Below are 144,179 nucleotides of genomic sequence, written 5' to 3'. Positions count from 1 at the left end.
GACAAGGTAAAAAAGTTGATGTGAAAAGACTATTTTCAAATTATAAATTAACTGCAAAAAATAAAAAAGGGGGTCTCCCAACAATCTCTTTTGCATGGACTACTATATTTTCAATATAATACTTCAATGATAAGATAGAATAGTAACATATGGTATTGAATAGTGATACCTCACCGGAAAGGATTTACCGTGGCACCATGGGACGCTTAAACAATATACTATGTAAATATTGACACATTCGTGTTTATATGTTAGCTGAGATCGATAATTATGGAGCTTTTCTTAAAAAGGACCTCGATGTTTTTCGTCATTTGTATTATCAAACGACATTTTATGAATATACTAAACAAGGATTTGTATAGTACTATACAAATCCTTGTACTAAACAATAAGATTAATGTATGAAGCATATCCTAACAATGATTTTGATGCTATGATATCTTACTGTATACATTCAAAATACTTGCATTTACTTCTCTGATCATTTCTTATAATGATAAGAATAATATTTCCTATACCTTTTCATTATACAAAACTTGTATAAAATTTTGTATGTTTTGAATAACATTAAAAATTGCACGTTGTCATCTTTTCTATTTCAATTTAGTTTTTCAGATTTCGTAGACATTTTTTTCAATAATACAATCATGCAATTGTGTATTCAAATATTTGATAATAATAATATAATTACTCAAATCAAAATAAGATTAATTAGACAGAGCCTTTAAAAAAAAAACGGAAAAAAAAAAACAACACTTTTTGCATATTTTTCTTCAAGATGTCAACAAAACCACACTACTTTTAAAATTTTGATGTTTAAAGAACTCTTTGGTATAATAGAAATTAATATATTGTTTAAAACCTAACTAGATATTTAAAATGATGGATGTAATTAGAAAAGAAGTTCACATCATAAAAATGAGAATTCAACTAAATAACAAGACCAATTTGTCTTTGAATACGGTCAATCTAAGTTGAATGAATATACATCGTATTCATAAATAATGAAGTTTCACTTTCAAATGCTTAGGGACAACAGTAAACATTATTTTAAAATGACGATTCTTATACCATTTGATAGGAAAATTATTTGCCAATACTGTATAATTTGTTAATTTGATTTACAATAAAAAATGAATTTAATATGAATTTTTATAAAATATGTATACCTCGTAATTTAACATATCTCAACCAAAAGAGAACCCGACGTTCAACATGATAGGGACACCAGTAAATATCAAGATAAAGTGGATTTTATTACACCATTTCAAAGCTAAAAAATTGGTGAGATCTCTATAATTTATATATTTTATATGAGATTTATAAAATAGACATAGTATTCGTTTATTTAGCTAGTGGTCATAATTCCCCATAGACAATAACGTTAAAAAAAGTTCAATGATTACGGTTCTCTGTGTGGTGGCTGATAAAGCCATCCAGCTGAGCTGTCCGCAATTCTTGTGTATGAAAAGAATTCCTGCCTGTATACAAACAGTCATTGAAAGAATTCTTGCAAACTTTAAGATTTAAGGAAATACATACATGCATTTGAGTTTTGAAAAAGAGGGCAGGGGTCATTCTCAAATGACATTGTATACCTGTATTAAGAAATGAAAAAGGACAAATCTCAAATGTGTATTGGGTATAAAGCTAGGTAATAATTGCATAACAGAATTGAACTTAATTTTAATAAGCATGGTACAGTACATCATGCAGTTACAAAATTCAAACTTATAATAGCTAATGTTTTTTCAAACACACATATATATTATATATATAGTATCTTACTTAATTATGTATGATGGTGACATTAATTATTTTATTAAACATGCAGTTCTATGAATTATTTGTACTTACAAAATTACATATTAAATATCCTAAATTATTGAACCAAAATGCCTCTTTGATCTCTTATATTTGAAATGCATTTTCCAAACACAATCAACATGACCTAGCCACAATTTCAAATTGTTAGCTTCCAGGAAGTGCCAACTAGGCATGCCCAGTCAATATTGTGTAATTCTTGCAATGTTCTGGCAAACATATAGAATGGTCAAAGTTTTCTGCAATCTTGCGGCAAACATTCTTTATTATCTTAACTTTCTGGCAATCTTACGGCAAACATTGATGTTTCTGCAAATTTGCCGCAAGCTTGCAGCAAAAAGCTGCAATGTTTGCCGGAAGTTTGCAGCTAGCGGCCAACATCTGCAAACACTATTTTCTGTGTTCCTGCAAACTTTTTGTTTGCCGCAAGCTTGCAGCAAGTCTGCTGCAAGTTTGCGGCAAACAATTCAGTTCCATAAGGGCCAGGAAATCAAAAAACTTATGAGACGAAGAGACCGAGCCTATAAAAAGAAAAAGAAATCAAACCATGCTACTGATGTTAAAAGATTTAAACAACTGAAACAAACCATCCAAAGAAAATCAAGACAAGCCTATTGGAAGTATATAGAAGACATAATAACTCCAGAAGATAACGAGGACATCCGTTCACCAACAAAAAGATTCTGGACCTATATCAAACACAAGAAAAGTGATAAAAATGGAGTAGCACCACTTAGAAGAAATGGGAAATTAGAAACTGACCCAATAAATAAAGCAATTATTCTAAATGATCAATTTCAATCAGCCTCTTCTCTGGTGCATGTCCAATCAGTAAAGTTTAACGAGATTTTGAAAAGAAAAAACTCATGTCAGATCTACCAGAAAATTATCCAGACAGCGAACAAATAATCATCACAATTAATGGAGTGGAAAAACAGCTGAAAAATCTAAAAACCACACAAGGCTGCTGGACCAGACAACATCAAGCCAATGATTCTGAAAGAACTAGCCAGTGAAATTGCTCCAATCTTAACCATCATATACAATTTTTCAATGGAGAAAGGAAAGATACCCGATGACTGGCGAACTGCAAATGTCACTCCGGCATATAAGAAAGGCCAGAAATACATAGCAGCTAACTATAGGCCAATATCCCTAAGGGGACGACCATTTGATATTCGGGGGGGGGGGGGGGGGGCAGGAGGATTTTGAAAATAAATAACTCAGCCTTGATAATCACAAAAATAAATGGTTTGTTCTGTGGTAGTTTGAAAATAAATTACCTGACTTGCAATGTATTGAAAATAAATAACTCAGCAGGTCTAATCGAAAGTATGAGATGGCACCAGATTCTTCATATTAAATTCATCTTTTTTCCAAAAAAAAATCGGGAAACACTTCCCATATCTTTTAACAATAAAAGTATACATATTATTTAAATATACTTGAAATGTCAGAAAATTGATTTCATTTAACTTGAGTTTAATTGTCTCAGGAACACTTACCTCACTTTTATTAAATCAGGGCCGTATAACTACATTGAGACAAATGCCTCATGTAGGAAATTTCAAAACCAAACGCTTGTCTCCATATCAAATTGTGTTCACCGTGAGTGCCTTGCAAGAAGCAAGTTCTGTTCTCCCTCAGACGTAGCCCCTGATTTTACGAGTTCAATGTTTCTTATTTATTTGTCTTTTGTTCATTGATTGCCCTTCTGTATTCTGTGAGTGTTGCATTCATTTTGTAATTTAGTAATTTTATTATCAACTTGATCATGAGTTTAAAAAAACACAGCAGCCACAGACTTAACTATGTGAATTACATTTTTGCTTTATCATGCATATTTGTCTTTTGATGTTGTCCCTAGAAACTTAAGTCTTACACTGAATCTATAACGTGATTTTGCTTTGAGACCAAAATATTGCCATAAAATTATTAAAACAAAACTTGCATTTTCAGTTTAAGAAAGGGTCTGGGGAACACCCAGAAGGCATGATTTTGCATCATTTGTTCTATAGCTTCTTGGGCCTTCAGCGGTTCAAAAACCCTTCAAAAAATTTTTTGACTCGCTCCGCTCGGCGAAACATGTTTGCCAATACTTTTAAAAGAGCCTTATTACAACCAAACTTTTATACTGTGTATGTATGCAATACATGTATATGCATTGGGGGATATAGGAGATTCATTTCTGCAGAGGATAATAATTAATTCTGATTAAATGGTACATAATGACTTGACTATACATCAATTATTTATAATAAACAAATAATTTAAAAATTGTATGTTTTCGAATATTATAAATAATCAGTCCCTTGCTTTAATGAAAATGAAAAATCTTGCTTCCCCCCCAGTAGAACCCAGGTAGTAGTTGTTGAAGGCGAAACATCTGACAAAGTAAAAGTAGAATCCTGAGTACCGCAAGGATCAGTATTAGGTCCCAGTCTTTTTCTGTTTTACATCAACGACCTACCAGAAGGCTTACACTCCACAGTGAGACTGTTTGCGGACGATACTGTGGTCTATTTGACAATTTCATCAGACAGCGACTGCCATAAACTCCAAGAAGACCTGGACAAACTGGCAAAATGGGAAGAACTCTGGAAAATGGAGTTCCATCCTGAAAACTGTAGTGTCCTCACAGTTTCAAAAAAGAAAAAGCCAACCGAGTGGGACTATAAACTCCACGGCCATACTCTGGTGCATGAAATATCAACTAAATACCTAGGCTGCACCATCGCAAATGATCTAGATTGGGGAGAACATATAAACAACATCACAGGAAAAGCCAGCCGAAGCCTTGGTTTCCTACATCGAAACCTCCACATTAGCTCAAAATCCATCAAAGAGCATGCCTATGAAATATTAGTAAGACCGCAAATGGAATACGCCACGACAGTATGGGACCCGTACCAGCAAAACCACATAGATAAAATTGAAAAGGTACAAAGAAAGCTGCACGATATGTAACCAGCAGACATAGAAATAGATCAAGTGTCAGCAACAAGATAAATGAATTAGGATGGAAAAGCTTACAAACAAGACGAAAAGAAGCACGACTCATCATGTGTTACAAAATAACAAACGACCTTGTAGCCATAGACAAGAATAAATATCTACAAAAACCAACAAGAAGCTCAAACCGGACAGGACAACATACTTACCTATTACAGCCAGCCACCAAAGACTGTAGGAAATGGTCCTTCTTCATAAACACCGTCAAGGATTGGAACAAACTGCCACCAGATACCACCACAGCAAAGTCTCTTGAGATATTCAAGTCTCAAGTCACCAAAACCACAAACTAAATCAACAGACCAATTTGTTTTTATCCTGTTTTTAACCTGTTTTTAATCATGCGCAACTTGCCAGAATATATTCATCATGTTGAATGTGGGCAGTATTTGGAAGAAGAAGAAGAAGATTTTTATTTGGTGGGGGGGGGCTAGGATGAAATTTGAAAAAAAGTATCCTTTTGAGGCGCTTCAAAAATTGGTGTATGAAAAAAGCTTTGGATTTAGTAGCTCCGTATTTTTCAATGTGCAATCAAGATTGATGTCTTTAAAATATCTATTATATATAAGTAACCCTAATAATCCAGTCGTTATAAACCACTGATCTACCATGGCTGCATCGCATGGGAGATTCTCAGAAAATCGGACACGAAGAGAGATGGAATTATTCGAATTAATTATATGGCAGTGGCTATTTTGCCGCCGGGCAAATTGAAAATATGCTATTTTTCCGGTTCCGATTAAAGCCGGCAAAAACTATATTTCTATAGCCATAGATATTTCGCCGGCGCCGGCAATATAGTGAATTTGTTATTTATCCGGTTCTTCGTAAACATGGTAAAGAGTGAATTTTAACATTTACTTCCGAAAAGTACTACGAAAATGTGCATTGTCAACATAAAAGACCATGATCAAATTATTACTAATATAGTTAAATAAGATAACGGTTACAGCATTTGAGATACATATAATCTGGGACTATTACAACTTGAGATGGTCCAGCGCAGAGCAGCGAGGTACACATGCAACAGATACCATAACACCAGCTCAGTCACTGAAATGCTGCAAACACTAAATTGGGCAACTCTTGAGAAAAGGCGAATAAGAACACGCATCATCTTCTTCTACAAAATCATACATCATCTTGTAGCCATATACCCGACAGATCTACTCACACAATCCGATACAAGAACACGACAACCTTACAATGGATCCTTCTCCCAGTAACTGCAGTTCAATGTACTACTCTTGAAAGTTTCCGAGAACAGATTCCAATATCTGTTCTCAATAAACATCTAAACATTTAAATAAATTCTACAATGTATATAGTTTTAACCAAAATGTATAGTACAAAAACAGAAGAAAAAGAAATTAAATTTTTATTTTTGTATATTATTCACTGTAAATAAAAATTAGATCCCACGCACGCGCGGCATAGTAAAATCAGTGCCCGGCACGTTATCATCAGTATGTTGATGGAGTGCTGAATTATAAAGAAGAACAAAAAAAGAAGAAGAAGAGAAATGCATATATGTAAACAAAAAAACAAAAATTCTGCCAAAATTGGCTTCCTCTCACCTAGAGCCGATTGAATAGCATATTTTCTATTTTGCCGGCGGCGGCATAATAGCCACTGCCTAATTATATAGCTTATAATGAAGTTTTCTTGATAAATCATGATAAAGAGTCGTTGTGCATTTCAAATAAAACATAATGAAATAGTTTTTTTCTTCTGTCTATCTATTCTCATTTGATTTTAAGGTAAACTATCAACAGGTTGTAGCTAATGATTATTTACAGTTGCATTATCAGTTACATGATCTTTTTAAAGACATTTATCAACAAACGAGATTGCTCCGATGAGTACCTCGTACCAAAATGTCCCCTAAAAACTGTGAAAACGAGGAATAAAATTCCGAGTACAATAAAGAATTGTTAAACAGGAACATACTTTATTGTATAAAGTGTATTTTGAGCTCTTGTCTTTGTTGCTGTACTTAAATAGGCCAAACATGGTGTCGTTATGGTAAATAAGTCACAAATAAGGTCAAAGTCTAATAACTCCTTTGAAAAAAGTCGAATCAATCTGATTGAATAATATAGTCAACTATACGGGTGCCTTTTTTTAAGTACGAAGCAAAATAGAAACGAAACAAATCGAAACGAACAGAAACGAAATCAAAGGGAAAAAAAACAAACGAAACGAAATGAAACAGAACCAGTTTGATTCACATTTCATTCATAAGGTTTTAATGACGACCTTCCGACTTTAATAAGCACATCTGGCAAACAAGGCATTCTGAGCTATAACCATCAATTTCCGTCCGTCCGTCCGTTAAGGAAAATTTTACACATTTTTATCTCTGGAAACTTGGACCAAAATACAGCTGAACTCACAAGAATTCCTGATCATTCATGAAAGGCCTTTGGCAAGCAATTTTCATTTATATATAAGATCGACTTAAAACATGTCCTGGTAGACAGATGTACATGTATTCTCTGATTCTAATTGACAAGCCCCTCTAAAACTACACAGAGGATGTGAACCGAATTTTATAGAAATTAAAAAAACACTTTTATTACACAGCATACTTCTTTATCTTAATAAGAGAGCAAAAAGGAAATACATCTAATTAAGGTTGATCGTTATGAATTACCGTATCTGTTTTACAGATGACGAAGGATTTGTTTTAATTGTCATAACCACAATTCCGTCCTCTTTCCCTTGAATGTGACACCACCGAATGAGACTTATCACCAAATTTGTACTTGCATGAGCAACACGAAGGGTGCCACAGGTGAAACAAGATTTGCTTACCCTTCTTGAATCCTTGAGATTATCCCTGTTTTTGGTGCATTGCATTGGTTCTCATCATGTTCGTGTTACCCAGACTTGAGTTATTCATTTTGTGTTTTGTAATCTGTTGGGTTTTTTTTTCGTTGTCTTTCATATTTTGCCATAGCATTGTCAGTTTGTTATCCGTGACTTGTGAGTTTTGATTTCCCTTTGCTGTCTTTCGCCTCTTTTAAAAGAAGATAATAAGGTGTTATCAAACAGAATGGTTTTAACCGCTTGAGTAGCCTCGTAGTGGTGTGCTCGCCTCAATTGCAGGTTGTCATTTCTATACCCGGCGTGAGTTCGAACCCTGCAGATGGCAGGTGTGCTCGACTCCAATCTTAATTGACTAGGATTGTTACTTTCCTACCGAAGGTCGGTGGTTCTCTCCAGGCACTCCGGCTTCCTCCACCAGTAAAAACTGACCGCCACGAAATAGCCAATAGCACTGAAAGTGGTGCTAAACATCAATCAATCAAACGATCGATCGATAACCGGCAATTTTGTTATTTTCTGCTTCCCAACTATTCTGTGGTATTAAGGAGGAAGAGCAATAACTTGTCTGCTCAGAGTAGGACAAATGTGTCCAGGAAGGGTGAAATATCGTCTTGCGGACTGTTTCCTTGTGCAGTAACACGTATAAAATCTAACTCAGCGTGTCTGTCTTGTACAAAACAGGTTCACATTCAAAACACCATAACCTGCACCCGTTCCGTTATGCATGTAATATTTGTCACTGGACGTTAAACACTGATTCATCACAATCATCCAAATGCTTCTTATTAACAATTCAGTCTAAGACTTTAAATGCAACGGGAGATGATATATGCATTTCGTTTCGTTATTATAATATAATCCATTTTATTAATTTTCATTTCGTTTCGCACTTTATAGGCACCCAAACTACCATTCTACAAAGTAAAAATGTAATTTAACAGTAGCAGGGGCAGATAATAACGTTTTCAAAACTTTTCGTGTTGTTTTCGCGACGTTGTTAATCAGAACGTTGTAATTTCGCGATGTTTCTAATAAGAACGATTACATTTCGCGACGTCGCTTTAGATGTAGTCACATTTGCGGAAATCCACTGACGTCATAATCCCGATTGCGCGAATTTGAAAAAAGTACCTGCAATGGAAATCGGCCAAATCACGAGAATTGTTATATTTATTCATTGATAAGGAAGTCAACTATATTAACTTCGAATGGGAAAAAAATCAAATCCACATTCTTAATTTTGTATGTCTGTTATTTCATATTGGAAATGAATAAGAGATATGAAAAACATAAGACGTCGATGAGAGAGAAACCCAACAACACAAAAAAAAACATAAGTAATTTATATAGTAACTTCACCATTTGGCTAACTCTAAATCGTAATGAGAATTGTACGGATAAATTTAACAGAGACTATCAACAAAATGACAAAAAAAAACGTAATAAATAATGACAGCGCATCTTACTGTTCCTGACTTTGAAACGGTACATTAAAGGGTTTAACGGCATTTTTAGAATTTAACCCGTGGAATATATAAGTGTATGAAGAAGAATTGTCAGTTAAAATGACTCAGTTATAAGCCCCGTATTATAGACCAAAAACAAAAATGCACCCGTTGATGTGCTAAGCATATCCTCTTTGTACATATTGAGAGAGAAAAATCGGCACACATGAATTAGGTATTTGACAGACCAGAGTTGCAACTCATTGGTGTTAAGTTACTGACCAAATACGAAGTCTTTTTGTAAAGTAGTTTCTCAGATGAGAAACGAAATATTTGTTGGACCGGACAAACAATGTGGTTGCACTCACTCCTAGATTGAAGGTATAATACAGACAAGTAATTCAATGATTATATGTACCGTAATAAAAAAAAAACCCTGAAGACAAGCTTAGGTAACTTATCTGTTGATGCAGAATCATTAAATTTCATGCTCTAATATCGACTGCTGTATGAAATGTTATACTACACTGTAATTGACTAAGCTGACCCGATTTAATGTGGGTATGTTTTTGTGTTCATGTAATGCCTATAGAGTAGGTCGTTAGTTTTCTTGTTTGAATTATTTCACATTTTCATGTCGGGGCTTTTTCTTTTTCTTTTTTTTTTGTGTTTGTGGCCGTAGGGTGACCTTTAATAGCGTTTATCTTCGTCATTTGAACTATGGTTGTTAGTTGTCTCTTTTGCAACCATACCAAATGTCTCCTTATTTTTATATCATCTCCCTTACTTTATAATTGTTGCACATTTTGTCATGTCGAGGCCTTTTGAATAATTAAAACTATGTTCAAGCTGTGTTGTCTACATGAATTGTATGACTAATGTCGGACAGAGATGCAAATTATTTTTTTTATTATATATATCTGTTTTGTTTCCGAACATTTCTTTTCTAAAAGTAATTTACTAGAAAACGTTTTCTATCCAAGTTTCGTATCAATTCATTAAGGTTTGGCAAATATGATGCTATTTTACGAGGAGCCAGCTTTATTAATATTTCCCGCCGTTCACTATACTACGTTGTAAATTTCAGTGGTAGAGCCAATGTTTTTTTTTTTTAAACCAATGATTAATATCATTGGTTTAAAAAAAAACACCTTGGCTCTACCACTGAAATTGATATCATTGGTTTAAAAAAAAACCACCTTGGCTCTACCACTGAAATTTACAACGAAGTATAGTGAACGGCGGGAAAGATTTCACGACGTTGTTGCGAATAAAACTTATTCCAACGTAGTTTGGCGCCTTATTGGCAAACGTCCCGTTTGCCAATAAAAATTAAGGTTTATTGCTTTTATTGAATAAACAAGCACATGGACCCCCAGTTTTTTCTTTTGCAATCGATCAAGTTCTGTTTCAAGAACGCTCCGCCAAAATTTTAAGAAAAAATCAACGATAGAATTTTTTCTGCACTTCTGTGTAGACGCAAAAATATTTTCAACTTCTTTATTTCACTTGTATTAAAAGAATTTAGGATATACTTATTTATTTCAACCGTTAAATTGTTACAACATGCTGATGCCATGGATCAAGGGAACATTTTACAAAAACCCGGTTAAATTATGACTGTTGGTTCAAAAGTATTGGTACTTTCCTTAAAAGTCATTATTTATGAAATTTCAGGGTTTTTCCTTCAAATATGCAAATTTTGAACCAAATTATCTCAAAAAGTAAGTCTTGAAGGTATATTTTTCTTTGCATATTTCAAAAGTACACATCGGAATTGACCTTCTGCCAAAATTTAAAGAAAAAATCAACGAGGGATCTCTACTGTATCGTATTCCCTTAAGAGTTTTATTTCAAACAGTCATAGAGGAGTTGCGTATACAAGGTGTCATTGTGGTAGGATAGTACTCACAAAACTCCAGAAAAAAGTAGTGGATGATTAAAATGATGCTATAATATACTCAACTAAATATGATGGCAAACAATCCTATCAAGTAAGAGCTTTCTGTCAAACAGTCTAAGAGGGGTTGCATTCACAAGCTATGCGTCATTGTGGTAGGATAGGAAAACAATCTAAGTCCCATAAGACCTGTAAAAATGATCGAATCCAAATGATTGTACAATATGGTCATTGGTCAACTACATATATGTGTATATGTGTCATTATACTTTTATACGAAAACATCCAAAAGTGCTGACAACCAGATAAAATAAAACCAGTAATCAGAAATCGTTCATATAACGGAAAATAACCTTCCCATCTGCTATTCAATACAAGATCTGCATCTTTGATTACTATTTAATTCTATGAGTATTCTCTACTTCCTTCTTTACGAGCCTTAAATGACATCAACTTTTACATTATGATACTTATAGGCAGATGTACTCCTTTAAGTGTATTCAGATCTGCTCATAAACCATAAAACTATATTATAACGTAATTGTATGTGTCCGATCGAAGCACTTTTCTGGACTTTCTTCATCGGGAACGCTAAAAGCTAAATATTTGAAAGGCAATGGTGTATTAATACCAAAACATATGAGGAGCTATATATATATATATGTATGACCAAAAGAATACTTATAATGATATAGCCGGTCAACTTTGCCTGAGGGAGTTGGAATCTTTTTTTCTTAATGCTTTTTTTTTTAATTTATAAACAGACAATTCAAAGAGGATATGCTTTAAATCTTGCCAGTACCGATGAACAGACTATTGCGCTGACGACACCCTCGGGGACTACTAGTCCATCAGCAGCGGCATCTACACAGTGCTATAAAAAAAAATATCACTTAATTTATAAACAAGAATATCATTTAAGAATACCTAATAGACAGAGGCAAAATACTATGAAATACTAAGATATAAATAAACAGTTCTAGTTACTTAGATCTGTTTACCTACTACATGTGTACTACCAATAGCTGGTTATAGGATGTGATTTACTGAACACTGTTAACTAAACACGTGTTACACACGTTTAGTCAATACAGTACATATTATTTTGTTATTTATGCATTTTATTTTAAGAATTTAATTAAATTAAATTTTTGCTTTTATGTTTAGTTTGGCAACAAATGATACGAAACATAGTTGAAATATTACAACATCAAAACAACACAATCATGCAGACTCGTAAATGCACGTCTTAGGTGGATACTTGTCTCGTTCAATGATAAATTAACTTTTGACAAAACTTTGAATTTTTCGAAAAACTAAGGATTTTCCCCCAGAAATAGATTATTAAAGCTGTGTTTGACAAAACCTTTCCGAATATTTGGTCCTCAATGCTCTTTAAATTCTTACTTTGCATGACCTTTTTATTTATTTTCTATTCGAATGTCACTGATGAGTCTTTTGTAGACGAAATGTGCGTCTGGTGTACACAATTTTAATCCTGGTATCTATGATTAGTTTATTAGCAATCCTACCACATCTTATTAATTTTTATTTTTAATAAGGATCCAGTGGCCACAATACTGCGTGTTTACGGAAAAAAATATTCAAAGTTTAGTTATAAATTCTGTAGTCCCTTTTAAGATACGCGTTATTTTCCTAACTTAATTATAATTGAAAAAATAAATAGTCAGTATTAAGGCTCCGGTCGACTGTCTATTCTTTCTTGTTCATATTTACTTTGCGAAACCTGAGTTTTTGTTCTGATTTCATCATTGAATTATTTGAAGCTTTAGACGCACTTAAATGTATGACTCAATGACACGCAGCAGAGTAATGAAAATAATACAACGTAGTTGAAAAACTGTGTGTAAATTTTGACCTATGTTCGTATTCAGAGACAAGCAAGTTGTAAAATGTCTGAAGTTTCTTTGCGATAAATATGTTGCTGTTTCTGTTGACAAAGCATGAAACAATGTTGTTTGTGTCTGTAAATCCTATTGCTATGAGTGTCTTATCAAATAATTGGGAATAAATGAACATTTCTGTAATCCAACGTACAAACACGTAACTTTTGATAAGGATCAGATCTTATATAAATACTTGAGGGCCTCATTAAATATTCTAAAGAGCAGCAAATATGAGTACTTACCTTGCTGGTATTGAATACCTAAACTTTACAAAACTCCGTACAAACAATGGTATATTGCGGGGTCATCTGCATGCTCTACCAAGGAAGTGTCCGTCAGATTAATCAAAATTGTGTCCGCAGTGAAAGAGGGATTACAAAAATACTGTGATACGGTTTACTCGTGTAGTGTCATCAACCATATGGGGATTCTTAACAATTCAAAATAACTTATGGAAAAAATTTAAGTATCGGTCGTTCTCTAAAATCAACCGTATCAAAACCGTCAATCTTTCCACCCTTTACACCACCATACACACGAAAAATTAAAAACTCGTCTTAAAGAAATAATCCATAATACTTTTCTCCATAAAAAGGGTACCATACGCAACAGGCGCACTGTTTTGTGATATTATTCGGCATATTTTGTTAATAATGAGCCCAAAAAAAACATGTTACACCGAAGACCAAGTGATCAGTATGCTAGAGTTTCTTATTGACAACATATTTGTTGAATTTGTTTAGAATTTTTCGGAAGGTTGTCCACATTCATATGGGAACCAACTATGTACCTTTCCTGGTCGACCTTTTCTTATTTTGATATGAGTCGGATTTCCTTCAGGCACTTGTAAAATCCAAGAAAATCATTGAAGCTAGATCTTTTAATTTCACATGCATATAAATTTATGGTGTTCTTTCCATTTACAATCCAAAGTTTACTGATTGGGTCCCATTAATTTATATATAACCAATTTTGTCAATAAAAAGGAACTATTAACAATGTTCATATAAGTGGGACATTTAACTAGCCATAGAATCACGTATAACCCACCATTTTCTAAGAGAAATGCATGTACAAGGTCAGGAATAATATAGTTGTTTTCCATTCGTTCCGTTGGTTGATTAAGTCTAACGATTAATTTTGTCAGTTTTTATGGACTACCCCTTTTTGAATTTACCTTTAATTCGGTATTTGTTTTAATATTTTTTTGATCTTGCACTATGTGAAAAGTCGGAAAAATCAATTTTCAAGCCGTACTCAGTCTGTCAGTTATTATCGGATTTATCTACTGCGGTAAATTCAGTTTTGCGTGATTTGGTTGCTAATATTTGTAAACACGAAAAAAAAGTTGAGAAATTGCCTTCCTAAGAAGTTTATGCAAAGAAACATATTTTGAGTTTTCACTGTATACTAAACAGGTTACAACCTCATTTATGCCAAGTAGTTGTTCATTTGAAACAAAGTAAATTCGGCACAACGTTTTGAAAATGCCAACTTATATTAACAAGGACTTATTTGGGAAATCGATGGCAGTATTACACCTACATGTAAAATCAAACCAAATCTTTTAATGCATGAATCAAATACATTTTTTATGAAGCATGTGGTAACGAAATCCCTGTCTTTTTTCAAGTATACACAGGAGACGCTCATTGAAATCTAAAACATTACTTCACACACGGGTATAGCAAACGAGTTGGTAATTATTTATACTGTAAGAAGGGATCAAAGGAATTTTACGGTCCAAAACCGAACAAAAAGTAACATTTTTATCATAAATTTTAACATAGATTTTCCCATGTTCAACTTAAATATTCAAATCAAGAAAATAGGCAATTATTGCTATGACTTTTAGATGTATTAAAAACGTCCGCAGTATAATTATAATGTTGGTTTTCTATATTTAATGCAAACATATCAAATTTGACCAGGAGGTTCAAAAACAAAATTAACATCAACGTCCTTCATTTTTTGTCTGTATATTGCATCAAACATCAAACTGTTCATTTTGAGAAACAGTAAACCAGTTTTTCCAGTCACCGAATTCTCCTGAAAAATGGATGAAATAGCATGAAATATGCATGGTAAGAATGATAGTTCTGGAGTTACTAGATAAAATATGTTTGCATTATGTAAATTCTACTGGTTTTTTTGTTGGGTGCATGCATTGCTTATTGTTTTGTAAAGGCAGTGAATCAGTATTCATGTTATTCAAAATGGTTAAATTCAATTTAAATTAGCTATGTTTTATATACTAAAAGAATGAGATAAAGGAACTTTAAAATACACCTGTGACGTAAATCTTTTGTTCAAACTCTCTATAATTTTTCAGGAATGGAGAGTTATTTTTGTTTGTTCATCTTCATTCATCCGGACGTTTTGCCCTTTGGATATTTCCATGGGCACTTTCTTAAAAATGTTCACCCGTGGAAATAACCCTAAAGGACGAAACGCGATATTGAATGAAGATGTAAACTTACTAAAACGACTGATACTGGATTTTTTTTTCTAAATAGCGATCGTAGTAATACAATGAACACCAAATATCTGATTATCAATAAACAGATTCTATTTGCGAGCGTAATTCCATTGTATAACATATAATATCGTTTTCACTAAAATTCCACAACATTATCCATATTTTGTTTTCGATGCACATCGTGGCTGAATTTTTGTCACGGATAGTATCCCAGCGAGTAAAAACGAATATTTTCCATTGAGTGCCATTCCTCTTCTGTGCATCTACAAAATATCCAATGTGTTTTCTCAGTTGAATTCTTTTGTGATATTGAACACATAAACATTATTTAATAAGGAAAATTAGTCTTAGATGCATGATTGTTTTATTACTAGTAGTTGTTATTGGCTTTCAACTAGCTGTCAGTAACTGCGAGTACTCTCAGATCTGTACTTAGTGTCTTTTTGTTGTGGGGATGTATAAGTACCCTGCCACGTCCACTCTGTGTTTTGCTACTCGTGTTTGTGCTGTTACACCATTGTCCAAAGTAGGGGAAGGGTTGGGCGCCCGTTGATATGTTTTACCCCGCAACATTCTGTATGTGCCTGCCCCAAGTCAGAAGCCTGTAATTCAGTGGTTGTCGTTTGTTACCGCATTTCATATTTGTTTTTCGTTCATTATTTTGTACATAAATCAAGCCGTTAGTTTTCTCGTTTGAATTATTTTACATCTGTTATTTCGGGGGCCTTTTATAGCTGAATATGCGGTATGGGCTTTGATCAGTTTTGAAGGCCGTACGGTGACCTATAGTTGTTAATTTCTGTTTCATTTGGTCCTTTGTGGTGAGTTGTCTCATTGACAATTATACCACATTTTCTTATTTTTATATTCACTTACAGATTTGATTTTAATTTAATTACCGTTTAAGATAATTTAAAGCGTTGTATTTTGATTTTGTACAGCAAAAATCGTTTGTTCCATTTTATAATAAATATTACTCGGATAGTTTCTACAATAATATTGTGGTTAAATAAATAGAATAAATGTTATAATTTGAATATAGTATTAATGGATAGAATTTGAAGGGGTATAGATAACATTTAAATAAGGCTTGAGTTAAATATTGGGTGGGATTTTTTTATTCAATTTTCAACAGAAACGCGTAACATAATCGAATTCCTTTACTGTTGTTATATGTCCAGTGGCAAATATAACAGTTATATCGGCAGTGCAGATGACGGCGTTAATCTTGAAATGTTTTAATGAAATCAAAAAGTAGTTTTCCACTAAAAGTTTAAGACTTACAAAACGCAATCTAGAAATGTTTTTAATCACGCGGGTTTTTTTTTTCTAAAACTTTTTGCTTCCTTTCTGATCATAGGGAAGAATGAAAAATATTTTCAGTTTGCTTGTATTGTATTGCTATTTAAGACTTAGCATAACATTTTTGTCGTTGTTATGAGCAAAGAGAAAGAAAAAAATATTTGGTTATGCATGAAACATGAAACATTGCTATCTAATAGAATGGTTTGAAATATCGAATCATATTTTGTTTCAAATATGACTTATAATCGAGCACACCCTCGTTAGTTAAATAATCTATACTAGAGTGTTACATACCTGGAAATTTATTCTAGTTGTACCAAGTCATTTATATCAGACGATTCTACATCCATGATTTATGAAATGAAAAACACACATAATCCATTAGAAATATATGCTTAAATACTAGGTTTTTTTTTCTCTCTATCGAAATACAACTTAAAGACACACGTAAATAATTTTGGCGCCTTTTCAATGTGTGATGTTGGCATACATTTAAATGGCAGATGTGACTGTAACAGTCTTTGTTCCGTAATAGCTTCGGCGAATTCATAATCTTCTCGCCATTCTAACTGTTGATGTAGGGATGTCAAGTGTTTCGTATTGTACTCTGTTGTCTGATTTTACAGCATAGAAGCTGTTTCATGTATCCAATCCACGAAATCGTCCAATTTATAGCATATCTGTCATACAAAGGTTTGTTCGCATCTACGGTTTCACTTACATTTCAGGGCTGGCCGATCCACATAAGATTCATACTATGACAGACAACACAAAATCTATCATTATATACAGAATGGTAAGGAAAATTCCTCAAAAATTAGATGTTTGAACGCCTATATCGTTTAACATGGTAAAACGTTTAATTTACAGTTTACGCACGGTATGCAATTCTCATTATGAAACTGTCTCGTTTTTTTGTCCTGCTTCTTCTCCTCCGATTTTCGCGATATAGCTATAAACAGTCGTAATGATGAATGCGGACATGCTTTGATCAATGAAGATGTGACTTTTTCTGAGAAAAATAGCCAAACCGAATTGCATGTTAAAATATGCACTTCTAAATCGACCAAAAGCATAATTCTGTTACCCTGATCATTCAGAGGCAATCTGACACGGACATTTGTCCTATTTATCTAATACAATCTTACTTACATGTTCGCCTCCCAGGCGTGAATGGGTCAAATAAATTATTTACACATTTTTATGACTTGGCCTTAAAACATCAATTTTGTTCCCTCCTTCAAAATTGTTTGGGCTTTTGTGATATTCTGTTTCACATTCGTTCTTACTTTTAGAATATGAAGAGCTACGGATATGACAAAAAGCGGAGTTTAAGACGATTGTCCTCCGTTTCGTATTTACGCTATATTCGTATTTAAATCCCTTTTCTTTGAAATACGAATACACTTCTTTTGTTTTATATTGTAATCTATACACATGGAAAAAAGTATTGCAACACCGAACTGAAATGCAAATTAAAAAAAAAACACTCTATATTGTTTTGTTATATAATTTATTGAATATTATTTGAATCTCACCTGAGATTAATCAATAAATGTCGACTCGATAAGTTTGAATCTGCACGTGCAGCTACTGTACCCGTAAACAATAAACAGGTTATTTATCCTCATTGTTTTCAACACTTTAAATAACCAAGTTTGTAAAGTTATGTGATTGACACAATGTAATGGGTCCTCAACAACTCTCAACTTCTACAAGATGGCAGATTATTGGCATGAGAGAAGCAGGTATGTCGCTGCGACAAATTGCAAGTATTGTTGGTCATCACCATTCAACTATAAGTCTTGTGTATTGTGAATAAAAATCAAGCAACAAATGATGTTAAAGATCTACCAAGATCAGGAAGACCGCATATAACATCACTTAGGGAAAACCAAGCCTCAGGAAGGTTGGTCAGAAGAACACCTTTTGCAAACAGTACAGTCCTTTAAAGAGAGTGGTTGCCATACAGGAGACTTTCAAAAAGAAATCGACTCAAAGGTACTGGTTATCGTGCTAGAAGATCAGTTAGGAGACTTTTGCTTACGAACAGACATCGAGTGGCCCGTATGCAATGCTGCAGAGCTTGCCGATGTAGGAATTTAGCGTCTTGGAGGAAGATCTATTGGTCCGATAAAAGTCGGTTTATGTTGCACGTAGTTGACGGCCGAGAACGTGTATGGCGTCAACCAAATACTGCATATGCCGAAAGGAACAGCGCATTTGGAGGTGGATCGATTATGGTATGGCAATGTGTTTCACATGACTGTAAGTTAGACCTTAAGACAGTTAGAGGAAATCTGAATGGCCAAAGATATCAAAGAGACATTCTTGAGGCAAGTGTAGTGCCTCATTTTGATAACCATTCCCTGGGTACATGGCCAGTTTTAATGTATGATAATGCTAGGCCACATCGTTCCCGTGCTGTTATCGATGATCTGCGTGGAGAAGCAATAACAACTCTTCCTTGGCCGGCTTGTTATGTATCCGTTTTTATTTTCTAGTTAGTCCCCACTTCGGTTTTATCATGTATATCTATTATATAGTCATTTTATAAAATTTACTGTTTGCAAAATTATAAATTATTCTAAATAATAAGGATGTTCTTGTCCCAGGCAGAAAACCCTGGCAGTGTTAGGCGCAACTTTTTGGAAGTTTTGGTCCTCGGTGCTCTTCGGCTTTGTACTTGTTTTGGCTTTCAAGCTTTTTTCATCAGAGCGTCACTGGTTGGTCTTGTGTGGACTAGACGCACGTCTGGCGTATTGAATTTTAAGCCTAGTACCTTTTGTTAGCTATTATTCGTGTGTTTCTTTGTCCTATATGTTCTCCCATTTTATTTGTATTGTGGTCCTGTCATGTGATGTTGTCGTTTTGGTGTTGTGTTTGACGTTGCCATTAAAGCGGGAGGTTTGGCATGCCACAAAACCAGGTTCAACCCACCATTTTTTTCTTAAAATGTCCTGTACCAAGTCAGGAAAATGGCCATTGTTATATTATAGTTCGTTTCTGTGTGTGTTACATTTTAATGTTGTGTTTTTGTTGTGTCGTTGTTCTCCTCTTATATTTGATGCGTTTCCCTCAGTTTTAGTTTTTAACCCGGATTTGTTTTTATCTCTATCGATTTATGAGTTTCGAACAGCGGTATACTACTGTTGCCTTTATTTGTAACCCGGATTTGAACCCTATCGAGCATATACAATGTATGTGACATTATTGGACGTAAATTGGGCGAAAGGACACCCCAATTCAGACACTTGATGAATTAAACATTGCCTTTCATCAGAAATTTTTGCGGTTACCGCAAGAAATTCGTCGATTGGTGGCAGGCATGAGAAGACGTTTAGAGGCAGTTATCCGTGTGAATGGAAGTATTGATTCTTTGGCCTATAATGATCAACCATGATTTGAACAATCATCTTAAGATTTATTTTTAAATGTCTGACATTCTAATATTCGATTACAGTAAAAGTTGTAAAATGCATTTTTTTGTACAAAAATGACTTCATTTTGGTATCAAAATTGTGGTTAATTAGAACACGTTTGTTCATGCATTTTTTTATTTGTTTTAATGCCAATGTTATCATTAACAATGTATCAATGTTATTATACAAATATTTTATCATATTCTATCAAAAAAGAAGGCTTATTTTCCAAGGTTTAAAAAATCAAGGTGCTGCAATACTTTTTATCATGTGTATATATTACCTAATTTATGGTTAAAAGGCCATTTGGTTCTTCGGATCATCAATTGTTTACTGGGCACAGAAAAACGCAAAATCAAGATATAGGGCCCAAACCTTGGTCTTCAAAGCAGAGGGCCCTACATATTCTGATTTGGAAAAAGGGTTATGTTGTGGAACGAACTGAATGGCACAGTCTCACATTAAATTGATTGTTTTTTCTCTCCCAGTCATGATAATCATTCAACTGGGTTCCAACGATTAGGGTAAAGTAAAAGCTATTTATTTAATTCGAAAACATTGAAATATATCTTCTGCATCTGCAGTTATTATTACCTAACACTCCCATCGTGTGGAGTGAAATTTGAAAGAGTAGATATTGGCAAGCTGCAAAACATTGAAAAGCTGTTGATCGAGCTCGAAAACGCATTAACTGTGCTATAAACAATAAGTTAATGAAGGATGACACTGTTTTGTTCATCACCCAAATACAAGAGCTCGAGAGATAAACGTGTATAGATTTGATGGAACCCGCTTATCTGATACGGGATACGCTATACATTTAAACAACCTTCAAGGAGGAAAATGTTCATTCCTATCATCTAACAAAATTTGCTCTTTCCCCGAAGTGTAAGTAATTGGTATTGACTTCCAAAAGGTGGGTGGTGTTCTCATGAGTGTGTATATACTCAATCACATGGCGGGATGTGGCAAGATTAAGGGGTTACGCTCCTATCCTGTATTCTACGTCAGGTCATATTAGGTTTTTACTTTCGTGCGTTACCGCAGGAGGTTCTGTTGAGACCATCTCACGTCTACCATAAGTGGCCGGTTCTAAATTGGTACCAATTCGAGCTTAACTGCTTTATGATCTAGAAATTGTTAATCTGAGTCGACGTATTTTGAGATCGTAGCCCTCGTTCTCCCTAAGATTAACTTTGAGGAACTTGAGCATCCATTGTTACCAATGATACACAGACTTGTCAATTAAATCAATTACGGCAATCTGCTATACTCATGTCAGATCACGTCATTCCTTGTAAACTGTGGCCGCTATTTCCCATGTAACGCTTTTGTTTTTAATGTTTTGCCTTCAACTGCATGGATTCTTTAATCAAAACAACATCAGGTTAAACCACTATTTATATTCTTAAAATTGTAAGTCGTGTTCAATTTGTTCATCCAACATGAAATCAGTATATTGGATTTCTCACCTGAATTATAGCAGGAAGCAAGGATGACGTCATCGTCTCTTGAAACGAAGTCTTTCGTCTTATGTAACCTTTTCCCGACGTCTCCAACTATACTGGGTAGAGGAAAATATCTCCATCCAGTGTATATGAATAGCCATATACCCAACTTATCATCCAAATTGGAGGCAAAAGCTGTAACATAAATCATGTCTATCTGTACTAAATAACAGTTATACAATCTAACGTGTTTATCAGAAAAATAAATTTTAGTTGCTTCTTTAATGTTTGTTTCTTTTTGGAAGGTTATCATTGCTAACATGAAACAATGACTGCTATCAACTTTGCATACCTTGTTTTTTTTATCAGGGGATACATCTATCTTTTTAGATGTTGATGGTGGATGCTTGTGTAACATCCAGTGAAAATCAAACCGAAAACATTTTACATATGTTTTGTACTAGGACGACACGATTATCCATACTTTTAAAGTGACTAGTTCAAAGTCCTAGGCAAGACATGTCACCTTAAACGGACATATTGTTTTAACTCCGAGCCAACACTTTACTTTTATTCTCTTATCCCGCGTGCTTAGCAGATTAGCAGCAAATACCAATGTTATGGTCTTTGATTTGACAAGGTCGGGGATTGGACCCTGCATGATAAACAGAGAAGAAAGGCTGAATCTATTATGAATACGATCGACCGTAGACTTTTTATGACTTTGGAGTTCACAGCGGTCTTTAACTACTAGCTAGCGTAGCGTTCTTGAAAGGACTCATGTAATAGCAGTTTATTTATCATTAGCCAACTGAAGGTATTATTAGACAGAATGTTGAGTAAAACCTAGTAAATGGTGCGAATCAGGTAAATAAGTTTGAATTAGAAGACTTACTTCACACAGAAAATTTTGTGTAGAAAGAAAACGGGATTGCTTATACCAGGGTATTGTTCTAAATTGGAATGAGACTGAATTTAGCTTGCTGCCACTTGATGTATGCAAAATATCTTTGTTTTACAAAACTAGATATTACTCGCTTTACAATTTTAGCCTGTTTGACGAAAGTGACTTTTTTACTACGTTCGGAGCCTTGCCTCCTTATCCTGTTTTTTTTCAAAATAAACAACTTAACTTGTATTTCTGATAATAATCAGAGATTATTGCAAGTCAATGCACATGATAGAAAACTAATATAAAAGTTCACTCAATCTACATGATATTATAAAGATCGTTATGATTTCATGGATGAGTAAGGATTGTGTGCTTTCCCCATCACAGTAGTATTATGGTCAACTTATTTTATTTTAACGTATACTGTATAATTTGTTAAACGTAAAAATAAGTTTAGATATGGATTATTAAGATAAGTTCAAGGCTGGGTCATTACTAGACACCGGTGAAACAAATGTGTGTCATTCTTTCTAGCAGAAGCAAGTTTATTTAAAGTGTTTTGCCGTCATACTATGAACATTTTAGTAACTGCATTAAAACATTCAAAAGAAATTTACGTCTCTGATTATTTTGAAATTAAGCCTCGCTGGATATTGCGCAAAATACAAATCGTATTGAACAATGTTGTACAGGTCATAAATCTCTTTCGGTGTATAAGTTTCAACATATTTGTTTGCTTGCTACACGTTAATTAGAACATGAACACAATAATATATGTTAACAAAATATTAATATGGAATGTTGTGCTATTTATTAGTATATGGATAACCTAAAGTATCAAGCGTTGACGGGTTCCTACAAAAAGGAGATCTTTTAAACAGTCGCACCCAAATTACATTCAGATATTATAGCGTGGTCGTTCAGATCATTGTCGAGAGAACCGTGAATCAGAAAGTGTTATCTAATGTCTTATAACTGCAGATGACTAATGCTAGATACACTGCTTGTAGTTCATGAACTATGGGAACTCCAAACTCATTAACAGTCTACGGTTGACCATACTTGAAATCGTTTTCAATAGTTTTAGCCTTCCTTCTCTTGTAATTTTGACACTTAGATAGGTTTTTCACTCACCGCATAGTGTATCATCCAAAAAAACATTAAACCTTTTCTGCTCTGAATGTTCTTATTACTAGTTGGTTGTCCTTCTCAACTGTAAATTTGTGCTACTTTTTGTCATCTTCATTACGGGCTTTCCAATAATTTCATTGTTAAACAAATATTCTTCATCCATTATATATTTATCTTATTCACATTTCTGTGTATGAGGAAAATCACAATATAATACTGTGCATTCATTATTATTCGTTGAGTAAAAATTTTCTTGGATTTCACGGGGATACGTGAACCACGACTTTATTTGTTCAACGAGGTAACCATGCTATGTTGGGCTTGTGTGCGAACTTCCGCAAAACCTCTAAATCAAGATTCCACGAAAATTCAATATTTCCTTAATCCATGAAAATTGGTACCAACGGATGTAAATGAATCCACAGTATTATGGTCATTTCAAAATTCATTTGATCAATAATGTACCAGTTATCAATGTAAATGTTCTTAATGTACTATGTAAACTACTCAAAGGGATAGTTTGAAATGCATATGTTTCTCGACAACGCATAGACTACAACAATGACCGATAAAAACATACAGAGAAAAAGGGAAAAAAACAGAATAAAAGCAAAAAGAACTAGAGATCATTTTGTTAATATTACAGCAGAGTGAGCAGCCTATGTTCCACTATTGGGGGATGACGATTGTTTGCTACTTCAGTTTAAGCAAAATTCAATGCCACGCGGTCTGCTAATGCAAACCTATATACCTGATTTAGATCGCGGACAAATTTGCCTTAACATGCTGTTTAATAGTTTCAGCTGACAAATGTTAATATACTGCTTGTACAAACGCTCGGGTCAAAACGCTTTGGTAGCTAGTAATTAAAAAATTCGGGAAAAATTAGGATAATAAGTGTACGGTTGACCGTACTCGTTATAGTTTTAATAAATTTAGCCTGCCTACTCATTTTATCATGCCACTTATATAGCTTGTTCACTCAACGTTTTGTTTTGCATTCGAAAGATAAATCTTTCTTGTCTGCTTCTTATGTCTCTTATCACTAATTGATAGTCTCTTTCAATTATATTTTTTGGCACTATTAACGTCATCGGTATTATACTTTTCAATAATTTCAGTGTTGACCAAATATTCTTGAGACGCATTCTATTCGTTCCGTTGGTTGGTAAAGTCTCATGTTTAATTTTGTCAGTTTTTATGGACTTCACTCTTCATGCTTTTTTTGAATTTACATTTGAGTTGTTATTTTTTGTGATACGTTTTTATTCTTCAATTCACCATTTCAATAAGTTATTTTCTATACATATTTATATGTTAATCTGATTCATTTATCTGTGAATAAATATAAACGCCATTACGCTTAATTAACAGTGTGTTCAAATTTTGTAAATGATATAATTCACATTTAATTCTAAAAAAAAACATTTTTTATGACTTCAATTACGAAGGACTTCAATTACAGAGAACTATTAAGGATGTAGTCAGCTGGTGTTTTAAGATATGGTTTTATAAAGTTTTATTTTCAGGGCTAATTTAGGGACCTCGTGTCAATACTCGTTAAACATGCTCATGGACTCTTTCAGAAAATGATTGTACACAAGGGGTATAATTCTGTAAAACAATGACATTACATGACATCAAACTGCAAAAGCATGATCAATGCTTGTATTAAATGAATACTAGCTACTTTCTGTTCATTTCATGGTTCCATATTGGAAGAGTTTTATTTGTCAATGCAGATACATCTTTTTATAAATGTACATGCACAAATTAAAAGGACAAAGGTTATAAACTTTTGGAAACAAAAATGTCCTTTTATAACAAACATTTATATACAGTTTAGGAAAATGTTCATTATCATTTTCAAACTAAGATTGATATGACACAACAAGGGCAATCAATTGACAAGTTACGTTGACACCTTTTTATCATAACAATAAGTTGATCATTATTGCATTTTTGCAGAATAACAAATTGTTAAATAAAAAATCGAAAAGTCTTCTAAATTTAAAGAAAAATGCAAAAATGGTGTTAACTAATAAGTTTTGTGAATCAATGCAAACATTATCCCAATACTTAATGTGAATTTGTGTCCTACATTTTTTGTTGATGCTTAACAGATGTACATTAATCTTTAGATAGCATGACCTAATAAAATGTATAAATAAGATTACACGTCAACATGGTCAAATGTTGTTTAAAGCCGTAATATCACTTATTTGACATCGCGTCTCTTACTGAAATGTGTATAAGAGTGAGATACACAATGTAAGTTTGTTTAATGTTATACGCTACTTTGTGTTTTATACATGTTATAATAATGGGGAAACGTAAGCCAGTTGCTATGGTGCGCTCTTCACGCAGTCACTTCAATCATTCCGGGTCAATATTATCGTTCCCGTTTCGTTACGAAGATTGATATATGGGACTGGGTATAATCGAAACTAAGATAAACAAACGTAAACGAACTTTTTAAGCCTACATTTCTACCTGCATTGACTGGTCGACATGTTGTGTATTTTTGATTAACTCGTGTGAATTTAAAGGTATGTTTCATTTCTATCATTTTTCACATTAAAAGAAGCTGGTTCGAATACAATAACTTTTCATTATTATGAGCATTGGTCCTTATATTGATGATTAGGCTATAAGGTCATGATCGAGGCTAAAACGGGAATATTTGTCATCTAAAGAAATGTATAAAAGTTTAATCTATATATTCATTAAGGAATTAATCAGATAGTTTTACATGAATAATTTTATATGACAAAGTGTCTGTTTTGACACTGACACAGACAGGAAGTATATCCATGTCCGAGCATGTACAACACCTCCATATTGTTGTCGATTATAACATGTTTTGAATTGCATTTCTATTGATTTTTACTCTTAGGCTGATATTGTGGTGTAAGACTGTTGTAAATAGTTGTGATAAGTTACATGTAACATTAATTGTGTCGGATCCTTGTTTTATACAGTCACACAATATGTTATATCTTAATATATATATATTCATAACACTCAGAAACGTGTCCTTCCCCCCAAACGTTTCCTATTCCCCCAAACGTGTCCACATGACGTCACTGAACTGCAAAACAAGTCAATGTAAAAGGGCGCCAAAGCGTGTCATTTGTATAAACGCCCAAACGTGTCCATTTTTTAATAAACAACCAAACGTGCCCAATCCCCCAAACATGTCCGTATCAATCTCCTTTTTTTTTCTTCTTTTACTGGAACTATCATTCGTGTCCATATTATAAATACGCATTTGGTTATTGCTTTTTCATTAACGTATACTAATCTGACTATTTCATTAAAAAATAGAAATACATTTTTAGAAAAAATTCCAACTAGTGTTAATCCCGAATAACCGTAAAAATTTAGGCCTAATCCTAAATTCCCGGTATGATAATAAAACCTATGTACAGTATGTATTGTTAACATGATGTCGTTCAAATAATGCATGAAATATTTGGCACTGGACGTTATGTCTCTTGTTCGTGTGTCTTTAGTAATGCTCGAAACCTAAAATTTATTAAAAAATCTGATGACCAGTTTATAATCTATGAAGAGCTTTTAGAATACAAGAACTGTTGAAAAAAGGAAAGTCAATTCTGCTGAAAGCCCACCGTGCAATATTCGGATTAATATAAAAGGCATCATCGGAGTTTATGAGTACAAAATAATTCACTTAGTAAACGATTTGAACTGTACTAAAATTATGTGTATGTTTGCTCTAAATGAACATGAAATACTTGTAACTGAACAATAAACAATTTCAGTCAAAAGTAAATTCATATGTTACAGATTAAATTTGAGATTATGATCATCATTAACAACCGGCATTTAACAATCTAATGATAATAAATGACCACTTCATCAACTGTGTCCCCCATCATAGAATTGCCGTAAACGTTATTGATGTCATTTAGCAATCTCCCATACAGACAGAGTTGTCGGTCATTTAGGACATACATTTATTAGCGCTAAAAGACGTGAGACGTTCTGGCGTTTAACAATAGACATGTTTTGCCGAATAACAATTATCGGACACGTTTGGGGAACATTGAATATTACGGACACGTTTGGGGGGAATAGACACGTTTGGGGGAATCGGACACGTTTGGGGGGAAGGACACGCTTGGGAGTGTTACATATATGTTTATAACAATTCATTTAACGTGCCAATGGTGAAGATCTTAATTAAACTTATGTATTCCATGAGTTTATTAATGAATTGATCAAGGTTCTCTAAACCAGAAACGAAACACTTACTACCCCTCACCTCTACGACAATTATTAATTAACCATAATTATATAAACCAAACATTGGTGCCAGAAGAATACATCCATAACATATGTTAAAAGAATACTGAAATTTGATAGCTAAAATAGGTCAGGTTGTCGAGGTTAGAAATATATAAACAAGCTTTCAATACGTAAGTAAGTTGTTGTTAACTTTAAAATTGGGCGACGATTCAGGATTTTTGTTCATTGAATATGACAAACAAAATAGACGAAATCACACAGTGAAGCCTTTGCAGGTTTTTGTTAAATTAGAAATCGTTTATGTCGGCGATGAAAGGCAAATATCACGCTATAACGAATCCCCATAAGCAAAACTGTTACAACTATCTCCACATTACTACCCCCCCCCCCCCCCCCCCAGGTTCAAAAACCAGGTTCAACCCACCATTTTTTTTCTTAAAATGTCCTGTAACAAGTCAGGAAAATGGCCATTGTTATATTATAGTTCGTTTCTGTGTGTGTTACATTTTAATGTTGTGTTATTGTTGTGTCGTTGTTCTCCTCTTATATTTGACGCGTTTCCCTCAGTTTTAGTTTGTAACCCGGATTTGTTTTTATCTCTATCGATTTATGAGTTTTGAACAGCGGTATACTACTTTTGTCTTTATTTAAAAGAAAAACATTGATAAAATGACAAAACTTCTCACATGTATATAAAAAAAAATCATAATCATAAATTTATTTAGTAGTAAATAATTTAAAGTAGGGATTTTATTGTCATTCAAAAATGTTAAGGCAAATAAAAAAATGCTCTCATAGTGTAATAAATCTGTATCCCCATTATTGAATTTTTCAATAAGACAACAATCCAATGACGCAGTGAACAATTCTTGTTATTCAATAATGTTATTTGAAGCCACGGTAATGTTCAGAACATCGAAGTCGATAAAATCTTTGAAAATTAATTTCGAATAGTTGGATGTGTCACAAACAAGTGAGACCACAAAGTGACGCAGATTTAGCTAAATTAAACAATTCATAACAATGATATAAAAAGTATTAATGGAAAGTTTTCTCATTGACAATCCTACCATACATTGTAAGACCTTATTTATAAAATCCATATACATTTATAAGGTACTTAATAAATCAATGAGACTGACGCAGAAAATGTAGGTAAAAAAAAATATACTTTTGTTTGATCCTGCATCATAATTATTACAAGTTAAATGAAGGCAAGTCATAATCACAAAAATACTGAACTCCGAGAAAATTTCAAAAATAAATGTTCCTTATAAACGGTACCAATTTTACTGCACCAGATGTGCATTTCGACAATTAGTGTCTCTTTAGTGATTCTAGAGGCCAACATATTTGTAAATGAAAATTATCCTACAGTTTATTGTTATTGTTGATGACTTAATTTGCTTCTAATTTACCGGCCAATAAGTTTCGAGGCTTTTGGAGGTGTAATGTCATTGCTCAAAAGAGGAAGTTCTTAGATAAAACTACGTCACATTTTGAATGAGGTCTCTCTGGTAGATTTAACAGATTATAAATGTTAAGTCAAGGTGATGTTCAACTTCTTTTGAAATATAAGGCCCGAGAACACAGTTATTTTGTAGTGCATTTCTTTTAGACAATAAATTCAAATTAAAAAAATCGCACCTGCTCTATCTCAAAAAGATTTTTACAGTGTAGTGTACTACTATTGGGACAAATAATATCAAAATTATAGAAACTTCTACCAGCTCTAACTCAAAATATTGACAATTCTGTGTTAAGGGGGTCTAAAATTCAGTTTGACAGCTTCAGACGTACTAATTTTTTACCCTTTTTAACTGGACCAAATCACCACTTAACATAAAGATTCAGCACCCAAATTTTTTTAACATGTAATTTCATCCCCTTACTTAATATTTCATGCATTAAATATCTAGAAATACATTGGGAAAGTGTATCCAAAAAAAATGCAAGGTATACACTGTTCACACTAGGGACTATATTCGTAGACAACGAAAACCAAAGGAGGATAACTGTGTCCTTGGACCATAATGTAAAGTGTCAGTTTAAGAAAAGAGGATTTAAAATTAAGTCAATACGGTGACACTAAGTTGTGACGTTTTGAACAGAAAATGTTTAGCAACGAAATTTGTCAAAAACCTTCATAAGTACATCACGTACTCTGAACAATATTGCTAAAATTACCGTATTCACAGCTATACTACTGAAATGTTCGGTGCTGAAATGTCGTGATAAGGGCTATTATTTGACCGTTAAGATTTAAAAAGAGTTACATTCTCAAAGCTACGATTTTGACAAACAATTAAAATAAACTCATCATAGATGCAATGATTGAAATTTTGTTTTTGAGCCAGACGCTCAAAAAAAAGTTAAAAAGGCCAAATAAGATACGAAGTTTTAGTAATGAGTATGTTATCAATTAAATATGACAATTTGAATTTTACAGGTCATGCCCGTTTACATCATTACACATTATGTTTGCTCTATTTAATAATGAACGGATGATATGATATAAAAATTCTACATGTCTACTGATATCACTAAGACAATATAATATTATGTGGCCCCAAACATTTAAAAAGAAGTTAAATTCTTAAATCATTTCACATTATGTTTGCTCTATTGAATAATAAATGGATGATATGATATTAATATTCTAGATGTCTACAGATATCGCTACGACAATATTATATTATGTGGCCCTTAACATTTAAAATGAAGTTAAATTCTTAAATCATTTTAAATTTTGTTTGCTCTATTGAATAATGAATGGATGATATGATATCAATAACCATGTCTACAGAGTCACTACGACAATATAATACTAGTAATATGTGGCCCCTAACATTTAAAAAGAAGTAAAATTCTTAAATCATTTTAATTTGTGTTTGCTCTATTGGATAATGAATGGATGATATGATATAAATATTCTACAAGTCTACTGATATCACTACGACAATATAATATTATGTGGCCCCTAACATTTAAAAAGAATTTAAATTCTTCAATCATTTCACATTATGTTTGCTATATGGAATAATGAATGGATGATATGATATTATTATTCTACATATCTACATATATCACTACGACAACATAATATTATGTGGCCCCTAACATTGAAAATGAATTTAATTTTTTAAATCATTTAAATTTTGTTTGCTCTATTTAATAATGAATGGATGATATGATATCAATATTCAACATGTCTACAGATATAACTACGACAATATTATATTATGCTGCCCCTAACATTTAAAAAGAAGTTAAATTCGTAAATAATTTCACATTATGTTTGCTCTACTGAGAAAGGAATTGATGATATAATATTAATGTTCTACATATCTACAGATATCACTACGACAATATAATATTATGTGGCCCCTAATTTTTAAAAAGAAGTTACATTCTTAAATCATTTCACATTATGTTTGCTCTATTGAATAATGAATGGATGATATGATAATAATATTTTACATGTCCAAAGATATCACAACGACAATATAATACTATGTGGCCCCTAAAATTTAAAACGAAGTTAAATTCTTAAAACATTTCGAATTTGGTTTGCTCTATTGAATAATGAATGGATGATATGATATTAATATTCTAGATGCTTACAGATATTACTACGACAATATAACATGTATAATATTATGTGGCCCCAAACATTTAAAACGAAGTTAAATTCTTAAATCATTTCAAATTTGGTTTGCTCTATTGAATAATGAATGGATGATTTGATATTAATATTCTACATGTCTACAGATATCACTACGACAATATAATATTATGTAGCCCCTTACACTTAAAAAGACGTTAAATTCTTAAATCAGTTCATATTATGTTTGCTCTTTTGAATAATGAATGGATGATATGATATTAATATTCTAGATGCTTACAGATATTACTACGACAATATAACATGTATAATATTATGTGGCCCCAAACATTTAAAAAGAAGTTAAATTCTTAAATCATTTCACATTATGTTTGCTCTATTGAATAATGAATGGATGATATGATATTAATATTCTACATGTTTACTGATATCACTACGACAATATAATAGTATGTGGCCCCTTACATTTAGAAAGAAGTTAAATTCTTAAATCATTTCACATTATGTTTTCTCTATTGAATAATAAATGGATGATATGATATTAATATTCTAGATGTCTACTCATATCACTACGACAATTTAATATTTAGACAGGAAGTATAATAAATGATATTAATATTCTACATGTCTACAGATATCACTACGACATTATAATATTAAGTGGCCCCTAACAATAAAATGAGATTAAATTCTTAAATCATTTTAAATTTTGTTTGCTCTATTGCATAATGAATAGATGCTTTGCTATCAATATTATACATGACTACATATATCACTACGACAATATAATATTATGTGGCCCCTAACATATAAAAAGAAGTTAAATTCTTAAATCATTTTAAATTTTGTTTACTCTATTCAATAATCAATGGATGATATGATATTAATATTCCACATGTCTAGAGATATCACTACGACAATATAATATTATGTGGCCCCTAACAATAAAATGAGATTAAATTCTTAAATCATTTTAAATTTTGTTTGCTCTATTGCATAATGAATAGATGCTTTGCTATCAATATTATACATGACTACATATATCACTACGACAATATAATATTATGTGGCCCCTAACATATAAAAAGAAGTTAAATTCTTAAATCATTTTAAATTTGGTTTGCTCTATTGAATAATGAATGGATGATATGATATTAATATGTACTTTAAATCTATCCGACGGAGTCAAGAGTATGTGCTAATTTTTAAAACTATAACAAAATGAAACTTCAAATTGTGTTTTTGTTTTTAATTTTAGTTAAGTTTGAGAAAATGTCTGACAAAAATAGAGGTGAACTAATCATTGAATTGCAACAAAGATACCTGGAATGTGGGATATGCACAGAGATGTACGACGAAGATAATCATATTCCTAAACTTTTACCTTGTCAACACACATTTTGCTTAGAGTGCATTTCAACACTTCACAACAAAAAGACTCTCACTTTTCCGTTATGCAATCAGACATATGCCATTAAAACGAATGATTTCTCCTGCTTACCAAAAGATAATACCAGAAGAGATTTAACTTGTTTTCTTAAAAAATACGTTAAACATTCATCAAAAAAGTGTGACATCTGTATGAAAAGTAGACCGTTGGCGTGTAAATGTGAAAATTGCAGTGTAAATTTGTGTTCACAATGCCAAGCCAGACACCAACGTAAGAAGCCAATGCATACCTTGACAATGTGTCCACATAATCCTGGAACGGTTAAAGATGACGAAACTTGCAAAAAGGAGGGACATGAAAATGGACGCTTCAAATTTTTTTGTAGAGGTTCAAAATGCCAGAAAATCTTATGTGCAATATGTGCAATCACAGAGCACTGGTCCCACGAGGTAGAAGATATTAATTTGACGTTTCACAACCGTAGAGAGTCAGTCCAGCAGTTACTCGATCATTTAAAAAAAAAGATTCTTTCTGTTAAAGAACTTGAACACAGATCGAAAATGAAAGTTGACCACCTCTTGAATCGGTCTCACACATACAACAAAAAGGTTCACCTTGCATCCTCAAAGGGTATTCAGAGTATATATGATAAAGCCCAGAGTATTATTGAACGTGTGAAAACATCAGAGAAAGAAAATATGATGCATCTGCATAAGGCCAAGGAAACATATTCTGTATATTTAGCAAATGCAACAGAATGTTGTAATACTATTGAACAATTGCTGCAGACTGCAAGTACAATTTCCTTTTTTACGCTTGAACAGTTTGTTTTTGAATATTTGCAACATTTTCTAAACATCGAGTTAGAAAAAATAGAAATCCAAGGAGCTAATCGCACAAGGGAGCTGGACGCACTTGTAAGTGCCTACGAAGATATAATAGAAAGATTGCGAGAAACTACTTTAGACCCAGGTATGAACCGTATTAATGTGAGGTATGCATATATTGAAGAACACATATCATTTATTTTCTCAACAAGGTGTAATAACTCATGTAACTGCAGAGTCTTTTTTTATATTTTGATTTGATTGAAGATAGATTGTTTCCATGCCTGGCCTAATACATTTTCTTTACGTTGGTTAGGCAGCGTTATAAGGTCTAGAAATTTTTTGTTAAGTACAATTAAAATCCAAAACGTTTTCTTGTGTAATCAATGTAAACTAATTAAATCTTCCTATCTGATAATTGTCTCGTGGTAGCCTCCTTGCATTGAATGTCCAAGATCTTGGGTTCGATCCTAGACCGAGTCAAGATAAAACCCTGAACATTGCATTGGTATTTGCTACTCATTGTTTAGCACGCAACATCAACTAAATTAAGAGCAAATATTGGTCAGATGGTAGTCAGAATAATGTGATCGGATGAAATGATATGTCTTCCTACGGACTATTATATATATGCCTGGTGAACTAACATGTTAAAATACGGCTCAAAAGTGTGGGTCTAGTACAAATCTAAGTTCATATTCATATCACCTCAACGTCAATGATGTTTCTTTTGTAGACGAAACGCTCGTCTGGCGTAGAACATATTCAGCCAGGTATCTATTATCTATTATGAGTTTATTTACAACCACTGGGTCGATACCAATGTTGATGGAGGTTTCCTCTCCGAGTGTATCAACAGCGCAGTAGTCAGCACTTTTGTGTTGACATGAATTATAATTGATATGGTCATAGATATATATAAACTGTTATAAACTTTGCATTTTTCATGTTTTTCGAGATACTAAGGATTTGCAACCCCAGAATAGATTACTTTATCTGTATTTTGCAAAACATTTTGGGTATTTTGGGTCCTCAATGCTCTTCAACTTCTTACTTTATTTGGCCTTTTTAACTTGATTTATTCGAGCGTCACTAATGAGTCTTATGTAGACGAAACGCACGTCTGGCGTAGAACACTTTAAGCCTGGTATCTATAACAATGTATGTTAGTTTGTTTTTACTTCCCGTCATTTTGAATCTTTTGATATGTTTTACTCCAAATGAAATTCTTGTTGCAATAAAAAGTCAGCATAAGGTTTGAAGGTATCTGCAAAATTTAGTCTCTAGTGTAAGGGGAGTTAGGGATACAAAATAAAGTGCGGACAAAAGGACAAACGAACGGACTTAATAACCAGTGCATAACATCACGTCAAAAAGCAGAGAATATAATTAAGTGAAGCTAGTATTCAATTGAAAAATTTACACGGCCTCTCTTATCTTATATTATATTACATGTCTGTTTTAGGCCAAGCTGATGATGTAAACTGCGTTAATACCCCAGTTCCACAATACACGCAATCACGTGTATCAAAAGTTATTAAAAATATTTGCACATTCGCTGACTATTGTTGTCATGGAGCATGTGGATTGTTTATACTGATAATGATACTTTTGTTTGTGCTTTATCATTTTTATGAGGAACACATACCGATTTGGTATTCAGATGAATGTAAGTTATCTTTTAAGAAAAATGTATGTTTATGACGTCTTTACACTAAATCAGTTGGATGAATACTAATTGATATTTTGTATTTGGTACATAATTTTGTATTTGTTGTTATTGGCTTGTACTAGCTTGTAGTGGTTACTATTACTATCAGATCGGTAGTGTCTTTAGTGTTTTGTTAGTTGTTTTTGCGCTTTGAATCAAACTAATGAGTGAAGATCTTTTCAACTGATGTGAGTTCTAATGTTGTGCTGTTACACAAATATCGAAGGTAAGGGAGGTGGTGAATGCCAGTAAACATATGTAACCCCTCCAAGTAATGATCCTGTAAATCATTTGTAAACCGTTGTTTTGTGTTGCTGTTTTTTATCAAATTTGAATTTTTGTTTGTTTGTTTTTTCTAGTTTGTTACTTGTTACTCATAACTACGTCATATGGTCTCTGGTGGATAGGTGTTTAATTGGCAATAATGCCAAACCTTCTTATTTTATAGTTTAGAGTTTATCCAATCTCGTTGATAAACAACGGATTTAAATAAAACAGATTGATCTTTACAGTTAAAAATGTGTCAATGGATGGACATAAAAGACACCAATATTAAAATATATGTACACTTAAAAACAAAAATATCTGTTATGGATCTATGTACATTCTGAACGATGGGGTTGTCTATCATACTATATGTATCTGAAGTATATTTGACACGTGTAGACATGCTTTGACCACGTTGGAAATTAATTTTTATAAAAATTGTTCAGTGCATGGATTGATAATTTTTATATGGGAGGAACATTACTATGTGTACACATACATACATATACTTTAAAATCATAATTGAAATAGCTTGTTGTTTGGTTTTATATCCTAAAATTTTGTTTGACCCTTTTTAAAGACATTCTCTTTTTTAAATTCAATTTTATGAAACAATATATTGAAGTCCTTCATTGTGTCACATTTCCTTTACAGACTCATGCAATTGATGTCGAAACAACCGCAGATACTTGCAAGAAATACTGCATAATCAGACTTGCACCATACCACTCATGTAGATCTATTTCTATGATCATATTCTTCAATTTAATTTGCAAGTTTACGAATAATGTGTATATTCAAAAATTGAAAAGGTATAAACATATGTTTTCAAGTCAGAGCAATCCTTCCCAAAACGCCTGAATGATCATGACCATCGTCATCGAAATAGTCATCAAAAGATTCCAGGCTTATCTTTGCCGATTTTTTGGTGTTTTGATATAACCCCACAGATGTCTTCCTCAATGTACAGATGTATAGCGTGCTTTACATATACCAAATAATTCCTCTAAAATCGACCCTTGTGGCCGTCATGAACTGGCGAGGAGTAGAAAAGCACCATTACTTTTGCTTTTGGTTTTCCATGTACAAGATGTAAAAATGATAATGTTGTGTCATAAATTTATACATGTACACTATATCCTTTCCTCTGCATTATAATTTGGCTGTACTTAGTAATTCTTGACACTTAATCTTGACTAAGATCGAAAGATAAACTAGGCCAAAAAAAAATATTTCAAACAAAGAATTTTTAAAGGTGGCCTTATCAAGAGCACCGGGACCTTTTCATCTTGGTTATTTGTATGCATGTTATTAAACTAATTCGGACATTTTAACAGTAAAAGAAAAAGTAAAGGGCGGAAAGTGTTTTGGACACCAAGCAACAACTTCGACATATTATAACCATACAGCCACGATCCTTTCCCAATCAGGGAGGCAATACATTGATATCTGTAAGATGTTGGGACCCAAAGTATTTTCGATTGCACTCCGTAAAGAATAACCCTGATGATGCCAAGAGATCCCAGAAGATGAATGTTGAAAAATGTTTGGAACATAAATCTACATCTTCACTATGTATTAATAGTCAACGCCCGCGATAATCTTAATAGAAAGTTCCAGAAATTTCAGGAGTATCAATTCCTCTTAAAGTAAATTGGACATAGGGTCTTCATCTTGACATGTGACCTAAATAAAAGTGAAAATGTCATTGGTCAATGTCACCACTTTCAGACCGGAAGTACACTTTGTTCGTAAGATATGTGCATAGCAACCATATACTTTGAAACTGACATCATTGTATGCTCTTGTTGGTAGCATTTTCAACTAAAAGGGAATTTATATATTTAAAAATTCAGTGCAGCGTGAACTTTGGCATGACACAATTGTTCAACAAAATGGGCACTAGTTTTGAAATTTGTTTTCGGTTTATAAATTGTCAGACAATTTGTATGGTTAATTTTCATTGAGATGAATCTTCACTTTGCAATACGTACACTCAATTTCGTGACGAAAATACCCAGATTAAAAGATTATTACTTATTATTTAATATTTCAGTTCCGGAGATGCATTTTGTTTTTGGTACCAGTGGTAATGTGTTTCCATGCAGATCTTATGACAGTAGAACAGTTTCTACTCGACCTTTTAGTGGGTTTATATGCAAGGAAAGACGTTTTAAAAATCAGGGAATTTATGGAAACATTCCTTTCAAAAATGATCAGGAGTACAAAATAGTTCTTGCAGTCCGAATAGAAGATTTGCAACTTGGAAAGGATGAACACAATGGAGATGACGAAGCAATGGTTTTTGAAATAGGATTATTTGACCAGAAAATTCATATGTCCTATTTGTACGAAAATAAGGAACATACATGGGTTGTGTATGGTACACAATGGAGCGATGGGATGTGTGTAAGATATAACGACCGAATTGCGCCTTGTGATTTTTTCCTGAAAGGGGACAATATCAGTGGTTTATTGGAAGTTCATTTTAGTTTATGGTTCCAACCGGAAAAGGAACAATTGCAAATAATTTCAAATTTCTCTACATACACGTTTACAAACATATCAGGCAATACCCCCTTATGGCCAGTTTATGCAATATATTATAACAACAGTTTAACTTCGATATCCATAGTTTCATCATCACCTTGTTGTCAGACATTCGAGCAATCTACGTTATCTGCAGGTTTATATATTTCACTTGACAGCAAAACACTGGCTAACAGAAATAAATTAAATTCACAAAATATATCATTACTAAATGCGAAATTTCCATATATATTTACAAAAAGTGTGAATATTAACCGTAAGAACCATACTGTGTATGCTCTTGAAATAAGTTTTGATGAAAACAGATATCTACCAAATAACACAATTCTCTTTGAAATGGGATTTTTGTACAATAGTTTAATTGTCAATGAAGGTGGAAACACTATTTTCGTTTATAATGATTATAAACAAAATACATCAACATACAATATTGGTTTTAGAAATGGATCACGTGTCATATTCGAAAACGCTGAAGGTGTATCTTCGATAAGGATAAGAGTAATTTTGCAATTCAATATAACTGAGAGTGAATGTTATATGGTACTCGTCGGTGGCAGTGTATTAACCAGAATGTATATGTCTTTCAAACATGACGTTTTGAGCACATTACCACAATTTTTCATTCGGAAACGGTGCACATTTTGCACGCCTGATGTACGTGCAGATTTGAAACGATTGACCTTGTTTGATTTGAAGGTTCTTAACAACTTATTATAATAAAATGTTCCACATTACATGTTTTTTTTTTGGTTTTGTAATCGATACATTTTTTTCACTTAGTTATTTGATCGAAGGGAAATACATTAATCACCAGATAATAGACAGGAATAAATATTTACAATGTTCATGCCTTGACACTGTTTCAAGGTGAATATGAATAAAAGGAGATGTGGGTTTTTCCTAAATGATTGAGAAACCAACCGAAACAAAACAGATAGATGTCTCAACTTGTTTGTAAAAAATCGAACCGAAGTTTTCAAAGGTACTTACAAAAATGTAAAATTACGTACAGAAACAGAATATAACAAATACAAATATACAACTAAAATAATAATTAAAGTATCGTATCAAAGTAGTCATGATAGGTCCTTATAGAAAACTAGTACATAACTTAATTATTTTAATTATGTCGTATCACACTCAAATATCAGTGAATGTACTTCAGACTCGATAAATCTTAGGGGAAAGCGGGATCCTGTTGAATGTCAAGAAGAAATATCTAGAAAATTGCACAGAAAATACACAGGGAGCATGCTAGTTACAGCTGCAAACTACAAATTAGCAACTAGATTAGCCTCCCCAGAAATACAAGACGCAGTGAGTGAAAAACAACAGTGTAGTTTAAACTTTTACAAATGTCTTGTATGCTAAAAAGAAATAGCTAAAGGACATTTCCTAATTTTTTGGAGATTAATGAATGATATGAATATCGGAAGAAAGATGGATGGTTTTAAAATTCAGCATGGAAAATTTCTGATCTTTCTGTCGGACTGTCAGAATAATCTGTAAAATTGGACTGTTCTTTTAAACATGTCTGCCCTATCATTAATAGCAAAAGAGAGGCGTAAGATACCACAGCGATATTCAAAGTCATAATTCGATGACAAACTGACGACGACATGGCAAAAAAAAAACAAACGAAAAACGACCAAAATACAAACAACAGTTCTCAGAACACAACATAGAAAACGAAATACTGAGCAACGTTACACGAACCCAGTCAAAAAATCGCTGGTGCTCCGGAAGGGTTATCAGACCAGATCCTGCTCATATGCAACAACCGTCATGTCATGTATACAAAATACGTTGATAAGTTATATCAAGTAATTAACCATCACATAATAGCGAACTGGTAATTGACTCTTATCCAACCCTAAGACATCATAAACCATATCCATCGGTCATATACACCAGAACTGTCAACAGCTGCTCTAATGTAAAACAGTTTTAAAGGGATAATTTCTAGGAAAAAGTAAAATAAAAAAAAAATACCGAACTCCAAGGAAAAATAAAAACGGAAAGAACTGTTTCAATCATTTTTAAGGCTAAAACAGTTCTAAATGTTCGTGATAAAGAACATATTGACTGTCCCTGTAAGCTAAATGTTGAATAAAAAGGATTACATTGAGATAATAAGTAAATCTCAGATGTATGTTTTACTTCTGTACCATGTACATAAATGTATTTCACCATGCTTATAATTAAGGTGGTACCTAACACTACAGGGAGATAACTCTGTAAAAATCAGCTAAACGTTTTAATAACGTTGTATGGTAAAGGAAATATTAAGCTTCTCAATGATCAAAATTAGTGTTTGTCAAACTGCTATATAACCAATGAAATTTTTCTGATAAAGTGGTTGGTTCAAATTTTTTGAAATTTTTATATTTTTGTCAAAGGGTCAAAGTAAACATTTTGTCAAAATTTTATGAAAATTAAACGAGCCAAATTAATATTAGTCAAGGTGTTGGGTACCACCTTAAGTTTTAGTAAAAAAAAAATATTTTGTATATAATGCTTAAATAGTGAGGGAATATATTTCTAATATTTCCGTAATTATTTTCCAAAATACTAGTAATATGTTTTCTTTAGAAAGACAATAATCTAAGTGGGATGTTTATCACTGGTAAAATATATGGATTTCACAGTAACAACATCGTTTTCACTTGGAGTGTTTTGATATCCGAGTTTACCTGACAACCATGCATATGTGGTTTAGTATCATAACAATTTGTCAATGGAATGTCAAGTTAACTTATTTGATAAAATTATTTTGCCAATACCACGGTTGTCGTTCAGTTTATCGAGGAAACTTATAGTGAAAGAATAAGTAACGATGTTATAAAATTTTGTGAAATGAAACAGTTTAAATCTGAACAGCTCTTATCCCAGGTAGCACAAAAACATTTTATTGATATTTTTAAAATATATTGCAAAATGTCACAAAAATATCATTCAAAAATATTTTTTTGACGTGAAATGTATGGCTGTACTCATGTGAATGGCATATTTTCTGGAAATATTTGTTCTGAATGTTTAAAGAACATTATCTTTAAATATTTTGATTTTATATTTAAATAACATAATTTTGATATCATTCAGTGTCAATTGAAAATATCCAGACAACATATATCAAACGTTTTCCAAAAATATCCTTTTCATGTCGATAATATGTTTTATGGATGTCTATCAAATGTTTTTAAAATATCAGAGGCAAGTTTAGGTAGAAATATTTCTTGAAAATGTAAATTAAATATTTCAACAATGTTTTATGGATGTCTTCCCAATATTCTTAAAATATCTTGGTGATATATTTGTTAAAAACATTATATAAATATTCAAAAAATGTTTTATGTTCAGGCCAACTCTCAGCTTGCAAATAAATCATGCATATTTAGACTAACATTTATCAGCTCTCCTCCAGGGCACCTGCTTCTTGTTCTATCATTATATGTAGTGTAATGTAGACTGTTTATTTTTTTATTTTGTTTTGCAATGCGATTGTTTTTCTCCGACTTGTGGATATTTGAATTTTCGTTTGATATTTTTCAACAGACTGAATAATAAACTTTTTAGTCTCTTTTAGTCTGTCAGTCAGTTCTGAGACTTATCAAAAGAGAGACGGAATATACTAAAGGAATGTTTATATTCATAAGTCGAACACGAACTGACAACGTCTTGACAAACAGGCCTCACTATAGTTGTGTAAGCTTGGCTCTTAACATCCCGAGGGCAATTCCTGAGATTCCTGCGCAGGAATTCAACTGATTTTGCAGTTTTTGCTGTCGTCTGTGTTTGGTGTACTCTCTGAAACAACTGTCAACTGTACTAATTATGTTTGGTGTGAGACACGTAAAACTATTAATCATAATATCTCCAATTGTTCACCAATTAAGTACTCTTAACTGGTGACTGTGGCAAAGGTGCGTTAAATCTTTGACTCTATATATAGTGGTGATGTTTCATGTTTATTATGACAACGTTATAAACGAGTACCAATAGACAAGAATACAACTATATCATCATTTAATAAGAATATAATCTGGATTGGAAGATAAACAAACTAATATAGACACCTAAAAATCTCCAATCCGGTTGTAAAACCCAAACCAGAGAGGTGTCCATCTGGTTGTGTAGAATGTATAAATATTCAGTCATGTACCATTAGAACGGATAAGTTAAACCCAATGCCTCGTATTGGGATATTGTCGCGCGCATTGCACGTCTACGAACCAGTACAACAACACTTTGAGGCGTCTGTAGGTGAACAGCCTGTTGCCAGACAGCTTTTTGTCACTTACCGTGATACATATTTCCAATAGCAGAATAAATTTCACGCCCTTCCTTCCGATCGAACCACTTTGCAGAACATAACTATTGAATGTATTTTTAATGTGTTTTCATCCAGAACTTGCAACTGGATGTTAAGTATAAAGTAATCAATCAATCAATCACTGTGCTTTCAACGATTAATTAGATCTTTTCAAACACATTCCATATTACATTGATAAAATTTCTCAAATAATACGACACATCTAGTGGGTTATAAAAAACACAAACAAAAGCTATCCCATTGCATGATTGAGTAAAAAAAGATTTCATTGTTTTGATTAATTGTTAATCAGCTAATACATTTTTCATAAGATTAAATGCTCTGTTTATAGAGCACTGCTGTACCTCAAACTGATCGTATTCGACCGTGAAAGCTCAAGTGACTGTAAGAAATAGATAATGAGAGGGTGTCTTCTTGGAATGCCTACATTTTATACAATATCTATTCCTCGAATGCCTTCAAAAAAAATGAATAGATGTTGTTTTAATAAATTGGTGTTGTTTTAGAACAAAAATAGTTTAGGTGAAAATTATTTTTCACCTTAAAAATATCTTTTCTTTTAAATAAAAATTTAACTTAAATGAAATGGAATATTAAGTTTTTAAGTTAATGATTAATAATAAGAAAAATAATATTAAAATTCAAAGTAAGAAATTAAAATTGAAACATATAAATGAAAGAACGACTGTTTAAATATAAAAATAAGAAGATGTGGTATGATTGCCAGTGAAACAACTCTCCACAAGAGACCAAATGACACAGAAATTAACAACTATAGGTCATCGTACGGCCTTTAACAATGAATAAAACCCATACCACATATAACAGGCCCCGAAATGACAAATGTAAAACAATTCAAACGAGAAAACTTACGGCCTGATTTATGTGTATACACAATAATGAACGAAAAACAAATATGATATACAGCAACAAACGACAACTGAAATACAGGCTCCTGACTTGGGACAGGTATATGCAGAATGTGGCGGGGTTAGACTAGTTTGAAGGCGCCAACCCTCCCCTAACCTGGGACTTTGGTGTAACAGGACAACATAAGAACAAACTATAAATATCAGTTGAAAAGTACTTCACTCATCAGATGGATACAAAGCAGAAATACATCTAACAAAAACACAGAGTTGACGTGGCAGGGTACTTATATATCCCCACAAAAAAAGACACTAAGTACAGATCTGAGAGTACTCGCAGTTATGGACAGCAAGTTCAAAGCCAATAACAACTAATAAAAAAATCATGCATCCAAGACTAAAATTGTACATTTATAAACAAAAATCATTCAAATTTCAAAGTATTATTCATAGAAATATTTAATGTATGAGCAAACCAATAAGCGAAAATACAGGAAAATTAAAGATAGACTCTTCAACCTAAAGATCCGACACCAGAACGTAGAGATTTCGACAGTTCAGTTTGTAAATGCTGTTACATACCTCCTTCATTTGGACTTAATTGACAATATACTAGTGTATACTTGTGATGGCACTATGTGACTATTCATGTTGTAAATTTCAAAGACATGTATGCTTTATTTATTTGTGATAGTGACAAGTGCTTTGATATTTTTATGCTGTTTTTCTTATCATGAATATATATATTATCTATATTCTTGATCAATTGAACACGAATAAATATATATTCCTTATTTTAGTTATCTTTCGTTAATATTTGCTGAGCTGTCAAAGAAGAGTGTTTTTTATAATTCCTTAAAAAAATCATTGCAAACATACAGAAAAAATACAAAATATTAATTTATTGCAAACAAACGGGAAAATAAAAATATTACCTGAAATTTTAATTTGGAAACTCAGATTACCTGCACAGATTATAATTACTGTTTGTTTTGACTACACTTAATTTTAATAAGATACTATTCCTTGAATGTCTACATTTTTTTTCGGCGCGGGACGTGTGCGCTTTTTCATAGGATATTTGCGCTTTTTTTAAAGGGCATTTGCGCTTTTTAAAAATAGATATTTGCGCTTTTTATATAGGACATTTGCGTTTTTACAGTATTTGCTTCTTATGACTTTCCTCCTATTTTATCCGGTCTTAGGACCGGTAGGTTTGACCTGGCAGAGTTAAAGTCATAATTTTAATATTGGTTAAAAGTTTAATAGTCATTTCATAGCACATTCGTGTTTAAAAGTCATTTCATGGCACATTGATATAGTTATATATAGCTAAAAGTAAACATTCTAAAGACATAAAGACGCGTAAAGTCACCACAGGTCAGTTTTCGCTTGATATCTGAAGCTCAGGGAATGAACAAATTTAGATCTTGTAATCTGTCCTGACTGGTATTTCGCCCACATTTCAAATGAATATTCTAGCTCTTTTTCTCAACTCTTGACTGAGGGCCCTGTTTATCAATATGACGAATTTTGATGTAACTAACCGACGGTTGTTCAATGAAAACACTCCATCATGACATATACATTTTTTTTTTCTTTACTAATCTTTAACTTTAAACTCTGTGTTTAAGACTGTGTCAATGTGAACTAACCAACGACAAATATAAGTTGAATTTATTTACGTAATGATTACAATTCATTACAATTACAAGTAGACGACAACAGGTAAAAAGCGCAAATGTCCGGTCAATTTAGTACAGGTGTATCAAAATTTAAAGCGCAAATGTCCATAGTGTTTGGAGCGCAAATGTCCTACCGTGTTACTGGTAAAAAAGCGCAAACGTCCTGTGCCCTTTTTTTTACCTGTATTTCGTCGGAAGATCAAAAGGTGTAGGCATTCAAATAATAAACCAAAGAGAGTTGTGTAGGGTCAGACAATTTAGCGCCTGCAATAACCGTAAATGCACCTAATCACGAATGATGCTTTAGTGGTCATTTCAGTGGAAGGAGCGTGGCATTCGCATTTGACTGGTCCACTACTTACGTTCGATCCAAAGAAATGGTTACGTATTTGATACATGAGCATACCGCATAACCACAAAAAACATGTGTGCAATTGTCGTTTCTCTTAGTTGAGAAGAAAGTTCTAATTTCTATACCTCGTGGTTCACTCGGAGTCAAAATGCTTTCGATATCTCTTATACATTAATGGTTATCAGCCCGAACTTCCATAAAAAAGTTATAAATAATAGACATTTTAATAAATATCAGGTAAATATTCTGGAAAGTAATGAAAAGGTAATTTAACCAAAAAGTACTATATGAATAAGAATTAACTAAAAAGGTAAATTCAAGTTATATGTGCTGTTAAAATTGACAAAGAAGTCTCTAAACAAAGGGGCATTCGAAATCTAATTTTATCTAAAACATCATTCTTTTCCTTGACTGTGAGATCACTATACATAAATTATCATCGACTTTTTAAATTGCAATGACCAACACGATGCATTTGAAAAAGGAACGGTTTTGCCTTCCAGAGCGCATACGTTCATCACCTCACGCATTTCAGCAAACAATATGCGACTGACTGTATAACAATAAATGACTGCATGTATCATAAAGATTTACCGTTTGAACTGTCGATTCAGCTTTTGAATAGAATGGTCGAACAAAGTCCTCTCTGACGTATCTGCGTCGAAAACGGATTGGTAGTTTACCACAATAAGTTTTTTGATACAATTATATGCATAACATGTATTAGTAATTATTTCTCTAAATGTCGTAATATAGAAAACACAAAAATTTTAAAAAAGGTAAATACGTGAAAACATGCAATATATACAGAAGCGGATTTAGGGAGGGACCAGCCCCCCCCACTATATATATGATAATTGCATTTACTTTTTACAAGCATCAGTCAACACGTTGGTTAACTAGAGCCCCCCCCCCCCTTTTTTCAAAATTCTGGATCCGCACCTGATTTATATAGAAAGGATATAGCTTTTCTAGTCATGACACAACATTAATACATGCACAAAAAAAGGTAAATACATACAGCGCCTGTATTGCTGTTCTTCTACTTAAAGCCACCATGAGCTCTTCAAAATAGAGCAAATACTCGCCGGTTCTAAACTTAGGACCGATTAAATTTAATTTAGGGGAGTTCTTTGCTTTCTTGTCGATCACAATACAACAGTTACTGTGCATTGTGTAAAAAAAACATTTGCGGGGTATTATCATCATTTATAAACTATATTACCTATTCCTTGAGGGCCACTACAATATTTTTTGGTAGGACTGAGCAGCCGAAACATCCAGTACCCCAACCTTTTCATATATTTCGAATTATAGTAAAACATACCCTATCATATATATTTTACACAACATACATCTGAAATTATCATGTTTATGCTATTTCATGGAGAGAAAAGTATATTTGACAAAGTATTTCCGACTGTTATGTGTATTTAATTGCATCTGTGAAAAATATCGAAATCTGATAAGTTTCAGAACCTTTTGATTTTATCAGCAACCTAATGATATATTTTATCTTTTTATCTCGACCTTTCCATACATTTTTAAGCTCGAAAAAGTGAGCTATTCCAGCGGCTCATCTCTACTGCTACTACAAATTACATTACAAGTTCCCCAATACCCCCTTCCCCCTTTTGGTATATATTGTAACACATAACCTCAGTTTGACTGTATATTCTAGTAATCAACTATACATGTAGTTTTGAAAAGTTTGAATTTTTGCCGTCAAGTCCCATAATTGAACATAACTGAAGTATTTAAGTCAGTAAATGAAAAGCAGCCGTCGACCAAATTTTGTTTGACTGTCTCGATTCTATTTTAACAATCTAAGGGAAACAACCTTTATTGGGTTATAGATAAGTTATACATAAACATGATAAACAAAGTCACCATTTCTACCTGCTGTCCTGCATTGACGTGTCGACATGTTGTGTGATCAATATGTGTATTTCAAATTTCAATAAATTCCTAAGTGCATTAAAAGGTATGTATCATTGCTATTAAATTGTATTTACACTTATAACATATATATAAAAGTTGGTGTGAGCACCACAACTTTACATATGACTTGGTCGAAACTTACATGTAGGTAAACTCAAACTACGAAAATAAAACTATCGAGGCTCAAATGGGGTATTTTTTTATACTTAGAAATGAAAACAAATAAAATTGATATGTCCATGAATGAATTATTCAGATACATGATAACTTTATTTGCCAGTGTGTTTGTTTCGACTCTTAATTAAACGAGACAGGACGCATTTGTAAGTACGTTGTTGATTATACAATCATGTAAGATATATCGATTAATGGGACATACATGTAAATAACATTTCCTTTACATGTGAAAAGTGATAATGTGCTACGAAATCATAGTGTAAGGTTTGTGTATGTGAATGGCGTGCTGTCCATCAAGGACCCTAATTTGAACAATAAATATTCTTATTCATATAGTTATTACGCTCTCAGGGTGGGATGGCACTTCGGTCATTTTTGAGCAGCTGAGAAATCTGGGTATCCACATTTTTCATATATATTGAATATATCAAAAAAATACATAGGCCCTCAAATATACAAGTATTTAATTTTTTTTAGACAAAAATTTATCTGTTGTTATCATGATCGCTCTATTTCTTGTAGAGATAATGTATATAATGCATTTACGACACTGAGTCGGACAGCGGTTTAACTTTTAATCACTTCAGATACTAATGAAATAATCAGCAACTTTGTCATATATTTTACCTTAATTTTGCGACCAATTCATAGCTCGTAATAGTGACCTATTCTAGCGGTACATCCCTACCACTCATTACATAGTGAGCCTCCCCCCCCCCCCCCCGGGGGGTGGGGGGTTACACTATACATTGATATAGTATTTATAATGTTGAAAAGATCTTTGTAAGTTTGTGATGATTTACATGTTACATAGCCAATGTCTGGTCCATTTTTTTAGTTAGTTACAACATGTGTTATATATAATCTATATGTTTACAACATAACGTAGAAGAAATACAAATTTTATACTGATATAAAAATAAGGAGATGCGATATGATTGCCAATGAGACAACTATCAATCCATAGATCAAATGAAGTGGATGTTTTTCAACTATTGTCTATTGATGATGTGCGGTTTTATTAACTTTTGAAAAACTGATATTTACTGAGGCCGACGGCCGAAGTGAATATCAGTGTTTAACAAGTCAATTAAACCACATATTTACCGAAACAAAAGACAGTATTGTTTTATTCCATATTCCGAGAGAAAACAATGTATTTAATGACAAATATTTACCAAAACCAATTGTACATCAAACATTTTACCATAACGTTACATGTAAAAGCGAGTGACGTTTAGCGCGGTGAATATAACTTTTCTCTAGGTGAATATTTTATATAGAATAACTAATCGAAGAATTCAAATAGAGAAAATTATTCCATATTGATAGAACTTTAGTAGGTTTTTCTATATGAATGGGATTTTGAATAAAAAGCATATTCACCTGCGGAAAAAGTATATTCACCGCGCAAAACGTCGCGTGCTTTTACGTGTATAATAACGATACAATGTTTGACGTTTAGTTGTTTTTGGTAAATAACTGTTATTTTACTCATATTTTCTGTCTCGGAACATGGAATAAAACAATTACTGTCTTTTGTTTCGGTAAATATGTGGTTTAATTGACTTTTGAAAAACCTAGTGACATTCACTTCGGCCGTTGGCCTCAGTGAATATCAGTTTTTCAAAAGTCAATAAAACCACACATTTACCTCATCAAAAGACAGTAATTGTAAAATATTCAACGAGTGACCGAACAACACATTAATTCACGAATGCGCGTAGCGCATGAGTTAATTATCAGTGTTGTTCGGTCACGAGTTGAAGATTTTTCGATATTTGAATTCTTTGATTAGTTATTCTTTTTATTACATTGGCAAATGGCTTTTTTTAATGAAATTAATGTAGAAAATGTAAGGAACTATATCTTTTTTCTACGTATTCACAATTTGTTTTGATCCGACGTTATCGACGTCTTGACAACGCCTATTGTTGTATGACGTCACGTCAGAGAGTGAAATAACCACGTTTATTTCACATGTGAAATTATCGGTTTTTATTTGACTGGGAAATCAATGTAATTCAATGCTACCAATGTAATAAGCTGTTTTATTCAAAATCCAATTCATAAAGAGAAACCTACTAAAATAATACCAATATGGAATAAAAGCGATTATAAGTAACCGTACGGCTGTCAACATTGAGAAAAAAAAACATATCGTATAATCGGCTATGAAAGGCCCCAACATGAAAAATATGAAACAATGCAATTGAGAAACTACCGGCCTAATAGCAAAACAATTTACGAAAAAACAAATTTAACAGACATGAACCAACGACAACCACTGAGCTACATGCTCCTGACTTGGGACAGGCACATAGAAAACCTGTTCACGTGATTTGTAAAAAAAAAAATACTCAAGTTTGACTGTGATCCGTTCCATCTATTTTTTCTGACATCCTAACCCAGGTTTTAATTTTGTATAATTAATTCTATATATAAACCGCACATTGGTTTATATATATATGAGGATCATGCATATAAAAAAAAATAGAATTGTGCAGCTAACATTAGTCAAGTTGTCCAGGTCATAAATATATGAACAATCCTTCTATATACACGCATGAAAGGTGCCATTTATTTTTTAAATCTCGAGACGAACAGGACTTGAAATAGAGGAAAACAAAGTTTAGCATTTTCCGGGGTTTTTTTTCATGTGTCCTTATTTCTGTAAATTTTAGTGATTGGTAACGTTTCTATGAATCTCCCATAAACAAACCAACAGTCCATATCTACCTCTCCCCTTTTTCAACCTTCATAGCCCGAATGTAGGTCAATGGAAAGTATAAGCAACAATTAAATATATATTGGTTGTTATATTATGAAGCGAAGGGGAAGTTTGCCGATATTAAAGAATACCACTTTATTCCAAATTAATGATATTTACAATGTCCAATATACATTCATATAGTATGTATCATTGCGATAGAATGACAAGAATACTCATATTTATATCAATAATAATCAATATTTATAAACTTGCATAGTTTTATAGTCAGAACATAACGATATACATGTAGTCCTGCGAATCTTTGATAATGATTTTATAGTCCTACTCAATTCATGCTCAAGTAAAGAAAAACGTCATGTAAGGGCACTAAATACTATAACGAATCGTCTGACGATCTCGTTCGTGTTGATATTTAGGTCAAATTTGTCCTGCTGATTTTTTTCGCTTCAAATGAATTCTCCATATATATCTGGATAAAAATCATAATTCAAGGGCAATAACTACTCCTAAAATGATAATATTTACCATTTTTTTACGTTTTGCAAAAATGGCAAGTGAGAAATGTATGATCATGTGAGCCATTAGTTTCCCTATTTCTTCGACTTGATCATGTTTATACAAGTTACATTCTTTCTCATCTTTATACTATGTATCCCGAATGCCTTCGTCATTTAGCATTAATTTTTGATTTGTTGTTTAGAATAATTACATTACATAGAAATGTCATAAGACTCCGTAATGTTGATTGCCCGATGCATTCAAAAAGTTATAATCACATTACATGTATGTTTCACGAGAATTCGTTAGTTTGATTGGCTAACAACAATCGCGCGTCATTCAAAAATTAACCTTCATATCAAAAATAAATGTTATATTCGTGATGACACGTGCTTCCACAAAAAAAGGTGCACAGGTGAATAAAAGAAAAACTTGATAACCCTTTTTTCATGGTCTTATTAGCATTAAAATGTAATTATAAGAAATGAATGATACTTTTTGTAATTTTATTGGGGTGTAAAAGTGTTGATCGTGCTTCCGCGCTTCATACAAAATGTGCTTCGGTCAACACTTTTACACCCCGATAAAATTACAAAAAGAGGCATTCATTTCTTAAATATTTCATTTCCGTATAAAATGCAATATCTATGCTTGCACTTGCTCTCCGTCACAGTGTTAAAACAATAAATAGAAAGACAAACGGAAAACTTGACTGAACTCGTAATTTCTTGGTTGTAGCATAGTTATTTAACAATTGAATGATTCTTTAATTTTATAATTTTATATGATTGTAAAAGCGTTGAACGTCCGCACTTTTTAAGTTAGCGCGTCATATAAAAATGTGTTCAGTCAAACGTTAAATCACAGTAAAAATTCAGAAAAAAAAATAAATTCAATTCTTCAATAATATATGTACACCACTGCCTTAACTAGTACTGCCATTCATTCGTTGAAAGTACGACGCTTAAAGTAGTAAAAAGCAGTTTTATATTTATTTCGAAAAGAACTCGAACTTAAAGCAGGCTACAAAAGAGAGACGAAAAATACATGTATCAAAGGGATATTCAAACTCATAAATCGAAAACAAACTGACAATATCATGGCAAAATACGAAAAACAACAAAAAGACAAACAACAGCAACCAACGACAACCAATGAATTTCAAACTCCATACATGCACATTCAGGATGTGACGGTGTTTAACATATATTCGGACCAGTGGTGAAACAGTTCGACATAAGAACAGATTTTAAAAAAGGTTGGCAAGAACCGCCCCCCCTTTTTTCACCTCCAGAAAAATAAACAAAAACAAACAAAACAAAACAGAAAATAGGATAACAAAAAATTCAAAAGGGCACATGGCACCAATCATTTATAAGGCTTAACTGTTTATCTAACCTATAGTTCCTTTGGCCCAATTATGCTAAAGTAAACAAGACATCGGCATGTTTAATAGTTTATTATTGATTTTGAATGTATAGGAAATGTGACCATATTTACATGTATGCCATGAGAATGAAGAGGACCATTAACTGGACCAGTATGGGTTTTCTCCGAAAGGTGATGATTTCTATACCTCTGTTAGTAGTGTGTATACTAATCATCAGGACGCAGTATTTTAATATCAGAAGGTAAAGTTTTGTTCTGTTTTTGTTAATCTAGTTGCTGCGTTGATATATTGAAATGGACAACAAACAGCTGTGATCACCCTAACTCTTGTCTGTTGATGTTAACTTGCACACGCACGTGTACTAGCATACACATGGAGAGATGTGGTATGATTGCCAATGAGGCAACCACATATACTAGTATAAACATGGGGAGATGTGGTATGATTGCCAATGAGACAACCACACGTACAAGCATAAACATGGGGAGATGTGGTATGATTGCCAATGAGGCAACCACACGTACAAGCATAAACATGGGGAGATGTGGTATGATTGCCAATGAGACAACCACACGTACTAGCATAAACATGGGGAGATGTGGTATGATTGCCATGAGGCAACCACACGTACAAGCATACACATGGGGAGATGTGGTATGATTGCCATGAGGCAACCACATATACTAGTATAAACATGGGGAGATGTGGTATGATTGCCAATGAGACAACCACACGTACTAGCATAAACATGGGGAGATGTGGTATGATTGCCATGAGGCAACCACACGTACAAGCATAAACATGGGGAGATGTGGTATGATTGCCATGAGGCAACCACATATACTAGTATAAACATGGGGAGATGTGGTATGATTGCCAATGAGACAACCACACGTACTAGCATACACATGGGGAGATGTAGTATGATTGCCAATGAGTCAACCACAGGTAATAGCATACACATGGGGAGATGTGGTATGATTGCCAATGAGACAACCACACGTACAAGCATAAACACGGGGAGATGTGATATGATTGCCAATGAGGCAACCACACGTACAAGCATAAACATGGGGAGATGTGGTATGATTGCCAATGAGACAACCACATGTACTAGCATAAACATGGGGAGATGTGGTATGATTGCCAATGAGACAACCACACGTACAAGCATAAACATGGGGAGATGTGGTATGATTGCCAATAAGAAAACCACACGTACTAGCATAAAAATGGTGGGATGTGGTATGATTGCCAATGAGACAACCACACGTACTGGCATAAACATGGGGAGATGTGGTATGATTGCCAATGAGACAACCACACGTACTAGCATAAACATGGGGATATGTGGTATGATTGCCAATGAGACAACCACACGTACAAGCATAAACACGGGGAGATGTGATATGATTGCCAATGAGGCAACCACACGTACGAGCATAAACATGGGGAGATGTGGTATGATTGCCAATGAGACAACCACACGTACAAGCATACACATATGGAGATGTGGTATGATTGCCATGAGGCAACCACACGTACTAGCATACACATGGGGAGATGTGGTATGATTGCCAATGAGACAACCACACGTACTGGCATAAACATGGGGAGATATGGTATGATTGCCAATGAGTCAACCACACGCACTAGCATACACATGGTGAGATGTGGTATGATTGCCAATGAGACAACCACACGTACTAGCATAAACATGAGGAGATGTGGTATGATTGCCAATGAGACAACCACATATACTAGTATAAACATGGGGAGATGTGGTATGATTGCCAATGAGACAACCACACGTACAAGCATAAACATGGGGAGATGTGGTATGATTGCCAATGAGACAACCACACATACTAGCATGCACAAGGGGAGATGTGGTATGATTGCCAATGAGACAACCACACGTACTAGCATACACATGGGGAGATGTGGTATGATTGCCATGAGGCAACCACACGTACGAGCATAAACATGAGGAGATGTGGTATGATTGCCAATGAGACAACCACACGTACAAGCATAAACATGGGGAGATGTGGTATGATTACCAATAAGACAACCACACGTACTAGCATACAAATTGTGGGATGTGGTATGATTGCCAATGAGACAACCACACGCACTAGCATACACATTGGGAGATGTGGTATGATTGCCAATGAGTCAACCACACGTAATAGCATACACATGGGGAGATGTGGTATGATTGCCAATGAGTCAACCACACGTCATAGCAAAAATATTTGGAGATGTGGTATGATTGCCAATGAGACAACCACACTTACTAGCATACACATGGGGAGATGTGGTATGATTGCCAATGAGTCAACCACACGTTATAGCAAAAACATTGGGAGATGTGTTATGATTGCCAATGAGACAATCACACGTACTAGCATACACATGGGGAGATGTGGTATGATTGCCATGAGGCAACCACACGTACGAGCATAAACATGGGGAGATGTGGTATGATTGCCAATGAGACAACCACACGTACAAGCATAAACATGGGGAGATGTGGAATGATTGCCAATGAGACAACCACACGTACTAGCATAAACATGGGGAGATGTGGTATGATTGCCATGAGGCAACCACACGTACAAGCATAAACATGGGGAGATGTGGTATGATTGCCATGAGGCAACCACATATACTAGTATAAACATGGGGAGATGTGGTATGATTGCCAATGAGACAACCACACGTACTAGCATACACATGGGGAGATGTAGTATGATTGCCAATGAGTCAACCACAGGTAATAGCATACACATGGGGAGATGTGGTATGATTGCCAATGAGACAACCACACGTACAAGCATAAACACGGGGAGATGTGATATGATTGCCAATGAGGCAACCACACGTACAAGCATAAACATGGGGAGATGTGGTATGATTGCCAATGAGACAACCACATGTACTAGCATAAACATGGGGAGATGTGGTATGATTGCCAATGAGACAACCACACGTACAAGCATAAACATGGGGAGATGTGGTATGATTGCCAATAAGAAAACCACACGTACTAGCATAAAAATGGTGGGATGTGGTATGATTGCCAATGAGACAACCACACGTACTGGCATAAACATGGGGAGATGTGGTATGATTGCCAATGAGACAACCACACGTACTAGCATAAACATGGGGATATGTGGTATGATTGCCAATGAGACAACCACACGTACAAGCATAAACACGGGGAGATGTGATATGATTGCCAATGAGGCAACCACACGTACGAGCATAAACATGGGGAGATGTGGTATGATTGCCAATGAGACAACCACACGTACAAGCATACACATATGGAGATGTGGTATGATTGCCATGAGGCAACCACACGTACTAGCATACACATGGGGAGATGTGGTATGATTGCCAATGAGACAACCACACGTACTGGCATAAACATGGGGAGATATGGTATGATTGCCAATGAGTCAACCACACGCACTAGCATACACATGGTGAGATGTGGTATGATTGCCAATGAGACAACCACACGTACTAGCATAAACATGAGGAGATGTGGTATGATTGCCAATGAGACAACCACATATACTAGTATAAACATGGGGAGATGTGGTATGATTGCCAATGAGACAACCACACGTACAAGCATAAACATGGGGAGATGTGGTATGATTGCCAATGAGACAACCACACATACTAGCATGCACAAGGGGAGATGTGGTATGATTGCCAATGAGACAACCACACGTACTAGCATACACATGGGGAGATGTGGTATGATTGCCATGAGGCAACCACACGTACGAGCATAAACATGAGGAGATGTGGTATGATTGCCAATGAGACAACCACACGTACAAGCATAAACATGGGGAGATGTGGTATGATTACCAATAAGACAACCACACGTACTAGCATACAAATTGTGGGATGTGGTATGATTGCCAATGAGACAACCACACGCACTAGCATACACATTGGGAGATGTGGTATGATTGCCAATGAGTCAACCACACGTAATAGCATACACATGGGGAGATGTGGTATGATTGCCAATGAGTCAACCACACGTCATAGCAAAAATATTTGGAGATGTGGTATGATTGCCAATGAGACAACCACACTTACTAGCATACACATGGGGAGATGTGGTATGATTGCCAATGAGTCAACCACACGTTATAGCAAAAACATTGGGAGATGTGTTATGATTGCCAATGAGACAACCACACGTACTAGCATACACATGGGGAGATGTGGTATGATTGCCATGAGGCAACCACACGTACGAGCATAAACATGGGGAGATGTGGTATGATTGCCAATGAGACAACCACACGTACAAGCATAAACATGGGGAGATGTGGAATGATTGCCAATAAGACAACCACACGTACTAGCATACAAATTGTGGGATGTGGTATGATTGCCAATGTGACAACCACACGTACTAGCATAAACATGGGGGAATGTGGTATGATTGCCAATGAGACAACCACACGTACTGGCATAAACATTGGGAGATATGGTATGATAACCAATGAGACAACCACTAGCATACACATGGGGAGATGTGGTATGATTGCCAATGAGACAACCACACGCACTAGCATACACATTGGGAGATGTGGTATGATTGCCAATGAGTCAACCACACGTAATAGCATACACATGGGGAGATGTGGTATGATTGCCAATGAGTTAGCCACACGTAATAGCAAAAACATATGGAGATGTGGTATGATTGCCAATGAGACAACCACACGTACTAGCATACACAATGGGAGTTGTGGTATGATTGCCAATGAGTCAACCACACGTAATAGCAAAAACATTGGGAGATGTGGTATGATTGCCAATGAGACAACCACACGTACTAGCATACACATGGGGAGATGTGGTATGATTGCCAATGAGTCAACCACATGTAATAGCAAAAACATTGGGAGATGTGGTATGATTGCCAATGAGACAACCATACGTACTAGCATACACATGGGGAGATGTGGTATGATTGCCAATGAGTCAACCACACGTAATAGCAAAAACATTGGGAGATGTGGTATGATTGCCAATGAGACAACCACACGTACTAGCATACACATTGGGAGATGTGGTATGATTGCCAATGAGACAACCACACGTACTAGCATAAACATGGGGAGATGTGGTATGATTGCCAATGAGACAACCACACGTACTAGCATACACATGGGGAGATGTAGTATGATTGCCAATGAGTCAACCACAGGTAATAGCAAAAACATTGGGGCGTGGTATGATTGCCAATGAGACAACCACACGTAATAGCAAAAACATTGGGAGATGTGGTATGATTGCCAATGAGACAACCACACGTACTAGCATACACATAGGGAGCTGTTGTATGATTGCCACTGAGACAACCACACGTACTAGCATAAACATGGGGAGATGTGGTATGATTGCCAATGAGACAACCACACGTACTAGCATAAACATTGGGAGATGTGGTATGATTGCCAATGAGACAACCACACATACTAGCATACACAGGGGGAGATGTGGTATGATTGCGAATGAGACAACCACACATACTAGCATAAACATGGGGATATGTGGTATGATTGCCAATGAGACAACCATATCGCATCCACCAGAGTTCAGACGACGTGAATTGAAGCATACATGCAATGCCATACGGCCTTTGTCAATGAGCAAAGCCAATACCGTACATTGTACAGTATAATCAGCTATTCAAGGCCCAACATGGCAAAATGTGAAACAATTCAAACGAAAAAGACAACCGGCCGAATTTATGACTTTACAATAAACGACAAACAATTTTGACAGACAAAAACCAACGACAAACACTGAGTTACAGGCTCCTGACTTGCATAGAAAGCGGCAAGTTAAACATTTTTGTAAGCGCTCATCCATCATTTTGACCTCAGAGAGTGATGTTACAGTACAACATAAAAACAAACTCTAAAAATTAGTTGGAAATGAAGTTCTTTTTTTATTTTTTGTCTTCAATTGTTAAAGATAGCCATAATATTGCGTTATATATGTATTGTTATATTGAGGCACTGGTATTTGGACGTTCGCTTTATGTAAAAAATAAACTCATCGTAAGACGGAGACCAGCAATAAAGTATCTTTCAAATTGCATTTAATTTTGACAGGTTCTTGTTGTGATATAGCACCATAAACACACACACACCATTTCCTTTACTTCTAATTATGCAAAACCGTTAGAATCTATTTAAAAAAATATTGGACTTTCAATTCGATTTCTTCTATGTACCCGTTTGCTGTTTCTTCTTAAGATTGAAAAAGGTTAACTAAGAGGTTGATTGGTCAAAAACTAGTTTTGCCTCTTCTCATATATTTATTTGCTACTTCTAATCAGGAATCTCGTCATATGTTTCGTATAGTAATAGCTAAATGTTTTGTCCTTTGTGGATTTTGTTTTAATGCCTAATGGACGATTTACAATAAGGCCAAATAAATATATCTGTATTTCCTGCTTCCCTACCTACCCTAAATGTTCATGCCTACCCTAACATAATGTATGCAAACTGTTTTATGCATTGATAAATTATTGACACTTTCAATAAGCATTATTTAAGTCCAGAAAGGTTCCATGTATAGTCCCAAGTCAGGAACTTCTAGCCTTTGTTAGTCTTGTGTTTTCTAAATTTTGGTTCATTTGTATGTTTTGGAGTTTGCTGTGGCGTCTATTTCGCTGATCTAGTATACATTATTGTTATGGGCCAGCTGCAGCCCGCCTCTGGGTGCGGGATTTTCTTGCTGCATAGGTGGTCTTAAGTTGTTTTCTGCTCTTTGGTCGGGTTGTTGTCTCGTTTACACATGCCCCCGTTCCATTCTCTATTCTCTATACTATGTAAAATATCTTAAAATATAAAAAATCGTTTTACGTACCTATCTAATACTGTTTTTTTTCTGACAGTAGGCAGGAAACTAAAATATACATTTTTGGTCTAAACTATAATTTAAATTATATGATTTAAGTCTTGACATATTGCAGGGACACATGCCTTTTGTTGAAGTCTCTGATTACCGCACTGTTTTGTTGAAGTCTCTGATTACCGCACTGTTTTGTTGAAGTCTCTGATTACCGCACTGTTTTGTTGAAGTCTCTGATTACCGCACTGTTTTGTTGAAGTCTCTGATTACCGCACTGTTTTGTTGAAGTCTCTGATTACCGCACTGTTTTGTTGAAGTCTCTGATAACCACACTGTTTTGTTGAAGTCTCTGATTACCGCACTGTTTTGTTGAAGTCTCTGATTACCGCACTGTTTTGTTGAAGTCTCTGATTACCACTCTGTTTTGTTGACTTCTCAATGACCTGTGTCCCTGGAAATATCTCTTTGTATTTGCAAAAGTATATGCTATATATTATATACATCATAATATAAATTCATTTTATATATTTTATTATTTTAGCAATGTAATCGATGGTGAGTATAAATAAAAAATTAATAGAAAAATCTTCGACATAGCATTGACTATACATTGTCAAAATATGATTAAAGTTATAGTAATATATTAGTAGCCATGCATCCGGTGTATAATATTAGTAAAGGCCTGTATCAAGCTAAATACATTATCTCCTAAACACAAAAAGAGTTGTCAGTTTTAAAAGTTAGCGTAATTGTACAATATTTTTGAATTAATATTTGAACTCTCTTGTCCGAGATCATTCGGCAGTCTTAGTTGCTTGGAGTCTATAGCTCTTTAAATCAGTAAGAAGTTTGTAGTAGAAAATATTATTAATGATTTATTAAAGTTAGTGTGAGAACAAATTTTTTTTTTTCTTTTTTTATCAAAACATATATATGAAAATAATTGACACAAACGTACATGTACCAGTATTTTTTTTTACGTTGTGTCATTTAGTTTTGGTCGTCTCTTTATAATTCTGTGGCTTCCGAAAGTCGTCTGTATTCTAGGGCTTCTCAAAGTCTAGAATTGGATTTTAAGGCTTATTCTAGAAAACAAACGCATCGTGCCCACTGAAACCTGTCAATACATTTATATGCTATCTACTTGAGTTGCAGAGTTCAGAAATATATGCAGCGACCAAGCATAAACAAAATGAGCGAGTGCGGAGATTTAATTTTAATGAAATTGAGAAATTATGATCTATACGCCAATGAGAAGACATTTACCCCTGCCTCGAGTGATATCCGTCCTCACTTTTACAATGTATTTCAACGGTAATATATACCATTAGTGTTGAAAATGCAAGAATTATATTTATCATATGAAAACATGCGTTCAAAAACGTAATCTGAACATGGACATATGCGTGCATTTTAATTGAATATGTCAGTATATCAACTTTTATTAATATCCACATATTTAAAAGAAAAATTGCATAATCACTACTCTATAGACTTTCTCTCCAAACATTAGTTTTAATGATTCGAGACTTGCGGAACAGTGTAAAATTGGAATATTTAACTGTATAGAGTGGAAGAGTATTTTAAACGATTAATCAAAGGGGATAAGGAAAATATCGAGTGCAATGTTCTGAAGGGATACATGGTGGTACATTATACAAAGTTAAACCAAAGTGTGGTGAATAAAAAATTGTTCAAACTAAGTCAGTTCAGGATTGAAAACATACGGAGTTACAGATATAAAAATATTTGCTTACGTCAATATTAACACAATTTTCTGAGCTATAGTATTTTTTCAGCAGATAACCAAACACCGCAAGAGAAAATAGACTATATTGCTCAATACCTAGATGTCCGATGGACTGTGAAAGAAAATCTACATACGCATGCCAAACATATGTTAGTTTTTAAAAATACTGGTACACATACTATAAAAGATAAATCGTGGAAAATTTACTTTCATCACATTCGGATAGTAGAACCATTACTAGAAATGGTTGACGACAGATATCAACACAATGTTCTTCTGGGACAATCAGGCCTGAGAATTTCGCATGTTTCCGGTCTGTCGTATTACATATTTCCAGATAGTGTATTATTTAAACCATTAAAACCTTCCGAAGAGTTATCGATTCCGATAATGTCATCACATTTCCAACTGTCTAAAACTGACGCATTTCCAAACTGGTATGTAACTGGTCCTAATTCATCCCCACAGATTATCAAAAGTACCGAGGGAGAAGATTTGAAATTTGTTTCCTCTTTTAATCACCCCCATCAGTGGAAGAGAAGTAAAGAAGATAGACATAATCCGTATACTGCGAAGGATCGATACAATATGAGCAAACACAGTTTTGAGGATCTAGGTAAAACAGGGAAAATTATCATACCAACGCCGGAGGAAGTCCATGTGTCGAAAAAGTCGGTTGTATTTGATACTTCCAAATGGATTATATTGAGTTCTGTTGATTTTCCATCCGAAGTCCAGTTTCTAGCTGGTAAGTAAATTATTTTAAACATGTTAAAAAAGACTTCGTTATCATCATGTTGCATTTCATATTGAAGTTCGAAGCAATGGATTTATAGGATTTTTTTGTCTTCATATTAACCTCGGCCGTTGGTCTCTGTAAACATGTTGCATTATTATGTTTATCAATTTTTACAAACCGTATTTTAAGATTTAAATAGAATACAATGTCGTACCTGCCAACGCACCAGCTCTAGGAGAAACTGTTTTGAAATAATATGTTTATAGTATTTCTTTAGATAAACTTGGGATGAAGATAGCACAGAAAACAGATAATGACAAATTCATTCAGTTTACTAAAGGATCGCCAACATTCCATAAAAATATCCGAGAAGATAATGATGAAGCTTACGAATTGCGAGTCGATGCCGAAGCACGGAAAATATCCATCACAGCACCTACAAATCATGGTGCCTTTAATGGTTTGCAATCATTACTTAGCTTGGTTGACGAATCAGTCCATTCCAATGCGAGGTCTTTACAAGATGTACATATAAAGGACAGACCAAGGTTTACATATCGAGGATATATGGTTGACTTGTCTAGAAATTTTCATGGGAAAGAAACAATAAAGGAGTTACTGGATATAATGGCTATATACAAACTAAATAAATTACATCTCCATTTGTCAGACGACGATGGGTGGAGAATACAAATTCCTGAGATACCAGAACTTACAAAAGTGAGTACAATCTTTGTCTTTTTACTTCTATTCTTATTTTATTAGTCTCGATCTGATGAGTTTATCCTTCTCAATCTGATTGTTATGGTTTGTTCTGAAGTTGTGTTATTACACCGTTGTCCTGATTAATTGAAGAGTTGAATCCTCACAAACATGCTTTATTTGTATGCCTATACCAAGGCAGAAGGTTGTAGATCAGTGGTTGTAGTCGATGGCCGTCTGTCATGATTGTGTATCGTTTAGTGTTATAAGTATTTTTATTATTGAACACCGAACAGACAAATATCGCAAACGACCGTGAATGAAGAACCAAGTTATTTTCCTGAATTCCCGTGGCGAAAAAGGATGTGCGGATTGAATATAAATGCGGATTATATTCGACTTTTATGGTTCTCATATACACATGAAGTGACAACACAGTCTTAATAATAACATAATATCGTCTGTGAAAATACTATATCAAATAATAAATAGTAAAAGGAGACTTGCCATGATTATCGATGAGAAAACATCCCACTATTGCTATAGATTTGCAAAAGAAACCCACTATAGCTATAGATTTGTAAAGGAAACCCACTATAGCTATAGATTTGTAAAGGAAACCCACTATAGCTATAGATTTGCAAAAAAAAACCACTATAGCTATAGATTTGCAAAAAAAAACCACTATAGCTATATATTTGTAAAGGAAACCCACCATAGCTATAGATTTGTAAAGGAAACCCGCTATAGCTATAGATTTGTAAAAGAAACCCACTATAGCTATAGATTTGCAAAAGAAACCCACTATAGCTATAGATTTGTAAAGGAAACCCACTATAGCTATAGATTTGCAAAAGAAAAGATGAAAACATCTACAGGTCATCTCATGGCCTACTACGATTAGCAAATAGATATAAGAAGATGTGGTATGAGTGCCAATGAGACAACTCTCCATCTAAGTCGAAATTTATAAAAGTAAACCATTATAGGTCTTCAACACGTTTCCCATTTCATATATGGTAAACTGCAATGCATAAAAGTACAAAGAAAAGGGGAAAATGTGATGCATGAATTCCTAAATATAAGATTATAAGGTACAAATAAACCATGCCTTAAATCTAAATCATTTGAACTCTGGTGGATAGTTTGTCTCATTGACAACCATACCACATCTCATTCGTTTTGCACGTACTTATAATTTTTTTATCAAACATTTTTTTTGATTTTATTTATTTCTATGTTATAGCTTGGTTCAAACAGATGTCACGACGAGAATGAAACTATATGTCTGATGCCTTCACTGGGTTCTGGACCTCACAAAACCAGTCTTGGTTCTGGCTATTATACTGTCAAAGATTATCAAGAAATCCTAGAATATGCCAATCGACGCCATATTCAAATTATACCGGAAATTGATATGCCGAGTCACATGCGCGCAGCACTAAAATCGATTACACTGCGTCAACAAAATCACAAAGAAGAAGGAGACTTGTATAAAATGACAGACAAAGAAGATGGCAATAATTATCGCACTGCTCAGGGATTCAACGACAACTCTGCTAACCCATGTCGTCAAGGTCTGTATAACTTCATTGATGTAGTGCTGAGAACACTCGTATCCATACACAAGGATATACAACCTTTGACCTTGTTTCACTTTGGAGGAGACGAGGTACCAGCACGTGCCATGCATGACATGAAATGTTCTGTAAATCGAAATGATATAAAGCAATACTTCATCGAGCGAATTGTTGGTAATACCAAATTTAAAGAGTTGTCGTATGCTGCTTGGGAGGACGGACTTTTGAATAAAGATAAATCACCACATTCTTTGGAAAGTTTGGGTGTGAAAGCAAGGTATATATATGTACATAAATTACAGTGAGTCTTACTTTTATAATCATGTTATAAAGTCTCAGTTCTAAATTTTTTATCTAGTTTTTTGTGTACATCTTGAAAATTAGCTGCTGTCAAGACAACATTATTACCATTTGAATTATTTCGGCAATACTCACCTGGTGTTAAAAACATGACAATTAGTATGTCTGTGTTATATCCTGTTTTATTTAATTGTCAGCGCTTTTGCATTCATAGTATTATACATACAGATTATACAGACGCTCACAGCTTATCTTTTCTTTCAGAGACTTGTATGCCTTTGTATGGACAGAAACGAATAAAGCCTTGTTTAAAGTAGCAAATGCAGGATACAAGGTGAGCAGTCGTCATTTACATTTTTGTCGAGCCTTCGACTTTTGTCGAAAAAGCGAGACGTAGCGATCCTACATTCCGTCGTCGTCGGCGTCGTCGTCGTCGTCGTTGGCGGCGGCGTCCACAAATATTCACTCTATGGTTAAAGTTTTTGAAATATTAATAACTTTCTTAAACTATCCTGGATTTCTACCAAACTTGGAAAGAAGCTTGTTTATGATCATAAGATAGTATCCAGAAGTAAATTTTGTAAAAAAAAAAAATCCATTTTTTTCCGTAATTTACCTCTAAATGGACTTAGTTTTTCTGCCAGGAAACATTACATTCACTCTGTGGTTAAAGTTTTTTAAATTTTGATAACTTTTTTAAACTATCCTGGATTTCTACCAAACTAGGACAGAAGCTTGTTTATGATCATAAGATAGTATCCAGAAGTAAATTTTGTAAAAAAAAAATTCCATTTTTTCCGTATTTTACTTATAAATGGATTTAGTTTTTCTGCCAGGAAACATTACATTCACTCTGTGGTTAAAGTTTTTAAAATTTTAATAACTTTCAGAAACTATCCTGGATTTCTACCAAACTAGGACATAAGCTTGTTTATGATCATAAGATAGTATCCAGAAGTAAATTTTGTAAAAAAAAAATTCCATTTTTTCCGTATTTTACTTATAAATGGATTTAGTTTTTCTGCCAGGAAACATTACATTCACTCTGTGGTTAAAGTTTTTAAAATTTTAATAAATTTCAGAAACTATCCTGGATTTCTACCAAACTAGGACATAAGCTTGTTTATGATCATAAGATAGTATCCAGAAGTAAATTTTGTATTAAAAAAAATCCATTTTTTCCGTATTTTACTTATAAATGGACTTAGTTTTTCTGCCACATGTGCCAGGACAAATTACATTCACTCTGTGGTTAAAGTTTTTAAAATTTCAATAACTTACTTAAACTATCCTGGATTTGTACCAAACTTGGACAGAAGCTTGTTTATGATCAAAAGCTAGTATCTAGAAGGAAATTTTGTTCCTGTTTTTCTGTATTTTACTTATAAATGGACTTAATTTTTCTTCCAGTTAACATTACATACAGTCTGCAGTTAAAGTTTTTAAAACATTTATTAGATTCATAAACTATCCTGGATTTTTACTAAACTTGGACAGAAGCTTCTTACAATCAAAAGATAGTATCGAGAGGAATATTTTTTATTTTTTTTTTCCTCGTTTTTGTTGAGCCTGCGATTAACAGCAAAAATAGGCGAGACACTGGGTTCTGCGGAACCCTTACGAATATTTTCTTAAGCTTACTACATGTCAAATTATCTAATAAGTGATTTCAACGGAAGGTTGACCTTCAAATGTTGACCTAAGGAAAAGAACACAACTCTTAAAAATCACTGGTACGTTTTTGTTAACCATATTCATTATTTTGAAAGCTTTTTATTAACACCGAATATTTCAAATCTGTTTCTATGAGCGCATAAACGAGAATTAATGAAACTGACTATTACAAACGCATTACTGAATTAAAGAGTTGTCTCCCTTTATCATACCTACAGACTGAAGTATGCAAAAACATTTTCTATTTAAAGTTGCATACATATAGAGAATAAAAAAGACTTATAATAAAAAAATCTACAAAGTTTGTACTGACGTCATCTTTGGCTGCAGAAACAAAGAAAGTTCCGCATCCGAGTGCGGAATTTTCTCGCTGAGTTAAAGACCCATTAGTGGCCTTGGGCTGTTTGCTGCTCTTTGGTCGGGTTGTTGTCTCTTTGACACATTCCCCATTTCTATTCTCAATTTTATCAAATGGTGAAAACTTGTTTGACAATTATAGGAATAATGGTTTCCAGACGTGTAAGGAATAACCCAAGATTCTACTTGTTCTTAGTAGTTAGTACGGATAGTTTTATATTTTAAAGTTTTTTCTTAAAAGATTACAATTAAGAGATGGTTATAAATATGGACGAATTGTTTTATTTCAGGTGGTGAATTGCCGAGGAGCCTTTCTATATTTTGATCATCCTTATGAACCAGATCCAGAGGAAAGGGGTTTATACTGGGCTACTAGATATATCAATACTAAAATGGTATTTGGGTTTGATCCATTTAAAGGCAAAAAAGGTTATGGTTCCCTGGACAAACCAGAAAATATTGTAGGTAAGTGGTTGGTATTCATTGAATTGAAGTATTTATAAGAATAAAATCATATGTAATTTATTTTGGCACTCATACCACATCTTCTTATATCTATATAAAGCATATAGATTGGAAAACGCTGAAGGGGCTATTTCTTTCACAGAACAAGTAGCATATTTAAATGTATTTTGATGGTCCCATAAAGAGTTTGAACAGCTCAGTGTTTGCTCCACTGGTCAAAGAAATGGTCAGAGATGCAATTGCAAGTTTTATTTTTCCACAAACAACGGTCTTATACTTGCATGTGAGTTTGTTATTGTTTGCATTACCTTTTGGTGTGTATCAGTCACGTTACTATTAGATATCTCTCAAAAAAGGATATGAATACTTTAGATGAATAATGCATGTTCAGCTATCTCTATTTTTGTTCATATCAGGCATGCAAGCTCAGCTGTGGACTGAATTAATCAGAACAAAAGAACAATTTGACTACATGACATACCCACGTCTACAAGCAATGGCTGAGCGGGCATGGCATAGGGAAGAATGGGAAACAACAGGGGATAAGACAGAGTTTGAACGTGATTGGATAAAGTTTGCCAACAGTCTTTCCTATAGGGAACTCCCCAAATTGGACAGAATGCACGTGAAGTATCGTGTACCCCCTCCAGGTGCAATGTAAGTGTGATGAAAAGAAGAAAACAGGTTAACTTGAATGAGCAGCAACCAAAACATACAAAAAAGAAGGATAAACTGAAAACGCTTGTTATTTTAATTTTCCTTAGCAGTGACACACTGAACACACGTGTTGTTTCGTTTGACCTTTCTCTAACAGTAAAACACTGAACACTCGTATTGTTTTGTTTAAGATTTATTCACATCCGATAAGGAATGATTGGAGACTAATTGCCGGAATGCAGGGTTGGGTAAGGAACCGATTAGTTACGAAAGTAACAATAATATTTGGGTCTACGGTTACATTGCGTTATTGTTACATTAACGCACTGCAATGTAAAATAGGAATAGTAATAAATATGTATTAAAATAAAAGTTGAAAACTTTTATTTGATATTTACAATATTGCATACAATATTTTGATTTTTTATTTACAATGACAGTTTCTACAAATCCAGTATGTTGTTTTTGGAGCATGTTTTAGTCCGACGCATTTTCGGTGAAACCACTCTAAGCAGCTATCACAAACCAGTGAAACGGCAATGTGCACGCTCTATATTGCATACCGTACAATTCCATTCTGCATTTTCCCTTCATGAAGTTTAAGAAACTTTCAATGTCTGAATGCCATATATGCTTCAGGTGAAAAATATTTTGTTACTCTTGCGATGTTTACATTTTCGTCCAATATTTTTTTTGGAAGCATGTTAGGTTGTTTAAATACAAGTCAATTGTGAAAGCAATTAATGTTGACATTTGCCGACAGATTGAAATTGGTGGAAACAGTGTTTTCATTTTCAGAGTCCAGATATTTTGTGATCTTATCAGTCGTGACAGTACATGCTCTATTGAATAGTTCATTAAGTATTCATCAATAGTGATATTGAACTAAACTGTAGTAGTCATGATTTTTAACAACACCAAAACAATCAATACTTATTCGCTGAATAATATTATTATTATTAATATTATCTAGTACATATCGAAGAATTAAGCAACATAACTATAGATTGTTTAAGTTTAATAAATCTATCATACATTGCAGTCTTTAATGTAACAATAACGCAATGTAACCGTAGACCCAAATATTATTGTTACATTCGTAATTAATCGGTTCTTTACCCAACCCTGCATTCCGACAATTAGTCTCCAATGTAACAGTAATTTTTATTTTATTGTTACATTTCCATGTAACCGTAGCCAGTGCCTAACAATATTGATAATTGGTTTGTGATCTGTAAAGTGTAAATCAATTATTTCATTTAAAGCTTATTTATGCTGTGATACATGTACTTTAGAATCAAAGACGGAATCTTGCATGTTGCATCTGTGTTCCCAGGACTTCCAATAGAATATAGTGTGAATACAGGTAGTCAGCCTCTAGTCTGGTCCAGGGTAAAAGGAGGAGAACGAATAACAGAAACAATTATTTTACGAACGTTGTAAGTATCTTCAGTTTGAAAATCTTCGTAAGCGATACATTGTACCTTAATTCGAAGACCGACAGACAGCAGGTGACCACAATAATTTAACAAAAAGATACATAACAGTTAAGAAAGCGTACGATCTAATCAAGGTGAAATGAAAGAAAAATAAACCATATGGGGTATCCCTCCACAATATCTGTACGTGCACAGCAAAAGACACAAAGAGTTAAGGAACCGCCTTTTTATTGCTGTTTTTCATCCCACAGTAAGGTCTTCAACACGGAGCCAAACAAATCTCACCTCACTGCAAGTTAAAGACGGTCCCTAGTACCGGTTTGAGCATGTATTCTTTAATTTCTTGTAGGACTGCTGTTTAGAATTCCTTTTTGTAGGAAAATGAAATTTTTGTTCCTTAAAAACGGACATTTTTTCTAGTGCGTCAAATAAAAAAGCAGACATTTTTAGATTACACGGTCTTTCTAGGCTGCTGAAATTTGCAGGGTGTCCACCTACATATTTAATTATTATTATATCCTAGCCTTTGACATAAAATTCATTTAAAACCCTTATTGGTTTATGACACCTTCTTTAGGCCTGTGTATTGTCAAATTTTCAAAGTGTAGTACTATCAAACCAGCAAAGATACTACATAAAGGAGATTTTATACATATACCAAAGGGAAGCGTTGTTCACAGCTATGTTCAATGCGTTTTCAGAAAAACTGTTTAATGTCAGTCATTTTACTTTACTTAGATCAGCAGATGGAAAACGTCACAGCAGAGAGGTCTACGTTCATCCATAAGTTCTGGAGAATCATAGAAGCGTACGTAACACTCATATAAGAAGGACCAGAAAAATATAGATTCTGGACATAGAAAGATGGGTATACAGAGAGCATTTTCAAGGAAAATGCTACTCAGATTAATTATGTCTTAAATGCAAAATGCTTTCAGGTGCTAACAAACTTTAAATATTGCCTTATGTACATTATCATCATCATCATCATCATCATCATCATCATCATCATCATCTATCTGAATATGAAATATTATAATGGTGCTTTTACATTCCTACAAATAATAGCAAGGGTAATTTCCTTCTTTCTAGTACACATTGCTTTAATGGAGACTCGTATCTAGATTTGACTAGTATGTTATGCATATTATGGACAAGTTACTGTTCTGTCTGATTGTTATGGTCATGTGCAAATGTATGTTATATATTTATGTGATGTCTTCAAAATATAATGTGATATAATTTTAAGGATCCTTTAGCTACTTTCTTTTTTTTTTGACATGAAGCAATACAGTTCTTCCGTAAGTTGGCATTTTCTAGTCATTTATAACCGATATTTAAAATAACTCCATTGTATGTTGCATGTCTTAGCCTTATGTACCATTCGGGATGAAGAGGATAAGTAAGTAAATAATGTTGCATGTCTAAATTTTCATTTTACTGTTGTTTATATGTGTACAATGTATGAGGGTATGCCAGGGTGATTGTTGATTAAGCCAATTTTGCACAATGTTTATGTATGTGCACATTGAAGAATAAACAAAGTTGATTAATTGAAACGGTATCTGTGAAAATATAATTGAACGATTTTAGCTGTTTTGATTGAGAAACTATTGTTTTGAACTATTCTTCCTTATTTTACTGTCTTCCATAAAAATGTATTGTAAGATGAACAATTTGTGGCTTTAGATTGTTGCTAAAATTTTTAATTGAATTGTTAAATTAAATGTACTTATATGCATTCCAATATATTGTGCTATAAACAAAATAAACAAAATGTGTATGTGGAAAACATATAAAGCTTAGTTTTTTTGTTTACTTTACCGTCAATTTTCCTTTCTTTTGACCATGTTGTTTGTCTGGCATTGTTTACTTTGCCGTCAATTTTCCTTTCTTTTGACCATGTGGTTTGTCTGACATTGTTTACTCTGTCGTCATTTTTCCTTTCTTTTGATCATGTTGTTTATCTGACATTGTTTACTTTGTCGTCATTTTTCCTTTCTTTTGACAATGTTGTTTGTCTGGCATTGTTTACTCTGTCGTCATTTTTCCTTTCTTTTGACCATGTGGTTTGTCTGACATTGTTTACTCTGTCGTCATTTTTCCTTTCTTTTGATCATGTTGTTTATCTGACATTGTTTACTTTGTCGTCATTTTTCCTTTCTTTTGACCATGTGGTTTATCTGACATTGTTTACTTTGCCGTCAATTTTCCTTTCTTTTGATCATGTTGTTTATCTGACATTGTTTACTTTGCCGTCAATTTTCCTTTCTTTTGACCATGTGGTTTGTCTGACATTGTTTACTCTGTCGTCATTTTTCCTTTCTTTTGACCATGTTGTTTGTCTAACATTGTTTACTCATGGTAACCACAATGTTTGACTTCGGTGTAGAAATATGTTCATCAGTGGACTTTCCTATATATATTCAAGTAGTAAAACCCATGGCGTCAACTAGACGTTAAATCGATTACGTCTAGGTTAGTCTATGAAAAGGTATATACTATGAAATTTAGAGCGAGGGGCTTGCCCCGAGCTCTTAATTTCATAGTATATATATCTTTTCATAGACTATCCAATTTAGCACATATTTACAACTCGAGTAATCTTTAAATTGGTCTATTGATAGTTTATTTTGGCTGACTACTTGTATCACAGGTGTTTGTAAAACGGAGCTTATTAACGAAGTTTTGTAAAACTACTCACTAGTATCATTGTAAAATATGTGATTTCAAAAGGCCCTTGACTCCAGAATGAAAAGATGGTAGCTGCTGGTGTAAGTATGTATATTGATATACAGCGGTGTTTTACTTAATATAAAAAAGATGTGGTATGATTGCCAATGAGACAACTCTCCACAAGAGACCAAATGACACAGAAATTAACAACTATAGGTCACCGTACGGCCTTCAACAATGAGCAAAGCCCATACCGCACAGCCAACGTCAGCTATAAAAGGCCCTGAAATGACAATATAAAACAATTCAAACGAGAAAACTAACGGCCTAATTTATGTACAAACTAGATGTGTCGAAACGACACGAATGGCCCCGTCTCAGTTTTAAAATCTGCAATTTCAACAACACATGTGGACACAAACATGCATGGATAGTATCCAGCTCTCAAGACCAATACTAGTTTGATGAAAAATTTCCTTGATCAATTAGTTATTAAATTTCAAACGAAATGAAACTTAAACTTGATCTGTAACTCATCATGGTTACCTTACATACCAAAAATTAGCCCAATAAAAAAAGTCCGTATAACTGTGATTTTCAACAATTAATCAAAGTCCAAAGCCCGTAATTTCGGCAAAAGTTAGCAGAGCGGAACGAAACTTAAACTTGATCTGTAACTCATCATGGTTACCTCACATACCAAAAATCAGCGCAAAATCTGAAGGCGTGTAGAAAAAAGTCTGTATAACTGTGATTTTCAACAATTTTCAAAGTCCAAAACCCGTAATTTCGGCCAAAAATTAGCAGAGCAGAACGAAACTTAAACTTGATCTGTAACTCATCGTGTTAACCTCACATACCAAAAATCAGCGCAAAATCTGAAGGCGTTTAGAATGAAAGTCCGTATAACTGTGATTTTCAACAATCTATCAAAGTCCAAAGCCCGTAATTTCGGCAAAAATTAGCAGAGCGGAACGAAACTTGAACTTGATCTGTAATTCATCATGGTTAACTCACATACCAAAAATCAGCCCAATATCTGAAGGCGTTTAGAAAAAAAGTCCGTATAATGGTTTGTTGCGGAATGACGGAATGACAGAATGACGAAAAGACGGAAAGACAGAATGACGGAATGACGGACAAGGGTAAGACTATATGGCCCCGACAACTTTTGTTGTCGGGGCCATAAAAATGAACGAAAACAAATATGTAACACATAAACATACGACAACCACTGAATTACAAGCTCCTGACTTGGGACAGGCACATACATACAGAATGTGGCGGGGTTAAACATGTTAGCGGGATCCCAACCCTCCCCCTAACCTGGGACAGTGGTGTTACAGTACAACATAAGAACGAACTATAAATATCAGTTGAAAGAGGCTTAACTCATCAGATGGATAAAAATACAAATACTACAAATACAAGTGGACGTGGCCGGGTACTTGTACATCCAAACAACAAAAAGACACTAAGTACAGATCTGAGAGTACTCGCAGTTACTGACAGCTAGTTCAAAGCCACTAACAACTAATAAAAAAAATCATGTTCTTTTTACATGGTAAGATGAACAAATAAATTGACCAAAAGCAGGCAATAATTAAATTGCAGCGGAAGCTTTACATGTTTTGAAAATATTTTTTAATTTCACAGTAAAACTAAAGCTATAATAAATTTGAAACATATAGATAGATTGTCCCCATAGATATAGTTTAGCAGATAGGCATTAAAAAGCAAATACCAATAGATCAGAGATTATAGGTTTTGTGTTTTTTTTTTATTATCATTTCAAAGTAAAAACTAAAAGATTTATCAGAATATGTTTTTATATATATATAGGTGGCACAATATCTTCAGACATAATTTTTCAATTCATGACATCGTCCTGAACATGCATGAAATATTTGCTCCAGGACATTAAGCAACCAATAATCAATAAATCAATCAATTCATGACGAAATAGATCAGCTTCCTTAAGAAAGTTTAAAAAATTATCACCAAGTTGCTTTAATTTCCCTTCACAAGGTTTCATAGTACACACTTTTTGTGTACAAAGTAATTGCATGGATGAGGTCCGTGTAACACTTATCAATTCAAAGTTTTAAAAAGTTTTCAAATTTAAGATTTTTAGAATTTTTATCAAAGTTTTAAAATATCAAAATTCCAAATTTTTACAAAGTTTTGAAATTTTCACCAAATGATTAAAATTTTAAAATTCTAAATATCGTTTTTAAATTTGATAGTTTAGATTTTTGATCAAACTTTAAAAGTACTAAACTTAACGTGCAGTTTTGATTATTTCACTTTTTGAAATTTGGATTTTTAAAAATTTTTGATTAAGATATCAAAAATAAAAAAGGTGCGAAAAGAGGGGTACCTGTAAACACGGCTCTGATAATGATCATTCTTAGTTAGGAATAAAAAGCACAAAATATATCAAATAATTTTAATTACAAAATAAATAATTGAAAGAAGAAGTCGTTTTTTTTATAAAACATATTAGACATCACATGAGATAACAGTATCCTGATTTTTTTTAAGTTTGTGCATCTATTAAAAAAATGTAAAAACCTATTTAAACCAGCATCAAACAAGTTGATTTATTTAAAAAAAAAATCTCTAATATAAGCTTAGCGTTTGAGATAAATTATTCAGAGCTATTTGGTTTCCCCAGCGCCCAACAGTTAGGAGTAAAAGTGAAAACTGACTAACTCTCAGTAGGCAAACTAGTATTATTCGACTTTTGAGCGTTCCTGATGAAGGTAGATCAAGAAAAAACGCGTCGGTCGAATGCAATTTTTAACGTTTTGTTTTTATTTTTTATCGATTGCATGACGATAATATATTGCCTTTTATTATTGATTTCAGTTCCAAGTATCGATACGGAAGGAATACTGATTTTTTTGTGTAGCAATGAACTTTGTGCTAGGCGTGCTCCAGCTTGCCCCTAGACAAAAAAGTGTACTAGTTCAGTGATAATGGACGTCATACTAAACTCCGAAATATAACAATGAACTAAAATTAAAATCATACAAGACTAAAAAGGCCAGAGGCTCCTGACGTTGGACAGGCGCACAAATGCAGCTGGGTTAAACATGTTTTGTGAGATCTCAACCCTCATCCTATGCCTCTAGCCAATGTAGAAAAACAAACACACAGCAATACGCACAGTGAAACGCACTTTAAAAGAAGTCTGAGTCCTATGTCAGAATAGGAAACAAACGAAACTAATCAAAATGACAATGATACATAAATTAACAAAGGACTACTAGCAGTTACTGACATGCCAGCTCCAGACCTCAATTAAACTAATTGAAAGTTTATGTATTCATCATATGAATATCAAACACAATCCCTCCCTGTTGTATTTATTGCTAATTTGTTATCGTCCTGAACATGCATGAAATATTTGCCACTGGCAACCAACAATCGGTCATTTAAAATAGGTCGTTTACATACAAATTACAAAGAAACTTAGGTTTCAACTCCCTCGGGCAAAGCAGCCCTTAGATAGATTTTGATATGTTTTAATTCACTTTGGCCTCTTCAATTGTTTCGGTTCTTATATTTACTTGACTTTCAAATATTAAGTTTTCAGCGTTCCGTAGGTGAATGCTTTACTTAAAATTCAGCATTTTACATTGTCCTGGTTTTTCGAGAGCAACATTGGTATATGGCCAAAAATGGAAAAATCCATCATGCAGACAGCGTGGCACTCTCTTTACCAGCCCCATTCTGACGTACCTGTGTTCTTTTACTTTGCTCAGTTGATTGTTGTACGATAACTTAAAAATGCACAAATAACAAATACGGACAATCCCTTAATACAAAAAAATCCCGTGTCCTTTTATTTGCTATTTAAAAACAGTGACAGATTTAGGACCCCTAATGCAGCTACGTATATGATAAATGCATATACTTTTTACAAGCATCAGTCCAAACGTTCAAAAGTGGAGGTATGGTTGTTTTGTCGATGTGAGATTTTTTTTCGCGCTCAGCGCGATCAATTTTATTAAGCTTTTACAGAATACTTTTTTTCATCAAATTGGGGATCAGAATTTTTTTTAGGAAAAAAACATACCCCCCTTTGAAGTAAAATGGTCGTTCCCTGACTAGGCCCCCACCTTTTCAAATTCATTGATCCGCACCTGGAAACATGTACCATTATTGAAGCCCCTCGGGAAGTATCCAAGTCAAATATAGTGTCACCTTAGTGACAATATTTATATTTCGAATTCCCAAATAGATTACCTTTTATCGCTGATATAAACTTTTAAAAATTAATTTCAATTTTCAAAATGCCGACACCTACAAATGGATAGATGGACGCTTAATGTACAGCGGCAACTATTACATAAATATGCAGGCTGAAAAAAATGTTAATGGTATACGTTTATATGATATGAATGTGTTCAGCTTTTACAAAACCAGAACGATGAGTTTGATGTTAACGTTTACTTTATTTGGCCTTTTTAATTTTATTTGACTTTGTTGGCCTTTTTTACTTAAATTGATTCGAGCGTCACTGATGAGTCTTTTGTAGACGAAACGCGCGTCTGGCGCAGTTACAAAATTTACATCCTGGTATCTATCTATGATGAGTTTATGTAGATACCTTATAACAGTATCCTGGCTCCAAGCTACTAATATTTGATCTTACTCTTAAATTCAGCGTAAAAAAAGATATCAACAACCTCCCACATTCGAGGCTAGCACAACGTTCATTGCGACACCATGAATTCAGTATTCCTACCGTACCAATACTTAGAACTGAAATCAATGATACAAGGCAATATATGATTGTCATGCAATCGATAAAAAATGAAAACAAAACGTTAAAAATTGCATGCGTCCGAAGCGCTTAAATTTCTGGATCTACCTTCATCAGGAACGCTCAAAGCCGAATATTTGTAGGCCAACAATTATAAAGAACCAAAATAGTTGATTAAAATGATAAAGATGATCGTTCAAAATGTACATGCAATGATTTCATCTGCCGACATGATTGCAGAAAGTAAGAAGTCTAAGGTGTTTATATTTCATCTCACGGTGTTTATATTTCACAACTAGTTCGCTATGCCCGTGACTGTTGTGACGTTTTTGATTTTAACGAACGCAATCTATGTATTACTGGTAAATTATTAAGCCAGGGATTTCGTTACTACAAATTACTTAAAACCTTTACTTAATTCTTCCATAAATATAAAGATTTGGTTTTGAAGTTTGGTTGTACCTGTAGAAAACTTATTTTAAACGGGATAGCACATCCTCATTTTTACGGAAATGTTGTTTACCGTGCCCGGAAATTAAGAAACGATACTTGTAAACTTATCAATCCTTTAAATAAACTTTTTCTAAAAGGTTACCAATTCAACACTGTAATGAGATCATTGAATATTGTTTTTATTGGTATTAATATTGATTTTGTTATCAGTAAATTAAAAGCAAACTAAATATTACTGTTATATACATAATTATACACATTCATGGATCTACAATCTGTCGATACTTGTATCTTGGTATTGCACAAGGTCAGTTTTTTCTCTGACCGTTTATGACGTCTTTATACTAAATTCATTGGATGTTGGATGTGTACTTATTGATAGGTTAGTCTTAGATGCATGATTTTTTTTATTTGTTGTTAGTGGCTTTGAACTAGCTGTCAGTAACTGCGAGTACTCTCAGATCTGTACGTAGTGTCTTTTTGTTGATGGGATATACAAGTACCCGGCCACATCCACTCTGTGTAGCATTTCTATTTGTATCCATCTGATGAGTTAAGCCTTTTTTCAACTGATTTTTATAGTTCGTCCTTATGTTGTAATGTTACACCACTGTTCCAGGTTAGGGAGGGGGGGGGGGGGGGGGTGTTGGGATCCCGCTAACATGTTTAACCCCGCCACATTCTGTATGTATGTGCCTATCCCAAGTCAGGAGCCTGTAATTTAGTAATTTCACTGTTACTCCTAAATGGTGGGCGCTGGGAAAACCAAACAGTTCTGAATTATTTATCTGATACGCTATAAAGCTTATGTTAGAGATTTTTTTAAACGTAAATCAACTTGTTTGATGCCGGTTTAGTAGGTTTAATTTTTTTTAATAGATGCACAACCTTAAAAACTTCAGGATACTGTTATCTCATGTGATGTTCAAATTGTTTTTTTAAAAATAAACGACTTCTTCTTTAAATTATTTATTTCGCAATTAAAAATGATTTGATGTATTTCGTGCTTTCTATTCCTAGGTTAGAATGATCATATGCAGAGCCGTGCGTATTGTTTTGAAATAAATTCTCTGCTTTTGAGAAATTTTTATTGTGTTATCCAATTTTTCACCGCTTACAACTGTCTGCCTCTGGTTTTATTTTATACATTAACTTTTAAGTATCAGTAACTTTTCATTTCATTTAATTTTGTCCGTGTAACACTTATCAAAAAATAGATTTTTGAAATTTTGATCAAAGTTGTAAAATATCAAAATTCCAATTTTTTTAAAAGTTTTGAAATTTTGAAATTTTCACCAAATAATTTAAATTTTAAAATTCTAAATATCGTTTTTAAATTTGATAGTTTGAATATTTATATATCAAACTTTAAAAGTACTAAACTTAACGTGCAGTTTTGATTATTTCGCTTTTTGAAAGTTTGATTTTTTTCAATTTTTGATTAAAATATCAAAAATAGAAAAGGGGCGAAAAGAGGGGGAGTTGTAAACACGGCTCTGATTATGATCATTCTTAGTTAGGAATAAAAAGCACGAAGTATATCAAATCAGTTTTAATTACATCCAAAATAATTAAAATAAGAATTCGGATTTTTATAAATCATATTAGACATCACAGTATCCTGAAATTTTTAATGTTGTGCATCTATTAAAAAAATGTTTAAACCTATTTAAACCGGCATCAAACAAGTTGATTTACTTTTTTAAAAAAATCTCTTATATTTGGTGTCCCCAGCGCCCAACATTTGGGAGTAACAGTGAAAACTGACCAACTCGCAGTAAGCCAAATAGTATTATTCGAATTTTGAGCGTTCCTGATGAAGGTAGATCCAGAAAAAGCGCTTCGGTCACATGCAATTTTTAACCTTTTGTTTTCATTTTTTATCGATTGCATGACGATAATATATTGCCTTTTATGATTAATTTCAGTTCCAATAGATATAAGAAGATGTGGTATGAGTGCCAATGAGACAACTCTCCATCCAAGTCACAATTTATAAAAGTAAACCATTATAGGTCAAAAACTTATCTTAAACAATAGTGTAACATCACAACATAGAAATACACAAGTATTGATACAGAAGGAATACTGAATTTATGGTGTCGCAATGAACGTTTTGATAGGCGTGTTTCAGCTAGCCCTAGACAAAAATGTGTACTAGTTCAGTGACAATGGATGTCATATTAAACTCCGAAATATAACAATGAACTTAAATTAAAATCATACAAGACTAAAAATGCCAGAGGCCCATGTATTGGGACAGGCGCACAAATGGGCGGGGTTAAACATGTTTTGTGAGATCTCAACCCTCCCCTATACATTGTAACTCTAGCCAATGTAGAAAAAACAAACACACAGCAATACGCACAGTAAAACGCACTTAACAAGAAGTCCATGTCCTACGTCAGAATAGGAAGCAAAAGAAACTAATCAAAATGACAATGATATGTAAATTAACAAAGGACTACTAGCAGGTACTGACATGCCAGCTCCAGACCTCAATTAAACTAATTGAAAGTTTATGTATTCATCATATGAATATCAAGCACAATCCCTTCCTGTTGTATTTATTGCTAATTTGTTATCGTCCTGAACATGCATGAAATATTTGTCACTGAATTATTTTGTGAGGTCAAATATAGTGTCACCTTAGTGACAATATTTATATTTCGGATTTCCAAATAGATTACCATTTATCGCTGATATAAACTTTTAAAAATTAATTTCAATTTTCAAAATGCCAACACCTACAAATGGATAGATGAGCGCTTAATGTACAGCAGCAACTATTACATAAGTATGCAGGCTGAAAATAATGTTAATGGTATACGTTTATATGATATGAATGTGTTCAGCTTTTACAAAACCAGAACGATGAGTTTGATGTTAACGTTTACTTTATTTGGCCTTTTTAGATAAATTTGATTCGAGCGTCACTGTTACGTCTTTTGTAGACGAAACGCGCGTCTGGCGCAAATACAAAGTTTACATCCTGGTATCTATCTACACATGTATGGTGAGTTTATGTAGATACTTTATAATAGTATCCTGGCTCCAAGCTACTAATATTTGGTCTTACTCTTAAATTCAGCGTAAAAAAGATATCAACAACCACCCACATTCGAGGCTAGCACAACGTTCATTGAATTCATTTTTCCTACTGTACCAATACTTATAACTGAAATCAATGATACAAGGCAATATATGATTGTCATGCAATCGATAAAAAATGAAAACAAAACGTCAAAAATTGCATGCGTCTGAAGCGCTTTTCTGGAACTCCCTCAGACAAAGTTGACCTTAGATGAATTTGGCTATTTTTTAGGTATTTTTGTCATATAGCTCTTCAACTGTTTCGGTACTTATACATCCCTCGGATTTCAAATGTTTGGCATTGAGCGTTCCTGATGAAGGTAAATCCAGAAAAGCGCTTCGGACGCATGAAATTATTAAACGTGTTGTTTTCAATTTTTTATCAGGAACGCTCAAAACCGAATTTTTGAAGGCCAACAATTTATAAAGAACTGAAATAGTTGATTAAAAGGTTAAAGATGATCGTTCAAAATTTACAAGCAATGATTTCATCTGCCGACATGATTGCAGAAAGAAAGAAGTCGTTTTGGCTAATATACATACCCAACCTAACCATACTATTTGACCTACTGCGAGTTGGTCAGTTTTCACTATTACTCCTAAATGATGGGCGCTTGGTAAACCACATAGTTCTGAATTATTTATCTGAAACGCTTTAAAGCTTATGTTAGAGATTTTCAAAACGTCAATCAGCTTGTTTGATGCCGGTTTAAATAGTTTTACATTTTTTTTTCAATAGATGCAAAACCTTAAAATTTCAGGATACTGTTATCTCATGTGATGTCCAATTTGTTTAAAAAAAACTTCTTCTTTAGATTATTTATTTTGCACTTAAAAATGATTTGCTATATTTCGTGCTTTCTTTTCTATGGTAAGAATCATCATAATCAGAGCCGTGCGTCTTGTTTTAAAATGAATTCTCTTCTTTTGAGAAATATTTATTTTGTTATTCAATTTTTAACCTCTTTCAACTGTCTGCCTCTGGTTTTATTTTAAACATTAACTTTTAATTAACAGTAACTTTTCACTTCATTTTGTTTCGCTTCGTTCCGCTTTGATTTCGTTTCGCAGTTTACAGGTATACTTTGTGCTTTTTATTCCTAACTAAGAATGATCATAATCAGAGCCGTGTTTACAGGTTAACCTTTTCTCCCCTTTTCTATTTTTGATATCTTATATTTCTTATATAGTATCATACAGTTTATGCGCTTTTTATTTTCACCCATTCTAAGCCGAACAATTTTCTTTGTAAGAGTTATCTCCCTATTCACTGTTTATCAAGTGTGTGCATCTCCTTCGTAACAAAAAAAGATTTCGATTAAATTCTTTTTCTAAATTGTTCGTTACATCCTCAGGAATTTTTGGCTAATTTGGATCGAAGCGATTCGATGAAATTTTAAAGGAGTTATCTACCTTTACCAAATAAATTTGTCGGTATGTTTTTTTTAACTCATAAATCGTTAACCGTATAATTCTGGAATCTTTTTATTTGAGGTCCCTAGGTCCTAACTTAGAAAATGAGGCCAGGGTCAAAGGTCAAGGTCAAGTTCTCAATTTTGACTTTTCCTTGTTATTGCATTTTCTCAAACACTTTTAAAGATACATATGAAACAACAAGTGCAAAATGTTTGCTTTATTGTAATGAAGATATGATACATTTGGTCTGAAACAATCTAATGGCATCTTATAGGAGTAAGTGCCCCTGAAATGTCAAATTATAAGGTTAATTGATTATTACTTCAACTTGGTTCATTATAAAGCCATATGACCTTTTACAAAAGGTTGGATGGCATATGACCTTGAAAAATGACAACCGGAAGTGACCTTGAGATAACCGGAAGTAGCCATTTTTTCATGGAAAAGTACTCGGAATCCATATATTTTGTAATTTTAATACATTAACTAATTACTGAAGACTAGAAATGACTTTCGATAAACAGGAAGTGGCCAATTAACTCCTGATTTACAAGCAAAAGTATATAGAAACTATATATTTTTAGAATCAGTGTGAAAGAAACTATTATATGAGACCGGAAGTGACATTTAATTCACCGGAAGTAGCTAATTATATAGAAACCACTTATTTATCGCATCAGTATGAAGAAACTGATGATAAGATGCCAATTTTAACTTTGAGTAAATACGAACTGGCTTCTTTTCAAAAAAAATTTAAATTACTGTGGAAAGACCTTCTTTAATTGTTTTGTAAAATTTGTACTTATGTTGTGCCGTTACACCACTGTACCGAGTTAGGAGTTAGGAGGAGGGTTGGCGCCTCCAAACATGATTTACCCCGCCACATTCTTTATGTGCCTGTCCAAAGTCAGGAGCCTGTAGTTCAGTGGTTGCATTTGTCGTTGGTTTATGTCTGTCATATTTTTTGGTAAATTGTTTTGTTATAAAATAGGCCGCTTGTTTTCTCAATTGAATTGTTTCACAAGTTTCTTGTCGGAGCCTTTTAAAGCCGACTATACGGTATGGGTTCTCATTGTTGAAGGCCGTACGGTTGCCTATTATTGCTTACATCCACTTCTTTGAATCTCTGTGGATTGTTGTCTCATTGGCAATCTTACAATACAACATCTCCTTATTGTTTTGCATGTATTACATTTAAAATTAAATCGAGCATTTCAAAGTAAAGGCTCCCAAGAATTTCGTTTGAATATTCTCAAAACACACAGGCTACCTTATAAAGAACACGGATGTCTGTGAACCCAATGTTAGAAAGTCAAACCACTTTTACGATGATTTTTTTTATGTTTCTTTAGAAATAAGTAGTTATATGTAATCAAATAAAATCATATTACATCAATCTCGACTTTAGTCCTCCACGCTTGTATACATGTAGATATTTAAATTCACACGGTTATCAATTATATCCGAATCTTGATCAGACACAAGACACACCATTTATAACGAGATATTTTTATATTATGTATTTCATTAAGAATACATTATTAGCTGATATTAAAAAAATCGCCAACGCGTTATTTACATATTATTATGTATATCAAAAATATGTGATGATCAGCATAAAATGTGAGAATTAAAAGAAAACCCTGTCTTAATATTTTCCGTTACTTTGTCAGTTAGACAGATGAAATTAACAAAAAATTATTCAATATGACTATTTTGTAATTACAGATACAATTTTAATTGATGTTATCAATCCTTTTCCATCCTCCTTTGCCGACTGTACATCTTTACAGCAAATTTTAATTATTTAATTTCCTGTGATAAAATCGCGTCATTAGTCGAGAACTTTTTAAAATGAATTAAACGCGACCTAACAAGATAAAAATCTCTTCAGCAAGAGGTTGGTTAATCGTCTAATATTTTTATATTTGAACGAGATGACCCAGCTGATGTAAACATCTCTCTGCTGTTTCTATTTTAGTTGAAGATGTCACATTGTTCTCTGTGATTATCTTATTTTGGGCCTATCAGGCGCTTACGGGCAAATTGGCACTATCTTTCAGTGTATCTTTTCCAAACGGTTATATATCGAAATTATTTCACAAAGTTGTTCTTTATTGTCACGCTCCAAAATATATCGTTAACGTTTAAACAGAAAAAAGAGTTACCGTTAACTTTTTTCGTCGTGAAGGTACCTCCAATACGACCCTCTTTCGAACATTTCTGTGTTTCCTTCATAAGTGGTCTTAATGTCTTTTAACTGGTCGAGTTGTCTTTTAAGTGGTCTTAATTGTCTTTCAACTGGTCAAAGTGGTCTTTTGACTGGTCTGAGTTGTCTTTAACAGTAGTTCGAGTTGTCTTACTCCGACTTGTATTCAAATTTCCGCTCTTCATTCCTGTCGACCAATCATGCAGAAAATACCTTTTGAATGAATTATGATTTGTCTCGCCCTGAATTGACATGAAATATTTGCTGGTGGATCACAACAATCAATCAATTCAATAAATTGACTTATAGTTTCGGGTTGCCTTGTTATCTGTTCCCCTTCCGTCGTCTGTTGTTCGACGTCTTTTTAGTTTTACAAAACTCTTCTCTGACACTATTAAACCAATTAAACCCAAACTTGGCCACAATTATCCTTGGAGTACCTATAGTTTAAAAATATGTTTGATGATCCAGCCTGCCAACCAACAAGTCAGTCAAAGCTAAAAATAGAACATAGGGGTAAAATGCAATTATTGGCTATTATCTTGTTGACCGTTATATGACCAGCGTAGACATTTATAGAATGATGAGATCTATCTGCCGTCCGTTTTCCGTTTGTACAAAAACTCTCCATAGGCGGATCCAGGGGGGGGGGGGGGGGGGCAGGGGGGCCCGAGCCCCCCTTTCGTGGGAAAATTTTGGTTGATTATATAGGGAATCATTGAAGCGTGACTGGAGCGGGCCCCCCTTAGGTCAGTCAGCGGGCCCCCCTTACAAAAAGTTCTGGATCCGCCACTGCAGTCTCGGACTACTCCTTATAAAAGTCCCATTAAATGACGATTTTTACCAATTTGTTTTCGTTTTTCCAATTATCTTGAAAAGTATATAAGAAGATATCTACCAATAACCAAGCGAGAAACTTATAACAGTAAAGGTGATCAGCAGGACAAGACCTACAAAAAAGCAACATTGCCAAAGTCGTATATAACAACATCCTTTTCCATTTCATTTTCAACGACTACTTACGGTATAAAAAGAATATTTATATTGTCTATTTTTGCAAATGTTCATCTAATATTTGTAAATTGTGTACGTACCGGAGAAGACATTGCTAAGTTGTAAAGTCCGTTTGTATACATTGCAGTTAATGAACAATAAAACACGTTTATAAAGTAATTGGCAAAATTGTCAGTCGACTCTTTATAAAAACTATTGCCCTAAATTGACTTTTAACATTTAAAAACTATAGTAGCAGCAAAATACAAACAGCAAAAATTATCAGCAAGATCTAGAAAAAAGTCACGTAGCTGAAATTGTCAGTCCACTTCTAATAGGAATTATTGCCTCTTTAAATGATTAGTGTTAACTATTTTTTTACAAACTATTATAGAGAGAAACTGAAAACAATATAGATATATCGTCATGTGAATCATCTAGTTTTATATGTCCACTTTTGATTAAAATGGAGATATCTATATTTTTGATATCCAAGTTTAATGGTCTATCTCCCTATACAACTATAATGCAAGATTTCTGCACCCTCCAAATTTTTGTCAGAAGTACCCTGTTCTATCTCCACATTCCCATTGGATTATTCATCTAGTAAGTTCAGATAAAAATATATTTATAGTGTTGTATCTCCACTATTTTTCGGGTATTTTTGCTGAAAAATAATTGTTATCAAAATTATCTTAGTAGTAATATGCTTAAGTTGTTTGCATGGTTAAAACTCAATCTATGAGCAGTTCTTATAGCATATCCAGCAGTCCAGAATTGGGGATATTACACAGTTTAAAAAATCCATGATCTATCTCCTATATATAGAAATATAGGGATACATTTCTAAAACAACATTGTTTGTAGTGAAATGTTGTATCTTCAGAAAAGGGGATGCTTTATAATATTTATCTAAGTTGCTTGTCTATCAAAAAAAAATCAATTGAGCAAAAAGTTACTCTGTCAAATATTTAAGACATTGAGCTTTTAAACTTATTTAATTTTGACCACTACATGTATTACCAAATGGGAAATACACCATTATTTGATTCACACGACGATATATATATATATATATATATAAGAGAGAGAGAGAGAGAGAGAGAGAGAGAGAGAGAGAGAGAGAGAGAGAGAGAGAGCACATTTTCGGCTTATGAGTTTGCATGTCCCTTTGGTACCTTTCGCCTCTTTTCTTGTACATATGTAAATTTGGTTCCTCTACAAAAGGGGTTATAAGATAAGTTAGATTGATTTAGTAACATAAATATTTGAAAAAAAGAGAATTTTAATTATATTCTAAATGTACATGTTATGTTGGAGAGTGGCCATGGACTGTTGAAGATGCACATACATCTGCAGTTTGTGCCTTTACCAACTCCAGCTATCTTGACACTCTGTTGTACGTAATTTTTCCTTTGTACTAGGTCTATTTTTCCGGAGGAGACGGGTGATGGTGGTTAATGAGTGGCGGACCTAGGGGGCGTAGAGGGTGTACACCCCTTTTGATCGCCAAAACAAATTATTATATCATATTTTTAACTATGCATATAATTTTTTAATCGTCCAAAAATTTATATAATCTGTTTTATGAAATTACGCCCCCCCCCCCTTTTTAAAAATCCTGGATACGCCCCTGTTGATGTAGTCTGTTGTGTAAAATATATTGGTACGTTTTGTTATCATTTAATCTATTATCTAATTACAGTTCATTTCTGCTAAGTACACTGTAAATAAAGAGAAGAAAAAAAAAGACTCAAAATACCCTCAAATGGAGAAATTTGTATTTACATTCTTTGACTCTATTAAAACATTTTTACTGTTAATATCTATATAAAAGTAAGAAGATGTGGCATGATTGCTCAACGAAAAAAAAACCCACCAGAGAACAACTGAAGTAGATAGGGGGATAAACTAAGCAGCTGAGACATCCATTACCGCAGTCTTTTCATATACTTTGAATATTAAAAAAATACGTACCCTTTCATAAATTGATTGACATAAAATAGACCTATAGCTATCTTGTTCTATTTCAAAAACTGTTTTTAGATATAAATATATTTTGCAGAATAAGATGCATTTGTGCCAGCCGCTGCTGTTTTAGTCGCATCTTTGAAAGATGCCGACATCTGATCACATATATATATATATATATATAGTAAATGCCCCCCTTTTTACATGGGAATGATCACCTGTTTATTTTCACCCTTCTCGTCCTAAATAATATTAATTAAATAAAATATTTATCTAAGTTGCTTGTCTATTAAAAAAAAATCAATTAAACAAAAAGTTCAAATAATATTAATTAAATTCACTTATAAATATGCTAATATTTATTGAAAAATATATTTCCCCACCCTTTACCTAGTACAATGAAATAACAATAGATATTTAAAATGTGACTGCACACATAAAAATCAATAAGAATATTATGGGATGGACTTTACCGGCAAATGTTTATGTTCTTACGCTTCCTAGCTTTGAAGTCTTTTGCAGAATCAGATGTCGGTTCCAAATGTGCAAATAGTACACGGTACATGAACAACTAATTGAGTTTTAAAAGGGGTGAATATCGGAAAGATTTCTAGTTTATAAGGTAGGCAATCATTCAAGCAATAATTTAAATTCACCATCCGTAACTATAATATCACTTGAATATATCATACATCCATTCCTGTCCAACCTATGTCATAAATTATGCAGGTAAGATTTAAGTCGATATAACGAACTGGCCGGATATTTTCTGTTGACTGAACTACACATTTCAATTAGTGAAAGAAAATGTGTGTTTGGACCTACAGGAATCTATCTTCTTAACTGTTGTCTGCTTTAGTCCTCATGTTACATTTTAGTAAATCAATCAGTCATGCGAATGGCAAATCAATTTTTGTTATAGTTTTATTTCAAATAAATTTGCTTTCACATACAGGTTGTAAAGTTTCTTCAATTTATGACTAGACGATTACTATTTAAATAACAAATAATAATATTTTACCTAATATACCATTTTTAACCTTGGCTACACACTATACAATTTAACAATCGTAGATGTGTTAACAGGGAAGTAATTTCGAGCTGAATAACGAGTATTAGTTCAAACGCGGCGTGGCAGAACACACTAAATTTAAACAACACGGGTTTCTTTTCGAATGGAATTCAATGCGACTGACCAAATTTTGGAGGCCATAATCTGTATAGGAACTCTAACTTGGAATTATTCCAAAACACAAAATTAATGTGAGATGACCAGCATATTGAATATTATTTGCATGTTTTTTTTCATTATCATTGACGATATTTCTTATTTGTCCAGCATAAATTAATTAGATATAGTTTAACCAAAGTCCAGTGGCAAATATAACAAGCATTTTTCGAGAACATATTAAAAAAATCAAATAAGTATTGTTTGTACAGTAGATGAACGAGAATGAAGTGTGGTACATTTGGATAGTCAGAACAGGAGGGGAGAACTTTTATCATGAAACAAGCAAACCACACACCACTCAAAGATTTTGTACAATGTTCTGGTAAGTCCTTTCTTAATACACACATTAATTCACCACATAATCATAATGGAAATACATGACATAAATATATGACAATTTAGTATGTAGAAACATATTGACTCTTAAGGATGTTCGCTCCTTTTTTGCCAGTTATTCGGAATCCTCTGGTTTTCTCCCTGTAATGCCATTAAAAATTTTGCCTGCAAACCCCTACTTTTCTTTTAATATTTTCATTATATATATCTTGAAAAGCAATATTTAAATCTTATAAAATCCTTGTTATTTTTTCTTTGTTTTTGAAAAAAAAGGTGACAATGTTAACTGTACGAAAAGTCTAGAGAGAATCACTTCCCGCCAAATTTTCAATGGCTTATATCTCGAAAACAAGCACACGGATCCTTCAATTTTTTCGGCTTTTTTAGTTCCTTTATTCACATACTTTCAATTCATAATAGTCTTTTAAATAGTTATTTTCTCTCAGAGCGATATTTCATTCTAGCTTCAATAAAAAGTGCTTCAAGGCATATAGTAATGACCTGTGTCCGCTCATTATTTACCCCGATTATAATTATTATCCTATGATATACATGTACAACAATGATTTTGATAAATATTTTACAAGCTTTATACTTTAAAATCAATATCTTCTTCATATGCCAAATTCAGCTATATGACGTATTATAATAATTGATTTCTCGTGGAACGGTACAGCTTTCATCCCACTAGACTATTTCTGCTGTGTTGAAATTTTAACTTTCAGATTCAACGTGTGTATAGAATTTTTTGTTTGTTTCAAAAATCTTAAATATAAGAATTGAATGATGTTTTTTTGACAATTTATACGAAATGAAAGCTACATGTAGTAACCATCTAATTTAACACAAAGGACTTCCGCGATTCATACAAAATGTGATGGTCACTTACTTTCATTCATAGACATTATATATTAAAATTACAGCATTCAATTATTTAACAAAGGCACAATTTGAAGCATTGATGGATAACAAATATCTTCCTAATATTTCAGATCATGAAAAATAGACTAGGTGCAGCTGAGGGCGCGGAGGATTACGATGGACCTAAAATTGAGACAATTTCGTAATCTAGTGATAGCAGTATTTATCATAGCCATGTGTATACATTTCATCAGTATTAGTGATGTTTTTCACTACCACTGGTAAGTTGAAATGATATCTATAAAACAGTCCATGTTACATCTTGTCTTGAAAAAGCTGTATTAGTATAGAATAATCCAAAAACACCTCCACTCATTATAAAAAGTATCAGAAAGGGATTTACAGAAAAAAGAATAAATTGGGGGAAAAAAATGAAGAACAAACTATAAAGAATAAAGAATAATGAGTTGCTAAAAATAGAGAAAGGAAAATAATGGGTGCTAAAGAATAAATCAAAAGTACAGAATTGAATAAAGTAAAAAATAGAGAAAAATGGCTTAAAGATTTGAAAAATAATACATAAATGAAGAACCAGCTCACCCACCTCTAATTCATACGCTCTTCTTAAACAAAATTGTGTAATGTCAAAATCGCATGCAAGTCAACAAGTCATTCAACAAACCACTTTGAATGCCGTACAGTGACATATAGTTGCTAACTTCTACGTCATTTGATCTCTGGTCGAGAGTTCTCATTGACAATCATACAAACATGGTGTTTAGGTCTTTGCCTTTTCGGTGGAAAGACCTTTTGATTATGTTCTGATTATTATTATAATTTTTTTTTCCACCAAATTTTTTTCTTGCGTTAAATTTTTGTTTCGCAATATGTCGCTTTGACATTTCTTATATTGTATCGTACAGTTATAATGCCTTTCTAACTTTTACCTTGCTAAGCCGAACAATTTTCTTTGTAAGAGTTATATCTCCCCATACACTGTTTATCTTTTTTGACCATCTCCTTCGTAACAAAAAAAGATATCAACAAAATTCTTTTTCTAAAGTGTTCGATATATTCTCATGAAGCTTTGCATGGTCAATTTAAAACGAAGCGATCTGGTGACATTTTACAGGAGTTATCTACCAGTCAATATTTAATTTATCGGTATGTCAGTTAATTCATAAACCGTAAGCCGTAATGACCTAAGGTCTTTTGATTTGAGATCCTTAAGTCATAACTTGGGAAATGAGATCAAGGTCAAAGGTCAAGGTCATATTCTAAAATGTTCCCCTTTGTTAGTGTGTGCATCTCCTCTCAAACTGTAAAAGCTATGTACAAAAGAACTGGTGCAAAGTTTTTGGGTTGTTAAAAGGAAAAAAATGGTACATTCGGTCCAAAAATATATAAAAAATATATATAAAGCATATAATATCCCTTATTTCAAGTGCAAGTACAAAGAAACCATATATTTTTGGAATTGGGATATTATAGATGAGCTGTTTTCTCATACCCTAAGTGTATTTTTTTAATCTTTTTATCAAGAACACTAAGTCTAATGTTATGTGGAAAGACCTTCAATTGTTCTCTGAACAATTGGTTTTTAATATTATTTTTATATTGTTTATATAGTTTAACTTTTGAGTAACAAAATTTCCAAGTTTTACAGTAGAAAATGTTAATAGGTTGAATACAACGAATGGTCATATGACTTGTTTATATTTTTAGGTCCACTCACCAAAACCTTGCCAAAACAAGGTAAGTATTGGGAGTTAGAATTAATCAAGCACACGCAAACGTAAAATTCACACAAAAAGGGGTTGTATAAATTCTAACTCCTCATAACATAAAGAAAAAAAGAGATCAAATTTCTGGAACTTGAACTTTCTTGAAAGAGTTGTCGTCGGTGTTTGAAGTCCGTCATTTGCCGTTGCCGGTCATTTTGCCGTCCTCCACCATACGTCGTCGTCCGTCATTTTGCTTCTTTCGTATACTTTTTTAGAACATCTTTTGAATCTTCTGAAACTAACAGGCAAATGAACTCCAGACTTAGTAAGAATGTTTCGCATACCGCTTATCTTTTTTAGATAGTAACATGCGTAACGCGTGTTCGTAATGGTTTATACTTTTACTTGTTTACAATTATTGTATATTTATTCATGAGAAAATTGGTTTTCACTCTTCGGGTAGTTTGGTTATCAAATTGTTTAGCATGCACAGACAACCAGAATTAGTTGTATTAGTCTAAGAGTATTTCCTGCCAAGTAATCTAATACCTGTTTAGATGTGTCCGTCGGATTGTGAAAAAGATCTGACTTGTCTCCGCGTTTTGATCACCCAACAGATTTTTTCACAGATTTTAAAGTTGAATTGTACTGAATTACATTCACGATCAGATCGCCATACTTGAGCATCGCTACGATCATTTTTCTCAAAGTAAAGAATAAAATCTGTGTTAATTGTTTTCATGAGAACGAGTACCCAATCGATCAGTCTACTTGTGTTGACGTTTAACCTCTGACCATTCAATGGTATTCTTAAACGCAGTCCATTTGCTTTATAACATACTCTACTAAAACATATATATATATATATATATATATATATATATATATATATATAGTCTATCGTTTTACAGTCAAATTCCACAAAAAGAAGACGTCACAAAAAGAGACATTAAACAGGAACCGAGAGTAGAACAACAGAATGGTAAGTTACGCATCTGATTTAAGCATATGTACCAAGCATTTAACGTCAGATACATTGACGCAAAAACAAATGGTTGCAAGTCACACATAAACATTATCTGATCTTAAAAAATATAGTGACAATTTGGGAGAGAAAGAAGGAAAGAAAGAAGATAGAGAGAAAGAAAGAAAGACAAGAGAGAGTAATAGAGAGAGATCTGGACTCTTTTAGTCAGGATACCCATCAGTATGCATGGTTTATTAAATGTGTTTTGGAGTAAACGCAATAGGAATCACATGCAATTAAACATGTGTGAGAGCAGGTACGTCGACACGGGAGGCATGATTTATTATAAATAACCACAAAATTACAAAGTCATACCCTGTACCTTGTGTCAAACCAAGGAATGCGACGGCCTTCAACAATGAGCAAGACACATGCATATAGTAAGCTCTAACAGTTTGTTTATTTCTTAGTTTTTGGTTTATTATGTTAATTTTTATTATCTTTTATATGTTATAGTTTATGGTATATTTTCCTAATTTTCATTAATTTCTATTTTTTGTTTTTATATTCATTTTTTTTTCAAGTGAACGTTAGCACTGACCAAGAGTTGATAAACTACTTAGCTAAATACCTTGATGTGATATGGACTGTCAAAGACGATGCACAATACAATACTGAACATATACTATTCTTAAAAAACATAGGATTGAAAAGGATTTCGCAAACAGATTGGAAAATTTACTTCTCTCAAATGAGCATCCTGAATCCAAACCTGAAAAATATAAATGATTCGTATCCCAAAAATGTCGTAGTTGGAGAGGATAAAACTTTCATTTTGACACACGTTTCCGGTTCACTCTATTGTATTTATCCACGCAAAGAAGTCTTCATATTCTTCGAACCAGGAAGTAAAATAAAAATTCCACTTACAGCCACCAAATTCCAAAGATCTAGGACAGATTCGTTACCTAACTGGTATGTTGTCGGTTCAAAATCAAAACCAAAAATTATCGAAAGCACCAAAGGCGAAAATTTAAATTTTGTGAAATCATTTGGAAGTCAACTTACATCGAAAGAACGGTATAAAATAAATAACAACCACACTGACTTAAAGAGGACACAAAAATATGTCGTCCCTTCGCCAGAAGAGATAGCTGTAATGTCTAATGATACCATAATGTTGAAACTGGAAGAGTGGGTGATTCAGAAATCTGACGAGTTTCCAGACGAAGTCAAGTACTTAGCAGGTACGATAAAACCACTATACAATCAGCACTACAATTTTCCGTTTGTTCATTTTTAGATTGCCGACTGTGTATCCATTTTTAGAATATTATTCATGGGAAATAACTCCTAGTTAAGAAAAACTGTATGTAACTGGTCATTAAAACCTTATGAAAAAAGCATGGTTTATTTTGCGGGATCTGACAATAATTTTAACCTCGCCGGCACGTACATTTATTATCTATAATTGCATTTATAATACGCATTTACATTGACATTGGATTGCAAAATGGGGGATTGAAATGAAAATTAACAACAGCTTAGTACGTACACCAAAGCCTGCTCTTCCCATAAAATTTGTATGGACAGGGATAAAGTAAGCGTTGCTTCCCCTAAAAAATATCTTCAAAATAAATTGGAAACATTCACATTAAAAAAAAAGTTAAAAGGTACCAAAGAAGAGGCGATGAGATAGTCGGACATGTCAACATGGTCAAGGAGTAAAAGAAAAAAAAAACAAATTTCAAATTACTAAACCGATAACAAAACATTGTCAAGACGAAGCACACCAGCATCAATGGATTAGATTGGATGCTACGGAATGGTCGGCATCTCTTGCTTAACTAGCTACATGTACGTTTGTCACATTACTCGTATAAAAACATTTAAGACAGTCATATAATTCGTGGCAATACTGCATACCCTATTTCGTTTATTCATCCACTAGACAGGCTAGGCATTACCAAATGCACAAAAATTCGGTACATGTTAATTGTATAACCAAAACACGTTCCTTATGTTAACACGTTTGAAAATTCAAAATGAGAATCGATAAATTTTTCAGAAGCAAATATATACACGTCTATTTACGACAGGAACGCTAGTATTCATTTACTTGTGTGTTTTTTTTATTGATTTAATAAAACGTATACCACACAGTTTTTGACCGTGGGACTGTACCACTGCAACTTTTGTGAGGAACAAAACTGACGACTAACAGATTGAACAAATTAACACACACACCAATGCATTGCCAGTAAATTGAACATTAGGTAAATATCAGACATCAGATGATATTCATAGTAAAAAAGATTGTTCTGTTCTACTATTATTTTGTCATAGATGCTCTAAAAGTGAAGGTTGCTACAAATGCATCTCCCGATAAAGTGATAAAGATGGTTAAAGGAAAGCCAATCTTTAAGAACACTCAATTAGGAGAAAGTGATGAGGCATACGAACTAAAGATTGACGGCAAATCGACCGATATTCAGATAACAGCCACAACGGGACACGGCATATTTAATGGTGTCCAAACATTGCTCAGCCTAGCAGACAAAACAGTAGAGTCAGGTCCAATTGTATTTAATAGTGTAACAATAAAAGATAGACCAAGATTCAAATATCGTGGTATTATGTTGGACGTATCTAGAAACTTTCACTCTAAGGAAACGGTCTTCAAGCTACTAGATCTGATGGCTATGTATAAATTAAACAAGTTTCATTTACACCTGAGTGATGATGAAGGCTGGAGACTAGAAATACCTGATATACCGGAACTGACCCAGGTACAGTGTACTGTCTTACTCTATTCAAGTATTGGGAGTGTTTACAGAACGTAGAAATAAATGTTTCATATTTTTCATATCAAATTTATAATTTGAATATACACAAGCTGACTTCTACGTCATTTGGTCTCTGGTTGAGAATTGTCACATTGGAAATCATACCACATCTTCTCATTTTTTTATAAGACAAACACAAAAAAGACCAAATAGAACCATACAACAACAACTCTGTATGCATGTAATAAAACAATTATCATATGATTGAAACACAAATTTCAAAACAAGATGTACAGTTTAACACTTCAAGTGAACATGCATCAAAGTTTTATCAAAATCTAAATGGTGTTGAAATGTCATGTCAAATAACAAATGTCATGTCAAATAACAAATGTCTTGTCAAATAACAAATGTCGTGTCAAATAACAAATGTCGTGTCAAATAACAAATGTCGTGTGAAAGTGGCGTTTAACACCAACAATCAACCAAACAATCCTGCTCCGGGTTGTGACATATGATGAGTTAGTATGTGTCCCATTAGCAGCTTTAACAAACCTTTGTTCAGAAACTGACCTCGTCAGTGGTTATTTAATGTTTTATCAAAAAGTTTCTGTTATTTGGAGAATTGATAAATATGGCATTTGTGTTTTTTTTTAATTTCTGTTATATTATTCACAACTTCAATGTGTGTTAAGACTCAGAACGACAAAGAGTTTGTTATCAATCCAAAATACACCTGTATCTTGACCTCTTAGTAGATGTTTAGTTTAAACAATATCTATTTTTCAAAAGTGCACAAATCACAATTATACAATAGAAATACAAATGTACAGGGATTCGGAAACAAAAGGGACTTATATAAATCCGTCTCCCAAGTAGATGTTTGTATGGTTATTTATGTCGTTGGTCTGTTGACTCATTGAAGTTTATGTCGTGCACATCTCTTTTTATTCCTATCAATTTTTCTCAGAAGATAAATTAAATTAGATGTACTCTATTTTGTTCTTCTTAGGGTGATATTTTTTTGTGCTTGTCCCAAGCCTGTAACCCAGTAGTTGTCCTTGGATGCTGTTTGTCATAATGGTGTTTATCGTTTATTGTTGTGATAGAATCAGACCTTTTATAGCTAAGGACGGTATGCATTTTTTTCATTACTGAAGACCGCACCGCACGTTGACCTGCAATTGTTGACATATTGTCTGTTGGTCTTTTGAATTTGATGCGACTGTCATACAAGTGAGAGGTTTAGCTACATGTAGATATAAAACCAGGTTCAATCCACCATTTTCTACATAAGAAAATGCCTGTACCAAGTCAGAAATATGACAGTTGTTATCCATTCGTTTGATGTGTTTGAGATTTTGCCATTTGATTAGGGACTTTCCCTTTTTAATTTTCCTCGGAGTTCAGTATTTTTGTGAGTTTACCTTTTATTGTATAGATAAATGTCTTAATTATTGGCAATCGTACTAAATCTCCTGGTTTTTATACAAGTTTAACGTACAATTTCACATTATTGTGACAACTGTTCCCCTTTTTCTTGTTTTTATTCAATATATATTTTATTAGATTTTTTCTTTGACTTAATAATTTAAGGTTTCATTTTACATTTAACTCCTTGCATTTTGGCAAATATTTAAGGTATTTTCAGCAGACACCGATGAAATTGTTTGATTTTCATATTTTAACCAATGAAACTGTTGTACATTATACAATATGTTTTGTAGTTAGGATCTAAAAGATGTCACGACGAATCAGAAACATTATGTCTCATGCCTTCTTTAGGATCTGGGCCGTATATTCAAGACCAGGGTCCTGAATTTTACAACATAATTGACTACAAGGAAATTCTTAAGTATGCTAATGAACGACATATTCAAGTTATACCGGAAATAGATATGCCAAGTCACATGCGCGCTGCACTAAAATCTATTTCTCTGCGTGCAAGTCGTAAAGGAACAATACGGGACCAGTACAAAATGACCGACAAAGCTGATAGTAAAAACTACAGGTCGCTGCAGGGGTATAATGATAATATTGCTAACCCTTGTCGTGATGGACTATACGATTTCGTCGATAAAGTTATAGACACTGTAGTTGAAGCACACAAGGACATACAGCCGTTAACATTGTTTCATTTTGGAGGAGATAAAGTACCTAAACCAGCACTTCAGGGTATGAAATGTAAGGAAAACAAAATTGATTTAATGCACAACTTTATACAGCGTCTTTTTCAAAAGAAACAATTTACTAATGTCTCTTTTGGAGCATGGGATGACAGTTTTCTGAAACCAGACAAAACACCGTATACTGTAGAGAGCTTACATAATATTACAAAAGAAAACAGGTAATTATTTGGGGTTTTTTTATGATAAAAAAGGAGAACACAATAAAAAGTCATATTTTGTTTTTAAATTGCACCAATTTCCAGATAAATTATTTTCAAACTTTAATTTCATTTATATTTTTTCAAATTCTTTATTTTTTCCCTGGTAATGTATTTAAAGAAAGGTACAACATTCTCTCTATTTCTCAATAACTACTTTTAAACCCAAAGATTGACGGGGTAAAAAAATATGGTCATCATTGGAATTTTGCTATCTGATAGTAAAACTCCTGGTATAAAGGGGCGTCCGTTTTTCTCTGCAGAGTGTAGAAATACGAATCTACGTCCGGTTGGAATGGGAACGTTGAATTTCGATGTCTCGTGTAGGGAAAATACCACGCCATCTGCGCATTAAAGAACAACTGTAACAACTCGTTGAGGGGTCTGTATGTTCCCTAATGCAAGGCAAAATTTTGACCCTATCCAACATGCCCTCCCTTTCCCGTGGTAGTCGAAAGTCCCACTATTTTCCCCAGTCATCCAACTTTGCTGAACTTATCAATAATATACTAGAACTTTTTTTTTGTCCAGAATACGCATAAACTATTTGCATTATATAGTTCTGTATTTGAATATTTTTACGAATATTATTATACGTGTTTTTCGTTTCTCGTTTTTATATAGATCAGACCGTTGGTTTTCCCGTTTGAATGGTTTTACACTATAAATTGTTTGGGGCCCTTTATAGCTTGCTGTTCGGTGTGAGCCAATGTTCCGTGTTGAAGGCCGTACCTTGACCTATAATGGTTTACTTTTATAAATTGTGACTTGGATGGAGAGTTGTCTCATTGGCACTCATACCACATCTTCCTATATCTAATTATTAAACAATAGTCGGTTGATATCAAAGGTAGAATCAGAAAGAACACATTTGTCGAAGAGAGACGGACAAAATCATGGCATATTTCTCCGTAAGGCTTTATGGATGGGTGGGTCATATTTCGAGATGTGTGTAAAAAAAATAGTTCTCTGTATTACAAGTAACATTGCCATCCTTGAGGAAATGTTGAAATATTTCTCAAAGCAGCATCATATATAAAAAAAATAAGGAGCTATGGTATGATTTTCATCGAGACAACTACACAACAGTCTAACTGATGTAGATTGAAGCTGTTTTAGGTCACCACACGGACGGCCTTCGACAATGAGATAAACCAATACCGTATAGTCAGCTGTAAAATTCCTCGACATGACAAAATGTCAAATAATTCAAAATACTAACGGCCTGATTTACGACAAAACAATTCACGAAAAACAGATGTAACAGACCGCAACTAACGACAACTACTGAATAACTGGCTTCAGTTTATATCACAAAAAATGTACGTACTATGCTGTAAGAGGAGATTGAATCGATATGAGGAAAGGCTACAACAAATGAACGTAGTCTATAATTCATAAAGCCTACATGGCTGTATACGCGTGTTGCCAAAAGCACTGGACACGAGCAGAAGATCTTGTCGTCGATGTCGACCTAACTTTGTTAAAATCCCACGGGACGATATACATTACAAGTGCAACCATAACAATCTGAAAAGAAACCGTTTTGCTATTGTCTGAATTAAAGCATTAACACTTAGTAACATAGATGTGTTAGCATACATGTAGCTATTTTCTTTTTCAGAAGTGTGTATGCATTTGTATATCAGGAAGAAAACAAAGCAGTGTTTAAATTAGCCAATTCAGGGTACAAGGTAAGTGTTTACTGGCTTTTTTGTTAAACATACAAATTAAATTTCCACTGTAATGCAAACTGAAATATGTGCCTTTTCAAACAACATACGCTGAGAGTGTTTATTCTTTTACACTTTGATATCTGCATGGAAAGTACAAATTTAATATGGTTGGCTAAACAAATTGGTATATTTATAATACCTACTGACAATGGAAAGAGGATGGGGCAGTTTCCCCTTAATTTATTCCACACCGTTTTAAAATCTTCCAAACTTGACTAAAATTCTCATTTAATACAAATGCTTCATATGTATAGTTTGAGGTTCTAACATTGCTATTTCTGAACTTGTTTTCAAATTTCAAATGCATTACAATGGCTCAAACTGCAATTTTGGTAAATGTTGGTTAAGTTTGAATAATTATCGAAAATTGAGTAGGACGGACATTCTTAACCAAAACCAAAATTGTACTAGATAGGAAAAGCTACAGGTCATTGTACGGATAATATTCATTAGTACAAAACAGGAAAGAATAAAATAGAATATTGTCGTAACTTGTATTGCTTATCACAGTGTCCAATTCTGAGCTGAATAATTACACGACTGGTACTTCCGTGGTATATTTATGCTTATTGTATTTATTGCATGCCAGGTTATAAATAGCCCAGCTTCCCTACACCATTTTGACCACCCCTACGAAAAAGACACAGAAGAAAGGGGATCTAAATGGGCTACAGAATTCATCAACACTAAAATGGTGTTTGCATTTAATCCATTAAAAGGTGAAGATGACTATGGTGAATTAAAGAAACCCGAAAATATTGTTGGTAAGTCAACATATATAATTGTATGTGAAAAGGGGCTTAGTGAAGATCGCATCGATGATACTTAAGTCCTGACGTTTTATACATTGTTAATTCGTAGAAAGCAAAAAAGCAAGAAATAACAGTAAATATCATACACATTGACAGATTCGATTTGAGTTTAAAACATTTATAGAGATACATTTTGTACCGCGCCGACGCAATGCAGGAGTCCTAAAGATTTTTACATTATACGTCCGTGAAGATTTTTTAGTTAACGCAAATATCGTAGGGAGTTGGATTACCTTACCCGAACATATTTCCCTGACTCTTAGCATACCATTCTCTTTTCCAATCTTACAAATGCCATGCGTACTAAGCCTATCGGAGAAGAAGCAAAAAGCCTACTTCAAGTCTATAATTTGATCAGGTCGAACCAACGAACTTCTGCACTTCAAAGCGATTACACTACCTAGATCGCCAATGCGGTCGAGAAGAAACACATTATTTAATTCAATAAACACTAGTGTACATGTTAACTGAAATTTGCACGTTTAAGCTCTAATAATTTTTTATGTCAGCCCTAATCAAACAGAGTTAACTCTCATTGACAATTTTCCAATTAGACAGTTCTCGAATTAATAAATACCTACTGAATATCTATTATTAGAATAAGTTTAATTAAGATTAAAATATATGTCATATATTATAAATATTAAGATCTTTTATGATTTGGTAGAGAATACATGCACATATCTGGACAGAATTTGTACGAAATAAAAAAAACATGCCTCGTCTACGATGCAGGAGTTCTCCCCATAGTTCTTTTTTTATCAGAATTCGTCCGCTAAGATTCTTATTGTGAATGCAAATGTCTAAGGAATTAGTATCACCCTACCAGGACATACTTTCCTGACTTCTCGCCTACCAGTCTAAACGCCATATTATAGTTTACAATAAGATATTTTATCTTTTGTTAAGGTATACAGGCTCATGTATGGACAGAACTGGTACAAACAACAGATCAGCTAGAGTATATGATGTTTCCTAGGCTGATTGCATTTGCAGAAAGGGCTTGGCATCATGCTTCATGGCATGAAACAAACAACGTGAAAGAAATGGAACGTGATTGGATAGAATTTTTAAATTACCTAGTCTATAAAGAACTTCCAAAGTTAGACAAGCTAAATGTACATTATAGAATACCGCCACCTGGTGCTATGTAAGTTGAAGTGTTATTTTAATTTCCTCGCTCTCGGTCGATACCAGTGCTGGTGGCCTGTTCGTCCCAGTGAGTATCATCGCTTCAGTTGTATGTGCTTTGGTACTGACATGATTTATAACATACTTATATATATTTCCCTGTTGATACATTAATTAATTATTCAGAAACTTAATTTCAGCCCCTCAGGCAAAGATGTCGTTAAGTCCCGTCTGCTCATAGCTTCTAACGTTTCTATGTGCTTACAAAAGTCAAGGTTCGATGATTCCTTATGCAGGTAAATCCAAAAACAACGCTTCGGACGAACGTAAATTTGTGAAGTGTTATTTTCCTTAGCATTACACCATGTATTTATAAGTAAGATACAAGCTTTACTGTAGGTCTAGTACTGTATAGAATATATCAAATTTTCTAGATTCTAAATGTATAACCCGTTCCCATTTCAACATATTTTCCATTTCAAGTAATTTTTATTGCAATCTGCTTCAAGATTAATTAGAATATTTGCATATTTCAAATTTGAAGTAAAATACGTAATTTTTAAACAGTTCAGGAGTATATAAGAGTTTTAAAAAAAATCTTGCAATAATTTGTTAGAAGAGAAATATTAAAATGTTTATAAGATATTGGTATTAAGGTTCGTTTGACCGATTGATTGTTGGTGTTTAACGCCACTTTCAGCACATTTTGTTTATTTTAAGGCATCCAGTTTTTATAACTGGGTGAAGTCAGAGTTCCCGAAGAGAACCATTGAGCTTTAGTTTATATGTTAAAGTTTATGATTAGGTGAGTTTTAGGGGACACCTTTTGATAAGTCAATGATATTTGTATGCAGTTGTATAATCCCTGGCACATCTCATTTCTGGATATTATTTTGGCTTGTACCTACAGTCACGACATATCTCTGTGTCAACAGTTTGTTAAGGTTGGTTTATTGTCCCTTTCTTGTGTACAAGTGAAAAAAAGTTAAATGAACGAGTAAACTGATTTAAATTTGCTGTGCGTATAACAATGTCATCATAATTGTTATATTATTAACTTTGGTTTTATTTAGAATAGAGGATGGTAAACTGCATGTCAATACCTATTACCCCGGGCTTACTGTTGAATATAGTGTGGATAGTCCAGGAAATGAAAAACAGTGGTATAAAGTTACAGGCGACGAAACATTATCGGAACAGATTATACTTAGAACACTGTAAGTCGGTCTGGTAGAAATATTCTTAAAATGATATTTTTATTCATCACTGCATTGGCACATTTCCAAAAAGAACATGTTACATTCTTTTGAAAATAAATATCTTCCTTCTTAAAATTATGTATTAAGTCATTATAGCTATTCTCCGTTCTCCGGTAAGAATGATCTACAATTGGCAGACTATTACAAAATTTTCAGATGACAATCATGGTCTGCAATTAGAAAAAAAAACATTGCTCATATTTTGCCCCTTTTGTAGACGGTAAGCATGACTGCAATTGCAAGAACATTGAAATTTCGTCAGATATTTAGCACTTCCTGTTCTTTAGGTGACAAGCATACCCAACAATCAGAACAAAAAGACTGACATCAAGGGCACAATGGTAATCTGTTTCTTTAGCGCTGCCAAGCTCTTTGATTAACTGACGCCAACTATAGCTCAAATGTGACAATAGTCATCACTTTGCGTACTTTGTCTGTGGATTATGTTCCGACCTTTAACCTTCAGTTTTTGGTGGGGTTCGTGGTCAGTCTTTAGTTTTCTATGTTGTGTTTTGTGTACTATTGTTTTACTGTTGGTCTTTTTCTTTTTTGGCCATGGCGTTGTCAGTTTATTTTCGACTTATGAGTTTGAATGTACCTTTGGTATCTTTCGTCTCTCTTTAAAAAGGGCACTAGCTGTCAAATTCGTGTTCACCGATTTGACTCAAATTCTCATATTTGATTTATAACAATGTAAAACATTTATCCAAATTATAAAAAGTCTAAAATAAACAATTTACAGGGCATGGGCTCAATTAAATGTAGCTTCGTTTCGTGTAAAGTTTAGTCTAGTCTTAAGACGCCGTCTAATTAACTTTCGAGTTGACCTCCGACGACCTCCGATGACCATATAAGCGATATAAATATAAATATAGATATAAATAGATATCGAAATCGTGCAATTGGATTTTTCTAGGTCTGTTTAATTTAATTTTATGGATTAAACATATATGTTAATCATCGCTTGTACGAATGATTTTTGTGTGGATCGAATTAGTCAATCAAATGATTTACCTTTGTTTCACTTTCAATGTTGACATTCTTTTCCTTTAAATAACCTTACACGCACAATTCATGCGTTATCCATCTCTAGCTAAGGGGTTAAATTGAAGTTCACATGAATACGGATTCAATGAGGTAGAATTATTCACTTGCAAGTGAATAATTCATCATCAATGTTTCTTAGATTATTTTTACAAAATTGAAGCAGACTGGCTGCTAAAAGCGAATTACTATTTCACTATTTCACTTTCATTAATGATTTAACAAAAACAATCATATTTTAGATTTTTTATATTTCTCGTAGCTAGTGCCCCTTTAATTCTTTTCTGCTGATGTGGACAAAACTTTTCAAGAATGCATGATTTTTTATGACAATATCTTCCTTTCATTGAAATTAAAGGAAACTTTGATTTATACCAGCGGCAACTATTGATTTTGATAGGCAATATCTTTTCATGTCGTCGCTTCAAAAATTACAAGGGGAAATCAGTAAAAAAAATCATAGAAATAATGCTTCTGGGATCTTTCAAACACTTGTCTCATTTCGTACTGATTGGGTAGCAAACCTTGCGCGGCAGTGATTCCATAGTTTTTCTATTAACCCTGTGAGAAATCACATTTTCTTTCTGTTTGTTATCTGAATCGACGTAGTTGAAATTCACTGAATTAGTTTGAATGAAAAAAAATAAAGGTTTTTAAAAATATTTCAATGCATCCAGATTATGCAAATTTCTAATTCGCAAAGCGCATTTGATTCTCATTGGTCACCTTTTCCCCTTGAAACTACGAGACAACTCATCCACGAAATATCTTTACAGATTCCCCATCCATTTGCAAGTGACTAAACGATAAATATGTTGCCAAATATGAAAAAAACACATGTCAAAATAAATATGAATACCATCATAACACATTACTCATGAATAAATTTAACAAAAGTAACACGGCAGATGTGAATTTTGGAACAGGATCTGCTGACCTTTCCGAAACACAGGAGTTCCTCTCTGTTTTTTGGTAGGGTTCGTGTGGCTCAGTCTTCGTTTTTGTTATTGATGTTTGTCTTTTTGTCGTTTTCATTATGGCCATATTTGTATTTATTGATCTAATTATTTAGATTGTCTGCTTGATATCCCCTCTCTCTATTGCTTCCAATGTTGATGATCATGTTTTAATTCCAAAATAGAGGCGAACGATACCTAAGGAACATTCAAACTCATAAGTAGAAAATAAACTGACAACGCCATGTTTAAAAAGACCAACAGTCAAACAACAGTACACAAAACACAACATAGAAAAACTAAACACTGAGCAACACGAACCCAACCATAAACAGGGGGTGATCTCAGGTGCTCTGGAAGGGTAGGCAGATCATGCTCCATATGTGGCACCCGTCGTGTTGCTCATGTAAGTGCAAACCCGGTGGTAAGTCTAATTTGGTAGGTCACATTCGGGGGAAAAGGGGACGGGATTGGAACATATCTGTCGTCATCTGTGAAACAGATATTCCATAACGGTCAACCAACTCGTGATGGCGTCCGTAAAATTTACGAAGGGATGATTTCAACTTGACCTCTTGGAACTCTTGGTTTAATATATTCGTTTTGAGCAGCAGCCCTCTATCAAGGAAATCATGATAAGAAAATAGCGTATCAACTGGAAGATATATACTCCGTATGCAAACGGTGCTGGAATGTTACTACATAGAAATGGAAAGTTCACAATTGGGAAGCTGAAATCATCTCTTTTTCGTAAAATTTTGTTTTCAACAGCCCTCATTTTCAATTTCTAGATGTAAGTCAAGACATGAGCCATACCTAACTGTATCTGTTGTATCCTTTATCTCAAGTTAAACATAGTCACCAAGTTTTGAATGATATAGTGAGAGCGGAAGGTGAAGTTAAAGTGTCGAATATGATTCAAAGAACAGAAAGCATTTTATATCATTTATAAAAACGCAGATTGTATTTAATGAGTTATCAAATCTTTTTCTTTCTATTAAAACAAAATGTATTTTAATTTGTTGAAAAATCTCTCTTTCTTTTTTTCAGGTCAGCAGATGGAAAACGTCATAGCAGAGAAATAAAGTTAGATAGATCAATTTGGTAACCATGGTAACCAACGAACTGCAGATTTAAATTGATGAAGCTAGAAATGTTGTCGGTTGTTTATGAAGATAAATGAAGAATAATGGTGTGCTCAAATATAAAGAATAGAGAATACTTTGCAAAACATATAAAGAAAACCAAAAAAAAAAAAAAACATAGACAATTGAAGAATACAGAAATGAAAGACCTCCCCATCCAGACCATCCAGACCCTCTTATATGGAAGTCACGTGCTTGCCAAATAAAATTATGCAATTGAATGTTGATACTCCTCGCAATTCGATCTCATGTTTCATGCAACACATTAGAATGAACGATTAACATAGTATACGACTTGTATTGTGCTAAAAATGCTTCTGTACGGGACTTTGTTGCAAACTAAGTATAGATATTTGATATAATTCACGTTAAACGAATGATATTTCGAGCACATGTAATTGTTTCTGAATGTATTTATGTGTTAAATACGCATGCCTATTTTGAATTGTACATGTGTGTACGCGAATGCTTTACTTAAATTTTATTGTTTGAAATATTGTATGATACTTGTTCCTATAATGCAGCTGAAAAAGTTCATATTAGGTTTGTCATGCTTGTGTCTTTACCATTTTGAAATTATTATACCACCGCTCCGAAAGAGGGAAACTGTTTAAACCCTATCTGTTAGTCCGTATGTTCGTCTGTCCCATGATAATTCCGTCGCATTTTCCTCAGTAAGCTTCCAGTTATATATTCTAACACATAATGGTCATGTATGAAATATCCGTCGAGTTTATTTTGGGAACTCCAAATAAGAGCTTCCTAAAATTTGTTGTTTGGCTTCATGTGAACATGTTTTACCGTGTGATGCGTTTTCAGATTCATCACTCATCAACTTCCTATTAACCGAATACATTTGTTATTAGGATTTATCTGGTTCGTCTATACTGTTTGAAGCGGGTTAAGATTCATAACTCCTCACCTTCCTGTTCAATGGAACTTTGTATACGACGAGGACGGTTCATTCCCAATTGTTTATATACTTTTGAATGAAGCTTATATACACATAGATTTTTAATATCGCCTTAAATCTGAAATTTGATGCCAGATTGTTAATTCATTCAAATAACAAAGCAGGTCAAATTAGTAAATTGTTAGTTTTAGTGTGGTAAAAATGTATAGGTACAATTTACAAATATTTATAATATTTAACGCCATACATTTTTGAAAAAAATTATGATTGATTTTTTTACTCTCGTTATTTCTTGGATCGCTTTTTCGAGCCTTTTAGCGCTTTTTTCCAGCTTTTTAATGCTATTTTTGTGTTTTGTAATTTTTTAGCTCTTTGTATTTACAGCAGTAATACAATCGTGATATGCTAATTTTACAGATATATTTATCTTGATGTAAACAATACCTTTGGAGAAATGTATGCTTCCAGTTTGTGAAAGATAATAAAAAAAAACTTGTCAAAGATACCAGGCTTATATTTAACTCCAGACGCACGTTTCTTCCACACCGTACCAATTAGTAGTAAAGAAATTAAATGTTATTTTGGCTTGAACTTAAAGCATACGTCTCTCTCTACACGTAGTTTTTTTTTTAGCTCACCTGGCACATAGGGCCAAGTGAGCTTTTCTCATCACTTGGTGTCCGTCGTCCGTTAACTTTTACAAAAATCTTCTCCTCTGAAACTACAATGGAGATCACTTCTAACCTCTCATCAAATCTGTCAGAATCTGTCAGGAGAACTGTTCTAGGACAGTATGTAGAACTGACATCCTGACACCTTTTAGACAGTTCTAGCTAGAACAGTTCTAACCTAGAACTGATTTGGTCAGTTCTACCTAGAACTGATTTAGACAGTTCTACCTAGAATTGATCCTGACAGTTCTACACTAGAACTGACCAAACATTTAGTCAGTTCTACGACTAGAACAGTTCTACGGCTAGAACAGTTCTACGACTAGAACAGTTCTACGATTAGAACTGATTTGGTCAGTTCTACGGCTAGAATTGATTTAGTCAGTTCTATCCATAGAACAGTTTTAAGAACTCTTTGTCTTAAATATAAATAAGTCAAAAGAATATTATCATAATATATATTAAAAAATTCTCATCACAGTACTGTTTTAACATTTCTCTAACTGCAGTGACGTCATTTAGAACTGTTCTACGGTTAGAACTGATTTAGTCAGTTCTGCTGACAGTTCTACGACTAGAACTGATTTGGACAGTTCTACCTAGAACAGTTTTAAGACAGTTCTACCCTAGAACTGATCCTGACAGTTCTACCTAGAACTGATTTGGTCAGTTCTACCTAGAACTGATTCTGACAGTTACAGTTTAGAACAGTTCTATGACAGATTATTCTGACAGTTCTAATGAGAGGTTAGAAGTGATCTCCACTGTACTTGGCCAAATTTAATCAAAGTTGTCCACTATCATCAAGGGGGTATATAGTTTTAAAATGTGTCCAATGATCCCGCCTGCCAACCAAGAAGGAAGACATGGCTAAAAATAAAACATAGGGGTAAAATGCAAGTTTTGTCTATTATTTTGAAAACCGCCATAGGTAGAGAAATTCTGACGAAGCAAAAATGTTCAAAATGTTGAGCTCTACCTATTATCTGTTAACGTCAAAACTGTCAGACGACTAGTTATGGGGAGTTATTGCACTTAAATGACTAATTTTACCTTTTTTTCATTCTGGCCTATTATCGTGAAAAGTATAATAGATAAAAAGTAATTTTAAATAGCAAAAATCAGCAAGACAAGGTCTTCAAATAAATCTAATGGTCGAAATCATCAGATGACTCCTTAGTAGAGTTATTGCCCTTTAATGATGATTTCTTTTTCCAATTGAAGATGGATAGAATCTTTAAAAAGCAAAAGTAATCAACAAGACAAGATCTACAATGAAGGTTTTTGCCAAAATTCTTATTGGAGTTATTGCTCTTAAATCGCAATTTTTAGTGTCTTGAAAACTACAATAGGTAGATAGACACTATAAACAGCAAAAATGATGGAGGTCCTGCTTTTAGATAACGATATACATGTATATCAATATTTGGCGTTTTTTGCTATTATCTTGAAAACTATAATTATATAAAGATAGATAGAAACTTTAAATAACAAAATAGATGAGCAAGACAATTGGGGTACAGCAGTCAACATTGTGTTTTAATCTCAATCACTATAAAACAAACAGTTGTTAACAAAGAAAACAAAACGGCATATAGACACTCTATAAATAAAGCACATAAGCAAAAATGAATTAAAGACAAGAATACAAAAAATGACCATCACACCATAACACATTGGCGGGATGTATATGTACCGAGCCACGCCAAAAGGATATTAACAAAAATGGACCAAATTAAAAGAGCAAGGTTAAAAATATACAAAGCCAACCGAAAGAACACTATAACACGTAATTAAGATGAAAAACAACGTCATTACCTAGAATCTATACTTCAAGACCATCATGTATTATTTGTGAAGTTGATACGGAATATTTATCAACAAGGTTTCGGTATCTTCCGATGAACTTTTTTTAGAAAGTTTTGATAAACATGTGTTTTCTATACTAGTATAAAGCATAAATAGTTTTAACAGTTTAATATCCGTGATAATAAAATAGAGAATGGAAATGGGGAATATGTCAAAGAGACAACAACCCGACCAAAGAGCAGACAACAGCCGAAGGCCACCAATGGGTCTTCAATGCAGCGAGAAAATCCCGCACCCGGAGGTGGTCCTCAGCTGGCCCCTAAATAAAATTGTGTGCTAGTTCAGTGAAAATGGACGTCACACTAAACTCCAAAACATATAAATGAACTAAAATTAAAAAAAACATCCAAGACTTACAAAGGCCAGAGGCTCCTGACTTGGGACAGGCGCAATAATGCGGCGGGGTTAAACATGTTTTGTGAGATCTCAACCCTCCCCCTATACCTCTATTCAATGAAGAAAAAAGAAACACATAGCAATACGCACAGTAAAACTCAGTTTAAAAGAAGTCCGAGTCCGATGTCAGAATAGGTAACAAAAGAAACTAAGCAAAATGACAATGATACATAATTGAACAAAGGACTACTAGCAGTTACTGACATGCCAGCTCCAAACCTCAATTAAACTGATTGAAAGATTATGTCTTCATTAGATGAAAATCAAGTACAATCCCTCCCGTTAGGGGTTTAGTATCATACCATCATAAAATATATGAGAAGAACATAACCCGTACATGTATTATGCCAACAACTGGTTTTAGAATAATGTGTTTATTTCCGATGCAAAGACCTTATGAGTGAATCAATATTAATACCAAAATGTGCAATCCTTAATGACTTGACAACAGTATCGTAACTATATCCTTTCCAAATAAGTCTGTTTAAAGGTTTAGTTAGCTTTTGAGATGAATGCCGACATTTTTTTTGCTTTGTAAAGAATATTACCATAAAATATTGGCATAAAATATTGGATGTGAAATACCTGAACGTATAAGATGTCTGCATGTTGATTTATATTTACGAATGATGTCCTTGTACTATGGAAGCGCATATGGTACACCCCTTGTAAAGTTATTTTGTTGCAAATAAGTCGGAATTATTAGTTATGTTGTGTGTTATAAGCTGGAATCAAATCATCATGTGGAGTCAACTTGTCGGAATGATGAAGTAAAAATTGCATTACAATGTCGACTTGTTATCTAGTATAAATGTAATGACAAATCAATAAGAAGTCGACATGTTGAATTCAACTTGTTAACTGATTAAGTCGACAACTTGTTTATTTGATGATGAGGTAAAACCACGTGACCATTTTGGAAAAACATAGGTCTATTTTTAAATCGACTTCCATATCAGTCGTTTGTTTAATGTGCTCCGGATGAGTGTCGCTAGCAGTGGCGGATCCAGGGGGTTGGGGTTGGGGGTTGGAACCCTCCTTTTTTTTGTTTGACGATCAATGCATTTGAATGGAGACATATAGTTGGAACCCCCCCCCCCCTTTATCCTGGGTTAGGACCCCCCCCCCCCCCCCCTCCTTTTATAAATGGCTGGATCCGCCCCTGGCTAGCCATTGAGTTCAAGTTTAAATTAAAGTTCGAGTTGATGTTCAGAGCTATTTTGGTATGGAAAGAGGGAACGGCAGTCAAATATCAGAAAAAAAGTACTCAAAAATAACAATATTTCGGACCACTGAGTACGGCCGTTTATTTTCCTTAGTTCTCAAACGGAATCAGTATTATAATAAATTAATAGTTTTTCTCTAGCTGCTTTATCTTGATCTAGAAGGATAACGCATAGATACAAGTTTCATAACAATTCATGGAGGTTTATAAACTTGTCATGATAAAACAGTTTTACTTACTGCAAAAAAACCAAACTGTCCTGTTCCTAGCTAGTATCTATGTAGAATCGCAGTGAATTATATACAAAGGAAGCATACGGGGAGGGATCCGCTAGCTAAATAAAAATAAGAAGATTAGCAAAACCTTTAGCGCACTGATAGAAAGCTATGAAAGAATCCTATATGACATGTAAAACAATTGAAACGAGAAACCTAACGATCTAAAAGACGAAGACGCCCACGCCAGTACTAAATAAAGTAAGGAGATGTGGTGTGATTGCCAATGAGACAACTAGCCGCCAGAGTTTAAATGAAAAGGATGTAAGTAATAATAGGCAGCCGTATTGCCTTCAGCAAATCATGTAGTCGGCTATAAAAGGCCACCACGTGGAAATGTGAAACAATTCAAACGAGAAAGTTTAATGGCGTTATTTATAACAAAACAATTTACGAAAACCAAATACGAAACACATAAACCAACGACAACCATTGAACTACAAGGTCTTGACTTGAGAAAGGAATTTGACCCTAACCCTAACATGGGATCGCCGTATAACAGCACAACAAAAACTATAAAATCAGTTGCAACTGGCTAACTCAATAGATCGGTATTACTGGCCAATATAAATTCATCAAAATCCGGCGTAGATCTCGATGCTCCGGTAGAGTGAGCTGATCCTGATCAACGTGAGTCGCCTGTCGTGTAATTCGTGAAATTGCAAACCCAGTGATTTGGTCTAATGCGGTAGGTCATCCTCGAGGAAAAAAGGACGGAATTGTGCTTACGAAAATTGGAACATATATTATCCTTCGTTTCCCTGTAACTTGAGTGTGAGTTGATTAAAAGTGTTTCATTTGTTGACAATAAATTAAAAAGTCATAGTGGAAGGTAGACACAGCAAACCTTTATTCCGTCGTCGGTAATGGCGTCAGCGTCTTCGTCATTTAGATCGTTACTTTTTTTTTAGATTTGTCATTTCGGGATCTTTCTTAGCTTACTATGCGATAAGAGTTTTGCTCATTGTTGAAGACATACAGTGACACATAGTTGTTAACTTCTCCGTGATTTGGTATGTGGTGGAGAGATGTCTCATTGGCTATAATACCAAAACTTTTTTGTCCTGATACATTTGTAAATCTCTATGAATTGTTATAAAACTTGTATGAAGTTAATCTTTTAGATTAAGATAAAGCATCTACAGAAAATCCTTTTTTTAAAATCTTGTATGTTACAGAAAAATGAACTTTTTACGGTCAACATTACAATTTTACACTGACAGTAGCAATCTCATGCAAGACAGAGTGTTCCGTGGAATCCTTCACGAATTTATTATAAGACTGCTTCCGTTTGAGAACTAAGGAAAATAAACGGCCGGACTAAGTGGTGTGGTTATATCCCCCTTATGTCCGAAATATTGTTATTATTTAGTACTTTTTTCCCTGATATTTGACTGTCGTTCTCCTTTTCATAGCAAATAACTCTGAAAATCAGCTCGTACTTTAATTTGAACTTGAATTCATTGGATAGCGACACACATCGGAAGCACATTAAAAAAACGACTGATATGGAAATCGATTTAAAAATAGACCTATGTTTTTCCAAAATGGTCACGTGGTTTAACCTCATCATCAAATAAACAAGTTGTCGACTTAATCAGTTAACAAGTTGAATTCAACATGTCGACTTCTTATTACTTTGTCATTACATTTATTCTAACAAGTCGACATTCCGACAAGTTGACTCCACATGATGATTTGATTCCAGCTTATAACACACAACATAACTAATAATTCCGACTTATTTGCAACAAAATAACTTTACAAGGGGTGTACCATATGCGCTTCCATAGGATGATGCAAAATGGAGGCGAAAGATATCAAACATGAGGAAAAGACAACGAACCGTCAACAAAACACTAGGTATTCATGGTATTAGAGACATTGGTACTGTATAATATTTCTGAATAAGTACATGTAAGAAAAAGAGAATAAGTGATAGAGTGAGTGATCACAGTTGTTTGAAAAAAATGAAACGTTCTACTGAGACTTTTTAACGATATGTATGTTATAGGCATTCTCTAAATTTAGGCATTTTGTAAAATGCCTGCAAGATTCAGGTATTTTACATAATGACTAATTTTTCTAGGCATTTTACAAAATGCCTGGAAATATTGAAAGACATTTTACAAAATGCCTGAAATTATTTTCTAGAATGAAATGTTAAAAAAACAATTGAAAGCTTTGGACAACAGAGCAGTTAGATTTATGATAATTTCTGAATGTTAAAGCTTGTAATTTAAGAGCTTTAATAATCAAAAATAAGTTTTACTGAATTATTCCAAATTCACACAAGCACAGAACTACAATTATTTGTCATTTCTTAAAATGTTTGGATAACAGAACTGTTAATACACAATAATTGTCCTGATTTTTTGCAAATACATTGTTTGGCGTAAAATCTGGTTTTGGCACTTTGACCACATTTGGAGAAACCTGGACCATGACACATTTAGCTCTTTCATTACCTTTTCTGATAAAACACTTAATGGTCGACAACATTGGTTTTCGCAATAAGCACACACGTCACACAGGAATATATTCTTTTTCATATGTTCACAAAAGATTCAAAGTACATTATCATGATTAGTTTGACTTGTATCTTTTGGCTTATAGATTTTTACGGACTGAAGCAGATCTGCCCATGACGGGTGATGCATCTATAATAGGAGACGCTTACCCTGTCAATGCATTGTTATTTGTCTCTTCTTGGTCGATTTTCGACACAGTTAACTACTGTCTCATTACATCATCAGATTGCAAAGACCCAGGAATTTTCTTGAGGCAGTGAAGATGAAGATACTCATATCTTTGCATCACAACCAAACACAGCCTTGTATGACGAAACCCATGGTATGGAGGAGAATTTGTTTGGATGTGGATGTATAAATTTTCATTCTTTCTGAATAGGAACATAAAATATATTGCCGCATGTTAGTAAAATGCAACACTTTCTGTACGGCAAGAAATCCTTTGACCGTTCTGCAGGTGGAATGTTCTGTCCCTATCCAAAATACCTTCATTTCAAGAGGCAGTCGAAATTTCTGTCCTTTATCCAAGTTAATCCACTGCAGAAATAACCAATATGAATTATAACCAAATTGTTCTCGTCGTAAAAGTGCATGAAATATTTGCTACTGAAAGCAAACAAACAGCAATCAGTTAATTAAAAACAAACTTCTTTTTCTCTGCTTCATACGTTTCACTTCACTTCACTGTTTTGAATCTGGATTTTCCCAAAATTCGTTTGTAAATTTTGTTCTATTGAAAGAACATTTTGTCCTTCTGCTATTTTGACAAAATAATCATAAATTTACTATCTATAATACAAAGTGAGTACATACTTAACGTAGTTTCACTAAAAGGAACATATCATATGACATACAGACTTTCCCAGCTGTTTTTTGAAGAATAAATTAATTCTATCAAACCATTAGTTATTTTCTTTGCAAGATGTTGTGCTTTTGTCCACTTTTTGTCATATGCATCTCAATGATATCCGTTTTCTACAAATTGCCTAAAACTGAACAGGCAATTTGTTGAATTCTGTTTCAAAATTTCAGTCATTTTACAAAATGACTAGGTATTTTTAGTCATTTTAAAAATGCCTGTCAAGGTTAGGCATTTTATATATTGCCTGAAAATTAAGTCATTTTACAAAATGACTAAATTTAGAAAATGCCTGTAACATATATAGGTCAAATTTATTTGTTCAGTGTATACGTATGTTCAATGGTGTTAATATGTCTTTTTGATTGAGTTAAGCTATTTCAGTTGATATTTTATAGTGTGTCTTTCTATGTTGTGATGTTACACTATTGTTTCAGAAAAAGGGTGCAGGTTTGGTACCATTAAAACGTTTAAACCCGCTGCATTTGTTTGCACCTGTCCTAAGTCAGGAATCTGATGTTCAGTAGTTGTCGTTTGTTGATGTGGTTCATAAGTGTGACCTATAATGGTTTACTTTTATAAATTTTGACTTGGATGGAGAGTTGTCTCATTGGTACTCATACCACATCTTCTTATATCTATATAGAGAATCATATTTGACCATGCTTAAGCAATAGCAGTTCAACCAAAAGCAGTTCACACCTGCTTGCCTTTCTGTAGCACCTGAAATCACCCCCAATTTTTAATTGGGTCATGTTTGTCAGTCTCACAGTGGCGGATCCAGAAATTTTCATAAAAGGGGGGGGGGGGGGGGGCACTGACTGCCTAAGAGGGGGCCCGCTTCAGTCATGCTTCAGTGATTCTCTTAAGAATCAACCAATTTTTCCCACAAAAGGGGTGGGCCCGGGTCCCTTTGAAAACCCTCTAAATCCGCCTCTTGTCTCCAGTTTCTATGCGGAATAGCTATAGAATAATACATTTTCTTTGCAAACTATTTAGTTTGAATAAAAAAAAATAACAATATAACACATCTTAGAGACATACATTTAAAATTACAACAAAACAACTCTGATTTCGTGTTCTCAAACCAACTATCAGTGTAGTATAAGTACTATGTTATAAAAATGAATAAATACAACAAAAAAAACAGAATGTAATACTTCGAGATTATATCTGCATTTGGTATGCTTTGATAGCAACGCAAGCTAGTTTGGTCAAAAGTCTTGATATATTTCAAAAATGTATCACTTCAATCAATATGAGATTGAAGCGTGTATAGTCCAGTGAAAAGAATGGTTTGTTGTCGTACATGCAAGTTATACTAAAGATTCGTAAAAATACATTCAATCACAGTAATCTCTGCATCGTGCGAGAAAGAGCATCATCGCTATTGCTGTAGATACTTGATTCAGTCAGAGTTCGTTTCACTTGAGAATTCTTACTTGTGTTTTTGTTAATTATACTTGGAAAAGACAACTGATTTTCTGAGATACATTTCCGAATGTTTTGAATATTCTCGGTGGTTTTCCTAGGAGAACGACCAGAATTTATAAAAGTGTCATCATCGTCGTCATCCCCATCAGGTCCATCTATTAAATCTAACATAAGCGGAGTATTCTCTCCTGACTGAACAAGAGGTGAATCGCGCAGGTCAGGAAGTGATACTGAATTCCGCCTTGCTTTTCTTCTTGCAAGAGGAGATTCCATATTCCATGTTCGATTTTTCTCAGTCTTTTCGGAAATTGAGGGTAAGATAAGATCTGGTGACAAAATAGTATTTGCACACTTTTTGCTACGGTTGAGTTTTACAGACGATAATGTCAAAGCGTGGTCAGAGTCATCGTTTTTAGACGACGTTTCCAATTGAAGAGCAAGAGACGAATCAACCGGTCCTCGTTTTAGTAAAAGTTTCCTCTCCGTTCTTGGTGAATAAATCGAAGGAACCGGGTCGTGTCCTAGTTTGATTTGTTTTTCTTTCACTTTTGCTCTTGGTATATTTGCTTCGAACTGCTCTATTATTTTGATTATTTTTTTATTTCCACTCTTTATTGCCATATGTAATGGTTTTTGTCCTGAAATGGAAAAGTTTGGAAATAATTACTGGTTATGAAACAACTAAGTCATTATGTTACTAGACAAAGTTGACCACGGATGAGTCCAGTTTGTCGTTAATCAAAATATCTTTGCTACACATGAAGTAAGGATTTAATTAGTAAATACACATTTCAGTTCAGAATTGAAAGGAAGTAGACATTACATTTATTAATCATTAGTTGGGCCGCGGTGGCCAATTGATACTAGTTATTTATCTTCAGTATCACCAGCCTATCAATACTGAGGTTGTGAGATTGCACCCTGTACGTTGCACGTTACGTTTGACTCCCATCGTAATTGACCAGGATTGCCAATTGTCCTGCCTAGTGTAAAACAATTTAAACAGGAAAACAAACCATCGGTCTAATCTATATAAAAAACGAGAAACGAGAAACACTTATGAACCACATCAACAAACGACAACTACTGAACAACAGGCTCATAGTTGTCAGTATTTGACAGCTGTTCCCTTACCATTAATTATCATTTTATATTTAAGTAAAATATCAATAAATCGGTCCTTTAATGGATTTTCAGAAACTTTTAAATACATTTTGAAATAGATCAAAATTGAAAATGGCTTCTGGTAGGATAGTCCTGTTTTCCTATTTGCTGGAATTAAATAAGGATGAATGTGTGGTAACAATGTTTTTAATATTTTTAATTTTTAGTAACAAAGGCAGCCATTTTTGAAGATAGATTCGGTTATATACCAGGATTCAGAAAAAAAAAACGATGTTCATCATTCTTAAGTTTTGTAGCCGTTGGTCCTTAGTATTATTACCAGATTTTTGTATTGTTTTCTGTTTGTGTGTGTGTGTGAAATGTTCTATGTATAATTATAACGGTAGTGTTCTTATAAAGAGGATAAGATTTACGACTGTATTTTTTTTAAAAGGGACCATGAACGTATCGTTTACTAAGCGATATGGGTTAGCTATTCATCTTTGAATTTATTTTTGAAATATCTGTTATTTTCATTCTTTTTTATGTGCCTTTAGTAACAATTGTTTTTTAATGTATGTTCTTGTTTCCTTGAAAACTAATGAAGTTGAAGAATATTTTCCGAAACTTGACGAGTGGTGACGTATCTAGTAATAATTGATGTGATGTTTGATATCGGATAATGTCTTAACCGTGGAACTTAAAAAAAGAAGAATGCAATAGTAATCATTACCCTAAATTTAACTCAGACATGTGGCATTTACCCAGACTTTTGTTTTCTACAACGGTTTACCATTACTGTTATATATTTCTACACTTGATAACAACGATTACCATTACTGTTATATATTTCTACACTTGATAACAACGACTTACCAGTACTGTTATATATTTCTACACTTGATAACAACGACTTACCAATACTGTTATATATTTCTACACTTGATTACAACGACTTACCAGTACTGTTATATATTTCTACACTTGATTACAACGACATATCATTACTGTTTTATATTTATACACTTGATAACAACGACTTACCATTACTGTTATATATTTCTACACTTGATAACAACGACTTACCATTACTGTTTTATATTTCTACACTTGATAACAACGACGTACCATTACTGTTTTATATTTCAACGCTTGATAACAACGACGTACCATTACTGTTATATATTTCTACACTTGATAGCAACGACTTATCATAACGGGTATATATTTCTACGCTTAATAACAACGACTTACCATTAGTGTTATATATTTCTACACTTGATAGCAACGACTTATCATAACGGGTATATATTTCTACGCTTGATAACAACGACTTACCATAACTGTTATATATTTCTACACTTGATAACAACGACTTACCAGTACTGTTATATATTTCTACACTTGATAAAAACGACTTACCAGTACTGTTATATATTTCTACACTTGATTACAACGACTTACCAGTACTGTTATATATTTCTACACTTGATTACAACGACTTATCATTACTGTTTTATATTTATACACTTGATAACAACGACTTACCATTACTGTTATATATTTCTACACTTGAAAACATCGACTTACCATTACTGTTTTATATTTCTACACTTGATAACAACGACTTACCATTACTGTCATATATTTTTTTACATTTGATTACAACGACTTACCATTACTGTCATATATTTCTACACTTGATAACAACGACTTACCATTACTGTCATATATTTCTACACTTGATAACAACGACTTACCATTACTGTTTTATATTTCTACACTTGATAACAACGACTTACCATTACTGTTTTATATTTCTACACTTGATAACAACGACTTACATTACTGTTATATATTTCTACACTTGATAACAACGACTTACCATTACTGTTATATATTTCTACACTTGATAAAAACGACTTACCATTACTGTTATATATTTCTACACTTGATAACAACGACTTACCATTACTGTTTTATATTTCTACACTTCATAACAACGACTTACCATTACTGTCATATATTTCTACACTTGATAACAACGACGTACCATTACTGTTTTATATTTCTACACTTGAGAGCAACGACTTACCATTACTGTTTTATATTTTTACACTTGATAGCAACGACTTACCATTACTGTTATATATTTCTACACTTGATTACATCGACTTACCATTACTGTTATATATTTCTACACTTGATTACATCGACTTACCATTACTGTTATATATTTCTACATTTGATTACATCGCCTTACCATTACTGTTTTATATTTCTACACTTGATTACATCGACTTACCATTACTGTTATATATTTCTACACTTGATTACATCGACTTACCATTACTGTTATATATTTCTACACTTGATTACATCGACTTACCATTACTGTCATATATTTCTACCAGTACTGTTTTATATTTATACACTTGATAACAACGACTTACCATTACTGTTTTATATTTATACACTTGATTACATCGACTTACCATTACTGTTATATATTTCTACACATGATAACAACGACTTACCAGTACTGTTATATATTTCTACACTTGATAACGACTTACCATTACTGTTATATATTTCTAGCAAACTAATACCAGCTGGATGTTCTAAGATCCGTTTAGTTATGATATAGTCAATGTTTTTAACAGCATGCGACAAAACGGAATTTCCATCAAAGTCAAACATTTCCAGTCTCGAAGTAGGATCACTTATAATATAGTCTGCTATTGTCGTTCGTCTCGCCAAACACGCATGCATCATCGCAGTTTTCCCGGAAGAATCCTGTAGGTTTAAGTCAGCATAGCGTTCCAAGAGCAAATCCATAATAGCCATTAAACTTGAGTCCGGTATCTCACTATAACACAATTTCATCATTGGCGTCTGTAAATCTTGTGTGACATCACGCACATTAACCTCAAATTTCGGGTTATTGATTAAAGTCTTTATTTTTTCAATGTCTCGTCTTTTAATAAGTGTCTTTAAATTCTTTAGGAATTTCTCATTTTCTGATTCACCCATCCTTCACATTATCTGAAATATAAATTGCAGATATAGTTAAAATGAAGAAATCATAGTAGGCGTAGGGTATTAACGTACGCTGATTGGACAACAATAAACAAATACAAAAAATCAAATGACATCTAGATATTCAACAATAGATACTGTTTCTACACAATACATTCAGCTCTACGAAAAGATGCGTTGGAATTCAACAGACTATAAAAAACCTATTGTTTACACCTAATTCGCTGAATGACAAATAAGTTTAAAAAATAAGGAGATCTTGATGATTGCAAATGAGACAAATATCCACCAAAGACCAAAAGCGCAATAATGGGAACAATCAACTACAGGCTACCAAAAAGTCCTCAATTGTAAATAAAACCGATACCGTTTAGTTAACATATTCCGGGTGACAAATTATGCAACACCGTTAAGATTTGAATTACTATCAATGCCGAGGCTCCCGAGGAGAGGGAGACACAAACATGTTTCGGTATTAATCAGAATTCCATAGTTTCTTTGTAGTCATATATGTAGAAGGTAATATTTTATTGTAACGCGTTTTTCTGTATCACCATCAACATTTATGTATAAGGGTCTGGAGGGGGATCTTACATTTCTCTATATTCTTTAATTTTTAGGCAATTTTTCTCGATTCTGAAAACCCCACCCAGACCCTCATATATGTATTTTTGTTCATCAAATAAACGAGTGTGATGTTGGTCATAACTCGAAGAATAAAGGTTGGGGTATTTGTTTAATTTGTAAATCAACCCAACACCATTAGTTTCCAATTTTTTAATGCATCTTGGGTAAAAACTCACACTGTTTTGTGTAATACAAATGTATAGAAATGGTTTGTGTGCAATATGTGACACTACATCGCAAAACGTTTCTACATAGAGACGTTACTGAATTTCTGTTTTTAAGATTATCAGCTAAAGTTTAAACTAGATGACTTACTTAAACTTATTCAATGATTTGTATTTCTCTTAAATCTGGCCACAATATATTGATATTTAATCGGATTATAAGTACATGTAATAAACAATGTACAAAACATGTAATACACTTTATATTAAAAATGCACTATATACATACAGTATTATACATCACGTACTGTGATACAATCCTAGATAAAGCCAACGAGGAAAGGCATTACTTGAATAACGAAAGCTATAATATATAAACTAGTTGGCCGAGTGGTCAGGACACAGTATAGGCGAAGTTTCCACGAGTTCGAATCCTCCTGAGGAAGAACAAAATTTGCTACTGCAAATTTGCAGATTTAACGCTGTTGGCCTAAATTTCAAATCATAGACTGGACAATTTTTATATGTTGCATCTCCGCCACGCTTTGTATTTAAGAGTAAGGACAAAAATTGTTCGGCTCAATGAAATTAACTCATTTTGCTTATTTTTTAATCAATGTTATATCTTAAGCAACTATTTCGTGAAACTTAAAGTGTATGTAACATATAGTCTAAAGGTAAATTTATTTGCCTCTGGTCGTTTTCAAACTGACTAATTCATAAAATCTTTTCCAATATTTCATTCGCCATGGCTATTTGCTTATTGGAAATTGCTCACATTTGATGCAAAACAATTCATAGTTGGAGTTTACGTTTTGTAAAGTTCATTAATTATGTATCTTAACAATTATCACCAATGATATTTTATAATTACATACTGATCCTAGCTATGTTCAGTTTAACAAATATTTGCTCAAGAAACAAAGGCAAAGTTGAAAACATTTATCATATGCATTACAGTATAAACGGCGTAGATTGGATCTATTTGAATGTAATCTCTTGACAATAGAAACCCACAGTAGTTATGATTTGTATGTCCAATCGAGGAAACTTTAAACATTTATTATTTGTAAACAGAACATATCTACTCCATTAACGTTAATGAACGAAAAGAATTGTGGATTCATAATTCTCTTCCGCGATGGTGCCTTGCAATACATTTGTGTATACCCAATATAAGGGAGCTGCCATTTGATTTTTATGGGGGGGGGGGGGGGGGGGGGGGGCTAGGATGAAAAATTTTGTCCTGCATTTTTTTTTTTTAGTTGTAATCTCTGTCCTGCCTTTTTATTTATTTTTCACTCTATTCGGTCCTGCCTTTTTTTTTTTTTTGGTTTATCCTGACTTTTTTTTTACATAAATTGTCATCCTGCCTTTGTTTTTTGCAAAGTGTCTCATCCTGTCTGTTGTTTTTACTCAAAACTCCTGTCCTGCCTATTTTTTTTCAACTTTCATCCTAGCCCCCCTCCCCCATAAAAATCAAATGGTAGCTCCCTAAGCATTGAAATCATTTAATGGAATTAACTTGCTGACTTAATTATAAAGTTCATGGTAATGATCTTATGTGTTACCCTTGATTGATTTCTTGCAGAGTGGATAGCAGTTTGTTTCTTAGATAAATCAAACGACAAATATGTTCAGCGAACCATAACAGGTCTTTACCACTAGGTTTTTCTCAAATCAGGTTATATTAACTTACAATAGTAAGAAAATCGATATTTCGAGTATTATAGAATTAAAAACTGACAATACCAGATGGTTTTCAATTTGTCCTGAAGACATTTTAGGGGACTTCAGAATTTTCCGTAATGTAATAATATATACATTGATTTTTTGAAAAAAATCTTTACAAGTCTAGGCGGGAATATCATTGGTTTATGTTATGAAAAAAGAACAAAAAGTTCAACAGAGCATTGACAGATCTTTGACTTTGTAAACGACGCGTGGACATACGCGATTATGTATATCAATCAAATTGTATCGTATCTTGCTCAACAACGAATCTAAGATACATACACTAAAACACTTTTCTAAACAATTGTCGATTGGCAACAGAGGCGTAGAGAACGGGCGGGGAAAGCCCCCCTCCTCCCCTTTTTGGTCCCACTTTTTAGCAATTTTAATTCTGTCTACCGAAGACTCGCCGGTAGTGTGCGCATCAAAACATTTAGAAGGCCACATCAAATATGAAGTTGAAAAGCATTGAAAACCACAAATAACGAAAAGTTGTGACAAATACAATTGAGGATAGATTTGCCTTGGGTAGAAAAACCTCAGTGTTCCATAAAAAATCTACTTTTTATAAACCTTTCATTAGCAAATGACTCACGTTAACTTAGGACTTGAACGAGTTCACCGCCGCATACAATTGTTTTGAAAAAAGTAAAATATTTCTTTTACTTAACCACAGTCCTAATACAACTGTGTTAAGCCAGTGGCCAGATGTTGCCTTCTGACATAATTTTTGTTCTCATAGAATGCTCAGTATTTGCTTAAATCGGGCAGCTGTTTTTCTCCTACAAATTATTCCCCGTTTTGTTATCCCGGGACCTTTTTAAACTTCCACTCCGGTATTATTTTGCAGATTGTTGAAGGCCGTACGGTGAGCTTAAGGGTATTAGTTCGAACTAAATGATCGTTAGTGTCCTTGGGTTTTCCATCTGTTTGCGTGTATTTCAGACAGGTTAAGTTGCGTGACGTCAAATTAAAAAACGAAATATAATCAAATTAATCCCCTGTAAGACATAAATATTCCATTCCATCTAAGGATCGGTATATTGTCAACAAATCAAAAACAAATAATATTAAAGTGATCATTAAACTGTAATTCTTTCAAAGGTATGTGTAGGCTTATCTTTGTGTAATAAAGATTTGTTAAAATAAAAAAAAACTTTAGGTCATGGATTCGCATATATATATATTCTATCTGATCAAATCGTGTTTCATATGAAAGTTTCAAGGGTCATGGTTATTAAGCTGTATTGTTGGACGAATCAGTGTCAAATCTTATTGTAAACCAGTGTGAATTCGACTGTACAGAAAGGACATTTTATTTTGATGTAAGGATGTATAGATTAATACTTTTCTTGCACGAGACATCACATTAAACGTACCCATTCTGACCACACGTGGCTGCGTATGTATACGTGCCGCACGGCCAAAAGGACGCCCCTCTTCAGCAAGGGATGTACTGCAGGATTGGGAATTACAAGAGAAGAAGACATTTTACTATACCCTAGCCAATATTTAAGTGCAAAACATTCCGAAATGATGAACATTAGAGTGAAAAACATCCTTAAAAGAAGAACCAAATTAAAGGTTCAAAGCGTGCAATGTTTACACGCATGATATTTTAGGCATATCCTTTGTCAGTGTGACCTATATTTTTACATTCTCTGATTTATGGTGCTTGACACATTACTGTACTGTGACTTATATTTTTAATGACAGATTAATATTTTAAGTTTTACATGGAGACAGGTCGTTATACACTATCTTAAATCACAATCTAGCATTTACTTCCAACACATTGGTCATAAAACCATTAGAGCATCGATGTAAAACTGTAAAAAATTAATGACAAACTTCTATCAATAAAAAATATACCGCATCACATGTAAAAATTCTTTTGCTAATGTGTTAATGCTTTTAAACTAGTTTCCTTAACACAGAATTTCATGAATTATAATCAATGTTCACAGATCTGCTGGTTTAACACGTTAGCCACAATTTTGTATTGAAATAAATAGCATTACAATAAACATTACACAGTCGTATAGTAGTATTATTCATTCTAAATTGTAAAATTTCAGCTCGGGCAATTATAAATACATATAGGACAAACGCTTTTAGAAATATCTACCACATCTATGTGGACTTGATAAGTATAGCTGTAGTAAGAGAGCTCAAGAACTACCGGTCCACTTTATATGAAGGGTATGTCATTTTGACAAAAGTGTGCAGGGCAGCATGTTTTTCAAAAATCAAATGAACAAGACAAGTGTGTAAATCAAATTAACAAGACAAGTGTGTACATCAAATTAACAAGACAAGTGTGTACATCAAATTAACAAGACAAGTGTGTACATCAAATTAACAAGACAAGTGTGTACATCAAATTAACAAGACAAGTGTGTACATCAAATTAACAAGACAAGTGTGTACATCAAATTAACAAGACAAGTGTGTACATCAAATTAACAATGTAAATCAAATTAACAAGACAAGTGTGTACATCAAATTAACAAGACAAGTGTGTACATCAAATTAACAAGACAAGTGTGTAAATCAAATTAACAAGACAAGTGTGTACATAACAAGACAAGTGTGTAAATCAAATTAACAAGACAAGTGTGTACATCAAATTAACAAGACAAGTGTGTACATCAAATTAACAAGACAAGTGTGTACATCAAATTAACAAGACAAGTGTGTACATCAAATTAACAAGACAAGTGTGTAAATCAAATTAACAAGACAAGTGTGTAAATCAAATTAACAAGACAAGTGTGTACATCAAATTAACAAGACAAGTGTGTAAATCAAATTAACAAGACAAGTGTGTACATCAAATTAACAAGACAAGTGTGTACATCAAATTAACAAGACAAGTGTGTACATCAAATTAACAAGACAAGTGTGTAAATCAAATTAACAAGACAAGTGTGTACATCAAATTAACAAGACAAGTGTGTACATACAAAAAGACTACACATGAAGTACAGAAACACACGACCGTCCTCTTTGGAAATTAGTGAATCAATACTGACTACATGTATGTTGCTGTACTAATACAAAATTAATGTACACTTATATTTAGACGATATTCTGTTATTTATTTAGACGATATTCTGTGATTTATTTAGACGATATTCTGTTATTTATTTAGACGATTCTGTTATTTATTTAGACGATATTCTGTTATTTATTTAGATGATATTCTGTTATTTATTTAGACGATTCTGTTATTTATTTAGACGATATTCTGTTATTCATTTAGAAGACATTCTGTTATTTATTTAGACGATATTCTGTTATTTATTTATTCAATTCTGTTTTCTATTTTTGCCGAAATAAATCTGAAATTGCCAAATTTATTAGATAGCTACATCAGCGTGTTGTATAGGTCACATGGTCAATTACTGTGTGAAAACTAAAGCTGCGACTAAAACGAACAAATTTTTTTAACAGCGAGTTCTATTACGTACTGCTTCACATGATACAACCGATTGATTGAGGGAAAGATGGATGTATTAGTGTTTACCGTCACGTGACTTGTGAGGACGAGAACACGTTATGCCTTGTGAATATGAACCGGGCTTTGTACTAAACCGACACCTTAACACACGGTAACAGTCAACAAGAAGACATGTCACTCTACCCGATCACATTATTCTGTCTCCACACCGACCAGTCTTTGCTCTTATTCCTTACTGTCACGTGCTTAGCAAATAATCAGCAGCACACATTATCAAGTCTTTCGTTTGACTCGGTCAGGTATCTAACTTTATAGCTTGTACTCTTTGGAACTACCGTCCGGACTATGTCAGGACTGAAACTAGTTTTTTTTCACAATTTAAACCCTAAGACTCAGCTACTGTACTTAAACAGTTCTGGGATGGTTCAGAATGTCGTCGTTCTGCATGTAGATGAGCTTTTCGTGTTATTTTGACCGTGTTATTATGTTGGTAGCCATAGTGCTGATCATTTAAACTTATATGTGTGTTGATCTGTATGTTGTCTCAAAACATACTAATCCGGGCACTTTGAGAGTGCTTTATAAGAGTAAACATCAAGCAATCATGAACAGAACAACAAATTTTGAAATTTTAAAATGACAAACATAGCTATAAAGAAGATAATGAACGCAATTAAATGCATCTTGCGCGCATCAATGGACCACATCTCCTTATTCTAATACGCAAGGGTGATTGAGGAATGGACATATTGTCACTTTTGGTCTTTATCCTACCGGCAGTAAAACCCTTGCCAAAATGTCCTTTTTACTGTGTGGGATGTATAAAAACGTAGGCACGTGTGGACAGAATTGGGTCTTTCAGTTTGATGCCCTATGTAAAAAAAAGTACTTGAGCTTGCTTTACAAACGTTAAGAACCCTTGCAACAACTCTTCAGGGGGTCCGTAGGTGGCCTGTTAAAAGGCAAAGTTTATGTCGCTCTCCAATATATACTCATTTTCCAGTGACAGTCAAAATTTCTTGCCTTTCATCCCGGTCGACTACTATTACAGGACCAGTTATTGCTTGCACTATTAATATGTTCTCGTTCTGAACATGATTCAAATATTTGCCACTGAACTGTAACGTAAAAACTATCAACCAATCTTATAATAAATGGTGTTGTTACTAGATGTTAAACAATCAACCAATTTCACCATGTTGCTAAAGATTCTTAGTAATACAAACATTAGATATATTGAAATCTGATATATATTATCCGAAGAAAGACGATGTAAATTCGCCATCAGTGATTAAAATTGTAACAATTTGTCATGAATTTTGACATGATAACTTTTTGTGAGAAAATTCAGTGATCTGACAGTTCCACCAAACATCTTACGTCTAAAGTTGATCGTGAGTATACTGAATTGTTCATGAATTATGATCATCTTTAGTCGTAAGATTTTTTTTTTTGCAAAATTGACCCCAGACCCATGAAACAAGATTGATCAGTTTTAACATTGAACTTTCCGATGAATGGATTTATTGATACATTTCGAAAAAAGGAACAACCAAAGACAATATAGAGGCGAAATATCTTCATCTAGTTTTACATGGTCCTTTAAACATTTTGAATTAGATAGCAGTTGCAACTAACATTAGTAAAGGATAAAATCTACAATAAATGGATCCGAAAAGTCAAAATTTATTAAAAAGTATTTTTTTTAACATACAACAAGCATCAACCATATATCTTTTGGTTAGGGGTATTTAATGTTTTCAATTAAAGATTTTGATGCTTAATTGCTACGGAAGAAATGATTTTGTCAGTTCGGAAGGGATACAGAAATAATTTTTGTTTGTCTTGAACGATATTAAAAAAAAACAATGATAAAATAAATATTGATATTAATAAAAAAAAAATTGCTCCTATATGTTTTTGATCAATTAACAGGATTGTATTTGATAAAAGTTGAAAAAAAATGCTGTCGGGACCATATGACGCCACAAAAACAATGCCTTATGTAGTATATGTGAGATCACCTTAGGTTTTTAGTGGGATTCGTGTTGCTCGTTCCTTAGTTTTCATTGTTTTAGTGTTTTGTGGACTTGATTGTCTTTTCGTCATTTTTTGCCATGGAGTGATTTTTATGGGGGGGGGGGGGGGGGGCTAGGAGGAAAAATTTTGTCCTGCCTTTTTTTTAGTTGTAATCTCTGTCCTGCCTTTTTATTTTTCACTCTTTTCGGTCCTGCCTTTTTTTTAATACTTTATCATGACTTTTTTTACACAAATTGTCATCCTGCCTTTTTTTTTTTGCACAGTTGCTCAAAACTCCTGTCCTGCCTTTTTTTCAAATTTCATCCTAGCCCCCCCCCCCCCCCCCCCCCCCCATTAAAAATCAAATGGTAGCTCCCTTAGCCATGTTAACTTCTGTTTTTCAATAACAGCTGGTTCTGTACAAACAGATTTACCACTGGATCCAATAAACCTTATCGCTATTTGTCCGCCATAACTGGACATCACAAAAGTTCCCGTAAATTTTGACGCCATAATAAAAAATATCTGACGCCACAATGGAAGAGTAAACATGCGATACCGGAAATACCGGAAGTAACTTGCACGAGAGGCACTGTTATGGGATTTTTGCACGAGACGCCCCTGATATGGGTTATCAGCCCGGGTGGGAAATTATGGCTTGTGTACTTCCGTTCATTACACATATGCAAAAGCTATCATATTAATGCTTAGTATATGATAAATAAAAATAATCAACAGGTCAGGAAATAGGTAAATCGGCTAAAATTAGAGAACTGTAAATATCTTTATCTCTCAATAAATCATATACATAGGTATAGGAACCGAGATAGTTAAATTTTAAAATTTTAGAATGCGAGGTTTTCCTAGTATTGAATATTGTAGTCAGCGGAATAAAGTGGTAAGATCTGTTTCTGTTATGATTGATAGGAAAATGCAAAGTACAATGATCCGAATAGATATGACAGGACATTCCAGGCGATAAATTTAATCAAAGTGCGGTGTATTATAATTTCTCCAATGGTTGTGGCCTGTTATCTATTTCCCATATAAAGCGGTTTCTCGTACCACACCGAACTGGGTGTAATATAAATAAGTGATACGAGAAATTCGTTTACATGTATTTGGTTGACCTAGCCTACAGCGTGTTACGAAATTGCGACATTTACATTGGCTTTCGTTGGGTCAGTGATGACTTTCAATGATCAAAACGGACCAGTGGCAACGAAGATTTGGAATTTCTTCATTAATACACAAACTACCCACATGTTTCACCTGAAAATATTCTTCCTGTAAAATTTGATTATTTTCTGAAGCGTACTAAAAGCTTGATAACGGATGATTTGCAGTGTTCTTGGTCCCTGACACAGTATTTTCGTATTTACCGTAAGCGGACTAATATGTGAAGTGAAGCTTGCGAAATCGAAAATATTTCACCAGATTTTTCTAGCATATTAGAAATAATTTTGATACCAATTCTCTTTATTTAATTTCAATAATAATAATAAAGTAAGCAAAGGATCGTTCATTAATATAATGGAAATTAAATAACTCGAGTTGACATCAAACGATATCCAATTCTCACTCGTCATGAAACCTGTAATTATCGAACTGGTCAGAAACGGTTAAAATGCGCAAATAGTAAGAGAAATATAGTATAGATTCCACAGCATCGAGTGTAATACGATGTTTCTCAACTCGAGACAGAAAAATGTAAAATTCATAACGCGAGGCTTGCCGAGGCTTTTAAATATTTAAAACGTAACTATCGAGGGTGTTAAAGTGTCCGGTATTGTATTGCATGATATTTTGGAGGCAAAAGGGGGAGGGGGAGTATTTATTTTACGATTTCTAGACGATATGTAGACAGACATATCTTCAGGTCGCCTTTTTCGTGACCCCACAAAAGCAAATTCGGAAGATAGCAAGAAAACTTTACGTCACAATTGAAATTTGACCGTTGAAAAATCTGACATTGAAAGAAAAGCAATTAACAACCGGTCGGAAAAGTTATATTCGGCTAAGAATTCGAGAATATGCTGTTTACATTGTTTTCTTGTATAGCTGAAACAATTTGTTGGTGTTGAAAATGAAAGGCTATAATACTAAAACGTATAGGGATTTCGTTAACAAACTTGATTTTCATTATAAACCAGAATGCGCCTTGACAGTAAAATTACAATTGCGTGCTTGTCTTTGGTGTAGGAGTTTGTTTGTTAAGTTCCGTCTAGGTCAAAATAACAAAAAGCATTAAAAATTGATGCAATTTGTACCGTCAGGCTGGGTATCAAAATAACGTATACAGTTCAATGTGCTATGGTATAGTACGTTATTGAGCGTTACATTAAAATTAGGAATAATACTATTGTATCTACAGAGATGTCAGAAAACAAAACATAAGTCTATGGAATGTTACAAAAAAAAAACAGAAAAAAAAACCCCACATCCCTGCTCCAAGCCTTAAATTCATCAGGAATTATTTGGTATATGATAACAAAGAATTATGTAACATAGCAGATTAACTTTTTTCTGTCCTTATTAGAATGTGTTAGAGATGTGTTAGGAGTAATACATAACACGTATCTTGGCAATATCAAGGTACTTCAATATACTCACAAAGCCTTGTATGGGGCGATTGATACACTCTATGCACATTCTTAACTTCTAAACAACATTCATTCCGTATCCCAGATATAGATATTTACAGGTTTCAAACTGACACAGTATAATTGCATCAAATTTTTCTCTGTTGTGTATTTTAATCCTATTATATAATTTAATAAATTGATGCACTTTTTCGTCAAATAACAGAAGTCAAATAAAAAAAATCTACACCATGGTAAAAAAATATAGCCATACATTGATAAATGAACCTAAACATTGAGTAATGTGATATTCACCAAAAGTAGAAGGGGATTAACTCAGGAGGTTCGGTAGGACAAACAGCTCCTCTTCAACCTATATATAATATATAATACATGTAACTAATCATTAAGTCCCGCAATATTCATCAACACCAGGAGGAGGTTAACTCATGTGCTCCGGTAGGGTAGGCAGTTCCTGATCCACATATAAACATGTACTTAAACAATCAATAACGCAGTACTCATCAAGAACCAGGATGGTGATTAGCTCCGATGCTCCTGAAGGGTATGTAGCTCCTGTTCCTTATATATACATGTACTAAGCGATACTCATCAAAAACCAGGAGGGCATTACATTGTAACACAGGCTCCGGTAGTGAATACAGTCCTTGTACCACAAATATACATTCATCTTAACATTGAGTTACGCGATACTCATCAAAAACCAGGAAAGGTTAACTCAGGCTCCGGTAGTTTCCTGCTCGACATATATACATGTACCTAAACATTGAGTAATGCGATACTCATCAAAAACTAGGGGTTAACTCATGTGCTCCGGTGGGGTAAACAGTTCCTGCTCCACATATATACATGTACCTAAACATTGAGTAACGCGATACTCATAAAAAACCAGAGGTTGACTCGTGTGCTCCGGTAGGGTAAACAGTTCCTGCTCCACATATATACATGTACCTAAACATTGAGTAACGCGATACTCCTCAAAAACCAGGGGTTAACTCATGTGCTCCGGTGGGGTAAACAGTTCCTGCTCCACATATATACATGTACCTACACATTGAGTAACGCGATACTCCTCAAAAACCAGGGGTTAACTCATGTGCTACGGTGGGGTAAACAGTTCCTGCTCCACATATATACATGTACCTAAACATTGAGTAACGCGATACTCCTCAAAAACCAGGGGTTAACTCATGTGCTCTGGTGGGATTAACAGTTCCTGCTCCACATATATACATGTACTTAAACATTGAGTAACGCGATACTCATAAAAAACCAGAGGTTGACTCGTGTGCTCCGGTAGGGTAAACAGTTCCTGCTCCACATATATACATGTACCTAAACATTGAGTAACTCGATACTCATAAAAAACCATGAGTTGACTCATGTGCTCCGGTGGGGTAAACAGTTCCTGCTCCACATATATACATGTACCTAAATATTGAGTAACTCGATACTCATAAACACAAGAGGTTGACTCGTGTGCTCCGGTAGGGTAAACAGTTCCTGCTCCACATATATACATGTACCTAAATATTGAGTAACGCGATACTCCTCAAAAACCAGGGGTTAACTCGTGTGCTCCGGTAGGGTAAACAGTTCCTGCTCCACATATATACATGTACCTAAATATTGAGTAACGCGATACTCCTCAAAAACCAGGGGTTAACTCGTGTGCTCCGGTAGGGTAAACAGATCCTGCTCCACATATATACATGTACATAAATATTGAGTAACGCGATACTCCTCAAAAACCAGGGGTTAACTCGTGTGCTCCGGTAGGGTAAACAGTTCCTGCTCCACATATATACATGTACCTGCTTCACCAGTAGAATCCGTTGTTGTGTTGGTAAATGTTCGCGTGAGGTGGTGTTACAATCAACGAAAAAGGGACAGGGTTAAAGCTACGATAAGTGGAACATATCCATGGTCGACTGTGACACAGACATTCAATAATGGTCAACCATCAGATAAATGTATCAAATATTTCGATGGACCAACTTTATTTTCACCATTTGAAACCCTGGGTTCAATTGTTAGCTTGTTACCAGAAACCTTTAATCAAAGAAATCGTAATAATAAACGTAGGCACTGGAATATCGAATATCCCATTAACCAATCAGAAAACAGAGTTTCACATTTTTAAAATTGAAATCAACACTTTTATTGTAAAGTTTAGTTCTCAACCGACCCTCATTGTCAATTTTTAGATGTAAGTCAAGACTTAACTGTATCTCTGATATCCCTAATTTCACGTGTAATCGCGATCATAATAGTCATCAAAATTAGAATTATTCATGCATCAGGGAAAAGACAACACTATATTGCGGATCGCAAAGTTGGAGGTTAATGTCAAATTCTTCTTATTTTTCTTGAGAAGCTCCTGTATAAAGTCTGTCTCGTAAATATAAAGGAACTAGTCAGAGAGAATAAGTCAAGTAATAGTTTAGTTTCGGTTTATTGTACGTTAATTAATTTCCAACAAAAATGTAGATAGGTACAACATTATAGTTATTGATACTGAACACCAAACTAATAAAATTGATATAATTGAAATTCAAAATATTATATGAAAGAGTTTAATATAATGTTAAATAATTTTAACGTTAATCTGCGTACATAAATTAAGAAGACACAAACTTAATTACAAAAATTAAAATGTCTTGCATTTAATTTCAAGATAAAATTTTAGGACCTAGACGTCTACATGTAGAATATAACAATATCATATGATAGTACAAACATAGATTGTTATAATTGAAATATTATATGAAAAATATTTTTAATGCTGACTTACCTGTTGATATTAACACCTGAAAAAACGCAGGTCACATGTTGTAAATTAATTTCACATTAGAAGTAATTCATCTCCATCAGTAGATAACTAATTAACATCATTTATTATCGCCTTGTTACTGGTTCCTTTTAACTGGTTTCCCACCTTACACGGAATATATCAATAATAAATATTTGAGATGCTAGACTTTTCTGGCGATGTAGACATTTAGAAATTTATTAATAACAAATCTCCTCAAATCCAATATACTGCGAACGATCAATACGAAGTTAAATACAACGTCTGGGTAGTTGGGGTTCTCGAAAGGGAATTATATGATCAAATACCTGTTTAAAATAACAGGAGATTTAAAACCATAACAGGATAATATATAATGTAGGTATAATGCCTTCTAACATAGGACAAATGTTTGAATTAATCTTCTTAATTTCGTTTCTTACATTATGCCAGTAGATATAATTACTAAATTAAAATAACTACATTTTGTATTTTCTTATATCTATATAGCATGTATAATCAATACAAAAATACCAGGTATTAAGCAAGATTGTTAGTATATGTAATTTGATTAAAATTTTTCGCTGCATGATATTTAATTTGTAGACTGAATGTATATGTTTTACGGTTCAGTTTATCTTTAGTATATGCATATTAAAATAAACGACTATACAAACTAGATGCACATGTTTATTGGAGCTATCAGATTTAAATATTATCCGTTGACAAATGCAATGCAATACAAGAACATTAAAATAAGCACTCCTACAAATCGAGGAAAATTTTACGGGTAAAGTACAGTCGATGAATAATGTATCAGTCTATATATATTACCTGAAAATCTGTGAAAGCAGTGAAAGCGCTAGTAAATACGATGAATTGAAACCGTTATTATCTTTTATTAATTTTCTTATATGTTACCAACATACGGATTCTACTGAACTTTTCTTTATATATACATATATGTGTCTCTCTTAATATCGTCTAATTGCAAACGAGATACCATGTATTTCATGTATTTCAATAAAACTTCTGCTTGATGTATTTTGAAATATGGCAATTCCTCGAATATTGAACCAATTTTGATGAACTATTCTAAGTTTTACATATTTCATGGATTTTTTTTTATATATCTATCTGTTCACTTTTGTCTGTCATTTGTAAACTGATTCATTGACAAATAGTCGTCAAATACAAAACAACTCATGAACCCATGTGACCCTAATGTGTCTTGTATTATTTAAGTCTCCGCAGATTATAAAGGATTGTGTTTGTTTCACTTTGGACATTCCCCAAAATGGTTAGGTGATATTAAGAGTTCATTCAATAAAATGTATTGTTATCGAACTTCTTTTTGTAGAACCCTGAGTTTGAACATACATAAAAATGTACAAGAGCCTCGAAGATTACCGAATGGAAAGACTGTATATATTTTTTACATGTAGTAAGCGGCGAAATCAAAATGTTAAAAAATCAATAGGATAAAAAATTATCAGGATAATTACGTTCAAAAAGCAAAGACATTAAAGCCAAAATCTACCTTTTAAATGATTTTTTACTTGATAGACTTATGTATAAAGGTTACAATCCTACCGTGTTTGTTAAATTACGTCGTCTGGTGTTTAAGAGGGATTGATATCAATATCAGTTTGCTTATCTTTAGTTTGAAACAGCACCTTTTTTATTTATTTTTTTGTATTGAAATAACGTACATATTTACTTTGGGCATTGTGTGTCTTCATGCACCATTCAAGAAGTTGCAGAGTAAAATCTACTCGGAAGTACAGTCGCCGATACAAGATGGACAGCCGAATGTTTCTATTAGCATGTAAAGTACTTTGAGTCTGCTTTCAGTAACTGAGGGTATTGGTATGGCATTATTCAGTGATGTTTACTTTTACATGTGTTTTAGTTATTTTCAATACCGGTATTATTGAGTTAAGTGTGCTTTTTATTGACCCATATTTTGTTGTACGTTCTTCTTTATATCGTTTGGCTTTCAAATGATTCGGTTAGAGCGTTCCTGATGAAGTTAGGCCCAGAAAAGCTCCCAAAACGGACGAAATTTACAAACTGTTATTTTCATTTACTAGCACTGGGTCGATACCAATGTTGGTGGACTGTTAGTCCCCGAGGGTATCATCAGCTCGCGAGTCATATTGGTGGACTGTTAGTCCCCGAGGGTATCATCAGCTCGCGAGTCAGTGCAACCATGATTTATTACATACTCTTCCGTAATTATCCCTCAGGCAAATGTGACCTTAGATGCATTTGGCTATACATTGTTGGTCTCCCTGATCATAAAGCTCCTTTACATATTCAGGTATTGATACATTTTTGTACATTGTTAAGGTTTGAGCGTTCCAGATGAGATTAAATCCAGAAAAGACCTTCGGACGCATGGCAGTTACACAGTGTTATTTTCAGTTGTCCAATTATACTGATCAAAACACAACATATAGTTTTAACTACTCTGACAAATAACACATATTTGTATTTCGATTGATTCATTCATTCATGATTAAAAACCAGTTGCAAAAGGTCGTCTCGGTGCTCTTGTGTTCGCCTTGTATGCGAGTGGTTACGGGTTAAATTCCTGACCGGGTGAAGCAAGACTTGCAAAATAGTATTTTGTTGCTTCATTTATGTAACCTCCACTTCGCGGTATTTAGGATTTATAGTAAATACTGGTCTGAGTCAGCATAATGTGTTTGGGCATGGTGACATGTCAACCTGTGGACTGTTACCTTAACATTAGCACGTTAGAAGACCCTAAGAACATATTCTAGTACAAAGCATGAATTATATTATGTCTTGGATATGTATGTAATACTTGCAACTGAACATTACGTCTCTCTCTCTCTCTCTCTTTATTAAGCACAAATTACACCCATAAGAGGATCAAAAACATAAAAATTACACGAATAAACAACAATATAATGATGACCATTACATTTACATCAAAATAAAACAAAATATTAAAAACAACACAACAAATGACCTCAAGTACCCCCTTTCGTTAGTTCCATAGACTGTTTAATGAAGGATCCTAAAGATTTCACTTGCTGACTAGTAGTTGGATTTAGAATATATTTCATTTTAATATCAGAAAAATTTGTATTGGGTTTTTAAATCGTTAAAAAAGACTTGTCTTAAATCATTATTTATTTTACATAATAAAAAGAAATGGGATTCATCATCCAGAACTTTGCACTTATTAGAAAATCTTTGAGGGCGTGGAATATTATTATATCTTCCAGTTTCAATAGCGAGGGAATGATCACTAATTCTAAATTTGCATATAAGTTTTCTTGTATCAAGATAAGGGTATGTCAAATAAAGTTCTTGTTTATATTCAGTTTTTATTTGTTTAAAAACAAATGAAGTTTACTGTTTTGGTCAAGAGATGATATCTTATTGTCATATATTTCTTTATATCTTTGCTGAAGTTCATTTTTATAGTATTTTTGCTAAAAATTAAAGCCCCGACGCCGCGAATCGGCATATTCATAACACAAGGTTAACAACAACAAAATTAAAAGCCTTTTGTATTTACAGTCGAGGTGAATCGGCTTATTCCTACATTTGTTTTAATAAACCAATTTTAACCTCGTGTGGATTTGAATAAAAAACATGATTGCACATTAAAATAAAAAAAAAATGATAAGGTCACTATTCATATTCTAATTGTTTTATTCAAAATTGATACAACTTTGAAAGCTCCAAGCCACTCCGTGTATTTTGATATAAATCATTGTTTTTTTTACACAAAAGACAAGTTTTTATTATAGAATATGAAATCTGCATTATAGATCGAAACAGCTACATTTGCAATTTCAATATGCAAAAGAAAAAAAAAAGAAAAAAAAGTAAATTAAAAAGATACTTGCTTTATTCTACCTGATTACAATACATTAACATCAAAAACAACTGTTACAACCTCAACAACAACATAATAACATTAAAGCTAATAGTAACAACAACAATACAAAAGAAAGAAAGAAAGAAAAAAAGCAACAAGCTGCTTTTTGATGGGGTCCGTGTTACTTATTTTTTGGTTTTCTATGTCGTGTTTTGCAGACTTGTTCGGCTTTTCGTCCATTTCCTTTTTTTTGCCCTGACGTTGTCCGATTTTGTTCCACTTATGAGTTTTCAATGTTCCCTAGGAATTTTGCACCTATTTTTTCAATAACAAAAAAAGCATGACAAAGAGACAGTCTACCAAATAAAACTACAAAACCATGACAAAGAGACAGTCTACCAAATAAAACTACAAAACCATGACAAAGAGACAGTCTACCAAATAAAACTACAAAACCATGACAAAGAGACAGTCTACCAAATAAAACTACAAAACCATGACAAAGAGACAGTCTACCAAATAAAACTACAAAACCATGACAAAGAGACAGTGTACCAAATAAAACTACAAAACCATGACAAAGAGACAGTCTACCAAATAAAACTACAAAACCATGACAAAGAGACAGTCTACCAAATAAAACTACAAAACCATGACAAAGAGACAGTGTACCAAATAAAACTACAATAAGCAAAAGGAAAAGGAAAACGTATGACAAAAGCAACCAATCTCAAAATAATACAAACTAGAACAAAAAAATAGAATTAAAATCCATAGTGCCAGATTTTATTATCCATGAGCGACAAACAATCACGTGTGCACTTCCAAACATTTAAATCGATATTAAATGAATTACAGCGAGATTAGGGGTTTTAATTATTCATGTCAAGGGTGGTCGGATATCATTAGTTAAATCACTGGAGTGAAGCAACTAAATTGATTAATAAATGATTTAATTCCTTAAGTACTGACCTTTATGTAAGTGTAAGGAGCGACATATCTGTATCGTGTTCTCGAGAGTTATCCTTCAATAATTCATTACACATCTAATATGTTCATATAGTTATTTCTGTAAGTTTATGGCACATGTACTTGTTTTGTAATATTGGATTGAGAGTCTAAGCAGTTAACGGAAAGGGACACACTTTAGATTCTCAATGTGGAGGACCGCATGGTCAAGCCCTACACAGTCATGCAACTCATTCAAGTTTGAGTCACCTTTTGAAGTAGAAATGAATTTGCTTAGAAAGCATAAACATTCAAAAAACTTTTATCTTTTAACACAACCGAATTAAGGTTGAAATTTCATTCACGGTCATGAAACTTAGAAATGTTTATTGGTCAGAGATATTAGCAAAAATACACATTATATAGGTTCTTATTGAACATTCCAGTCTTTTTTTCTTAAGATACATGGCAAGTCTGACCTACACTTATATTTGTACAGATTATCTTTACTATTAAATGAGAAGACCTCATTTTGTGTGTCACTTCTCTTCCTTCCACTATAAATTAATCATCATGCCTCTGTGTCCTATAGGTACCATGCATAGTCGCATTTGTCATCCTCGCTTATAATTATTCAGTTTGGGTTATTTTGGGAGGAAAACGAAAATAAAGGCGTCCGGATATTGTTTCCGTCATCGGACGGACTTTTAAGTCATTGACAAGACTTCCGTTTAGGACTGTTTTAAAATTACTCATAATTTTCATAAGTACTTGCTGGGACTATTATACTAGAGAGTCTCTATATAATATATCAGTGACCGCCGTGGATAGTATTAAACTTGGAGTTGACAGTAAATAGAGTCTCTATATAATATATCAGTGACCGCCGTGGATAGTAAACTTGGAATTGAAAGTAAATAGAAAATACACTTTATGTATAGTATAATTATGTATGTTCATAGTATACAGAAAAACGCGAAAATAATTGAAATTAACAGAAAACAAAAAATAACGGACTTTGGAAAAAAGGGGGAGGGCTAAAAAAAATTTCCTGTCCCCAAGTACCTATGACTTTTGATACCTTTCCTGAAATTCTCCAGTCATAAAATTGTTTACAAAAATTCATCCTACAACAGTTTACATACTTTCAACCACGCTCTAAATGCCCGCGATTTCGCGAGTGTGCTCTGACTAGTATATACATGTATAATAGTATATACAGGAGGGTCCGGATGGGGGTCCTTAATTTCTGTATTCTTTAATGTTTTGGCCTTTTTTCTTTATTCTTTATACTTTTTGACCATTAATCTCTATTCTTTATACTTAACCTCCTCAATTATCTCTATTTTTTTTTATTTATTTGGTCCATTTTTCTCCATTCTTTATATGTTTTGCCCGTTATTCTGTATTCTGTAAACCCCCCATCCATACCCTAATACAGTCAAACCGGCCCTAAATGTCACCTAAAGGTCACCTATATAAAACAAAATTATATCTTGTCAGATCACCCCCTTCTTATCCCACTGTAGTAATACCTCTGCATTTGAACCTCAATTCAAAGGCCTTCTATCTCATTACGTCAGAGAGTGACCTCTGTATACTGGTTTTAGTGAAGCCAAGCTCTAAAGTTAAAATCGTGCCGATTGTTTATAATTAAAGAGAAATAACCAACTACCTACCATCAACACAAAGTTCTCTAAATAACATAAAAAAACGTGAAAATACTATATAAAATAGCCACTGACGAGGTTCTGAAGTTAGGACTGGCACATCTAAGCTAATGGCGTGTTTTATATAAGGTCGTTCAGAAAAGAAAACGAAAAAATTTGTATTTTTAAATATACATGTATATATATTACATGAAGCGTTATTAATTTTCTATGCGTATGATAACATCGGGGCCTTTTATAGTTGATTTTGCGTTATGGGTTTTACTCATTGCTGAAGTCCTTACGGCGACCTATAGATATAAACTTCTATGTCATTTAGTGTGTGATGAAGAGTTGTATCATTGGCAATCAGTCCATATCTTCTAATTTTTTATATAGGAAATTTAGCAATGTGAAAATGAAACATGATATGCCCCTGTTATAGTAAACAGTATATTAAAATACATTAAGCAGGACGGATGTAAAATAGGGATAACACATTCAAGATATAAAAGATATTTAATTTATCAGTACAAACACCTCGATAAAAGGGGGAAACAAATCATGTATCCATCTTAGGAAAAGGAAAAAACACTTATTATATAAAAGTCATGATAATTATAATTTTTCGAACAAAAACACACTCAAGACCATTGGTTTACCCGGAACACTTGACTGAAGCTGAACAAATATATTTTTTTTTTCATCATTTAAGAAAAGTGCTAATATAGAAAAGTACAAAATGGCTTCTCTTAAAATACAAATTGACGACAATACCAAACGACATGAAGACGATCATACAGATGGACACAAGAAGATGGAAACTGCAATTAACCTTTCGTGGAAGCAGTTGTTCGCTATGTGTATTCTGATGCACGTGATACGTAAAGGCATGATATTTTTGGTGACGTTTGGCTTAGGTTTCACTGTAGCTTACCTAACAATTTGTGGTAAGGCACGCTGAATAGTATTTTAATTTTTATAAATTGTTCATATTTTTCCAGATGAAATAATATAACTTAAGGAAAATGGGGGTCTAATTAAAAAACAAAAAACAAAAAAAAAAAACGATAGAATTGTTTAATGATATAGTAAAATATAATTTTTATCATGCTATTGTCCATAATATAATAAAAAGTATTGGTCACGAAGCTTTTTCTTAAACTACAGGTTGTGCAAAATTGTCAGATTTTGTATAGATTATACATTCAAATTTTGTGTAAAATATAAAGATAACTGAACAATAGATTTTTGAAGTAAATTATGAGAAGAAAGGTCCTAGGTATGACGATGAAAAAAAAAAAACAGTTTGAGTTTGCCCAGAATAATGATTACATAAACTTTATGATAAAGTGATTACTTCTTAAAGTAAAGAATATGTACCGAAAGAGATAAGGCGTGTTTCCAATTATCTTTTAATTGTACGTGTTGACTTTGAGGCTAGCTCATAACATTTATTAACAATGATCAATTTATAGAATGCCTTATAGAACCATGGAACTAAGTATTTAATAAAACTAGCAAATTTTAATTTACCTGCGTTTATAAACAAAAAAATAACACGAATAACTTTTCAAGCTATACAATTGATTATATCGACAGTGTATACTAGCATTTGTCAGTGGCTGTCAAATTTTGTCGATCTTTGTTCTGAGCGACTTACATTAAAATCCTACGTTACCTATTGTAATATTTATCGAAAGTAAATGGACGTAACTATGTAACAATAGATACAAGGCAATCCAGTGTGTCCGCGCATCTTCTGACTTCAGGTTACGGTTTGTGAAATTTATATATAAAACCAATAATCGGATCATGGATATTTTGTGAACAAATTCATGACATGCTTTCATTTTCCGAAATCTTCTTTAGATATGATTGAACGCTTTAGATTTTGTGTAATGTGTGTCCAAAATTAGGGAAACTGTTGTTTTGACAGTTCTTCGATTGTTCAATGATTTCGCGCATGCCATTTGACAATATTTTATATACAATTGTAAAAAGGAAATACGAAAATCTTTTCATTTCGAACCAAACAGACCACGAAGGATGCGAGGCAAAAGTTATTTCATGTTGTTAAAATTTGCCTTAAATTTAATTGAAACAATTTTATCTGAATATGGCAAAAAATATGCCAAATTATGCCAAAAATATGCCAAATTATGCCAAAAATATGCCAAATTTGCAATAATCTATAAAGAAAACAACAAATTCATTAATTTTCAACAGCAGGTATGACGATGAAAGACATTTGGATTGATGGAAGTTTATATAAATAATGAAGTAGTTTTAGGAATATCATTAAGGAGGGGGCTGGACAGGGGTAATGGAACATGGGAATTAGGGGGCGGGAAGCGGGAGTCAGGGGGAGGGAAGCGAGAGTCAGAGGGCAGAAACTGGAGAAAGAAGGGGAGTAAATATTGGGATATTCTGGGAAATTGTTTAGCCGATTTTCGTCTGGAAGTAAAGGGGGAGGGAAGTGGGAGATAGGAGGAGGGAAGTGGGAGTTGTGGGGTAGGGAAGTGGGAATCAGGGACCCCCTGTCCACTCCTCATTAAGGGTCTTTGATACCAAATTCCACATGTTTGAATGTATTTTCTGGTATTGATTTCATGAGTGAAGCAGGGAACTGGATCATATTTGTTTTTCTATCTATTTAAGGAGGCTTCAGCTGTAAGCAATTCCAATCACACAACTCGCCAACACTGGATCAACAGATATCAAACATAACAAAGACGCTTGGTGAAATTCAGATGAAGTCAGCTGATAGCAGGCGAGGTACTGTCATTAACATTATATGAATTGAAAAAAAAAACCAAACATACATTTGTATATAATAAAAATTAAAACAAAACAGCCAACTTAACAGAAAAAAGGAAAACAATCGAAATCAACGACATGGCGATGATAAGGAGAAGCGGGGGTCCTTCAATTCTGTTTTCTTGAATGTTTAAGCCATTTTTCTCTATACTTTGTAAAATTTCCCATTATTGTCAATTCTTTATTTTATTGGTCTATTATTCTCTATTCTTTATTTTTTTAGCCCATTTTTCTGTAGTATTGGACTACTATTCTTAAATTGTTTTTAGGCAGAGGTTATTTGAAACATTTCTAGATTCTGTTTCAATATCTGATCTAAAGAGTAACCAATCATAATAATAAAGCCTTTATTCAGTTAATAACAGTTATCATTAACATAGCCACTATGTGGAGGAATCTGTGTCTCTCATCAAAATATAAAAACAGTTAAAGTTTTGTTTCAAAATCTAAAACGCAAAAATGCTAAATTACCACTAAAAAAGACATAAAAAGAGAGTGATAACCATTGACAAGGTTCTGGACTTAGGATAGGCTGATCAATATGTGAAAATATGTTTCAAACAATCTTCTACCCGCATTTTCCCGAAATATTGCCGTAAGGCGACGTACTTCAATTTGATTTTTTTGAGAGGCAGCAGGAAGAGCAGGAACATTCTTAGTGAACGAATATTCATTTTAGAATTTACAAACACTTGTATTCGGCATTTTGTTGTCTAGAATATTCATTTTCATCCTGTCTTTGGCATATTTGTTTCAGATCTTTCCAGGCCAGTATATTCATTTTTAAAACCCCTATTTTTAAAAAAAAAGGTCGACTCGTGATGAAAAACAGATGACCTCGAAAAAATTCATCATGAAAAATATATCATTAAGGCCTTTAAGTCCATAATATCGGTAGTGTAGAAAAGCAATCCCCTTCTAAAAAAATAATATACTTTTTATAATAATTGATTTTGATTGATTGATTGATTGGTGTTTAACGCCCCTTAAAACATTATTGTCTATTTCGTAGGGGTAAGTTTTTATTGGATGAAGCCGCAGTGCCCGGAGAGTACCACCGACCTTCAGCAGAAAAACTAACAATTGTTGTCAATTAAGATTGGAGTCGCGGTCAAGCGCACCTGCCACGTGCAAAACCTCAGTGTTGACAGGCTAGTGATACTGTTGTTGAACGACTTTTTTTTCTCTTGATAAAATTTTATTCAAATATGTACAATAAAAATTCACCAGACAGTACCTGGTGTTACAAACAAACAGTTATATGTAGTCAATTAAAACAATAATATCGAAAGCAATTCAACAAAAGATTGAATATGTTAATTCTATGACATATCAACTAGTATAGTTTAGAATTAATATAATAGTTCCGCATGGCCATCTGTTACTTTAATAACAGGATTGTCTAATATAAAATATTTTTCTAATAATAAATGTTCTTTTCTCAGATTTTAAAGATAAAAAAAGTGAGAGATGTATTTTTCTAACAATATTTTAAAATAGTCTACTAAATTGAGTTTAGCTTGAGGATCAAACAATACGAAATTTCTTCTCTTATAGATGCTTAATCTTGCTATACTCATAATAAAATTTGCGAAATAAAAATTAAAACCGTTACTTTTCTTAAAAAAAACCATTAGCATCATTTGGTCAAAATCAAGCGTGTTTACAAAGGTATCATCAACGTTGCACATACAATTTATTAAATAATCTTTCAGAAAATCAGTGAATTGTGACAGATTGACACAATTAATAAACATATGTTCTAAATCTTCTCTAGATTGTTTACACACCGGACAAGTGTCATTATCAGACATGTTACATTTCAAAAGTTTAACTTAAGTAAACAAAGTTCTATGAAGTACTTGAAAATTCAGTTCTTTGCATTCACCAGGCATTGTTGATCGACTTAGACCACTCGGCCACCGAGAGCTCCTAATAAATGATATAAATTGCGTTTACTTTGTTTATGCTTTATAGTTCCATTCAAACGAATCACATGACTTTATTTCATCACGTGATTTTGTTTTTATCTTTTCAGTTTCAATAACAATGTGCTTACAAGGATACCACACAGTTTCCGAGAATAAAGGTCTCCAGTTTTCAGACGTTCGGGCGATACCAGGAATTGCTGAAAATCATGGCGTATACGTTTTTAACTACACAGGACTATACCTCATAACAGTTACCATAGTTTCTGACTCGTATGATGCGCAGTTCATGTTTTGTTTAAAAATTCTGATCTCAAAATGAAAGGATTGGTTTCCAAACATCCCCAGCAACAATCTAACTCAAGTGACTTTGAACACGGCGTCACAATCGTTGTTGCACTCAAAATTGACAGAGATGATAGTCTTAGAATTGTAGCGGAAAAGACAATGACGATGAGCCCTTACGGTACTTGTCTTACAATTGTAAAACTAATGTAAATTGT

General features: G+C 33.5%; 3 protein-coding genes and 1 long non-coding RNA gene across 8 annotated transcripts in view; 3 read left to right on the top strand and 1 right to left on the bottom strand.

Moving 5' to 3' along the window:
- Positions 1 to 47,330: 47,330 nt before the first annotated feature.
- Positions 47,331 to 70,593, top strand: LOC127722185 (N,N'-diacetylchitobiase-like). Of its 2 annotated transcripts, none has more exons than XM_052229078.1 (11): positions 47,331 to 47,462; positions 52,310 to 52,459; positions 59,672 to 59,685; positions 60,930 to 61,628; positions 61,897 to 62,339; positions 63,568 to 64,178; positions 64,466 to 64,535; positions 66,523 to 66,697; positions 67,114 to 67,354; positions 68,650 to 68,793; positions 69,532 to 70,593. In XM_052229078.1, exons 2-11 carry the CDS (start codon positions 52,329 to 52,331, stop codon positions 69,578 to 69,580), a joined length of 2,577 nt encoding a protein of 858 aa, XP_052085038.1. In that variant the 5' UTR covers positions 47,331 to 47,462; positions 52,310 to 52,328; the 3' UTR covers positions 69,581 to 70,593. The 2 variants fall into 2 exon arrangements, with proteins under 2 accessions (XP_052085038.1, XP_052085039.1); XM_052229079.1 differs by having other exon boundaries at positions 47,351 to 47,462; positions 60,933 to 61,628.
- A 16,215-nt stretch (positions 70,594 to 86,808) lies between these two features.
- On the top strand, positions 86,809 to 106,168 carry LOC127722184 (chitobiase-like). 4 transcript variants are annotated; one of them, XM_052229076.1, is made up of 13 exons: positions 86,809 to 87,000; positions 87,822 to 87,931; positions 88,938 to 89,087; positions 90,532 to 90,561; positions 91,442 to 91,512; positions 92,082 to 92,744; positions 93,844 to 94,286; positions 96,011 to 96,630; positions 98,294 to 98,363; positions 98,995 to 99,169; positions 100,127 to 100,367; positions 101,422 to 101,565; positions 104,658 to 106,168. In XM_052229076.1, the coding sequence occupies exons 3-13, from the start codon at positions 88,984 to 88,986 to the stop codon at positions 104,713 to 104,715; spliced, it is 2,619 nt and encodes an 872-aa protein (XP_052085036.1). In that variant the 5' UTR covers positions 86,809 to 87,000; positions 87,822 to 87,931; positions 88,938 to 88,983; the 3' UTR covers positions 104,716 to 106,168. The 4 variants fall into 4 exon arrangements, with proteins under 4 accessions (XP_052085036.1, XP_052085034.1, XP_052085035.1 ...); XM_052229074.1 differs by having other exon boundaries at positions 87,819 to 87,931; XM_052229075.1 differs by lacking the exon at positions 86,809 to 87,000 and adding an exon at positions 87,035 to 87,107 and having other exon boundaries at positions 87,819 to 87,931.
- Positions 106,169 to 114,528: 8,360 nt separating this feature from the next.
- Positions 114,529 to 119,062, bottom strand: LOC127722476 (uncharacterized). The gene is made up of 2 exons (XM_052229318.1): positions 118,606 to 119,062; positions 114,529 to 115,563 (listed from the first exon to the last, which is right to left on the bottom strand). The coding sequence occupies exons 1-2, from the start codon at positions 119,060 to 119,062 to the stop codon at positions 114,839 to 114,841; spliced, it is 1,182 nt and encodes a 393-aa protein (XP_052085278.1). The 3' UTR covers positions 114,529 to 114,838.
- Positions 119,063 to 139,585: 20,523 nt separating this feature from the next.
- LOC127722475 (uncharacterized) overlaps positions 139,586 to 144,179 on the top strand; it is a 4,656-nt gene continuing 62 nt past the window's right edge. Inside the window, exons 1-3 of the long non-coding RNA XR_007991756.1 lie at positions 139,586 to 139,878; positions 141,590 to 141,706; positions 143,787 to 144,179. The exon at positions 143,787 to 144,179 is cut by the window's right edge and continues 62 nt beyond it. This is a non-coding gene — a long non-coding RNA (uncharacterized LOC127722475). The remainder of the gene's footprint in view (positions 139,879 to 141,589; positions 141,707 to 143,786) is intronic.

Source organism: Mytilus californianus, unplaced genomic scaffold, assembly GCF_021869535.1.
Source record: "Mytilus californianus isolate M0D057914Y unplaced genomic scaffold, xbMytCali1.0.p SCAF_12, whole genome shotgun sequence".
NCBI lineage: Eukaryota > Metazoa > Mollusca > Bivalvia > Mytilida > Mytilidae > Mytilus > Mytilus californianus.
This window is presented reverse-complemented; position numbering and strand designations above follow the sequence as displayed.

Bases quoted from the DNA above. Each gene is read 5' to 3' on its own strand.
- LOC127722185 (XM_052229078.1), top strand. From the start codon at position 52,329: ATGTATGCCATGAGAATGAAGAGGACCATTAACTGGACCAGTATGGGT. The intron at 64,179-64,465 runs GTATATATATGT...CTTTTCTTTCAG, and splicing joins AGTTTGGGTGTGAAAGCAAG to AGACTTGTATGCCTTTGTAT. The intron at 66,698-67,113 runs GTAAGTGGTTGG...TGTTCATATCAG, and splicing joins CAAACCAGAAAATATTGTAG to GCATGCAAGCTCAGCTGTGG.
- LOC127722184 (XM_052229076.1), top strand. From the start codon at position 88,984: ATGGACCTAAAATTGAGACAATTTCGTAATCTAGTGATAGCAGTATTT. The intron at 90,562-91,441 runs GTAAGTATTGGG...ATCGTTTTACAG, and splicing joins CAAAACCTTGCCAAAACAAG to TCAAATTCCACAAAAAGAAG. The intron at 99,170-100,126 runs GTAAGTCAACAT...TCTTTTGTTAAG, and splicing joins GAAACCCGAAAATATTGTTG to GTATACAGGCTCATGTATGG.
- LOC127722476 (XM_052229318.1), bottom strand. From the start codon at position 119,062: ATGGGTGAATCAGAAAATGAGAAATTCCTAAAGAATTTAAAGACACTT. The intron at 115,564-118,605 runs GTAAGTCGTTAT...TTTCCATTTCAG, and splicing joins AGAAATATATAACAGTAATG to GACAAAAACCATTACATATG.